Genomic DNA, 136,999 nt, shown 5'->3' with positions numbered 1-136,999 from the left:
GGAAATGACCACAAGAGAGATTTTCTTTCCCATTTTGAGGATGAGGGAACCGGGGTCTGCAGGTTGAGAGGCACAGCTCGGACACACAGCTCGGACTCCACGTCTTGCTCATTCCTTGGAGCTAATGGTGAAGTTTCTTCTCCACCAGGGAAGCTCACTGTGGTAGGCTGAGGGATGCAGCCCCCAAAGGTGTTCACATCCCAATCCTTGGGACCTGTGGATAGATCACCTAACAGGGAAACACACTTGCCGATGGGATTCAGGTAAGGATCTGGAGAAGGGTGTAGATCCTGGATTACCTGGGGGTCCAATGTCATCACAAGGATCCTCAGAACCAGGAGGTGGGGGCCAGAGAGAGATTGGAAGGTGACACACTTCTGGCTTTGAAGATGGAGGAAGGGGCTATGATTCAACATCTGCAGGCAGCTTCTAGAAGGTGGATAATGCGAGGAAAGGGATTGTCCCCCGGAGCCTCCAGAAGGATTGCAGCCTAACGACACCTTGATGTCAGCCCAGTGAAAGTCATTTCCGACTTCTGGGATCCCTGGTTGGCGCAGCGGTTTAGCGCTGCCTTTGGACCAGGGCGTGATCCTGGAGACCCAGGATCGAGTCCCACATTGGGCTCCCTGCATGGAGCCTGCTTCTCCCTCTGCCTATGTCTCTGTCTCTCTCTCTCCCTCTCTCTGTGACTATCATAAATAAATAAAATTAAAAAAATATATATATTTAAAAAAAAGTCATTTCCGACTTCTGACTTCCAGAACTGTAAGATAATAAATTTGTGTTTTCTTAAAGCTGTCAAGCTTGCCACAGCATCCACAGGAACCGTATATACCCTTCAACCTGAAGGGAAGGTTCCAGCAGGTCTGCAAGCAGAAGGCATCAGACAGGTGCTGAGTGACCGTCCATTCAGCCTTCTAAGCCCTGCGTTGCGGGTACAACCAGCCCTGCCGCTCCAATTGCCTCCTAGAAACCAATGGCCAAGTCTGTCCCCCCTGGCAGCAGAGAGGAGATCGTAACTTCGAAAATGTGACAATTGTCAGAAGTACGGGAAATGCATGATCTGTGAAATAGCAGCCAGCAACTGTTTGTCCTACAGCTTCATAAAACATCCAGACTTTTCTCTCCAGTGAGAAAAAAACAAAAAACAACAAGAAAACCTCTGAGCCCTCAGTGAATTGGCATGACTTCATGCTTCTGGGCCTGCCCTGGGGAGCGATGGTGGCTGAGGGACAAGATTGGCCAGCCCCACACCTCCAGTGACAGAGGCCGCAGGTAGGGAAGGATGCTGCTGTCAGACGAGACTTGGAAGAGCCCAGAGGTGAAACTGCGGCCTCCACATTTTATTTAAAAATATTTTATTTATTTATTCGTAAGAGACACACAGAGAGAGGCAGAGACACAGGCAGAGGGAGAAGCAGGCTCCCTGCAGGGAAGGGAGCCTGAGGAGGGACTAGATCCCAGGACCCCGGGATCATGCCCTGAGCCGAAGGCAGATGGTCAACCACTGAACCACCCAAGCGTCTCTTCCTTGTTTTTTTATTTTTTTTATTTGTTAAGATTTTATTTATTCATGAGAGAGAGAGAGAGAGAGAGAAAGAGAGAGAGAGAGGGAGAAGCAAGCTCCATGCAGGGAGCCCGACGCAGGACTCGATCCCTGGTCTCCAGGATCGCGCCCTGGGCCAAAGGCAGGTGCCAAACCGCTGTGCCACCCAGGGATCCCCTCTTCCTTGGTTTTTAAACAGCCCTCTTCATGGGATGAGGTGGCATCTTATTGGCATCATCCCTGCTTGCCTCTCAAAGGTGCAGAGCGGCTGTCTGTTGTCTCCTAGCTTCTGGCAATTTCGGACGAGAGCACTCTCCTGGGCCTTCCTCTTCATCTTCCGAGTCATGACATTCCAGATGTGGCAGGTGTGTGTCCCTTCTCTGGGGTGTGTAAGGGGGAGTCTGAGAATCAGGAGCTCTTTCCTTTGGAGACACAGGTCTGTCTTCAGCTCAGGAAATGCTTGCCCATGACTGTCCCACGGCTCTGTCTGCTTTGTCTGTCACGGGAGCGTCAGTGTTTCCCGCTTGGAAGTCCCTGCCATGGACCTCTAAGCGTCTTTGCAGGGCGGCCTTACTTCCACCCGTCACCCCCTGGCCAGCAGTCTGGCATCAGCAGTGGCCATCCTTCCTTCCGCTGGGCTGAGTGACGCTTGGCCACACGATGGCTAAGCCGGGTCAGCAGCCCCGAGATGACTCCTAATACTCTCCGTAGAGCTCCTCATCCTGCCCTGTGGACATGCTGTTCCCGTCCTCTCTGTCACCCTGTCTTCTTAGCAGTTGCCTGGGACAGGTGTCCCGGGTGCCTCCTGGGCTTCTGCTCCTCGATGGTTGGTCCTGTTGGGATTTGTCATCTCCCAGGCTTCTCTACTTTGTCTGTTGTCCCTTCAGCACACAGGCTGGTTGTCCCTTCAGCAGACAGGCAGACAGGCTGGTGGAAGGTGACAATGGTGATTATCGAAGCTGAACGATGAACCCATGGGGGTTCACCACACCGTCTGTATAGTCTCTCTACTTTTGCATGGGCTTGACATTTTCCATAACAAAAAGATTTCTAAAAAGCCAGCATGACATCTTGTGTGAGATGACACCTGTGCCAGCCTATTTCTGGGAATGCTGTCTGGAATTAGTTCCCCACATGTCCATCAGTAGGGAACTAGCTAAATAAATGACAGTTTAGCTCATCCATGGAGTCCACTGTAGACATAAAAAAGGATGAGCAAGTTTTCTCCAAACTGACACAGAAATAGTACCAAGATGTCTTAAGAAGTGAAAAGACTGGGGGTGCCTGGCTGGCTCAGTCAGTGGAGCATGCGACCCTTGATCTCGGGGTGGTGAGTCTGAGGCCCATGTTGATTGAAGAGATGACTTAAAAAGAAAAACTTGAGAAGCCCGGGTGGCTCAGCGGTTTGGCGCCTGCCTTTGGCCCAGGGCGCGATCCTGGAGACCCGGGATCGAGTCCCACATCGGGCTCCCGGTGCATGGAGCCTGCTTCTCCCTCTGCCAGTGTCTCTGCCTCTCTCTCTGTATCTATCTCTCATGAATAAATAAGTAAAGTCTTAAAAAAAAAAAAGAAAAGAAAAAGAAAAGCTTTGGGGCGCCTGGGTGGCTCAGTTAGGCATCTGCCTTCAGCTCAGATCATAGTCCTGGGGTCCTGGGATCGAGCCCCACATCAGGTTCCTTGCTCAGTAGAGAGCCTGCTTCTCCCTCTCCCTCTGGCTCTTTCTATCTTTCTGTCAAATAAATAAAATAAAATCTTTAAAAAAATGGGCTTCTGGGTGGCTCAGTTGGTTAAACGTCTGCCTTTGGCTTGGGTCATGATCTCAGGGTCCTAGTATCAAGCCCTGCATCGGGCTCCCTGCTCACTGGGAACTCTGCTTCTCTCTCTGCTCTTCCTCTCACCCATGCTCTCTCTCTCTCTCTCTTTCTTGCTCTGCTCTCTCTCAAATAAATTTTAAAGAATCTTTTTTAAAAATCTAAAAAAAAAAAAAGAAGTGAAAGAGCAAGTACATTCATTGCAGCACCATTCACAATTATCCAAAGAAGGAAACAACCCAAATGTTTGTCAAGTGGCAAATAAACACACAGACTGTGGTCCACCCATACAAGAGAATATCATCTAGTCATTAAAAGAAACAGAACACCCTTCTTTGCTGCAACGTGGATGAACCTCGAAATCATTCTGAAGAGGGAAAGAAGCCAGATTAAGAGACTACATTTTGTGTGATTCCATTTATTTGTTTATTTTTACAATTTTTTTTTTTAAGTAGGCTCCACGCCTAGTGTGGAGCCCAACACAGGGCTTGAACTCAGGACCCTCAGATCAAGACTTGAACTGAGATCACGAGTCCAACAGTTAACTGACTGAGCCACCTAGGTGCTCCTTAAGATTTCTTTTAAAGTCACCTCTAGACTCAATGTGGGATTTGAACCCACGATCCCAAGATCAGGAGTTGCATGTGCCACTGACTGAGCCAGCCAGGAGCCTCTACAAAGGTTAACTTTATTTTATGTGAATTGTACCCTAATTAAAAAAAAAACAAAAAAACAAAACAGTAGAAAAAAAAGATAATCATCAGGAAGCACTTAGTTTACAAGTAAAATAAGTTTTTACAAAGAGGAAAAAAAATCAAGGACAGAATGATGTACATAGGGGCTAACATTTGTGTTTCCCATTAAAGGAAAAAGAACATATGTCCATGTGTCAGAGACACAGGACTCGGCTACCTCCCCTTGCCCAGAACTCTGAGGTTTGGGGTTTTGTGACCTGAGTTCAAATCTGCCTGTGTTCTTTATTGGCTGTGGGGCTGGGGTGAGTGACCCGGGGACTTTGTGCCTCAGTTTTCCCACCTGTGCAATGGGGGAGATAGCGAAACTGCCTTGGGGGTCTGTTAGGAGGGTCCAGCCAGGCACACAGTGAATTGGGGGGGGGGGGTCTTGTCATGTTCTGAGAACCAGATGGGGAAGCCCTCGGGATCCAGCTGCTTGCTCTCTCTGTTCCTCCTGGCCTGGGTCTGACCTTCTCTGGGCCTTCCCCTGGATCTCCAGGACCCACACCTCCCAGTCTCATTCCCAGGCATCTGGCCAAACTCCCGGCCCATGTGCTCCATCCTCCCTGGCTCAGCTGCTTCCTGTGCTCAGACAAAGAGAGCTCTGTCCCCAGGTCACCCGGCCCGGGCAGGCACAGCACCCCACACAGCACAGACTGCAGACACCCCCCTGCCATGTGTCTTTGTCTCCAGCCTTGGCCCTGTGCTCCTGGGCATGGTCTGCCCACCCTGTCTCCATCCCTTCCTCAGGCCTGGACTAATGGGCCTCAGGGTGTGGGGGGGGGGGTCTTCTAGCCCAGGACACACACACACACACAGTGGGGTCATGTCTGCAGTAGGGGACTTCAGGACTGCACAGAAAGTCACAGGGAAGGGTATGTGTGGGAAGAAAAAGAGTGGGGCTGGAGTGACTCAGACATTTATCATGACCTCAGCAGGGGACAGCAGTATGGGGTGCTCAGGGTAACAGGGACAGGTGACAATAGGAACTGGGAGTGATGGACGGACAGCACGACAGCAACAGGTGACAAAAAGGACACAGTGTGACAGCAACAGGTGACGAAGAGGAGACAGGCTGACAGCAGCAGATGACACTGAAACAAAAGAAACCCCCCGGGGATTGGTGGAATGTTGGTACAGAGGCTGGGATCCGGGGGTAAAGGACAATGAGGCAGTGTGTGAAGATGACAGGTGGCAGTGGGGAGGCAGTACTGCAGTGAGAGATGACAGCAGTAAGACAGTCTCTGAGGGTGTCAGAAGGTGTGACAGGAATGCGGCCGATGACAAGTTAGGAGCAACACAGCATACAGGACCTTTCCCCCTAGTTGGCCAGCAGGTGACTCAAATGACCTTTCCCTGGGTCTGGGAAACGCACCCCTCACAAGACAGCTCCCAGGACAGGACCTCGAGACACTGCATCCCCATGCCTGACCCCCTCATGGCAAGGTGGGAACACACACACACGCACACACACACACATGCACACACTCCTCCAGCCAGGCACCCTCGCCCCAAAAAGTGACAGACGCTGCCGTTGGAAAAGGCTGGGGCCCCTTGGACTCCGTTTTGCCGAGGGTGGCACTGATTTCCGGCGTCTGGGATCATAAGCATCATCTGAGCCCAGGGAAGAGAGAGGGAACGGAAGGAAGGTGTCTTTGTGGGCCCAGGTCTGCGGGCGCCTTGGGAGTCCCCCTGCCGGCTGCGGCCTCTGCAGCCACGAGCCCCCTTTCTGTGGAGGGTGGTTTCTGTCACTTGCAGTTTAAAAACCCAGGCACTCTGGGTCACAGTACAATCCTTCCCGGGTGACACCTTGCAGCAGCAAGGTGAAGGTGTAAAGAGGACAGGAGACAACATGATGTGACAGGCGGCAGAGTAACCGGAAAATGACAAGGTTTCCGTTGATGGGTGACAGTGGCAGGTGACCTTGCAATAGGGATTTGGGGCTGCTGCTCTAGTGACATCCTCTGGCCTTATGACAGTCTTGGGTGGCACTGGGATGCTGGGGGGCGGATGAGAGCCGACCTGCCCCTTCAGGACAGCGTGATGTAATGGAGTGACAGCAGAGGTAACACTCCCGGTGTGACCACATGGGTAACGGGCAGCTGCATAAAAGATCCAGGCGGTGGTGCCACCAAAGCAGGACGGTGTGGCAGTCGTGGGGTGCGGGCGCGGCGACAAGCTGTGCTTGCTCTTGGCTGTCATTGAGAACTTCCACCCAGCTCCCCAGCCTCCTCTATCTCACCAAACCCTACAGATTCCTCGTCCACTGCCTCCTGCCTCCAGAGAGCAGACAGGGAGATTTCTAGAACTGAATCACTCACGGCCTGACCCACCAGACTTCCTGTGGGCTGAGCCATCGAAGCTTCGGGCACATTGCCTTTCTGGTAGGGGACTGATGCTCCCCACCTTCTGCACACACGCAGGGCTGCTTCTGGGGCACGCGGTGCCTATCCTGGGTCCACGTAAGACACACTTGTTGGCTGAAGAGCAGACCAGGGTGGGCCTCGCCGGCAGAGGAGCCTGGGACGGGGTGACAGGAGGGTCCCCAGAAGCTGGCTCATCCATGACAGCCCCTGGGCCCTCCCGCCACTTGAAGCCCACCTGTTGCTGTTGTCCAGATTGATCCTGGGGTTCCTTCTCTAGCGCACCCTCTCCCCGGGGAACCCCATTCCCTCTGCCAGGATGACCTGAAGCTGGTTCCCCAAGTTTCCCTCTGCCTCATGCTCCCCCCCGCCCATCCCTGGCTGCTCTCAGACTCAATTCCAACGCCCACAGTACAGGCTCTGGAGTGATTCCCTTTCCTGGGAGTCGGCCTTGTTGTGGGGGAGCCTCCTGAGGGCTCCGCTTACCTGGCCAGACCCCCTTCTCTCCTTTTTTCTGCTCCCCCAAAACTCCAGCCTCATTCAATTCCTGCATTTCCTATACCCTCTTGTCTCCAGGCCTTTGCCTGAGCTGTTCCTGCTGCTTGTCCTTCTCTTTTTCTGATCTGCAATTTTCTACTGAACCCTCAAGCCTCCCATCCCCGGCCAACAGACTATTCCTCCCCCCTCCACCCCTGGGGAGTGCCTCTCTCCAGCTCAGGAGTGTTGGAGTCCAGGTCTGTCTCCTGGCAGCACCCACATCAGATTATGAGTATCTCCCTCATAGGGTTTTTAGTTATTGAGTGAGAGAGGAGTGGGCATGACACCCTTAGCACCAAGCCTGGCACATAAGCAACCAATAAATACTAACTCAAATGATTTTTACTATTTATTCATTACATTCCAGAAGTGCTGTGATGGAGGCAAGATCAGTACGATCAGCTCTGGGAACTCAATAGGGTAAACTAACAATTTTACAGTAGGGAGGGGCTTTCAAAAATTTTTTTAAAAATTTTAAGATTGTATTATTATTTTTTATTTTTTTGTTTCATTTTATTTTTTTAATTTTTATTTATTTATGATAGTCACACACACAGAGAGAGAGAGAGAGAAGAGAGGCAGAGACACAGGCAGAGGGAGAAGCAGGCTCCATGCACCAGAAGCCCGACGTGGGACTCGATCCCGGGTCTCCAGGATCGCGCCCTGGGCCAAAGGCAGGCGCCAAACCGCTGCGCCACCCAGGGATCCCCGTTTTTTGTTTTTTTTTAATAATAAATTTATTTTTTATTGGTGTTCAATTTGCCAACATACAGAATAACACCCAGTGCTCATCCCGTCAAGTGCCCACCTCAGAGCCCGTCACCCAGTCACCCTCACCCCCCCCACCTCCCCTTCCCCCACCCCTAGTTCGTAGAGTTAGGAGTCTTCATGTTCTGTCTCCCTTTCTGATTGTATTATTATTTTTTAAGATTTTATTTATCTGGGAGAGAGCATGAGGAGGGGAAGGGGCTGAGGGAGAGGGAGAAGCAGGCTCCCTGCTGAGCAGGGTGCTCAGTGGGGGGGCGGCGGGGGCTCCATCCCAGGACCCTGAGATCACGACCTGAGAGCCCAAGGCAGACGTCCAACCAACCCAGGTGCTCCGGGGAGGGGCTTTTTAGAACTGGGTTTTGCCAGGTGCATAGGAGTTTGCTGGGTGGAATAACTAAGTTCCAGGTCCAACAAACAGCTCAGACTTGATGCCCACCCTAAGGGTCACTGGTGGTGTCTGTTCTCCGAGGTGATAAAGTGGAGGATGGAAGCTAGACATCTTCCCTCGGGGTGTACAGTCCAAACTGGGAGCTAAAATTCTGAATCTGGTCCCTGAGAGAAACTGAGGCCTAGAAGCTCCAGACCTTTGGGATTCTTAAACGCTTCATTCTGAGCCTCAGATGCAAGATGTAGACCTCCTCCCCAGGAAAGGCATCTTCGCCCGATGCTTTGCCTACATTCTCAGGGGCCTCCCAGGCCCCAGGCGCCGCCAGGTGAGTTTCCGACGTCACTCCCGGAGTTCTCTTTGCCCGGAGGAAAGGCAGGGGGCTCGGGAGGACCAAGGGGGGCCTCGTGGGGGAGCCCCGGGACCTCCGGGGCCTGGCTGTCCTCCCGGCCGCCCTAAATCGGGGCCCCACCTCAGGGCTACCTCCAGATCAGTGCCTCTCCGAAAACGCGGTCCCCGCGGCCCGCCCCGCCCCTCCTCCGAGCGCCCCGCGCCCCCCGTCCGGCGGCTCGGCCCGGGCCCAAGCTCCGGCCCCCCCGAGTCTCCCCCGCAGCCCCCGCCCCTCCCCCGCCCCGGGAGCTCCGAGGTGCAAACGCGCCCTCCCCCAACTCCCCCCGCCCCCCGCTCCCCCCGAGCGGCGGCTCCGGCTCCGGCTCCGGCTCCGGCTCCGGCTCCGGCTCCGGCTCCGGCTCCGGCTCCGGGCTGCGACCGCGGCGGGGTCGGCCTCTCGGTCCGCGTTCCCGGCCCTGCGCGCGGAGCCCGCGTGCGCCCGCCGTGCCTGCCTCCACGCGCGCCGCTCGCAGGTCGGGGAAGCGCGGGGCCCGCGGCGGGGCGGGGCGGGGCGGGGCGGGAGGGGGAGGGGAGGGGGAGGGGGAGGGGAGGAGGGAGGGAGGGAGGGGATTCCTTTGTTCGCGGCCGCAGCCCCGGGCCCACCCGCTCCCCTCTCGGCGCGGGACGCGGGCGCGGGCACCGGCGGGGCGCGGGCGGCGGGAGGGCCCGACCCGCAGGTGAGGGCGGAGCCGAGCGCGGTCGGCCCGGGGCGCCTCGGCCGTGGGCGCTGCGGGGTGGAGAGCGCGGCCCGCGGGCCCCTCCTCGTCCGCGGAGCCCGGGACCCTCGCTTCCCGCCCGCGCCGCGCGCGCCTTCCCCGCTCATTCATTCGAGCGCCTCCCGGGCGCGGGGCGCGGGGCGCGGGGGGTGGGGGGCGCCGGGTCGGGCCCGGCCGGGGCCCCCCGAGGCTGGAGGAGGCGGGGAGGGAGGCTGCGCGGGCCCTGAGGCTGCCTGGGGAAGGCGCCCTCCGGGGCGCACACCGGGGCGCAGACTGGCGGGGAACAGCTTCGGAAGCCAGAAAGGGGGTGCTCCTCCCCAGTCGGGCCCACTCCCCTCTGCCTCAACGCCCAAGTTGACAAGGGTCTCCCCTCCCCGAGGACCTTGGAACCACCTGGTCAGGTTCTCGTGTCTCCCCAAGGCCCAGAGAGGGCAGCCGCTTGCCCAGTGGCACACAGCATATTCCCTGCCCGTTGGCTACCTAGGCCCAATTCTTCTCCCTGGTCTGGAAAGTAGGACCTGAGAGGGCCCCCCCCAGAAGGCCATTAGTCTGCCTTCTGTCCCCCAAACATTCAGCTTCCTTCCTCCTGCCGTTCACCTTGTCATCTACACCCGAGTACTCGGCCCTGTCTCCATCTCCTCCCTCCCATCCTTCAGGTCCTGGAGAGAGCCAGCCACCTCTTGGGGGGAGCACCCCCAACCTCTCCTCCTCCCTCCCTTCTGCCTAGGCTTCAGCACTCACCCACCGCCAGCCCCTCACTGCGTGATGGCCTTAGTTTGCCTATCCATGAAGTGGGCACAAAAGCTATCCGTTCCCTGCTGGGTGGAGGGAATGCCCCCCCTGGGCTGTGCACCTGCCACCTGTCTCCCCACCCATCCCATCCCCCTCAGCCTCCAGCCAGAACTCTGGGAGTCTCTTCAATGCCTCCTGCCTCCTTTGGAACCAGCTTCCAACTCCCGGTGACTCCACCTCCTCATTAACCCCGGGTTTCTGTCCTCAGCCCTCTCATCTGGACCCCTGCCCAGGTCTCCTCATCTGCATGCTTCCTTCCAGGCTCCACACTCCAAACACCCGTTCTGCTCTTGTTCCTCCTCCTTGGAGCCCCCCAAGGGCTCTCCATCACCCTCGATCTGCAAGTAGAAGCTCTGCAACACAGTGCGCTCCTGCGACCCCCCCACCCCGTCCCTCTCTCCCTCTATTCAACGATCCACACCCCTCCCCACCCTCTGCCCAGGCACCCTACTCTTGGCTAACTCCATCTCTGAGACATCACACCTCCTCCAAGAAGCCTGCCCTGGCTGTTCACCTGATTCTGGGTGAGGGCTGGATGCCTCCCTGGGCTCCAGTGGTGCCCCCACCACCACCTCCCTGGGCTCACCCCTCCCCCCGTTTCCCCCAGCCCTGCAGCAGCTGTCCGGGTGCTCCTGGTTCTGAGTGGTCTGTGGCCAAGAGCTTCTGCTGGAGTTGACTCTGCTTCCTCTCTTTCCTCTCTGCAGCCTCTGAGGGACACATCATGGTTCTGAAGGGTCTGTGCTTGGCAAGGAGAGGGGCTGGTGCTTTCACCATGGCCTGGGGCCCCCTGGCTCGGCTCCTGCTGGCCTTGATGGCCCTGTTTTGCGTGGTACATGTCCAGGGCCGTTGGGACAGGGCCTTGGAGTCTGCGGGCCCCGGACGTGTGCGCAGGCGTGGCAGCCCAGGCATCTTGCAGGGGTGCGTGGTATAGGGCGTGCTGAGAGGCTCTGGGGTGTGGGCTGGGCCGGGCTGGACTGTCCTACTGGGTGGGGGAGGGGACAAAGCCCAGGGGGGAATGTCCTCCTAGGCAGGGGCTCACCAGCTGTGCCATGCTCTCCCCAAGGCCAAATGTGTGCGGCTCCCGTTTCCATGCCTACTGCTGCCCTGGCTGGAGGACACTGCCAGGCGGGAACCAGTGTGTCGTCCGTGAGTGCCACTGCCATCTGGAGGTGGGGGGCTCAGGCAGGGGACGCTGGGGCAGCTCTCCAGCCTGCTGGCAAGTCCAGCCCTGCTTGCAAGTGAATTTGGCCAGCAATGTCAGGTTGAACCATAGGACTGGCCCTTGCCTGTCCTCAGGCTCCCAGGCCACCCTGCCACGTTCATTTCCTTTGCCCTTTACCTCCCTGTCTCTCTGCCTGCCTCTCTGTCTCTCTGTCAGCCTGTACCCCCCACCTCTGGGGTCTAGAATCTGACCCCACTCCCAGGAGAGCCCTCTACCCTAAGCACAGTTAGGACCCAGCATCTTCAGCTTCTGTCCTTGCTGCTCAGCATTTCTGGCCCAAAGAGGCCCTCTCCCCTCTCCTCTCCCCAGAGCCTTGCGTGGGCACTGAGGGGGTGGGGATGGCGCGGGGTTCAGGACCTGGCCCTGACTGTCACCTGCTCTGCCCATGCCAGCCGTCTGTAGGCATGCCTGCGGCGAGGGCTTCTGCTCCCGACCCAACCTGTGTGCCTGCGCTGATGGGAAGCTGGCCCCCAGCTGTGGGGGGAGCCGAGGTGAGCTGGGGGAGATGACCCCCAGGGACAGGAGGAGAGGGTTACAGGCTTCCAGATGCCACTGGGTGCTCAGGCTGGTTTTGGCGCAGGGCGGAAGGACCAGAGCTGGGCCAGGTGGGCCTACTCCTGCCGCTGTTGACGTGCATCGCGGGGCTGGTCACCACTTCCCCGTGTGTCCCCCCCTTCCCGTCCGTAGGGTCAGGGTGCAGCGTGAGCTGCATGAATGGAGGCAGCTGCCGAGGGGAGTCCTGCCTGTGTCAGAGGGGCTACACAGGCACTGTGTGTGGGCAGCGTGAGTATCCCCCGGCACACCTGGGCCTAGGATCCCAGAGGGCGGGTCTCGACTGCCACCGGCCCGCCACCCACAGGTCACTCTTCTGGGACCAGGGTTTGGAGGGATGTACTTATCCCCAACAGTGCAGATTCCTGGGTGAAAATGGGCTTTTCTGAGCCTCCCCAGGTCCCTCTGCTGCTAGGGGACCTCAGGCCACCCTCCCCTCTTCCGCAGCTGTCTGTGACCGTGGGTGCCACAACGGGGGCCGCTGCATCGGGCCGAACCACTGTGCCTGTGTGTATGGCTTCATGGGACCTCAGTGTGAGAGAGGTACCAAGCTGGGCATGGGGTAGGGGCCTGGGTGGATGGACAGGGGCTTCCTGGCAGCCAGGCCCTGGAAAGCTCCAGCTGGCCCTGATGCTGGCCCTACTGCTGTGAAGGGCAGAGAAACTGTTGCCCCAGGCAAAGGCATCAGGAAGGGCTTCCTGGAGGAAGTGATAAGTCAGAGTTCATGAGAGGAGCAAGCCTCCTTTTACTGCACCCCGCCCCCTCAGTTTCAGAATATTCCCCACAGCTGAGGTGGGTGGGGTCACCTGTTGGGAGCTGTTGGCCAAAACTCAGATGACGGAAGCAAGGGCATTTTGTGGAAAGTTGATTTGGGGGAGGTGGAAACAGCTGGACACCCAGGCCCCATGGGGGGGCCCATGTGTGGGCCCGAAGCTGAGCGGGTGGTTGAGGTTCTTGCAGAAGATAAGGGAGGGCGGCTCAGGGTACACGGGATGCATGGAGCCTACGGGAAGCTGGGGAGGAGAAAGCCAGCAAGAGTGGGCAGCGTGAGGACCATCAGACCGCCCCGTAAGGCCCAGGAGCCCAGGCCGGCGGAGATGGGGGTACCCCGGACTGACCTCAGTGTTGGGAGGTGCTGCTGGGGGTGGAGGCCCATCTGTGGCTGAAGCCGGGGTGAAGAGGGTGTAGCTATGAGTCAGAAGCTGGGGCTGGGAGGGCTCCTCAGCACGAGGGAGGTGCTTTTAGAAACTGGAGTTTGGGCTGATGGAAGGGGAGCAGCTCAGTGTGGCTGAGCGGGAGGCAGGGTGAGAGGGGTGGGGGATGGTGAGGGCCCCAGAGAGGCAGGAGGGAGGGGGGATTCCAGAGTTCTGGGTGAATTAGGTGAGATTCTGGGATCGTTTGGACTCAAGGGAATCAGGACCCTTGTGGCTGTCTGTGCGCCTCCTCCTCCACACAGTCTAGGGGGCTGGCCTCGGCTTCTCCTTCTGGGAGGGGCTTCCCTTGGTCCACTGCCAGCCCCTAGATTGGAACCATCTGGAGGAGGGAGCCAGGAAGCCACATCTGAGCCTGTGTCCAGAGGTGGGAGCACTGAGGAGACCACCTTTGGCCGGGTTCAGGGTTCAGGGCTGCAGTGTTGTGGGTTCAGAGCATTCGGGTGGACGCGCGGTCCCTCCTGGAGTCTGGGAGACTTGGCAGGGCCAGACGGGCACGCACGGATGATACAGGCTCTCCTGCTGGGTGTCTCTGGTCTCTGCCCAGGCCTCAAGGGCGGGTAGGCCTGGGGAAGTGGTCGGATCCTCCAGACATGCCCTTCCTGGGCTTTGTGAGCTTGGAGATCCTGGCCTCCTTTTTGGAGGCTGGTTGCAGAATGCTTTGGGGAGAAGGGGTTTTGAAGGGTGAACGGGAGGTTATCCGATTAGGGATGGGGAGCAGCACGAGTAAAGGCTGGTGTATTGGTTTAGGGAGGCTGGGAAGGAGGCTACTGCCGTGGTCCAGGTGAGAGAGGTAGAGGCCAGAGCTGGGGCTGCAGAGACGGAGACGCAGAAGGTTCTGGGGCGGGGGTAGGCAGCTTGAGGCCAGCTGCCCCAATCCGTCTGTCTCACAGACTACCGGACGGGCCCCTGCTTTGGCCAAGTGGGTCCTGAGGGGTGCCGGCAGCAGCTGACAGGCCTGGGGAGCACGAAGGCCCTCTGCTGTGCTACCGTGGGCCGTGCCTGGGGCATCCCGTGCGAGCTCTGCCCCGCACAGCCACACCCCTGCCGCCGAGGCTTCATCCCCAATGTCCGCACAGGGGCCTGCCAAGGTAAGGGAGTCAGCGCGTCCGGAGGGAGGCCCTGGGACCCAGGGCCGGGTGGGAGCCCTCGCAGCCTTGGTTCTTCCCTCCAATGGGCCCGTCATCCCCTTGCAGATGTGGATGAGTGCCAGACTGTCCCGGGCCTGTGCCAGGGGGGCAGCTGCATCAACACGGTGGGCTCCTTCGAGTGCCGCTGCCCCAGTGGACACCGGCCCAGTGAGAACAGTGCCAAGTGCGAAGGTGGGCGCAGGGGAGGGGGAGGACTAGTGACTCCTTTGTGCTCTGGGCAGCTCAGGCCCCCCTGCGAGGAGAAGGGGTGGGGCTGGTGGCAGCCGCCCTGTGACGGGGCATCCGACTCCACAGATGTGGACGAGTGTGTCAGCGTGCTGGGCCTCTGCTCTGGGGGCGACTGCAGCAACACGGTGGGGAGCTTCATGTGCACCTGTCCGCGTGGGTTTGTCAGCAGCCTGGACGGCTCCCGCTGCCTCGGTGAGCTGGGGCCTGAGGGGGGCCCTTGGGAGACAGGCCCTGACTCCTCTAGCTTTGCAACCCTCTGGCCTGTGGGCTCCCCTAGCCCTCGGGGCTCCGTGTCTTTCCGTTGTCTCTGGAGCATGGTTTCCATCCCCTCTGGCATTCTCGCTCCCTACCCATCAGCCTTTGTGCCCTCCGGACCCCAGTTTGCAACCCCCCCCCCCGTGTCCCGTGTCCCCCCCCCCCTCCCATCGGCTCCTGGGACCCGGCCCTCCTGGCTCCCTGGCCCCTGCTTCTCCAGCCTCTATCTCTGTGCCCTTATGGTGCACATTTATTTATTTTTTTTTTAGCTCCCTGCCTGTATTCCTCTTAACCCTCCCAGACAGTTTTTTCTAAAAGATTTGTTTATTTATTTATTTATTTATTTATTTATTTATTTATTTATTTATTTGAGAGAGCGCGCGTGCTGGTGCGCCTGGGAAGGGACAGAGGGAGAGGAAGAGGGAGAGAAGCCCACTCTCTGCTGAATGTGAGCCCAAGGCGGGGGCTCCATCTCACAACCCTGAGATCGTGACCTGAACAGAAACTCGAAGTCTGATGCTTAACTGACTCAGTCACCCAGGTGGCCCTCCCACACTTTAAGAGCACCCCACCTTCCCCTAGATCCTCTGAGATAGGGAAACAGACCCAGAGAGGGGAGGTTTGCTGGAGCCAACTCAGTAAGTTCAGAACAGATCCCTGCCCATACCCAGGCCCTACCCAGACCCCCTGCCCAGCCAGGAGGAGGTGCTCAGGGCCATGCCTCCCCCTGGATGCCCACCCTCCTATAATCCCCCACACCCCACCCAGGAGGCAGAGGATCCCGGGCTCTCACTCCCTGCCCTGCTACGTTGATGAGCTCGTCATTAGACTCTAGCCGTGGCCAGTGGCTAACGGGGCAGGTCAGGAAAATGGACCCTTGTGGCGGGGGGTGGGCAGAGTCCTGGTTTGGGGAGGAGGGACGGGGCTTGGCAGTTCCCCAGCACCACCGGGGGGCCCCTCGGGCTGGGCCTCTACCAGGCAGGGCTGGGAATATTGTGTTTGGAGCTCTGCCAACGTGCTGTGGCCAACGCTGGGCCTTCTGTTCCTCCACCCTTGGGGGCCACCGTGACCAGCACGGAAGATACCTCAGGGCAAGTCCCCTGGAATAAGGGGGCCTCTCCCGGCTACCAAGCAGTGGAGCCTAGATGTGAACCAAAGTCAGGTTGCCCGAACATGGGCTCGGGATTCAGTCCTGGGTCCCAACTACTGCAAACCCTGTGGCCTCGGGCAAGAAGCATCTTAACGTCTCTGTGCCCCAACGTTTGCATCTATAAGTTGGGGATCGTGGCCATGCCTACTTCTTGGAGTCGTGGAGAGGATTAAGCACAATTTTGGAATGATTTGCCGGAGGCTGGACTCAGTGGACGCTCAGGACTCATTCACAAAGACAAGAGAGTGATGCGGTCGGGGTGCTTAGCAGGGCCTGATCACAGTGGGTGCTTTATAAGCAAAGGCCGCATCATTTTTGTTAGAATTCTTACATTCTGACTCCGTCTTGAGAGGCAAGGGGGCTCGGGGATCTGAGTTCCTGTCCCCTCTCCCTCTTTCGTCCCTGGGTGACCTTGAATGAATCTATCGACCTCTCCTCAAATGGGCAGGCCTGGCCACCGCGGAGGGCCTGGGATGGTGCTGGGGGTACAGAGCCCCAACCCCTACACGTGCACCTGGAGCCCCGGTGGCTCAGTTGGTTGAGCGCCCAATCGTGATTTCGGCTCGGGTTGTGGTCTCAGGGTCACGAGATCAAACCCCACGTGGGCTCCGCTCTGCTTGGGATTCTCTCTCTCCCCCTGCCCCTCCGCCTGCTTGTGCACGTGCTATGCTCTCTCAGAGAGAGAGAGAGAGAGAGAGATGTTTGCATGTTTTTTTCAGCCCGGGGCAGAGCAGGGCAGGGGCTGCTGTGAGGGGCCCTTCCAGCTGGTGGGAGAGGTTTCATCGTGGGCCACTGGCCAAGATTTGTGCGTTTTTAAGCTAAAAATACACTCTTTGAGCCTGAGAAATCTGATCACTGCATCAAGCTGTTAGATGCAAGAGCAGAGTGGGATGTGGAGGGGTGTCCGTGGTTCTTGTATCTGGGGAGCCTCTGCCTCAGTTCCCGGGGACTGTAGTCATCAATCCAGCCGTCTGCTCCTTGGCCCTCTCCTCAAATTCACAGCCTCTTAGGTGTCCCCAAATGCCCAGGGCTGGCAAATGGGGGCACATAGCTACAGATACTAGTGTCCTTGCTTGAGCGTCCAGCCTGATCTCCCACCAGGGCAGCCCCCAAAACCAAGGGGTCTTCCTAAGTGTGGTTGAATGCCCAGAGTGACAGGGAGCTTACTACCAATGCCAGCCATAAGTGTTGGAATGAGCCCAAATCTATCTCCTTGGTATCATTCTCCCTGAGAATGGGCCATGTCCCAGACATCGTGTGCTTCACTTTTTTTTTTTTTTTATCTTGGCAACATTCTTCCGAGGTGAGGTGAATGCTCTGAGCATTCGCATCCCAACGGATGGGGAAACTGAGGCACAGGGCGGCAAGGAATCCTGTCCTGCCGCCAGTGTTGGTGGAGCTGGGATTTGGACCCAGGTCTGGTAACTGATCCTTCCCCTCCCTGTCGCAGACCACCGGGCTGGCACCTGCTTCTCTACACTGATTGTGGGCCGCTGTGCTGGAGACCTCGCTGGCCATTACACTCAGAGGCAGTGCTGCTGTGACAGGGGCAGGTGCTGGGCGGCTGGCCCAGCCCCTGAGCCCTGTCCTCTGCGGGGCTCTGGTGAGTGGCCTGGGATTGCCCCTGCCCTCCTCTGCCCCCCAGAACTCCCTGTAGAGGAGGGGTCCTGGGGCATGACGGAGGGCCTGGCCTCAAACTCTGCTTCCTTGCAGATGAGTTCCAGCGACTGTGTGTGCAGGGGCTCCCGCTGCTGCCCCCCTCCTACCCTGGCCCCTTCCCTGGTCTCCCTGGCTTTGGGTCCAATGGTGTGGGTCCTGGCCCTGGGCCCGCTCGGCACAGCCCCCATGGCTCCAATGGGCGTGGTGTTCCCAGCCTGGGGATCGGCAATGCCCACATTGGTGAGGCCTGGGACTCGGAAGGAGGGATCCATGATCTGAGTGAGGGGGTCCAGGCCTCAGAGGGAGGGTCAGGGCTTTGGAGTGGGGGCCCTGGCCTGGGCAGCAGAGATGAAGGTACAGTGGTCTGGGGGTGGGACTAGATTTGGGATCTGGGTCTCAAAGTCAGGGATTGGGCCTCAGGTAGGGGTCTGGTGCTGGGGGGTGGAGGTCTCACCCCATCGTGAGGGTCTGGGCTTCTCTGGGCCCACAGTGGGGTCTCAGCCAATGAGAGGGCAGGACTCCAGGCTGAAGTGGGCAGGGTTCCAGCGTTAGAGTGGGAGTTGCAATGCAGAGGTAAGGCCTCCGCTCAGGTGCACCTGTTGTCCCTGCGCTCAGGCACAGCCACCTTGAACCAGACCATCGACATCTGCAGACACTTCACCAATCTGTGTCTCAACGGCCGCTGCCTGCCCACCCCTTCTAGCTACCGCTGCGAGTGTAACGCGGGCTACACTCAGGACGTTCGGGGGGAGTGCATCGGTGAGCAGGGCGGTGGGCGGGGCTGCGGGGGCCGCACCTGCACCTGCCGGGCGGGGGCTCAGGGTCCTCTGCCCACAGACGTGGACGAATGTGCCAGCAGTCCCTGCCACCACGGAGACTGCGTCAACACACCTGGCTCCTACCACTGCCGGTGCCACGACGGCTTCCAGGCGACGCCCGCCAAGCAGGAGTGCGTGGGTATGGCTGTGCATCCGAGAGGGGGAACGCTGGGCTGCCTGGCCGGGATCCGCGGCCTGAATCCCCCCGACCCACTGCCCTCGTCCCCCCGCTGCAGACGTGGACGAGTGCCTCGTGGGCAGCAGCCTCTGCCATCACGGCCGCTGTGCCAACACCGAGGGCAGCTTCCGGTGTGTCTGCAATGCGGGCTTCGAGCTCGGCCCCAGCGGCAAGAACTGTGTGGGTGAGTTGGGGGGGGCGTGCAGGGAGCCGGGGGGGTGCCCAGTCTGAGGGCCACCTTACCCGTCTCCGCTGCGGCATCACCCACCTCCCTCCCGAAGATGAAGCCTTTGCTCCTTCTCCTGAAGCCAGCCCACCTGCCTGAGATCTTCTGGGGCTTTGTTGGCAGGACTCACTCCTTCATTACCCCCCGAACCCCACCCCCCAAGTTCATGCCATGAATCCCAGCAAGAGCTGTCTGACCCGGGACCTAAGCCCGTCCTGGGAACTGTCACAAGACAGCGAGAGTGTGGCCGAGCGTGTAGGAGGATCAGGCCCGCGGGGGGTGGGGGGTGGGGGTGACCTCTCAGGCTCCCTGCGGGGTTTGGGGTCTTCCACCACATGACATGTGTGGACACCTCGCCCCTGTTGGTGGCTGAGGACTCCCCGACAGTGGCTGGAGGGCCACATCTTGTTTCCTTACTCCTCAGCCGATGGACATTTGGGCTGTTCCCACTTTTCGCGATTATGGAGAATCTCGCCATGGACATTCATGTACAGATTTTTATGTGCATCATTCATTCATTCATTTCTTTTTTTCTTTAAGATTTTATTTATTTATTCATGAGAGACACAGGCAGAGGGAGAAACAGGCTTCCCGCGGGGAGCCCGATGCGGAACTCGATCCCAGGACCCCGGGATCACGCCCTGAGCCTAAGGCAGATGCTCAACCGCTGAGCCAGCCAGATGCCCCTCATTCATTCATTCATTCATTCATTTCTTTTCCTCCTTTGGGTGCAGACCTTTTAGTGCAAAACTGATATTTGGATACTCATTTCTGCGCCCTACCTCTTCCTTTCAGTTAGACTATCTTCTTGCCAGCTGGTTTCCCCTTTTCTTTGTTTTAAATGGAGGTGGTCAGGCCCCCGGCCCCTCGCTCTGCTGCGCCCTGTAGAAGTGAGAGGGAGGGGCTGGTCTGCAGGCAGGGCTGGCCCAGCAAGGGACCAGAATGGGATCCAGCCTCTCCGGTGTCCCTAGATCACAACGAGTGTGCCACCACCACCATGTGCACCAACGGGGTGTGCATCAATGAGGATGGCAGCTTCACGTGTCTCTGCAAATCCGGCTTCCTGCTGGCACCCAGTGGCCGCTACTGCATGGGTGAGGCCAGAGGCTGGACAGGACGGGTGGGATGGAAGGGACGGTGATGGGCAGGGAGGGGAGGGGCGGGGGTGGTGGCGCTGGGACCTGTTGCACAGCCCCTGTGTCCTGCCGCACCCAGACATCGATGAGTGCCAGACTCCAGGCATCTGCGTGAACGGCCACTGCACCAACACCGAAGGCTCCTTTCGCTGCCACTGCCTGGGGGGGCTGGCCGTGGGCACGGACGGCCGAGTGTGCGTGGACACCCACGTGCGCAGCACCTGCTATGGAGCCCTGGAGCTGGGCTCCTGCGCCCGCCCCTTCCCTGGTGCGGTCACCAAATCCGAGTGCTGCTGTGCTAGCCCAGACCACGGATTTGGGGAGCCCTGCCAGCCGTGTCCTGCCAAGAACTCTGGTGAGCGTCCTGCTGCCTGGCCCTACCTGCCTTTTTTGTCCTGTACACCCTCCAGCTCATCACCCTGGGGGTGGGAAGGGACAGGGCTCTTGGCTCCCATGGGGTGGTAGGGGGGCATCTCTCTGCTGGTGACTCTCCTCAAGAAAGGACCGTGGAAAATCGCTCTCTGCACTGGGGGAGGGAGGGATCCTGGTCCTAGACTCTTGCTCAGCACCAAGGGGCCAGCCACGTCCTTGGGAGTGGCCGAGGCTCCGCAATGCCCACTGACTGCTCCTCTCCCTGTCCCTGCGCCCCCAGCCGAGTTCCAGATTCTGTGCAGCAGCGGTCTGGGCATCACCGCGGATGGTAGAGGTGAGTGGCAGCCTGTGTCAGGAGAGGGTTGCGGGGGCGCGGGGGGCGGGCACTGTGTCAGTTTGCTGAGGCTTCAACAACAGAAATGTGCTCTTCCGCAGCTCCGGAGGCTCGGAGTCTGTGATAAAGGTGTAGACAGGGTTGGTTTCTTCTGAGGCTGCGAGGGAGAAGCCATTCCTTGCTTCTCTTCCAGTTTCTGGTGGTGTTCCTCGGCTTGTAGAAGTGTCTCCCCGATTTCCGCCTCCATCGTTACGTGGGGCCCTCCCGGTGTGTACACGTGTGTGTACATCCAAATTTCCCCCCTTTACAAGTGTACAATTGTCATATTAGAATGGGTTGGGAGGCTCCCTGAATGACCTCGTTTTAACTGGATCAGCTCTGTAAAGACCCGATCTCCATGTGAGGTCACGTGGTTAGGACTTTAACATATGACTTTGGGGAGGACACCCTTCAACCCGTAGAGCTAGAGATGGTGGACGTGTAAAGCTGTGCTTTCTCCCACGCCCCGTTTCCCTCCCGAGCTGCGTTTTCGGCCCCACTCACTCTGCAACCTGTGTGATTCTTTTTTTTTTTTTTAATTTTTTTTTCTGTGATTCTTTTGATTCCCCCTGCCAGCCCCCAGCCCCCATGACCAGACAGTCCCTACCGTGGGATCCCTGGCTGGTCTCCTGTGGTCACCAGGTCTCGGCCCAAATTGCCTGATCTGTACAGTTGAAACTTGAAAGGAAAGGAAATTCCCCATGTGTGCATCTCCTCGTTTGTTGGCTGAACACACACACACACACACACACACACACACACACACACAATCAGCCTTTCTGCCTGAGTGGGAACAAAAGGACTTAGGATGCAGTTGATTTTCCACTGACTGCTGGGCCATCAGGGGAGGACAGATGTGGGCACGACCACGCCCTCACCCAGTTAAGGGCACAGGTTCTGGAGCCAGACGCCTGGGTTCCAATCCTGGTCCCACTGTTTACTGCTTGAATAACCTGGGGCAACTCACCCTCTCTGCTTCCGCTTCCTTGTCTGCGAAGTGGGGATCATAGAGGACCTGTTTCAGGGGTGTTAGAGGATCAGATGAGTAAAGATGGAATGTTAGCAATTACGATGGCTCTTTTTCTTACTGTGTTGCTGCTGTACCAATTTTTATTCCGTGGGCTCCAAACTGAGGGCAGTTTTGCAGCCACCCTCCCCATCCAGGTGCATTTGGCAATGTCTGGAGAAAAACTGAGAAGGGTACTGTTGGCGTCTGATGGGTAGAGGTCAGGGATGCTGCTCAGCATCCTACAGTACATAGGACGGACTCCACGGCAAAGGATGGCCCCAAAGGTCCACTGTGCCCAGATGGTGGGTTTAGAGGGAAATGGGGCAGGGTCTGGGCCTGAGCTCTGGCCCCAGGGGGCACCTGGCTTCTGGAGCCTCGGCAGCCCGCCTACACCCTCTCCTGCTGCAGACATCAACGAGTGTGCACTGGACCCCGACATCTGCACCCACGGCCTGTGCGAGAACCTGCGCGGCACCTACCGCTGTGTGTGCAGCCCGGGCTACGAGGCGGGAGCCGGCGGCAAGGAGTGTGTGGGTGAGCGTGCCCAGCGGAACCCCGGCAGGTGCACGGGCCGCTCCCGCTGCAGAGCCCTCACCCCCTTCTCCCACCCTCACCTTCTAGACGTGGACGAGTGTGCTCGCAATAGCCTCCTGTGTGACAACGGGTGGTGCCGGAACAGCCCGGGCAGCTACAGCTGCTCCTGCCCCCAGGGCTTCAGCTTCCGGCAGGACATGGAGACCTGCGAAGGTACAGGGTCCCACACACACACACACACACACGGGCGTGCACACAGACACACCTGTGCTGTCCCCGCACAGGCACACACACATTCCAGCACTTATGCATGCTGCACCCTGCGTACACACTTGCACTCTTAGACACATGCGTGCTGTGTGTGCACACACAGTGCATGTTACATGCACACACACACCCTTACACACTGCACGTGCTGTGTACTGCATGGGCAGACACTTGCGCATGTTGCGTGTGGTGTGTATGCTCATTCACACACACATTCACAGTCACAGACATAGATTTATTCACACTTGGTCTCACATGGTTGTGCACACTCACCAGCGTGTGCGCTCAAACCCACATGTACCCACATTCCCACACCCACTTATTCTTACACTTTACCCACTCATACTCCCAGCCACACACAGTCACACACTTACTCATGCATTCAGACCTTCAGCCATTCACGTGTGTGCATACGATCAGACACTCAGTTACACATATTGGTGCTCACTCAATACACACATACACCCCCATATTCACACTCCCGGACATGTCTATACGGTCACACACACACACAGGAGCACACCCTCAAAGAAATGTGTGTGCCTACATTCTCACATTTTCACACTTAAGCTCACAGCCACACACTTAGATGTGTATTCACACACCTGTGCCCTTGTGCCTGCACATCCATGGATACACGCACACACGTGTTCAGGCACGCACACACTTTGCAGCAACATCCTTGTTCCCCAACACTCAGGCACCCCTGCTCCCTCTGCATGACTCCACCTCTGCCCGGGCCTTTTGTCACCTCTCCCTCCCCTGACGGCCAAGGCTCTCCACAGCACCGTCCTCACGCCCACCGCTCCCTGCTCCTGAGCCACCTCTGTCCCCCATGTGTCCCTCTCAGGCCCTGTTCCAGTCAAGGCCCTGCAGCTGCCTGCCGCCCGCTCCCCGGCCACATCCAGGCTTCCATCTCCCTCGGCTTCCCTCCTGCCTCTCACTCTCACCCTCTCTCATACTGTGACCCCCTTGAGGGTCACTGCTCCCCACTGTGTCTGTGCCCCCCACATCGGCCACGTGTGCATGCTCACAGGATCCTGTGTGTCAGCGCGCTTGCTTGGGTGCCCAACACAACTCCGTGCAAGCACATGTGCGTGCCTATCTGCCCACTCCACTCCTATCCACCCGGCCCACGTGCACATGCCTTGCCTGGTCAAGTACACGCATGGATATATGTGTACACCTGTGTGCAACTTTTGCCACTGGACCCCAACAGCCCCTGGGGAGGAGGGGGCCCTGGTCAGCTGGGGCTCCCCCTCCCACAGCTCAGGACCCAGTGGGGGGCTGTCTTTGCAGACATCGACGAGTGCCTGTCCAACCCATGTGTAAATGGTGCGTGTCGGAACCTGGCCGGTTCCTATGCCTGTGAATGTGCCCCGGGCAGCCGGCTGGGGCCCTCCGGCACCATGTGTCTAGGTGAGAGGGCCCGAGTCCCACGGAGTGGCAGGGCCCCTGCTGCCCAGCCCTGCATCCCGCCCTGGGGAAGGCTGGGTCTCTGTGGGCCAGCGCGCACGTGGGGGCTGAAGGTGACACGGGTGACCCCCTCCCTCCCCTGCAGACAGCATCAAGGGCACGTGCTGGCTGAAGGTCCAGGATGGCCGCTGTGAAGCGAACCTGCCCGGAGCCTCCCTGCGGTCCGAGTGCTGTGCCACCCTCGGGGCTGCCTGGGGGAGCCCCTGCGAACGCTGCGAGCCCGGTAATGCCCTGGGAGCCCCCCGGTGAGCTCTGGGGGACCTCCCAGGCTTGGCCACTGCGGTTGCCTGGGCGCCCATTGAGAGGACGGGGGTCTGGACGGAGAGCGTGACTCCTGTGCCCACTCTGGTTCTCTCAACCCCAGATCCTGCCTGTGCCCGTGGCTTTGCCCGCATGACGGGGCTCACCTGTGAAGGTAACTCCCTGCCCCGCTCTGTGGTTCACTCCTCCCTGTGAGCTGCACGCGGACAGGTGCATGCCATGGGGGATGCCCGGGGTCCTGAAGTCTTTTGAGGTCGAGACAGAGATTCCCCCTCCCTGATACCCGGGTCATGCCGGAGACTCCCCGGCCTCTGGGGCTGGCACCGTTCCTTCCCGCCTCCCCAAGGACAACCATCTCCTTTTCTGACCCTGCCCAGATGTGAATGAATGCGAGGTCTTCCCCGGGGTCTGTCCCAATGGACACTGCCTCAACACGGCTGGCTCCTTCCGCTGTGAGTGCCCCGAGGGCCTGACGCTGGACACCACGGGCCGGCTGTGCGTGGGTGAGTCCGCGGGGCCACCTCGCCCTCCCTCCACTGCCCCTGCCCCAGTGCCTGGAGACCCCTCCTAGGGACAGAAGGGATTTGGGGAGACCTCTGCGACCCTCTCTACTTCTGCACTCATTTCTTGCTGACATGTCTCAAAAGAGGGCCTTGTTTGTTTTTGGGGTTCACCCTTTCACTTCGTTTTAATGAGGCTCGTTGCAAACAGTAAGAGCTTGTGAAACAGCATCTGCGACTTTTTTTTAAGATTTTTATTTATTTATTCATGAGAGACAGAGGGGGGGGGGCAGGCAGAGGGAGAAGCAGGCTCCATGCAGGGAGCCTGATGTGGGACTCGATCCCGGGTCTCCAGGATCAGGCCCTGGGCTGAAGGCGGCGCTAAACCGCTGAGCCACCCGGACTGCCCGCGTCTGTAACTTTTATTTATTCCTTCTCATTAAGTGGAGAGTGTTGACACGGGGCGGATCTGCTCACCGGGCACCCCTAGCATGCCCGGGAATCTCCCTCAGCATCTGGGGCTCCAACATTCCCTCCGAATGGCTCCCCCCTCAGGCTCAGAGATCTGAGATGTTTTTCCCGCTGGATGAGGGCTCCCTGGCTTTGCCACTGTTAACATCTTTTTAAAATTTTTTAAAGATTTTATTTATTTATTTATGTATTTATTCCTGAGAGACACACAGAGAGAGGCAGAGACACAGGCAGAGGGAGAAGCAGGCTCCATGCAGGGAGCCTGATGTGGGACTCGATCCCAGGACCCGGGGATCACACCCTGAGTGGAAGGCAGATGCTCAACCACTGAGCCACCCAGGTGCCCCGGCCATCAGGTTGTTCTGAGGGAGTCTTGATGTTACTTTGAAGATGAAGTGGGTTGAGGAGCTTAGAACGGCGCCTGGCACCTAGCAAGCACCTCAACAGGGCGAGTTATTGCCACTAAAATGTAACTGTTGGGTGACGTGAAGTGTCAGCACGAGGCAGTCACTCCCCTCGTTCTCCTTCCTGCTGGGGAGGGTGGTGCGGACAGATGCTGCCGAGGGAGACCACGGCAAGGTGGGAGGGGGCGACCCAATGACTGTCCCTCCGTGTAGACATGCGCCTGGAGCCGTGTTTCCTGCGTTGGGATGAGGACGAGTGTGGGGCCGCCCTGCCCGGCAAATACCGTATGGACGTTTGCTGCTGCTCGGTGGGGGCCGCCTGGGGGGCCGCGTGTGAGGCGTGCCCAGAGCCCGGGTCCCCCGCATTTGCCAGCCTGTGTCCCCGGGGGCTGGGCTTCGCCAGCCGGGACTTCCTGTCTGGCCGGCCCTTCTACAAAGGTGTGTTCGGGTGCTGGGAGCCTGGAGGCCGGGGAGAGGGCACAGCACAGCTGGGGCCCCGAGGCGGGGAGTGTGTCTGGGGGAGAGCGGAGGGTGTGCATGCAGTTCGAGGTGTGAAACCTGGGGAGCAGACCCAGGGACAGCGGACACGTTTGACCAACGGCGTTTTCTGCTCCTGCGCCACAGATGTCAATGAGTGCAAGGCGTTTCCCGGCCTCTGCGTGCATGGCACCTGCCGGAACACGGTGGGCAGCTTCCGCTGCTCCTGTGCGGGGGGCTTCGCCCCGGATACCCAGGGCAGGAACTGCACAGGTACGGGCCCGCCTCGACCTCTGGTTGGGAGGGCGCCTGCAGGGACGGGGGCTTCGAAGCAGACGTGGAGTCGAGACTTGTTCCGCGGGCCTGACTTGTCCTGCCTGCCAGCCGGCTGTGTGACCCAAGGCAGGTTGCCGCCCTCTTTGCCCCTTAGGGGACCCCTACCGTAAAAGGAGGGGCTGACAAAGGTGACCTCCAGGGAGGAAACTCCCTGCTCTTGTCTGGGGTGCAGTCACAGCATCTCCGCGCCCCCTGCCTCCCACCTCACCCCTGCCCCCTACCCCTGGCCCCTGGCTCACTTCGGCATCTCAGGCTCCTTCGCAGTGTCTATACATGTGGAGGCCGGCCCCTGCCCCTCTCTTCCCAGACATCGACGAGTGCCACATCTCCCCTGACCTCTGCGGCCAGGGCACCTGTGTCAACACCCCCGGCAGCTTTGAGTGCGAGTGTTTCCGTGGCTATGAGAGCGGCTTCATGCTGATGAAGAACTGCGTGGGTAGGTGACCGCAGGGCCATTGTGTGGGGGACCCCCCAGCAGGGTGATGCCTGATGGGTCTTGGGGCTGAGGGGAGGGGTGGTGGGGATGTTGCTTTGACGGACAGGGTTGGAGAGGCAGGTGTGGGGAGAAGCCGAGACCCAGCAAATCCGGGTGCTGTGGGGTGGTGTCCCCAAAGTCAGCTGGACGTCAGGTCTGTCCTGCAGAATTGAGGCCTAGGGACCAAGGTCTGGGTGAGTTCTCCCAGGGCAGGTGTAGTGGGAGAAGAAGAGAAAGGCCCTGGAGAGAGGAGCTCCCCTTCCTTCCTTCCTTCCTTCCTTCCTTCCTTCCTTCCTTCCTTCCTTCCTTCCTTTTTTCATTCAGCGAACATTTTGTGTCCCGTTATTGAGGGAACCGCCAAGAGCTCATTCATTAGCAGACGACCAGTCCCTCTGAGCTCATGACCTGATGGGGAGACAGGCGTTAGTAAGATTAATCCCCAGAGAAATGCAAAATGGTCACTGTGAGAAGCGCTTTGTGGAGGGGTGGCGTGTGATCCCCGGGGATGTCCTGCGCTGGGGGGCTTGAGGTTGTGGCTGAGGGACTGGGAGTCTATGTGGTGCAGAGGGGCTGGAAGATCAGGCTGAAGGGAGAACAGCAGGTGCAAAGGCCCTGGGGTGGGTCAGAGGGGTGGAAGGACGTGAAGGAGATGAGTTCGAAGAGGGTGTTGGGACAGCCTGCTCCCCACACTGATGCCTGGAGGCTGGACCTTGCCTTTCCCCTGTGTCCTACAGGGTTGCTTCTCAGGGGCTCCCTCAGTGACTCCAGGAGCGTCAGCCTGGTGGCCCTGATTCCCCTGAGAATTCCAGCTTCCTTCCTGGGTTCACTTGTCCCTGCTCCTTTCAGCTCAAGCTCTGCTCCTTAGGGTCATCTGAGCCCCAAGCCTCCAGGCTCTCATGGGTGGAGCCAGGGGGACAGGCCGGGGACCGCAAGGAGCAGCTTCCACACGAGCCACAGCACAGCCACCCCGGCCAGCGTCTTTACATCTGCTCTCTTCCACATGTCCAGACGTGGACGAGTGTGTGCGGGACCCGCTGCTGTGCCGGGGAGGTACCTGCATCAACGTGGAGGGGAGCTACAAGTGTCAGTGCCCTCCTGGGCATGCGCTGACGACCAAGGGCACTGCCTGTGAGGGTGAGTGTGCAACTGGTACACGAGTGTCAGGTGTGTGTGTCTGGGTGTGGATGTGTGTCCACCAAGGGTGAATGTGTGCATATAGGGTGCGTTTGTGAGTCTTGTGAGTGGGCAGAGGGATGTGAGTGTGTATTTGAGTGTCTGTGTGTTTGTGTGTGTGTGAATGCATTGGTGTGCATGTGTGTCCAAGTGTCTCAGGGACACGTAGATGGCAGAAGGATCCCTGTCACCCGCCTGCTCACACCCGCCCCCCACCATCCACATGCTCCCCCCACAGATGTCGATGAGTGCTCCCTGAGCGACAGCCTGTGTCCCCACGGCCACTGTGTCAACGTCATTGGGGCCTTCCAGTGCTCCTGCCATGCTGGCTTCCAGAGCACACCTGACCGCCAGGGCTGCATGGGTGAGCCCACACCCCCCTGCCACACACGGGGCCAGCCCGCCGTCCCCTAGTCCTGATGGGGGCCCCAGCCGCAGCGGCTCGTCCTCTCTGCCCCCATCAGCCCCATGCCTGGCCCGGCCCTGCCCCTCGACCCTGCTTCTCCACCTCTGCCCTGCCCCCCGCAGACATAAACGAATGCCGCTCTGGGAACGGTGGGTGTGACGTACACTGCACAAATACGGAGGGCAGCTACCGTTGTGGCTGCGGACACGGCTACTCTCTGATGCCCAACGGGAGGGCGTGTGCAGGTGTGTGGGATGGGGGAACCAACTTCACCTGGCCCAGGTGAAGCCAGCCAGACCTAGGACAGGCCACTGACCCTGTGGCAGGGTCCCTGGGGCTCCCCCTCTGTCCCTGCCTGCTTACAGCCCAGTCCCCTCCTCTGGCCCCCACCCCCAGACGTGGATGAGTGTGCGGAGAACCCAGACATCTGCGATGGGGGCCAGTGTGCCAACGTGCCAGGGGGTCACCACTGCCTATGCTATGATGGCTTCATGGCCACGCCGGACTCAAGGACATGCGTTGGTGAGGAGCCGGGACTGTGGGGTGGGGGTGACAGCATCTGAACTCACACGACAGACCTTCTGCAAGGAGACACATGGGCAAGACAGACACCAAGCTCCTTCCCTGTCACACGTGGGCAAGGGAGACCGGCTTTGCAGCAGTGCAGCAGTCCACCCATGGCCGCCAGTGCCCTGAACGGACCGCCATGTGCCAGAGTCTGTGGGGTCTGATTCTTAGCAGCAGATGCCCTGAACCTTGTTCTTTAAGCACGTCCACCCAACGCTCACCGTGTACCTGATGCACACACAGGTTCACACCCTGCTCCCAGGGCTACATGTTAAGATTGCTGCACACCGAGGTGTTTTCTGCATAAGAGGCTGAGCAAGACGGGAAGGGCACTCTGGACTGTGTTACCTGAGCCCTGCTTGGGGACCCTGGGATGTTCAGGCCATGGTCACTGTCCTGTTCTGGCTGCAGGGCGTCACGAGGCCCAGGGAGCAGATGTGTGCTGGGTGCCGCATCAGGGCAGAGCTGGGGCCAGAGTGGGGAAGTTCGAGGAAGTAGAAGTGTGACTCCCAAAAGACGTATCCAACTCCAGAGCAGCTTAGCCTTCTGGACCGCAGGAGTCTGAGGGAGTGCTTCAGCGCCTCAGATCAGATCAAATAGGGAACTGCTTTATCTCTCCATCCCCTTCTTACAGATCCACATTGGCATAAAGGCTCAGATAAGGTCTGTAAGAGAAAAACCTGGCTAGCTTCGCTTAGCTCCGTGTGCTCTAAATGCATTCAGCTTCAACATCCTTTTGGGAACACATGCCTGATACATACCACAGAATATGGGCTGTGAAATGTTGACTTGATGCTCCTGGTCGCCCAGTGGTGGAACCAGAAGGAGCTTCCCCGTGTCCTGGAGTTGGGCAAAGAGAGCCTCAACACGGGGGGCCTGCACTGCAGGGCCGAGAGCCATGCTCGCTTGCACATCTCCTCCACCCTCACTTGCTCCCTCCCCTGTCATCCCACAGATGTGAATGAGTGTGACCTGAACCCCCACATTTGCCTCCACGGGGACTGTGAGAATACAAAAGGTTCCTTTGTGTGCCACTGCCAGCGGGGTTACATCATCAGGAAGGGGGCCACAGGCTGCTCCGGTGAGCTGGCGGTCGGCGGCGTGGTGCTGGTGCAGGGGGCTCCGAGGAGCCAACTCAGGGGTCTTGGGGGCCGCCCCATCCCTCAGGGCTGAGCACAGCCAGACCTCATTCTTCCAGATGTCCACAGGTGGGGTCTTGTGTTAAAGCAGGAACAGGACCCAGTCACGTGCCACTGGGGCTCCTCTCAGCACACAGCTCTGCAGAGAGACCTCTGCACCCCGAGGCGTCCACGGCAGTGTCCCCAAAACATGCCAAGCTGATGGCTTTAAGTGATACGGGCTGAACATTTCAGCAGTCGTCGGTTAGGGTTCCTAGGGCTGCCATAACAAATTCCTCCCAGCCTGGCGGCTCACAACTGCAGAAATGTATTTCCTCTCCAGAGCGGTCTGGAGGCCAGAAATCTGCAATCAGGGTGTGTGGGCAGGATGGGTTCCCTCCCGGGGGCTCAGAGTGGGAATCTGTCCTTCGGCCTTCTGGTGACAGGGCCATCAGTCCTCCATATTTCTTGGCTTGTAAATGTGTCACTCCACTCTGTCCTCACATGGGTTCTGGGTCCCAATACCTGTCTTACAAGGATGCCAGCCATTGGATTAGGGCCACCATAGTCCAGGAAGCTCCTGTCCTAACTTGGTTTACATCCACAAAGACCTATTTCCAAATAAGGTGCTCTTCGCAGGTTCCAGGAATTAGGGCTGGAGCATGACCTTTTTGGAGGATGCAAATATACAGTTAGGCAGTTTATTTTAATGGGTGTGAGAGTCATACGTCACAAGACAGCTTCAGATCCATGACTTTTTAGAGACTGTCATTGACGTAAGATTAGCTTGTAAAATAACATTTGGGCGAGTAACAGTGGAAGTGGTGTGAAGAAATGCATAGTACCCAGTAGCTCACTTAGGCGGTGGGTGGACACTGCAGAGGGTTTAAGGGTGAAGCCGACTTCAGACTCGCCTGAGGATCAGAAACTCAGGTTTAGGAGAAATCCCACTTTTCAGAGCGAGGGCATATGCATTAGGACGGTTATGCTTAAGGTCTACCCTGAGCCTCTCCTGCTGCTATCTCAGACCACTTCAGAGGGCTGCTGGGAGTCATGCCTTTTGGGGTTGGGGGTGGGGGTTTTCTCCTGGGCCCTGGGTGAAGGTGGAAGCTACTGGAGTGGTGGGGGGGGCTTTCTGGGCCAGCCCTCCCCCAGGAGGCTATACTATCTCCCCACTCTACTCCTGGGGCCCCATCTCTGCTAGGCTCCAGCCTTGAGGGGGTGCTGTGTCTGCCTTCCCTCTCCTGGTCCCAACCCTTCTTGCGACCGGGGTCCTCTCCTTGCAGACGTGGATGAGTGTGAGCTTGAGGGACACAGCTGTGACAGTCACGCTTCCTGCCTCAACGTCCCTGGGAGTTTCAGCTGCAGGTGCCAGCCAGGCTGGGTGGGGGATGGCTTCGCATGCCACGGTGAGTGCCTGGGGGCAGGCGGCCTGGGCAGAGCAGCTGAGGTAGGTCGGGAGCAGGTGGGGGGCAGGGTGGGGGTGGCCGGGCCCAGGGGTGTCTGCGGGGGGCGGGGTGGGTGCCGGTCAGGGCCGAGATCGGAGGGTCTGCCTCCCTGCAGCCCCCCAATGCACACACCTGGGGGCTCCGGGCTCCGTGTCCTACAGACCTGGATGAGTGTGCCTTCTGGGAGCATGGGTGCAGCTTGAGAGCCGACTGTCTGAACGTTCCCGGCTCCTACCGCTGCGTCTGCCGCCAGGGCTTCATGGGGGACGGCTTCTCCTGTGAAGGTGAGAGCAGGAGGGCCCGAGAGGGACACCCCGGGGGCTGGATTCCGAGGTGGTAATGGTGGTCAGCTGGCTTCCCGACTCGCCCTGATCCAGCCCACACACCACACCCTGGGGTGCTGGAGAGGACGCACTTCTGGCCCGCAGGGCCACAGGCCAGGCCCAGAGCCTGGGGGCAGGCTTCTCCCCTGGGCTCTGGAGTTGGGGAGCAGGAACGCTTGCTTGCTTCCCGGAGGCCCTCCACCCGGGGCCTGAGTCACCAGGTCCCTGTCTACCCGAGTCGGGGTCTGAGTTGCCAGCGCTGCTTGCCCACTCCCTGGAGCCCTGGGTGGCCACGAAGTGTTTGGGGCCCCCCCCCGCCCACCTTGCGCGGGTCCTGGCCAGTGGGGCCCCCAGCCCCCTGCCTCTTGGGGTCCCGCAGACAGGGACGAATGTGCTGAGGATGTGGACCTCTGCGAGAATGGGCAGTGCCTCAATGCCCCCGGCGGGTACCGCTGTGAGTGTGAGATGGGCTTCGGCCCCACGGAGGACCACCGCGCCTGCCAGGGTGAGGCCCGGGGCTGCGGGGCTGGGGGACGCCGCAGGTGGGTCCCGGGGTGGGGGGCGCGGCAGGAGCAGGCGGCCGGGCAAGGTGGGCTGACTTGGGGTCCCCACAGATGTGGACGAGTGTGTTCTCGGGAACCTCTGTGTGTTCGGGAGCTGCGAGAACCTGCCTGGGATGTTCCGCTGCGTCTGCAGTGGGGGCTACGAGCTGGACCGCGGCGGCGGCAACTGCACGGGTGTGTGGGCAGGGCGATGGGTGCGGGAGGGCCCCAGGCTCGCGGCCCCCTGCCCTTGGACCTCTTCCCGAATGCCCCATTCCAGGGGGTGGGGCTTGTCTGACCCCCCACCTCCAGCCGCACCCCTATTGATCCCTGTTCCCCTCAACCTCCGCTCTTATCGTCTATCGTCTCCTGAATAAATGTGGTGAATGAACGCAGCTGTGCTCCCTCCAGTACGATCGTCAAAATGACCTACTTATGTATTTAAAATGGGGGTCAGAAAAAAATAAAAATAAAAATAAAATGGGGTCTGCAAACTCTTCCAGCAAAGCACCAGATAGAAAATATAGGGCCTTCCAGCCTCACAGTCTACTGTACACAAGTGCCTTGTAGCCTGGAAGCAGACACAGGCAGTATGTAAATAAGCGGGTGTGGATGTGTGCCAATAAAACTTTATTTACACAAACAGGCAGGGGGCCAGATTTGGCCCACAGATAAGAGTCTGCCAACCAACCCCTGGTTTGAAAGCACGACCTAAATGTTGGCTTTGTGTGATAGCTGCGTGGAACCCAGGGCCCGGGAAACTTTCAAGGGGCAGACGTCCATGCCAAGTGGAACAGAGCCCGGAGGAAATGGGGTTGGTCAGGGCAGGGTCGCCCCTAAAGGCTGCTGCCCCCTTGGGTGTCTTCCCAGGGGAGGATATGGCCTCACCCCAGGCCCCACATCCAACCTTGAGGGCTTCAGCTTTCCAGGAAGAAGGCGGGAGGGAAGTGGGTCAAGGGAAGGCTCCCCACTGATGGCGCCCCCCCAATTCCACAGATGTCAACGAGTGTGCAGACCCCGTGAACTGCATCAATGGCCTGTGTGTCAACACCCCCGGCAGCTACCTCTGCAACTGCCCCCAGGATTTTGAGCTGAACCCCAGTGGGGTGGGCTGTGTGGGTGAGTAAGCCTCGGCACCAGCCGGGGTTCTGATGGCAGGTGATGGGCGGAGCTGTGGCCTGTTCACAGTCACCTGTTCCTGACAAACAGGACACGCGCTGGTCCCTGGTCAGAGCCGCTGAGCCTGTTGCCTGTTGGGACACTGTGCTCAGTGCTCTTGCACACCCTACGACTCTCGGGGTGCACACGCACAGCTCCCCTCCCTGTCCGTTTCCCCAGACGCACCCTTCTGTCTCTAGGCTACACACACAGACACACACAGTCCCATGTGTACACAGATGCATGTGTACACAGTTTCAGACGTGCACACGGCCGCACACACAGTTACCCCCACAGTTACACACGCAGGTGCAAACACACATGTACCATTTCTCTCCTGCCACTTGCTAACTGCCCCTTTTTGCCTGCTCAGACACCCGGGTCGGGAACTGTTTCCTGGACACGCATGACCGAGGGGACGGCGGCATTTCCTGCACTGCTGAGATCGGGGTTGGCATCACCCGAGCATCCTGCTGTTGCTCTCTGGGGCGTGCTTGGGGCAACCCCTGTGAACTGTGCCCGATGGCCAACACCAGTGAGTCCCTGGGTGGGTGGGTGGGGACACAGGTGAGCACTCCCCAGGACTCGGGGAGTCGTCTTTGCTATGGGAGGGAGCCTGAGAACCAGAGAGGGAGAGGGGGTGCCCTGGGTCACACAGCATATTCTTGGCAGTTCATTGGCTGTGCCTGAGGGTCTCTTTCTGCCATCCCTTCCTGCACATTCTCGGTGTGTTCCGATCACTCCCTTCCTCAGTCAGTCAGCAAACACTGAGTTCCTCTGTGCCCTTTGCAAGGGGCTGGGGGCCCAGAAAAGGATGAACCACAGCCCTGCACACTGCCTCTCACCCATAAACCAGTGGTCCCTGGACTGTGGGAGAAGAGTGGTCCTAAGGGTTTGTTTGAGGCTCAGTGATGGCCGTGGAGGGAAAGGGGGTAAGGGAAGCCTTCCGGGGACAAAGGGCTTGAATGAGGTTTTGAAGGATGAGTAGGAGTTTTCCAGGCAGAGCAAGGGGATGGTTGTGCGATTCCAGTGGGAATAGCATGTGCAAAGGCTTCAGGTTCACACACCTGTCACCTATCCAGGTGTGTGTGTCTTTGTGGGTGTGTGAAGTCCAGGGGCTTTCTTTCAATGGGGGAAATTGGCAGTCACACTGGTCTGGTTTGAGGATAGAAGAAATTGCCCCCCTCAACCCCCAACTACTAGCACACAGTCCATCTATTCACATGTTGAATGTGAACATGTTTACTCGCACGTGCGCACGCACGCACACACGCACACGCACACACTGCCCCCTCCTCCCAGATTGGCCAAGGTCTCTTGGCCCCAAGAGGCTGAGGAGGTAAGGGGATGTGGTTGGTGTGGTAGAGGGATGCAGGGCCCATCCTGGAGCCTTTTTAGGGGACCTCGACCCACCTGCCTCCCCTGGGCTTTACCTAAATGCCCCTCCCCGGCCCCTCAGAAGAGCCTGTTTCCCTTGCAGCCGAGTACAGAACCTTGTGCCCGGGTGGCGAGGGCTTCCGGCCCAACCCCATCACTGTCATCCTGGAAGGTGAGTTCCTGGCAGGCGATCCACCTGCGTACCCACTGGTTGAGCTTTCTCTCATCCCTGCCTCACCAAAGCGCAGTTGCGGGGGGCTCACATCTTCCTGCCCAGAGGCCAGGCAGTGAGACCAAACTGTTCTTAGTTTGTGGTGAATTTTTTGTTTTTTTCTTTCATCCACCTCTTCTTCCATCTGTTGGTTTGTTGATCCATCCTTCCATGAATCCCCCATCCACCCGTCTATCCATTCATCACTCATCCATCCACCCACTCATCCATCCATTTGTCCACCATCCCCCATCCACCCTTCTTTCCCTCCATCCATCCACACACATAATTCCCTCCATCTGTTTGTCCATCCATCCATCCATTCCCCACTCATCCCACTCATAGGTCTTCCATCCTTTATTCCTTCCTCCTTCCCTTCCTTTCTCCCTCTACCCTCCCTCTCTCCCTTCCTGTATTCCATGCATACATACATTCATCCATCCACTCATCTACCCATCCATCTGTTCATCCATCTACTCCCCTATCCGTCCATCCATCCATCCTTTTTTAAAAGTAAGCTTTATGGGATCCCTGGGTGGCGCAGTGGTTTGGTGCCTGTCTTTGGCCCGGGGCGCGGTCCTGGAGACCCGGGATCGAATCCCACATCAGGCTCCCTGCATGGAGCCTGCTTCTCCCTCTGCCTGTGTCTCTGCCTCTCTCTCTCTCTCTCTCTCTCTCTCTCTCTCTCTCTCTCTCTCTCTGTGACTGTCATAAATAAATAAAAAATTAAAAAAAATAAAAGTAAGCTTTATGCCCAAGTGGGGCTTGAAATCATGGCCGCTGAGATCAAGCGTCAGTGCTCTACCATCTGAGCCAGCCAGGTGCCCCTCATCCCTCCATCCTTTTAGGTACAGAGAGTAGTAAGATTGGAGAATCCATCCAGAGGGAACTATGTGATGGATGGATAGATAGATGCATGGATGGGAGGATGGACTAGAAAATTAAGAGAAAGGGGATGAATTCAGGGTGACACTGGCCCCAAAGAGTCTAGGTACAGCCTTCAAGGTGGGCCCTCCTGAACCCTCCAGATAGCCAACAGCTCTCAGGTATTCTCGACGAAGCAGGACTGGCCCCTCCGGGACCCTGGAGAGCTCAAGGCAGTGTCCGTGTTCCCAGAGTCCTCTGCTGGGGCTTTGTTTCTAAGCACAGCTTCCTCACTTCCTGGCAGACATTGATGAGTGCCAGGAGCTGCCCGGGCTGTGCCAGGGGGGCGACTGTGGCAACACTTTTGGCAGCTTCCAATGCGCATGCCCCCCCGGATACCACCTCAATGGGGACACCCGCACCTGTGAGGGTGAGTATGTACCTGGCCCATCCCCCCTGCCTTCTTCCCTAGTCGCACCTCTTCCTCAGGTACTGGGGCCTGACATGCCCCTAGGGGCCAACCCATCTGCTTTGCTGTGGGGGGTGAGCAGAGGGTGCATCAGAAGGGCAGAGAAGGCTTCTCTGGCTGCCCTCTGCTCTACTACCTCGCTCTGACTTCCTCCCCACTCAGAAATGGCCTGGCTTTGCTAGAGAAGCCACGTTCTCCCTCCTTTGGGCAAATGCTGCTCGAGGCCCCATGCTGGGAGTGGGAAGGGACAGACACAGCGGGAATAGCCACACCGTTCCTTCAGGCAGCGCTTCACGTGCCTCCTTCCTGCTCTCCTTTGTGCATCGTGGTTACAACCAACAAGTTCCTGGTGTCTGTGACTGTCACCACTGCACCAAGCACCTTCCGTTCTCATCTGTTCATTCACCACAACAGCCCCATGAGGGACCTGTTCCTTTTATGAACCGGTTTTTCAGATGCAGACTAAGGCTCAGGGAGATTAAGTGACTTGTCTAGAGGCACCAGGTAGTAAGTGAGGGAAACCCTGCCATTCTGGTCCTTGAGTCTGAGCTCTTCCAATGCACTATACCAAGTCCGTCTGTCCACCCGTCCATCCATCGACATCCATCCATCCATCCATCCATCCATCCATTCCTCTATCCATCCATCCACCTAGTCATCCTCCATTGACCTAGTCATCCATTCTTCCAGCTATCCACCCATCCACCTATCCATCCATCCATCCATCTACCACCTATTCATCCATCCTTCCCTCTGTCCATCCATCCATCCATCACCTATTCATCCATCCATCCATCCATCCACCTAGTCATCCATCTACCTAGTCATCCATCCACCTATCCATCCTTTCATCCATCCATTCATCCATCCATCCATCCATCCACCTAGTCATCCATCCACCTATCCGTCCATTCATCCATCCATCCATCCATCCATCCATCCATCCATCCATCCATCCATCCACCTAGTCATCCATCCACCTATCCATCCATTCATCCATCCATCCATCCACCCACCTAGTCATCCATCCTTCTGTCCACCCATCCACCTATCCATCCATCCATCCATTCATCCATCCACCAATTCAATCTCTCTCCCCCTTTCAACATTGTTAATTGAACACCTATATGCAGCCAGACACTGACACTGACACACAAGGACAGAATATCTTTTCCTTGGAGCAGCACTATTTAGAAACTCAAGGAAATGGGGAAGGAAGAGAAAGGGATCTCAGATCAAAACACCGATTTCTGTTGTACGCGGAGGTGGAAGCAGTCGCACCAGAATCAGAACACAAATACTTGAAAGATACTTGAAAAATTCCTCTCTACCTCCCCCACCTCTTAGGATATCAAGGGAGAAAGAGCAGGTCCTATCAATAAATACAGATCACAGGGTAGGGAGACTTCAACCTGAATGTTGACCTTGGATGAGCAGCCTTTCGGGGCCAGCGGTGCTCTTGAGGGCTGCAGTCCTATCAGCCCTTCCCAGCAGTCACTCTGGGGATGGGACTTGTGCAGTAGCACAGGACCCTGTTCTCCAAAGGGCTTACCTGTGCCTCAATGTTTTGCTGTTACCATCTTGAAACTCTTCACGTATCTTGAATAAGGAAGCCCCAGTCTTCATTGGCACTGGGCAAATTCTGTAGTGGTCGTGATCCTTGTTGAATGGTTTGTTTCACTGCTGGAATCGCTGGGTTGTGTGGCTATTTCTTGACTGTTCTATTTTGTTTGAGGAACTGTCAAACTGTTTTCTGCAGTAGCTACAGCACTTTATGTGCTCACGAGTGGTGTTCAAGGGTCCCAGTTTCTCCACATCCTCATCAACAATGGTATTTTCCGTTGCTCAAAGTTATACTGTCTCGTGGGTGTGAGGTGGCATCTCATTAGGGTTTGATCTGCACTTCCCTGATGACTCATGACTAGTGAACATCTTTTCACGTGCTCATTGGTCATTTGTATGTCACTGGAGTAGTGTCCGTTCACGTCTTCTGCCCATTTTTAAATGGGGATGTTTGTCTTTTTGTTGTTGATTTGTGAAAGCTCTTTATATATTCTGGATACAAGACCCTTATCAGACTGTGATAGTGCCTCCCATTCCTGTCACTTTCTTGATAGTGGTCTTTGATGCCCAACAGGTTTTAGTTCTGATAAAGACCTTTTTTTTTTCTTCCATAGCTGCGCCCTTGGTGTCATCTAGAATCCATTGCCAAATACAGGATCATTAACATTTACCCCTATGCCTTTTTCTAAAAATGTTATCATTTCAGCTCTTACATTTAGGTTTTCTATTTATTGTGAGTTACTGTTTGTGTAGGGTGTCACGGAGGGATCCAGCTTAATCCCTTTGCCTGTGGACATCCAGTTGTCCCTGCACCATTTGGTGAAGAGACTCTTCTTTCCCCATTGACTGGTCTTGGCTCCCGTGCCAAAGCTCATGTGACATATGGTTTATTTCTGGACTCTCAATTATATTCCATTGATTTATATGTCTACCCTGCTGCTAGCACCCCACTGTCCCGATTACTGGAGCATTGTACACTTCAAAATTGGGAAGTGTGAGCACTCCGACGTTGTTTTTCCTTTTCCAAGATGGTTTTAGGTAAGCAGGTTCCCTTGCAATCCCATATGAATTTAGGATCAGTTTTTCCACTTCTCTGGTTTTCTTTAATTTTTTTTTTGCAGTTATGTTTTATAGTTTTTGGTATTCAACTCCTGCACTTCTTTGGCTAAATTTCTTCCTGAGCATTTAATTTTTTGGATGCTATTATAAGCACAATTTTTTAAAAAAGATTTTATTTATTTATTCATGAGAGACACAGGGGGAGAGAGACAGAGACAGAGACACAGGCAGAGGGAGAAGCAGGCTCCATGCAGGGAGCCTGATGTGGGACTCGATCCCGCATCTCTAGGATCACGCCCTGAGCTAAAGGCAGGCACTAAGCCGCTGAGCCAGTGGGGCTGTCCTAAGCACAATTTTTTAAAGTTTCTTTTTGATGGCTCACTGGCAGGATACAGGAATACAGCTGATATTTGTATGTTGGTCTTATATGCTGCAACTATGCTGACCTCACTTATTAATTGGCTCTAACAGTTTTGGTTTTGTGGATTCCTTTGTTTTTTTTAAGATTTTATTTTTTTAAATTTATTTTTATTTATTTATGATAGACATAGAGAGAGAGGCAGAGACACAGGCAGAGGAGAGGGAGAAGCAGGCTCCATGCCGGAAGCCCGACGCAGGACTCGATCCCGGGACTCCAGGATCGCGCCCTGGGCCAAAGGCAGGCGCGAAACGGTTAAGCCACCCAGGGATCCCCCTAAGATTTTATCTTTAAGTCATCTCTACACCCCGCATGGGGCTCGAACTCACAACCCCGAGATCAAGAGTTATGTGCTCTACCGACTGAGCCAGCCAGGCGCCCCTTTGTCTTGTGCATCCTTTAGGAAACCTCCCATATCAGATTCCACGGTTGTTTTAAGTTCCTGACTGGAGTCCAGAGTTCTGCAAAAGTTGATTTTTGTCAGTTTTTGCCAGCTCAGTAGTTTTTGTGGAGGAATGGAGGCTGGCGTTCCTTACCTTGCCATTTTTGGTGATGCTGCTCCCAGCACGCTAATATCCCACCACCTGTTTTTGTACAGCCCACGGGCTAAGAATGCTTTTTACATTTTTTAAATGATTGAAGAAAATCAAAAGAAGAAGAAGATTTTTGCAATATGTGAAAAATACATGAACTTCACATTTCCTGTCACCTCACATTAGGAACCACATGGCTGCCCCACTCCTGGTGATAATGTAATTGACTCATGGGCTGAGGTCATGTTTTTTTCTTTTTTTTTTTTAACTATAAATTTTTTTTATTTGTTTATGATAGTTACACAGAGAGAGAGAGAGAGGCAGAGACACAGGCAGAGGGAGAAGCAGGCTCCATGCACCGGGAGCCCGACGTGGGATTCGGTCCCGGGTCTCCAGGATCGCGCCCTGGGCCAAAGGCAGGCGCCAAACCGCTGCGCCACCCAGGGATCCCATGTTTTTTTCTTAATAGAAGTGAGATCATAGTAAATTTTCCCCCCACTTAGCTCCACGTCAGATCTTTCCATGCCACTGAGATGCCTGCATATTTTTAAAATTTTATTTATTTATTCATGGGAGACACAGAGAGGCAGAGACACAGGCAGAGGGAGAAGCAGGCTCCCCGCAGGGAGTTATCCAGACAACTCCTGGATGCTGCCCCTCCCTCCCCTGTAGACATCGACGAATGCTCTGCACACTCGGGCATCTGTGGCCCTGGTACCTGCTACAACACCCTGGGGAACTACACCTGTGTCTGCCCTGCAGAGTACCTGCAAGTCAACGGTGGCAACAACTGCATGGGTATGAAGTGTGGTGACTGGGGAGACAGACAGTTGTGGAAAAGCACTTGGGTGTGGAAGGGACTTCTAGGGGTCTTCATGCCTTGGAAGAGTGTGGAGGGGTGTGTTTAGGGGAGTAGAGAGAGGGAGGGTATATGTATTTGAGTTGCTGGTCAGAGTAGAGAACAAGATGCAGGACTCGGGGACTCAGGGCTGCCATGAATGGTTGTTCAGGTTGTGCACTGCCCAACAAAAACTTGAATGTAAATGGCACCCCATGTGTCTTGGGACAGAATCATCAAGCCAATTATTTTCAAGTGGTTACATGAATGAGTTCCCATCCATCTGGCTCTCTCTTCCTCTGGCTATCTTTTATCCTCCCTCTTCTTCCTAACCCAACTGCAGACATGAGGAAGAGCATCTGCTTCCGGCACTATAATGGCACGTGTCGGAATGAGCTGGCCTTTAACGTGACCCGGAAGATGTGCTGCTGCTCGTACAACATCGGCCAGGCCTGGAACAGACCCTGCGAGGCCTGTCCCACCCCTGCCAGCTGTGAGTGCCCCCCCCCCCCCAAAAAACCTTCTTTCCAGCTTGGTCCTTTTTAGTGCAAAATTTAAGGAGGCACACCCTGCTCAGGGCACCCAGATGAGCTCTCATCCTACATTGCTCTGGTGAGGGCTGAGGGGTTGAAGTTATGTCCTCGTCGATGTATAGAAATCATCACTCTTGGGGTGGGCAAAGCTCCCTTTCTTCTATTTTTTGGATTTGGGGAATTCAAAGTGGGTCAGCGAAGCTTGTATTTGTGGTAAAGATCTTTGAAGACTCGGATTATTTTGGGGTGGGGGCAGGGTCAGTGAGTGCCTGGGGCCAGGAAGGAAAGCAAAACTGGTCAGAGGAACCAGGGGCCCCATGAGCAGGGGAAGGGGCAGACTCAGGAAGCTCTGGGGAGGACTGCTAAAGTGTTGGTTGGGATGAAGAAGGGGTTCCGGGCAGGGAACAGCATGAGCAAAGGCCTGGAGGCAGCACTGAGCCCCAGACCAGGCTAGGAACGGGCATGAGAGCCAACAGAATGATCTAGCAGCCAGCCCAGGCATCAGAAAGAGCCGAAAGAGTAGGGCAGTGATAGAAAGTGGACAAGGAAGGGGTTATGGTAGTAGTGCTGTGGGTTGGATGTGTCCCCCAAGATTTGTATGTTAAAGCCCTGATCCCCAGTGTGGCAGAGCTAGGAGGTGAGGCCTGGCAGAGGGGATGAGGTCCTGAGGTCCAGACACCCAATTCGGTTTGCACACCGAATCTGCCAGCGCCTGGGTCTTAGACTCCCAGGCCCCGGAACTGTGAGAAATATGGGTCTGCTGTTTAAGCCCCACCCCACCCCCACCCCCACCCTGGTCTGTGGCATTCTGTTATAGCGCCCGAGCTGGCTAGGACAGTTTGTTTCCTAGGGCTGCAGCAACAAATGACACAAACTTGGTGGCTTTTTAACCCCAGAAATTAATTTTCTCCCAGTTCTGAAGACTAGAAGTCAGAAGCCAAAGGGTCAGCAGGGCCATGCTCCATCCAGAGTCTCTAGCTTAGAATCAGTCTTTGCATCTTCCAGCTTCTGGTTAGCTCTGAGCCATCTTTGTGTTCCCCAACTTGCAGCTCTGTCCCTAATCTCTGCCTTCATCTTCCCATGGGGGGAAGTGTCTGCATGTCTCTTCTTTTCTTAAAGGACACTGGTCATTGCACTCAGGGCCCACCCTAATCCAGGATGACCTCGTCTTTTCTTGATGACGTCTGCCAAGATCCTATTTACCCCAAACGGTCACACTCGGTGGTTCTGGGTGGACCCCAGCTTAGGGGGTGGTGAGCGTCCATCCGGTGCAGGACGATGGAGCAGGGATCGCTGTTGGGCTTTTCTGGGGGAACAGGTGAGCCTGTTCTGGGTTCTAGGAAACAGAACTGGACAGACTGAAGCTTGGGCAGGCTGGGAGGAAGCCACAAACCTCCAACTCTGGTCAGGAGATTGTCGGGACAGATCGCATGTCACCCTTGGGTTGGACGCTGGGACTTAGGCACCTGCCCAGATCTCATGTACCTGAATCTAAGGTACATGTAGAATATGACAAGGTGGAAATCCACACTGGCCAAGGGGCCCTTCTCATCACGATGCAGACAGAAGAGCGAGTGAGGGCCAGGGCAGGCACCTTGGGGAAGGTGACAAGGGGGCACTGCCTGAATGTCTGCCTGTGTCCTGTGTGCCCGGAGACACCTGGGCTGCCTGGCAGCCTCTCAGTGTGGCCAACGGGATGCAACAAACATGAGGTGCCCCAGGGGACCCCAAGGGTGATGACATCAACTCTCTGGTAGCAGTGTGATGGGTCAGCAGGGAGCCCAAGGGAGCCTTCCCCGTGGGCTTCTGAGTCCTCAAGGCTGAACTGGGCTCTGCTAGGAAACAGCAAAGGGAACAGCATATGCGAAGTTCTGGTGACAGGATGGAGCAGGGCCTCTCCAGACATATAATGAAATCGGTGTAAGGCGAGGGCGGGAGTTGACTGCTGGAGAGGTAGGGCCAGGGGGCAAAGGTCTCGAGGTCCAAAGAGAGGAGTCTACCTATTATGGTGAGGGCACGAGTGGTTGGCGGCACTCGTGCAGCCAAGAGATGAGAGAGGCTGCATCTCTGCGTCTCTGTGTTGGAAAATCACGCTGTCCAGGTGGATGGGCTGCCCGTGGCCCTTCCGGTGCTGGTCAAAGCAGAGGGAGGGAGACGGACTAGTTATCGGGAGGCCACATGTGGGCTGGGCTGTGAGGGTTGGAGGAGGCGATCAGTGGGGGACCAAGAAGAGGAGGAGGTGTCCTCCCTGGGAGTCTGCAGCCCCAGCACCCTCTGCCCTGTTCCCCCTTGCCCAGTGGACTACCAGATCCTGTGCGGAAACCAGGCCCCTGGCTTCGTCATTGACATCCACACTGGGAAGCCCCTTGGTGAGTGACCATGTCCCCGTGTCCCTCTGTCCCCAGAGCCTTGACCTCTCCGTTCCGTGCACCCCCACCCCATGCTCTGGCACTTCCAACTCCCCAGACCAGCCCAGGAGTCCTGTTGCCAAACACTTCCCCTTTATTTAAAAAAAAAAAAAAAAGAGAGAGAGATTATTTTTATTAAGTTGTCATTCATTTTTAAAAATTCTGATAAATACACATACCGTGAGATTTACCATCTCAACCATGTTTAAGTGTCCAGTTCAGTGGCATTGAGCAGATTCATGTGGTTGCACAGCCACCCCCACCACCCATCTCCAGAACCTTCCATCTCCCCACACAGAGACCCCATCCCCAGGAAGCACTGACCCCCCCACCCCCTGCCCCACTCCTGGTTCCCACCATCTCCTCTTTGTCCCTGTGGACGGGCCTCCTCTGGGGGCCTCCTGGGAGTGGGGTCCTGCAGGAGGTGTCCTTCTGGGTCTGGCTTTTTGCACTGAGCGAGATGTCTCTCCAAGGTTCATCCGTGTTGCAACATGGGTCAGAACACTTCCGTTCTAAGCTAAGCAAGGTTTTGTATGATTTGATCCTTGCGTGCCACATTTCAGCCGGTGGCGTTGAACTAAAGAACCCATTTCCAGGTGTTTTCCCCTCACAGGCATGTTCTCCTTCTTTAAAACAAGCATGGTAAAAAAAAAAAAAAAAAAGAAATTAAAATTAAAATTAAAAAAATTTTAAAAAAGCATGGCAGACAAAAGGGGGAGTACCTACGTGGCTCAGCAGTTCAGTGCCTGCCTTTGGCTCAGGTCGTGGTCCCGGGGTCCTGGGATCGAGTTCCGCATCAGGCTCCCCTGCAGGGAGCCTGTTTCTCCCTCTGCCTATGTCTCTGCCTCTCTCTCTCACAAATAAATAAATAAAATCTTAAAAAAAATAAAAATAAAATAAACAAGCACAGCACTTAAGATCTACTCCCCCTGCAGTCACCGTGTCCAACTGAAGTCACCTTCACTCTCCCAAGATTCCCATGCTGTGTGTCCCAAGGATTTCTGGATCCTTCTTTGTGCATTTCAGTACATGTAGAGGTGCCTATTGAAAACGTATGGCACTGTTTTCTGGGGAGTTTGAAACTTTAAAATTCTCTAATTCCCTACATGTTGGCCTGCAACTCATCTTTTTTTCAGCCAGCAACAGGTTGTGGAGATCCGGGCAGGTTACTGCTTGCCGTGCTATCCCTCTTGCCTTGCTTTATAGTATATGTACCGCATGTGGACCCGTCCTGGTCCCCCATGGCTGGACACTGGATTCCTTTTTTTTTTTTTTTTTTTTTAGGATTTTATTTTTTTATTTGAGAGAGAGAGAGAGAGAGAACAAGCGGTGGGGAAGGGCAGAGGGAGAAGCAGTCTCCTTGCTGAGCAGGGAGCCCGACTTGGGGCTGGATTCTAGGACCCCGGGATCATGACCTGAGCCGAAGGCAGACACTTAACCACCTGAGCCACCCAGGTGCCCCTGGATTCCCTTTTTATTTATTGATTTATTGATTTATTGATTTTCTGGATTCCCTTTTTATACAGTTGACCCTTGAACAGCATGAGGGTTAGGGGCACCAAACCCCGTACAGTCAAAAAATCTGCATAAAACTCTTGACTCCCTCAAAACCTAACTAGTAGTCTACCGGCAGCCAGAAGCCTTACTGAAAAGGTAAACAGTAGATTAACACAAATTTTACACATTGTGTGAATAGGAGGCTGCATTCCTAACAATAAAGTAAGCTAGCGTCAAGAAAACGTTAAGAAAATCATCGGGAAACTGCACCTAAGGAAAGTATTTATATTTTTATATAAAAAATAAATATAGATGCCTGAGTGGCCCCCTGCAGTTCGCACCTGCGCTGTTTAAGTGTCAACTGTCTACATAACAGCTCTCTCGGGATCTAACTCACATCCACACACTCCGCCCGGCTCAGGTGCAATGCCGTGGTTCCCCGTGTGCTCACGGAGGGCTGCAGCCATCCCCGCAGTCTAAGTGAGAGCATCTGCATCACCCAAAAAGAAACCCGGTCCCCCGTGAGCAGTCACGCCCCTGACGACCACTGTTCTCCTTCCAGTTTCTTACTCCGCGTGGTCCCAGGACCCCCCACGCGGCTCCCTGCTCTCACAGCAGACCCCTCGAGGCACAGGCAGCCTTGCTGGGCCGAGCCAGTGCGTTTGCAGTGGAGACACGCCCGCTCCCTCTGCTCTCTGCCCTTCGTCCCGCATCCCCATCTCTTCCCTGGTGTCAGAAAGATTTTGGCCACTGCAGAATTGCTCGAGCAGGTGCTCCTCTGCGGCCAGACCGCATGGCCCCTTGGCTCAGCGCCCCCAGATGCTCCCTGGGGCTGGGCTGTCCCACTGACAGCTGACGCCCTCCCCAGACATCGACGAGTGTGGAGAGATCCCGGCCATTTGTGCCAGTGGCATCTGCATCAACCAGATCGGGAGCTTCCGCTGCGAGTGCCCCACGGGCTTCAGCTACAACAGCGTCCTGCTGGTCTGCGAAGGTGCCACGTGCCCGGCCTCCCCAGCCCTGGATGGGAGGCTGCTCCCCCACCCCGTGCTCTCTAGGCAAATCATTTCAGCGCCACAAGCCTCAGTTTCCCTTTCTGTACAATGGGGCTAATGCCTTTCCCACATAACTGCTTGCCCTCTGGTTCCGGCTTCTCCCAGAGAGAGTCCCTGCTTTTAAAGGCTGGGGCAGGGTTTGGGGTTGGATTCCAGCAGGGGAGCCTCCACTGCACTCCTGCCCGTTGGCTGTGTCCTGCAGACATGAACGAGTGTGCCAGTGGGGAGAGCCCCTGCCAGCAGAATGCCGACTGCATCAATATCCCTGGCAGCTACCGCTGCGTGTGTGCCCGAGGGTACAAGCCGTCGCCCGGCGGGGCTTGTGTGGGTGAGTGGGGACCCCAGCAGGGCGCAGGTAGGGGGCTGAGGGTGTGGGGTTTGGGGCAAAGCTAGGCCCTGTCCCCTATGACTTGAGTAGGGCATGACTCTGTCCGGGCCTTTCTCTGTGGCTGTGGGGTGCCACATCCATGGGGTGGTGGGGGTGCTGAGCACCTGTTGATGGGGGTTGGGAGAGGAATGAGAGCATGTGCCGGCAGCAACTTGAATACGGAGCTTCCAGGCAGCTCTGGCTTCCCCATCACAACACGGAAGGGCTCAGCAAACAGAGTGTGTGTGTGTGTGTGTGTGTGTGTGTGTGTGTGTGTGTGTAGGTGGGGTCCCAAGGACGCCACACTGCCTGCCCTCCCCCAGGACGGAACGAGTGTCGGGAGATCCCAAACGTCTGTAGCCATGGCGACTGCGTGGACACAGAGGGTAGCTACACGTGCCTCTGTCACCGTGGCTTCCGGGCCTCAACGGACCAGACCCTGTGCATGGGTGAGAGTCCCTGCCTGCTTCCTCCCGGAGAGCCAGGCTGCGAAGTGGGGGAGAGGGGCACAGGTCTACACCTCCCCTGGGGTGAGGACAGTGCTTTCATCCACCTGGCTCACAGACAGACCAGGTTTGAGTCCGGGCACTTAAGGGTAAGTGGGGTAAATGACTATTCACCTCCTTAAGCCTAAGTTTGCAAAATAGCAATAAATAGTTGTGGGGCACTTCTTAGCCACACCCCCACACCCCCCGCCCTGGGTGTCGCTGCCCATCCACCTGGCCAGGGCTAGGTGCAGGGGAGGCAGGCTGGGTCCAGCCAGGCCTTCACTCCCTGAGCTGCCCGATGCCCTGGGTGAGCTGGATGGGGCTTGCGGGCTTTGCTCCGGCAGACGTCGACGAGTGTGACCGGCAGCCATGCGGAAACGGGACCTGCAAGAACATAGTCGGCTCCTACACCTGCCTCTGCTTCCCCGGCTTTGTGGCAACGCACAGTGGAGATTGCATGGGTGAGCCCCCTGGGCTGGCGGGAAAAGTGGGTCCTTGGCTTGTCTTGAGGGTCCCTCTCTGAAATAAAGGATCTGGCCTCAGGGATCCCTTCAGTAAAACAACCCCAGCGGTTGGTGCTCCCTCTAAAAATGCGTCAACCACAAAAGTTCCCACACCTCTTAAATTGTCAGCTGCCAGGGGGTCTCTCACACTCAGGTTGATGGCAGCAGGTGGACAGTGCAGGGAGGGCGACGAAGATCTGGGTGATGCTTGCAGTCGAGTGCAGTGGTTGAAAGCATGCATTCCAGGGTCAGGCGGCGAGACTCCAAATCCCTGCTTTGGCACCTGCCAGCTTCGTGACCCCAGACAAGTCATCCACTTCTCTAGGCTTCAGTTTCCTCCTCTTCGAAAAGGGAGATTAGTAGTAGTACCTACCTAATTTATACGAGACCAAATAGACTGTAATAACAAGGAATATTACCAGAAACAAAGAGATATCACATACTCAGGGGGCAGTTCTCTGAGAAGACATGACGACCATAAATTCATATGCATCTAACAACAGAGCTTCAAAACAGATGACATAAAAATGGACAGAACTTTATTTTTTTTAATATTTTTTTAATTTTTATTTATGATAGTTACAGAGAGAGAAAGAGAGAGAGGCAGAGACATAGGCAGAGGGAGAAGCAGGCTCCATGCACCGGGAGCCTGATGGAATCCCGGGTCTCCAGGATCGCGCCCTGAGCCAAAGGCAGGTGCCAAACTGCTGCGCCACCCAGGGATCCCTGGACAGAACTTTAAAAAGAAACAGATAAGCCCACAGATATAGTTGGAGACGTCAACACTCCTCCCTCAGTAAGAGAGGGACAAGGAGAAAATCAATCAGGCTGGGGAAGATCTGAACCACACTGTCAATCACCTAAGACCTGGTCAGTATTTATAGAACATTCCAGAACACACGTCCTTCTCAAGTGCACATGGACATTTACCAGGAAAGCCCATAGCCTGGGCCATAAAACAAACCTTAACAAATTTAAAAGAATTGAAGTCACACAAAGCGGGTCCTCAGAATGTAAGGGGATTAGAAATGAGTCACAGGACATCCAGAAAAATCCCCAAATATTTGGAAATTAAATAACATACTGCTATAGAAGAATCCAGAGCACAAGGGAGAAATCATAAGGGAAATCAGAAAATATTTTGAATTACTTAAAAAAAAGGGGGGGGAACGCCTGGGTGGCTCAGGGGTTGAGCATCTGCCTTTGACTCAGGGCATGATCCTGGAATACCAGGATTGCGCCCCACATCGGACTTACTGCAGGGAGCCTGCCTCTCCCTTGCCTGTGTCTCTGCCTCTCTGTGTGTGTGTCTCTCATGAATAAATAAATACATAATCTTAAAAAAAAAAGAAAAAGAAAATATTTTGAATTAGATGAAAATGAAAACAGCAAAATTTGTGGGGTTCAGCTAATGGAGTAGCCAGAGGCAAATTCATAGCATCGAGTGCTACGATACTGGCTGGGGCGCCTGACTGGCTCAGTCGGTCAAGCGTCTGCCTTCTGCTTGGGTCATGGCCTCAGAGTTCCTGGATCGAGCCTCTCATTGGGTTCTCTGTTCAGCGGGGAATCTGCTTCTCCCTCTTATTCTCCTTCTGTGCTCTCTCTCTCTCTCAAATAAAAAAAAATTGTTTTAAAGTGTGACAATACTGGTATCTGCCCCCTTGGATAGTTAGAGGTTAGTGCACAGAGCCTAGGACATGGGTATATGATAAATTAAAGTCACTACTGTCAATGTCAGGTCATTGTGGATGGAAGGGCAAGGGAGGCTCAGAGCCCCAGGACCGTGGGTGACCCCGCCTGCCCATACCCCCTCTGCAGACATGGATGAGTGCCGCACTCTGGCGGGGCAGGTGTGCCGATTTGGCCAGTGCCTCAACACAGCCGGCTCCTTCCACTGCCTCTGCCAGGATGGCTTCGAGCTCACGGCCGACGGGAAGAACTGCGTGGGTGAGTCACGCCTTGCGGTGGGAGCCGTCTCTGCCAGCACTTGCTCCGAGTTTACCTGCGGTTGGTACTTCCAAGTCCTCACGGTTCCGTTTCGTAATCGTGCATTTATTTTAAGGTATAAAAAGAAAGAAAACTAGCGCGTCACACCCAGGCTTTCACAGGGTTTGTGGTGTAGGGGTAAGGCTGTCTTAAAAAACCTACTTTTTCTGAAGTGAGGGTGCTGAGACCCCTCCTCTTCCTCTCCACAGACACCAATGAGTGTTTCAGCCTCACGGGAACCTGCCTGCCAGGCACTTGCCAGAACCTCGAGGGCTCCTTCCGCTGCATCTGTCCTCCTGGCTTCCAGGTGCAGAACGACCGCTGTGTCGGTGAGTGTCCAGCTCCACCTCCCACTCTGGGGCTGGGGAGGCATCTCTGGGCCTCTGTTTCCCCATCTGTAATATGGGAAGGCCAGCTGGGGTCATGGTGAGGGTGGAGGTGTACTCAGCACAGCACCCAACACGGCTCCATACATGATTACTGCTGTTAGGATCATTTTGGCCACTCTCTGGGGCCCACAGGCTTCATCATGACTCCTATAAAAGGGGCATGGGTGTGGGGTCGTGGTGAATCTAGAACTCCTTACTCGATGAATGATGGTCAGGGACCAGTCTGGCCTGAGCTCCACTGGCGTAATTGCGCATCTGGGTGACTTTGTACCATGTTGGCTAATCTGGACCAGTCTGGCCTGAGCAGATGGGCTGGCCCGGGACCAGGTGCGCTAACCTCGATCGGTCTGGCCTGGCCTCCCCTGGTCTGCTCTCTCTGGGCTACCAGTTACCTGGAGCTAACCTCATCCAGCGTAAGCCAAGTGTATCCAATCTTGGTTAGCTTTGTACAAAGTTGGTCTCTAAAGATGAACTTTCCAAAAAAAAATAAAAATAAAGATGAACTTTCCCTGACCATGACCCCTGACCTGGAGATACCTTCTAGGAAAGACCCCACCACCACCACCACCACCAACTCACTCCCACACAACTCACCTGGTGCTCCAGCTCATGCTGAGTCCCAAGGGCACCTGCCCTGCCTCAGTTGCTGGACCCTCCCGGGCTCGGCCCCCGCTCTGTCTGCCCCTCCTGACAGCTGAGGCTGTCCCACTCTGGCGGAGGTCCTGCGTACCCTCCACCCAGCTCGTGTCCCTGCCCCTCCAGACATCGACGAGTGCTTGGAGGAGTCCAACCTCTGCCTCTTTGGCACCTGTACCAACAGCCCCGGGAGCTTTCAGTGCCTCTGCCCACCTGGCTTTGTCCTCTCGGACAATGGGCACCGTTGCTTTGGTGAGTGTGTGGCCCAAAGAGGCACACAGGGCTTAGAGAGGGAGAGAAGAGTCGGGTCACCCAGATACGGGGGGCTGCAGGTTCCTGTATGGATCTCCAAGAGCTCTGTCTGGGCTGAAACGCTTCTCTGCATTAGTGGGGTTAGTCTAGTCCAGGCAACCTGTTGGCCAGACACGTCACTTCTACAAAGGGCTATCCCGGTCCAGGCTGGGCTAACCTGGTCCCCTGGGCTTTGCTCGCCCTGTAGTGGCTGCAGTTGCCCTACCTGGGCTGGCTTCGTCTCCTGGCTAGCCTCCACCAGTCCGAGCCAGCCTCTTCTCTCCCAGGTTAGAGGCAACAGTGGGAGAGGGCGGGGTAACTCCACCAGTATTTGTTGTTCAGACCCTAACCTGCCCTGGAGGACTTCTCAGGTTGATGAGAGGTCCGGGCTGAGGACCGGGGGCTCAAGACAAGGATTTGGGGTCCAAAGAAGTCCCAGGTCCTCTGGCTCTCTAGGATCAGATGCTTCATCTCTCCACAAAGGGGCTACTGAGCCAGGAATAACCGTGGCTGAGTTTGCTCTCCCTGCCTCGGGGGCACCCCCACAGCTGTGGATGTGGGGCGTTACTGGAAGGGGTGTCTGGGGGTCCAGCAGAAGCCCCGAGGACTGACCTGCATTGGCCCAGGGTGGGTCACACGTCCATCTCAGAGCCAGTCACCACGGTCAAGGGCCTGCACTTGGTTCTGATTGGCCACTGGTAGGGTTGGGGCACCCTGTTCTCCGGGACCGGGTGACCTTCAAATGTTTCCCCGGGGGTCGCCCCACAGACACGCGGCAGAGTTTCTGCTTCACCCATTTTGAGGCTGGGAAGTGCTCTGTGCCCAAAGCTTTCAACACCACCAAGACCCGGTGCTGTTGCAGCCAGAGGCCTGGCGAGGGCTGGGACGACCCCTGTGAGCTGTGTCCTCAGGAGGGCAGCGGTGAGCGCCCCGCCCCGCCTGTCTAGTCTCCCCTTGGGTTTTACCTGCCTGCCTGCATCCCTTTGGTTTCCTACACCCGCTCAGGGGGCTCCTGGGGGCTGCACCGGCCCCCAGCCCTCACCTCCTTCCCCTCTTGATGTCCAGCTGCCTTTCAGGAGCTCTGCCCCTTTGGCCACGGGGCCGTCCCAGGCCCGGATGACTCTCGGGAAGGTGAGCCCCTCACCCATGTGCTAGGGGCCCCTCCAGGCCACCGCACCTGCCTCCACGGCCACCCAGCCCTGTCTGTACTCTGCCCCCGTTCCCAAGTGTCAGGCTCCCTTCTTGGCCAGTGGGTGGCCCTGGACCGCACGGGGCCCCCCGGAGGGAAGGAAGGCAGCCTGGGTGTGGCTGGGTGTGACAGATGCCATGCCTGCAACCCCTGCCTCCCGCAGACGTGAACGAGTGTGCGGAGAGCCCCGGCGTCTGCACCAATGGCCTCTGCATCAACACCGATGGCTCGTTCCGCTGCGAATGTCCCTTTGGCTACAGCCTGGACTTCACGGGCATCCGCTGTGTGGGTGCGTAACCAACTCGCGTTCTCTGGAAGGAGGGATTGGGATGCCCACCCTGCATCCAGTGCAGAGGGCCACCGGACCTGGGCCCATGAAGCCAGGGGCATCATTTGAGGAGGGGGGGCTCTCTGTGGGCCCTGACCACCCTCCCCTGACCCCAGACACAGACGAGTGCTCTGTCGGGCATCCCTGTGGCCAAGGCACCTGCACTAATGTCATTGGAGGCTTCGAGTGTGCCTGTGCTGATGGCTTTGAGCCTGGCCCCATGATGACCTGCGAGGGTAAGACCCTGCCCGCCCAGGAGCTGGGCTGTGCACTGGTGGGGGGGCCCCGCCGGGGGCTGGCCTGGGGGGCGGGGGGCGTGGACCCCAGAGGCCGACCGGCCCAGCTGGCCTCTGCCTTGGCCTCCCCAGACATCGACGAGTGTTCCCTGAACCCCCTGCTCTGCGCCTTCCGCTGCCGCAACACTGAGGGCTCCTACGTGTGCACCTGCCCAGCCGGCTACACCCTGCGAGAGGACGGGGCCATGTGCCGAGGTAGGACGGGCGGGGGCAGGGGCAGCAGTGGGTGCTGGGCGGGCCCCGGGGCTCCCCATCCTGGACCACACGGGGGACATAAGAGCAGGGGTCTCCCGAGGGTGAGATGAAGTAAGTGGACCCTGAAGCCCATGAGGTGCAGCGGGCGCCCTTCTGTGACAGGTGCTTCTGTTGAAAATGGGGTCCCGAGTCTAACAGGTCAGGTGGCCCCTCCAGAGCTGAGTAGGACAGTGAGGACAGCAACTGTGGCCCCCAGGGGAGGTGGCAATGTCTGGAGACAGTTCCTATTGTCACAGTTGGGTGCAGGATGGGGGTGCCACAGGCATCAGGTGGCCAGGGATGCTGCTAAATACACCACAGAGCGTGGAATGGTGTCCCCCACGAGGGGTTCTTGGGGCCCAAATGTCCTTAGTGTCAAAGCTGAGACGCTCTGGGCTGGGACTTGGGCCCTCCAGGGCTCCTTCGGGGTTCGTGCTCCAGGGACCGTGGTGAACCAGACAGGTTCACAGACCGACCCTGATGTGGGCAGGGAACGCGGGTGTGCGGACAGTCGTGACCCCTCGGCTCTCAAGAGGCCTGGGCGGGTGGGGTGGGGGGGCTGGGCACGTGCAGTGCTGCATGGACCTCACCCCGGCCCCAGGTGAGTCCCCAGAGGGAGGTGGGATCCAGGCCCCACAGCCCGGGGCCAGGCCACTGGGCGCCTGACCTTGGCCACCCTCTGTCCCTGGTTATGCACAGACGTGGACGAGTGTGCGGACGGTCAGCAGGACTGCCACGAACGGGGCATGCTGTGTAAGAACCTCATCGGCACCTTCGCCTGCGTCTGCCCCCCAGGCCTGCGGCCGCAGTCCAACTCCAGGGACGGCTGCACAGGTATGGGGGTGCTTTGGGGGTGCAGGGACACCCCCCGGGGCGGGGAGGGAAGTCAAAGCAAGAGAATGCGGCGGGAGGGGACTCTCCAGGGCGAAGGGAGGCTGGCTCGGCGAGGTCTGGCCTCCCCGGCACCCTGCCTCATCCCTCCCACCGCAGATGAGGATGAATGTCACACCCAGCCCAGCCTGTGTGCCAACGGTCGCTGTGTCAACACCGTGGGCAGCTTCCAGTGTGACTGCGACGAGGGCTTCCAGCTCAGCCCTGCCGGCACCGAGTGCCAGGGTGAGTGTGGCCAGGCACGGCGGGCACAGCCACCCCCACTTGCCAAGGAGCTCCGAAGCCAAGCCCCCTGACACAGCTCACCCCAGAGCCAGCTCAGCCTCTTGCCCCCCAAGCCCTGTCTCTATGATGCCCCAGCGCCAGGCAGGGTCACAGGCCAGGCCCCTGGAGTTGCCAGCAGCCTCTTCTGCACCCCGTCCTGTCCTCTCTGCTTCCCACCGGCCCCTGGGTATTGTCCCTCTGCTCTGTCCTCACTGTCCGGCATACCAGCACCCCGTGCCCCCTCCCCCGTTCCCTGGCTCCCACACTGCCCTTTGACCTCAGGCAGCCGCCCGGCTCTGCGGCCACAGGGCCTGTCTCTGACCCCGAGAGGGCATCTAGCAGGGCCGGGTGACAGTGGTTTGGAGGATTTCACCCCAGGGCCCCGCAGAGCCGTGTCAGAGACATGTGGGAGCCCTCGGGAGACAATCAGTGCCGCCCTGGATGGCGTGTTTCTCCCGCCCACCACCCCCCACACGTCCTTCGCAGATGTCCGGCAGGGGCCCTGCTTCTCCGAGGTGTTGCAGGCCGTGTGCCAGGCTCCGTCGAGCAGCGGGGAGGCCGTCACGAGGGCCCAGTGCTGCTGTGGGGGCGGCCGGGCCTGGGGGCCCCGCTGCGAGCTCTGTCCCCTGCCCGGCACCTCTGTCCACAGGGCCCTGTGCCCGCACGGCTCGGGCTACACCGCCGAAGGCCAAGGTGAGGGGAGAGTTTGTTCACAGTCGTGTCCTGTCCCAGAGGGTGCTAGAGTGTGCGCACTGTGTGCACCTCTGTGCAGGCTGGCGTGTGCACACCAGTGTGAACCAGAGCCCATTCGTTCCTGTGTGTGCATGAACTCGGGTAAAGGGGTGAGCAGGTGTGCGAGCCGGTGTGCGTTCTCCTTATGTGTGAGCGTGTTAGTGAGCATGTGTTGTGTGTGTGTGTGCCAGTGAGGGGAGGGGCTGGTGTGTGTTTTGTGCGTGCTGGCTGCATGAGGAGTACATGCCACGTGGCTGAGGGGGACTGAGCCCACCTGCGTGTTTTGGAATCTAGCAAGTGTGTCCATCAGGGTAGGTGTATGTGTGAGGGAGAGTGAGTGTTTCTCTCCATGAGTGAGTCTCATCCAGCGTGTCAGGGAGGGTGAGACAGGTCATCCCAAGTGAGCCGCCGTGACATCAAGGACTGAGGAGGAAGTGCCTTTGCGAGGCTGTGTCTGGGGGGACAGAGGAGCCCGTGAGCTTGTGTCCTTGTGATTCTGTGCGTCAGTGTGTGACTGGTGTGCAGTGCGTGTGTATCTCTGTCTGTGCTTTCACACCTGTGCATGGATATGGATGCCCTGGTGGGACTGTAGGGAGGGTGTCCCCCCTCCCTGCCTGGCAGGTGTTCTCTCTACATAGTGGAAGGAGCTTCGCTAGTGTGTCCTGCCGGGAGAGTTAGGACACACCTAAGGGTGGAGGCTGCGAGGTCAGGAAGGGGAAGTCGAGGCTGGCCTTGCCCCACGCAGAAGGCTGGTGGGCAGGAGGGTGGAGGTGTGCCCCAGTGACCCGAGGCAGCCGGCGCGGCTGAGCCCCGCTTATCCCCAGATGTGGACGAGTGTCGCATGCTCGCTCCCCTGTGCCCCCACGGCGAGTGCATCAACAGCCTTGGCTCCTTCCGCTGTCGCTGCCAGGCGGGGTACACGCCGGACGCTGCTGCCACAGCCTGCCTGGGTGAGCCTCCCCACCCCCATCCCCTGGCCCGGCCCCGCCCCCTTTGTGCAGCCTGCAAAACTGGAACAGAGCATCCCTGGTCCTGCCCCTACCTGGGCAACTCTCCTCCTGTTATTTTGTGCCTCCTAAGATTTTCAGTTACACTGGGTCAGAGAGGTTCATCCAGGTGAGGGATCAGCAAGCCCCCGCTCAGGGGCCTAGTCTGGCCCTCCACTTGTTCTTGTTAATAAAGTTTTATTGGCACACGGCCCTGCCTACTTGTTTTCCTTCCCTGGCGGCTGCTTTCCTGCCACAAAGGCCGAGTTGAGTAGTTGGAACTGAAACCACGTGGTCCACAAAGCCAAACGTGTCTATTCTCTGGCCTTTTACGGAAAAAGTGCCAACTCCTCATGGAAGCCCACAGAGTCTGATTGGTTAGGGTGTGGGAAGGAGGCTGCGGCGGGGCCTGGGTGGAGACCGCAGGCCCTGAGCCTCTGGGAACATCTGTCTGACCCCCTGCATGCTGCCGACCCTCCAGATGTGGATGAGTGTGCCCAGGCCCCCACGCCGTGTGCCTTCATCTGCAAAAACACCGAGGGCAGCTTCCTGTGCGCCTGCCCCCGAGGCTACCTGCTGGAGGAGGACGGCAGGACCTGCAGAGGTGATGTCCCCCCCAGGCCCTGTGGGGCTCCGGCCCCCCAGGGAGCCCCGGGCGCGTCCCCAGCTGCTCACCCCCTCCCCACTGCATGCCGTTGGACACCATCCCTGGGGTCTTTCCCCTGGGAAGCCCCCAGCCCTGGGAGGCCCTGCCCTGAGCCCGCGGGGACCGTCTGTGCCGCAGACCTGGACGAGTGCTCCTCCAGGCAACATAACTGCCAGTTCTTCTGCGTCAACACCATCGGCTCCTTCACCTGCCACTGTCCCCCCGGCTTCACCCAGCACCGCCAGGCCTGCCTTGGTGAGTCCCCTCCCCGCTCCCAGCAGCTGGCACATGGCACTGGCCTTCACTCGTTTCCCAAATAAGTAGCAAGCGCCTGGCATGTGCCAGACATCGGGGACACAGGGGTGATCAGAACAAAGTCCTTGCTCTGTTGGTGGTCATGTCCTGGTAGCAATCTCCTTCCTTACCCTGGGGACATGGGGCCCTGCCCTGAGGACTCCCTCTGACCTTGGCCCAGGACACCTACCTTTGTCCCTGCCGGGTCTCTCTCCTAGGGTCTCCCCAGGGTGCTCCCAAAAGCCCAGGGGCTCACAGGGTCCAGAGGGGGAGTTGGTTCAGAAGCCAAGGCTACAGGGGCGTCAACCACTCCCATCGCTTTTTAGTGTCTGGTGGCCTGGGAGAACCAGACCTCCTCTGAGGGCTAAGTGCAGCCACAGGTGGCCCCACTCAGGGTCCCACTAACCCACTCAGTCAGTACTTCCTAAGACCTACTGTGCACTAGGCGGGGCTCTAGGCCAAAGGTCTGCGGAATCCAACCCCTAGGTCGGGCCCAGCCCCCTACTTGCTTTTTGTTAATAAAGTTTTATTGGTACACAGTCACGCCCATTCGTTCACATAGGGTCTGTGGCTGCTTTTGCGCTACAACAGCAGAGCCAGAGCCAAGTAGTTGCAACAAAGTCACACATATTTCCTAGCTGTCCCTTTCTATTTTTTTAAAAAGATTTTATCTATTTATTCCTGAGAGACACAGAGGGAGAGGGAGGCAGAGACACAGGCAGAGGGAGAAGCAGCCTCCATGCAGGAAGCCCGATGTGGGACCCGATCCTGGGACTCCAGGGCCGAAGGCAGGCGCTAAACCACTGAGCCACCCAGAGATCCCCTAGCTGTCCCTTTCTAGAAGCCATTTGCCTTGCCCTCTAGCAAGAGGCAAGCTTGCTATTGTCACGGACAGTCCCCGCCAGCAGGGAATCCAGACAGAAGCAGACAACAAGGTTACACTATAGCGTGTTGGAAGGTGACGTGTGGCGTGACAGAAAGAAAAACTAAAGCGGAGCAACGAGATTGGGAGGGCTGCAATTTTTCACCCAGGGATCAGGAGAAGCCTCATCAAAAGAGACATTTTACAAAGGGCTAAAGGAAGTGAGGAAGCGAGCGGTGTGTCCGTGTGGGGAAGAGCCTTCTGAGCCTTGAAACGAGATGCGTTTCCCTTTTTCTGCGCAGTGAAGTTATTTACCCTGTCTCCGAAGAGGAGCACACCTAACTGGCATTGGCATGTGTGCACTCACCCCATGCACCCGGCCAGCTCACGTGGGTCTCCTCTCCCACAGATCGAAGGCTCCAGATCACCCATAAGGAACACCTGTATAGCCTGCACTCCTCGTGGGCGGGCTTGGGCTAACTAGCTCAGAGGTCGGCAAATTTTTTCTATAAAAGGGCCAACAGTAGATATTTTCGGGCCTGCGATCCATGCAGCCTTTGTTGAAAATCCTCAGCCTTGCGTTTGTAGATCAAAAGCAGCCACAGACAGTGCATCATCATAAATGAATGCGCGTAGCCACGTGCCAATAAAATTTATTTACGAAAAACAGCCAATGGGCCAGACTTGGGTCTCAGGGCCTCTGTTCGCTGATGACTGAACCAGAAGATCAAACTGACAGGACCACCGGAGGCACCCGGCCACCTGACGCTTGGTTTGCTTTGCTGCATGCAAGGGAAAGAAACCACAGTAGTGCCAGATGCTGCTCTCTGTGGCCCCTCAAAGGACAGCTCAGACAGGAGGGATGAGCCCATGAGCAGATACAGGACCCCTCTGGCTTAGAAGCCGCACGTCCCCAGTGTCTTGTACCCAAGAGAGAGTTCAGGAGGTCCCCAAAGGGAAGTGTCTAGCGTCAGGAATCTTCATACTCTAGAAGGCCAAAGCTAGGGTCGCCCGCCAGGAATGTGTGGTGCACCCCCTCCACCCCCCCGCAAGCCCCAGTGTGGGCCGTTACCGCCGTAGCAACGTTGTCGGGTAACCAGCCTTGTCTCTGCTTGCCCGGCTGGAACAGAACACCCTAGACCGGGGCGCTTAAGCAACGACACGTAGTGCTCACAGTTCGGGAGGCTGCAAGGTCAAGGTCAGGGTGCCAGGACGGTGGGTTTCCGGTAAGGGCTCTCCTCTTGGCTTGCAGACGGCTGCCCTCCGCTGTGTGCTCACATGGCAGAGAGCACGCAAGCTCTCTGGTGTCTCTTCTTACAAGGGCACTCACGCCATCCTCAGGGCCTCACCCTCACGAGCTCCCCTAAACTTGCTCTAAAGCACCTCCCAAAGGTGCCGCCTCCAAATACCATCACTCTGTGCGGTTAGGGCTTCAACATACGAATTTGTGAGGCCTTGGCGGGGGGGGGGCCGCCCACATTCCATTGATAACTCGGGTCGACATCTCGTGATTGTTGAGTTTCCAGGAGGACAGAGGGCACTGGTAAGCCCAGGAAAGGGATTTTTGTTCATCTTTTACTCCTATGCTTGGTGCCATCCCAAGTCCTTTATGCGATGATGTCAATGTCACGGAAACGCAGCCAGGAGAAGCCGTAGCTGGGGCAGCAGGCCCGCAGAGGGCCAGTCAGCCCCCCGCCCCCCCCCCTCCGCTCACACAGCTCTGGAGGCGGGCAGGAGCGATTCAGACGAAGTCCTCAATGTGCGTCTTCCGTGAGGCGGGGACAGTTACGGATCTCATTTCACAGAAGGGGAAACCGAGGCACAGAGAGAATCAGTGACTTGCCCAAAGCCACACCATCCATCAGGCAATGGGCCCAACACAAATCCCCTAACCGCCAGGCCGTCCTGCCCGTTCTGTGTCCCCTGCAGACAATGACGAGTGCTTGGCTCAGCCTGGCCCGTGTGGCCCTCGCGGGCGCTGCCACAACACGCCAGGCAGCTTCAGCTGCGAGTGCCACCAAGGCTTCGCCCCGGACAGCTCAGGCCATGGCTGTGAAGGTAGAACTGGGCTTTGGGTGGGGTCCAGACCCCTGGCTGCGCTCCAGGGTGGGGGGCCACCCAGCGAGCCCGCTGGCCCTGTCTGTGTCTCACAGACGTGGACGAGTGTGACGGGCCCCATCGCTGCCAGCACGGCTGTCAGAATGAGCTGGGGGGCTACCGCTGTGGCTGCCCCCAGGGCTTCACCCCGCACTCCCAGTGGAGCCAGTGTGTGGGTGAGTGTCCAGGACTGGGAGGTATGGGGGGGGCATCAGAATCTGTCGGGGCGGGCAACTGGGATCCACTCCCTCCCAGGACTCCGTGACAGGCACAACTACCTAGAAGACTGATGGGCCGGCCTGGTAGGTAGCGCGTCCCCCAGCCCACTGCTGGGGAGTCTGGGGGCCGCAGGGCAATGGCAAAGTTCAAGTCCGGTTCGTAGGGAGTGGTGGCCCGGAGGGCTCAGCTGCGAAGGATTCTGAGTCAGCGCCGGATTGATCAGCGATGCCTGCTATGAGCGTGGCAGTGGGCGACGGGAGCGTGCGTGCCCATCTTTGCCACGGCCGTTGCAGAGGCCCTCAGCCTGGGGGACTGGCCTTCTGCACCCCGTCTTCTCCATCGCATGCTTCTCTTTGTGCTCCGGGCCCTCCCGAGGGCAGCCTCATCCTTACCACCTCTCTCTGCTCCTCCCCTGCAGTCTGGCTTTCACTCTCTGCCCCTGTGGGGCCTGCTCTCTGGAGACCTCCCCACCTCCCCTGCCCCGGGCACCACCGCTGCCTGCTGCTCCCGGACACCCTCCTCCCTCCGCCTCTCTGGGGCGGCTGTCCCTGCCCTCCCGCCGCCTCTCTGACACCGCCTTCTCTCTGGTCCCTCCTGCCCCCGATGGTGGGTCCAAGGCTAAGTTGTCCATCTTTCCCCTGCCCTGTGGCATCTGGCCCCCGGGGAGGGGACCACGCAGACCTTGGCCTCCATGCCTGTCCCTCCTGGTGGGCCGGCCTCCCCCACTGCACACTCATCCCTCCCTCAGTCAGCTCTGGCTTGCCTGGGACCCGCCTTGCATCAGGCCCTGAGGCTGCAGAAGTGGTCCAAGCAGCAGAAGCCAGCCCTGCTCTCGGGGTGTCTACCCTAGTGGCAGGGACAGGGGTTAATTAGGCCGGTGGTTCTCATCGGGGAATGGTTCTGCCCCCTTGGGGACACGTTGAAGTATCTTGGAGACATTCTGCTCATCATGACGGGGAGGGGGGTGCTCCTGGCACCTAGTGAGTGCGGGCCAAGGATGCCACGCAATGTTGAATGGTCCACCATAGAATGACCCGGTCCCAAATGTCACTAGTGCCAAGTAAGAAACCGCGTTCCAGATCGTCCCACCATTTCAGATTTCTGGGAAGTTTGGAGAAATGCTTTGAAGGACAACTATAAGGCTGGGGGAGCCAAGGAGTGTAGGGAGAGAGGCCAACCTAGTCCGCCCTAGACACCCCCAGGCCGGTGGAGAGCCTGATGGAGGTTGACGATGACCCAGGGCTCTGAAGGAGGAGCCGGAGTTAACTGAGCGCGGACTGAGCTGCGGGAAGGGGCTCTGGGGGTGCAAAGGCCGCCCTCCTGCGCCCCACATTTTCTCTCTGTGGCTCTCTCCCACTCAACAGACGAAAATGAGTGTGTGCTTTCACCTGCGGCCTGCGGCAGCGCCTCCTGCCACAACACGCTGGGTGGCTTCCGCTGCGTCTGCCCCTCTGGCTTTGACTTTGACCAGGCCCTGGGGGGCTGCCAGGATGTAGACGAGTGTGCCGCACGGGGTGGCCCCTGTAGCTACGGCTGCGCCAACACCCCTGGCGGCTTCCTGTGCGGCTGCCCCCAAGGCTACTTCCGGGCTGGGCAAGGGTAAGGGGCTTGAGCAGGGCGGCCACGGGTTCCCAAACCCTGCGAGAGCATGCACACACACACGTGAACCCATGTACTCATGCATTTACACACATGTGCCCAGAGACCTGAGCACAGAGCCTCACAGCACTTGTATCGTTGCACACTCAGGCTCACACCCCAATTTGGGGTGATGGCCTTCATGGTATTCCTGTATACTTGCAGGTGCACAGTGGTAGATGCACACTTCTCTGCAATACCCTTGAGCACATGCACGACTCACACCTATGCCAACACACCTGGGCACCCTTAGGCACTCTCAGTGTGCATGCATCCGCGTTCTGGGGTGCCTGCAGGTTCACATCTGTGCCCACTAAGCTAAGGGGTTCAAGCACATATACACACATCTCTTGTGTCGGTGCATGCAAAGGCACACCTGCTCATTTACACGCCAGTACCCGTCCCCACAAGCAGTGTGGCTCTGAACGGAGAGTGGGGGTCGGAGAGGGTGGCTGGGGAGACCCCACCAGCCTGCCCCTGAAGACCCACCACCCCCTTGTCCTGGCCCAGGCACTGTGTCTCTGGCTTGGGCTTCAGCCCCGGACCCCAGGAGACCCCGGACGAGGAAGAACTGCTCTCGTCCAAAGCCTGCTATGAATGCAAGATCAATGGCCTCCCTGCTCGTGACCGGCCACGTCGCAGCACCCACGGTGACCACCAGGTGGGGCAGAATGAAGGCAGGAGTAAGATAGGAATGGTGGGTCTGAGGGGCTCTCATTATTAATGAAATATGAGTCTATTACTTTGCCTTCTTTTCCTTATTACTTTTGCTTTTTTTCCCTTTTCCTGGAAAAGAGTGGCCGTATCTGTAACCCCATCGTTACCACTGTTTTCTGTAAGCTGTGTCTGTAGTGAGTGAATGCAGTGGTTGTGGGGGCTCCTGGGATGGGCGCCCCCCCCCCCCAGCGAATCTGGGCTGAGGTAGGCTGGCCCTGGGGCTTTGCCTGCAATACCCACTAACTGCCAGCAGGTGTCAGCAAGAGCACACGTCTGAGCAACACTCCCTGGGGCCAGGGCCTAGGCCCCAGAACCCAGGGGCAGGGTAAGAGGAAGAGCTTTCACAGGAGCCCAACCACCAAGCACTCCTCACCATGTAAATGAGGCAGGGAACAAACCCAGCCCTGCCCAGAGCCGAGGACAAAACAGATCACCTCCTGTAGGACTGGCTACGTCACCCAGCCTGTCACCCAGCCCGCGTCAGCCTGCCATTGAGGCTATTGGCTTATTCAGGGCCCTGTCTGGCTGCCAGGACCAGGAGCACACTCAGAGCCGCTCGCATAAAGAGGGGTTTGTCATCTACACACAGGGTGCTCTCAAAGAGCCCAGATGCAGGAAGCGTAGTAACCCACCCCCTCCCCCACCCCGGGAACCGGAAAGCTATCGAGCAGCAACTCTGGTCTCGTGCCTCTCTCACTGTGTAGGCCTGAGCATCTACCTGCCCATCTTTGCTTTCCACTGGGGGACCAGCCTCCGCCATCCTCATGCCTCTGTCTGTGGCCCAAGCTGAGGCTCGGCCTTGCAGATGGAGGCCTAGACAGAAGTCAGGGCAGAGAGGGTTCCAGATTGTCCACTTGAGAGACTGGCTGAAATCTCCCCTTGGCCGTGACCCTGTGGCCCCTACCCACTGCATTCCCATCCTCCCCGCGTGACCATCACCTGTCTGGTCTTTGCCCACAGGTGAGCCTGGCCAGCCTTGACTCCGAGGCCCCGCTGACCTTGGGCCTGAACCTCTCCCGCCTGAGCCCTGCTGAACACATCCTGGAGCTGCGGCCAGCACTGGAGAGCCTGGGGGGACGGGTCCACTATGTCATCGCCCGCGGCAATGGGCCAGGTTTCTTCCGCATGCATCACCTCCAGGGCCTCAGCTCCCTGCAGCTGGGGCGTCGCAGGCCCGGGCCTGGAACCTACCGGCTGGAGGTGGTGAGCGTGGCAGGGCCTTGGGGCACCTGGCCGGAGGGGCAGCGGGTGCCCAGCGGTGGGGCCTTGCGGCTAAAGGTACAGCTGCAGCTGCTGTAGCTGAAAGGAGCCCGCACCCGCCGCTGGACCCAGGCCCCTCCCGCAGCCCCTCTCTGGACCCCTGCTCAGGCACTGCCCCATCCTTGCCTCTTCCGGCGGGATTTTGGGGAAACTGAGGTCACTCCGCTCACTGCACATCTGGTGTGGAGGTGTGCCCCAGGGCCCCTACTCCTCCTCCTCTTCAGAGTGCCAGATTCTGGAGTGGAGGGACTGATCCCACCGGCAATGGGATCGCTGACCAGGTGGAACCCCAAAACTCAGGAAGAGTAACACGATTCTGCAACCTCAGGCAAACCCAGCCACTGCCCAGGGGGACCCCAAACTTCAGTCTTCCCTGGAGACCGCCGGAAGCTGCAGCATGCACCTTCCCCCGCCAACCAGGGGCAAGGAGGGGCCTGCGATTCCCTAAATCTGGTCAATCTCAGGCGTTCACTTCTGCACTGCGCCGTGGCTCTCCCCCAGGGGCCAGTGGGCCCCAGGAACGGGCGGCTGGGTGGGCCTGGGGCTGGACCCTCTGAGCCAAAAGAGCCCGTGGAGCCCCGGCTGGGGTTGGTGCCACACAGTCATTCCCCAGGCCCCTGGTCAGGTGGGCTAGGATGCCGGGGTGCTTTTATATCAGAAGCAGAGACGACAATAAAGTTATTTTGGGTTACGTCGGCCTCTTTGGCGTGTTCTGGAAGTCAGGAGATGCTGCCTTCAGCAGGGCCAGGTTGGGCCCCTGGGTCAGAGAGCAAGAGGCCTCAGGGGTGGGAGCTTTGGAAGGCTGGACTTCAGCCCGGGGCTCTGAGGAGAAAGCAGGCAGGTAAGACACAGGTGAAGGTCACCTTCCACCTGAGGGGGTGGGGGACACGGTCCCAGGGTGCAGGCGGGTTCTGCGGACTTCCCACCCGTGAGTGGCACAGAGCCAGGCTGTGGGTGGCCACCACCGCAAGCCTCGTGGGTCTGCTAGTACTGACAACAACGACAATGGCTCTCGGCTCTTGCTGCCTGACCACACACGACGTGCCAGGTCACCGTTCCTGCCGAACTGGTTTAGTTGTCATCGCAACTGTGGGGAATAGGGGCTGGTATGCTCATCCCCACTTTATAGACTGGAGAACCGGCTCGCAGAGGTTAAGCAAGCTGGCCAAGGGGACTACAGCTTGCAGGTAGCAGAGCCGGGGTTCAAAATAGGGCAGCTGTGCCAGCCTCGCTGCTGTCCCCCGGCCGGGCCATCCTGCCCGGTTCCAGGCTGGGCTGCATCTACCTGACCTGGCGGCCCAGCTCAATGCCAGGAAACCGTTGATGTGTGGTCCACGCATGCGCATGCTGTGCGTGGCACAGACAGTAGTACTTAAAAAATAATAATAATTAGTTAATTTTTTAAATAATCTCTATACCCAGCGTGGGGCTGGAACTTACAACCCGGATGTCAAGGGTCACATGCTCTACAGACCCAGCCAGGTGCACCCTGATACTAGTGTACTTAGTCCCCAATAACTTGTGTGAGAAAAGCAGTGATGTCACCCATTTCACAGGGGGTGGAAGCAAGGCTTAGAGAGTTTGTAGAATCAGCCCAAGTCGTCTACAGAGCCTAGTCGGGCGCAGGTGTGACCCAGTGACCCCAGACCGCCACTTGTCCTTTAGAGATGGAGCATTTGGTTTTCATCTGGAATGTTCTCTCGTGGCAGAGACAGGCTGCCTGAGGACAGGACAGTGACCTGGCCCCTGAAGTGTGGCCCTGTCTCCCCCTGCAGACTGGTCACTAGAGTCTGGTGCCGGGGCTCTATTCTCAGCCCAGTTCTGATCCACTTGACTTAACAGGAGCTTTTCTGGACTCCCGTCAGGAGCTTGCAGAGGGCTACTCTGCAGCAGCCAGTCTCACTATATATAGCCCAGGGATCTGAGCAGAACAAGCTCAGGGACCCCTGGTTTAGAGGCGAGGAAAGAGGCGACAAGAAGAGTAAGCAGTTTGCTCAGGGTCACCAGCTGGACTTGCACCTGGGCCTGCAGCCAGCATGTCCCCCAGGAGCCATTAGCTGTGAGGACTGCCAGCTCAGGTCCAGGGGTGGGATGGTCCCGCGGGGTTCAACACAGACTGGGGCAGCACCTCACACCCCATAATGAGACGCGACAGACAGGAGTGGCATCACACCAAATATTTATTTAAAAACCATAGAAAATCACGGCCTGGGAGGAGCAACCCTGGACGGACTGGTGCTCTGCAAGGACCCAGAGGAACATAGGCAGGCGTGGCCCAGGGTGGGTGGCAAGGGGCTACAGGTGGGCCACGTATTGCCGATGATCCACGGCAAGACCCCATTGCCCTGTGCTGACTGGTTCCTGGAGCAGGCTTGAGGTAAGTAAGGTCAGCTCCTTCCTTCCAGCTGCCCAAGGAGCAGGATGTGCCAGGGGTGACAGCAGGGGGAGCCAGCTGTAGGCTCAGGCACAGGCCACGGAGATCTGGCCCGAATGACAGGGAGGCTGGGGTACCCGGAGCCCCAGGGGACAGATGCGGTAGAGAGAGAAAGGTCCAGCCCATCTCATGCGGGGCTAATCCTGAAGATGCACGGGCTCAAGGTCCATCTCATGCGGGGCTAATCCTGAAGATGCACGGGCTCAAGGTCCTGCAGGGGGGATTGGAGAGGCCGGCAGGTGACCGGGATTGCAGTGAAGCTGGGTTAGGGTAGTGAACAGCCACCCAAGTGTCGGCCTGCAGGGCTGACCCCAGACCCAACCTCCTTGGTCCTGGAAGGGAGTCCAGGTGCTCACCCAGTCTGTGCTGATCGGAAGCTCTCATTCCTCAGCAGGGATGATCAGAGTCCTTACCTGGATTAGCCATGTTCAGGAAGGAAGTTTTCTTCTTGTTGCTTCTGGTGGACCTGCTGGACTTGGACTTGGAGTGTGCTAGCCTGGACATTCCAGTGTTCGACCTCCTACCTCCCAGATGGGAGTCTGTCCAAGAGAGAAAGAAATAGATGAGAGCTCTACCCATACCCTTTGAGCACCTGGATCCACCCAAGCCTGAAGCCGCTGGCTGGTTACTTGAGCCGATGAGTTTCCCATTTGCTTGAGTTTGCCATCTCTAACGATTAAGAAAAAGTCTTGGCTAAAAAAGTCGGTCATGCACTCAGTCTCCACTCACCAGCCATTGGTCCCCTTTGGGGTGGAGGCAGCTGTCGGCACGCTGGACTGCAGTCCCCTCCTTGGGGGTTGAGAAGCCCAGGAGCCCACAGCAGGGAGGGGTTGGCCTCTTAGATGCTGGGCGTGGGTCTCACCCACCTTGGAAGTTTCTCCGGGAGCCTAGGTGCTGCTTTGAGTGGGTGTTGTTCCGATTATCCAGAAACTTAAACACATTTGGCAACCAGTTGACTCTTGGGTTCACACACAGCATCTTGTTTTTCGGGAAGAAGAATCTGTGGGGGGAGGGGGCGAGAGGGTTCCCAGGTTAGGGTGGGAGCAGGGAGCAAAGTCGTGGACGAGACACACACCCCAACCCCACCCCCTCCACACGGGCTCCCACAGTCGTACTCACATCACAGCAGGCAGATTGCAGCTCCCGCTCACTTCCTGGCGCTGGTAGCCCTGGGCACGCATGAGCAGGCGGGGCCTAGCACGGTGGTGGTAGGCTAAGCAGCAGTCCTCGGAGACACCTGCAAGCACGACCCATGGGCTCGTGTCTCGCGTGCACGTGCACGTGTGCTCCGCGAGGACGGCCACAGACGCAGGCACCCGCAGACCTACCACAGCCCTCCCAGGCCCAGCGGAGGCCGAGAGACAGCCCAGCTGATAAGGAGGCCAACTCGGCTCACCTTTGGCCCCTGATAGGGGGGCAGCTGGCAGGAGTTGGAGGGGGTCCATGGGCTGGGAAGGGCCCAGGACCACAAAATGAATGAGGGGCCAAAGCCACTCCCACTCCTGTTCTAGGGCAAGGAGCATAGATGTAACCCCCTGAGGGGGGGGGCCAGGGGCCAGCACTCCCCACCCAGGCCCTTCTAAAATGAATCATCTGCCTCTGCCTCTCTTCCCCATCAGAGTGACCACTCAGTCACCAGGCCAGAAACCAGGAGGTCTCTGTTCCTTTAGGCGTTGGCCGAAGAAAGCATTTTGAGTTCCTGCTGGGTGCTAGATGTGTAGACAGACTCAGAGGGGAATTGGACCCAGGGCTGTCATGGGGATCTCCCAGCACAGAGGTCGATCTGTGCTGGGAGGGGGAAGAGCAGGGACCTAGAGCGGGGTATGCTTGGAGGAGGAGCTGCTGGTGTCAGCAGGGTCCCCCCGGCAGGGTAAGCAAGTGAACCTGAAGTGGCAGGTGGTGCAGAGGCCTTCAGGGCTCTCTGAGACCCATCCCTCTGCTGACCCCTGAGCTCTGGCAAGGATGGGGGAGCAGAAGGGCTTGAGCACTCCCCTGCATCTCAAAGCCCTGGCCCCAGAGGGCAAGGGGCAGTGGTGTCAGAGGGACCCTGGGCTGCAGTACCAGGCAGGCCAGGGGGCCACTCTGCCCCCAGGATCAAAGGGCCCCGGGCTGGGCCTGGCTCCTGGGATGGGTCTCTGATAGCAGGACAATGGGAAAAAAGCCCAGCCCTATCCTGGGCAAAGGTAAGGTTAGCTGGAAGCAGGGCTAGGGCTCTCAGACCTGGTGAGGGGCAGGTGGGGCAGGCAAGGCAGGTGGGGGTGGGGTGGGCTATGGGGCTTTGACCAAGCCAGGGACCCTGCTCAGCCAGTGCTGGGGCTCAGCTGCCTCCCCTGGGACCCTGTCCTACATCCTAGGCACATAGGACACAGTGGCAGGGCTCTTGATAGACACCCAGAACTGGCCTTTGGTCACCAAATCCTCATATGCCCAATAGAGGGAGAAGCGAGAAGAGACTCCCTGTTAATAACAGTAATGGTTATCGTTGCTGTTGCTGGGCCCTAGGCCAAGAGTTTTGCAAATATCAGCCCATTGGATTTTCATGTCCTGTCTCTGCAGCGGGAATTCAGATCCCCACTTTGTAGATGGGGAAACCGGGGCTCATAAAGACTGAGTAGTAACTCTCAGCCAGACCACAGGGTAGTCTATGGGGGTGGAGGGGGACTTACTCCTGTTGGGTCACATCACTGCAGTGTGTCCCTGGCCGTACCCGGCTATGCCACCTCTGGGAGCTGTCTCTGCTCCCCACAGTCCCTGGTTGGGCTAAGTCCCGGCAGGGAGGCCTTGGGTCACGGACAGTAAAAGAGACATCACAGGGTCTCTGGAAGAAAGGACTGGGGGGGAGTCTGCATCCCCAGGGAGCTGCACAAATGCCAGGAGGTTCTACATCCCTGGGGGGGGAGGGTAGGGTGTTGTCCGCCAGAATTCAGTAGTGGAGACGGAATGGGGGAGGCTTCTGGAGGAAAGGAAGGGCAAATGGAGGAGGGCAGGAAGGATGGATGGGGAGAGGAGGGCTCCGGGGAGGCAGGGTAGGTATGGCTCAAGACGTTACCTTGAGTGTGGACAGTAGACCAGGCACCCATGAGGCTGGCCACCAGGCAAACCAGGAGCCACAAGTTCATAGCGCAGACTGATCCTCCTCTGCGGGTGTCTTGAGGAATAATGGGAGAGGTAGGGGTGATGAGGACCCCAGATGGACAGCAGCAGGCAGTGGGGATACCCCCACTGCCTCAAGTCCAACCCCAGGGCCCGCTGCAAAGGAGATGGGCAGCACAGAATAGGGTCAAGTCATGCTGGTGGGGCACATGGCTCGTCTCAAGCCAAGATCGAGGGAGGACTCACCAAAGCCTCTTGGGGTCTCAGGAGCTGTGCCTGCTGGGGATATCCAAGCTCTCCAGCCCAGCAGGGCAACAGGCTTCACAACCTTTATAGATGGGGCCCCACCCTGTGGCCTCCTGCTCTCCTCCACCCTCCCTCGTCCACCCTCCCCCTTCCCTCCTCCCACCTCCTTTGCTTTGGGCTTTTCCCGTTTTTCTCTTTCTAGCTCCTCTCTCAGATGTCAAGGTACACCTGGAGGGAGTTGTAGGCACCTGGGGACAAGGGGACTTACTTCAAAGAGCTAGCAGGAAACACTGGCTCTCTTCTCCAGTGCTTGGATGTAGACAAGGGTTGGCTCCCTCGGTTATTAGAGGCAGAACCACACAGACAGACCCAGCCAACCCAGGCCACTTGAAGGCTGGCTCCCGGAGGACCCCCTCCCCTTGACTTCTTCCCTGATCCAGTCCTCTCAGCGCCCCTGCTTTCTCCGCAGAGCACCCTCTCACCTTCCTTCACTCCCTCTCCTGCTGCACACCAGGGCCTACATCGGCTTTGCACCAAAGGCCCCAGGCTGCCCAGACCCTTTGCCTTGCACAATGGGGAGCCTTACAGCTCTACAGAAATGCCCTGGTTTTGAGAACCAGCAAATCCACAGAAACAGAAAATAAAATCAGCCGCTGCCATGGGCTGGGAGGGGAGAGAACGGGGGTTTGTAACTGCGAATATAGTAAACGCTCAAACCTTACCCTTTCTTTTTTTTTTTTAAGATTTTATTTCCTTAGAAAGAGAGTGAGCACGAGTAGTGGGGAGGGGTCGAGGGAAAGGGAGGAGCAGACTTCTTACCCAGCACAACTCCCACCACATGGAGGACTCGATCCCAGGACCCTGGGATGATGACCTGAGCCAAAGGCAGACACTTAACCGATTGGGCCACCCAGGCACCCACTTTCTTCTTGCCTTTTTAATATTTTATTTAAAAAAATTTATATATGTATTTGAGAGAGAGAGTGCAAGTGGCGGAAGGGGCAGAAGGAGAGTGAGGATCCTCAAGCAGACTCCCCACTGAGCACAGAGCCCCAAGTGGGGCTGATTTCAAGACTCTGAGATCATGACCTGAGCTGAAATCGAGGGTCTGACGCTTCACTGACTGAGCCAGCCAGGAACCCACCAGCATGGAGCTTGAATCTGCAACCCTGAGACCCAGAGTCCCAGGCCCCACCCACTGAGCCAGCCAGGCGGGGGGGGGGGGGCACAACCTTAGACTTCCAAGGGGTGCAGTGCAAGGTACGTGAATTTTCTCCAATATTCTCTTGAGAAAAATGCTAACAACCACCACAACAAAGAAATGCTCGCCCCGGGTAACCACGGCGGCGCAAGCAAAGCCGGACCCATCCAGCAGGCACGTTTTTCCTTCCCCAGGGTCTGCGTGGCTCACGGAGCCAGGGGCGCCACGGGTGGGAGTGGGCTGTCGCGGCAGGAAGGGGGCTCCGCAGAGACCTCACAGCTGACGGCTTTGAACTTGTGACTTTTTATCGCTTGCATCCGTACCTAGACCACTTGGGATATCCCTGGCCCGCTCCCCTGCGCGGAATCGCGAGGCTCTGGGGGCGGGGTCTTAGCGCGGGGCGGGGCTAAGCAGGGGCGGGGCTTGCTGGCCCCGCCCCTCCCCGCGCCCCGCGGTCCCGTGGCCGTCCCCCGTAGCCTCCGCGCGACCCCAGTCCCTCGACCTCTTGCTCCCGGTGGGGGCGGCGGGGCGGGACGCGGCTCCGCGTGGCTGCGGGCGTGGGGACGCGGCGTGGCGGGCCCGGCGGCCTCTCCGCTCCGGCCCACTGCCCCGGCCTGCCCGCAGCCGCCCAGACGTGGCGTGACCCAGACCTGGCGGGGCGCGGGCGGACAGGTGGCGCCGTCTTGGGGCCGGCGCAGGTGTCAGGGAGGCGGACGGGACGCTCAGGCCCTGGGTCCTGACGACCGCAGCTGCCGCGTGTGACGGCCAGTTCCTCACGATCGGGGCTGAACCGGGAAGGAGGGCGCCCCTCTGTTCCTCCAGCTGCTGGAGGCGCTCAGGGTGGACTCCTACAGGTGTGACGCGAGCGCAGCTGGGGCGCGCTGGGGTGCGGTGGCCCGAAGCCTCCTCCTGCCTCCCGGTCCCCAGCCCCGACCGCGAGGGCCGTTGGGGGTGGTCTCCAGCCTGCAGCTGAGCCAAGCTGAGGGACTGACCACCTGCCAGGGCCTGCAGGTTGGAAGGGCCCGCGAAAGCCTTCCTTCCGTGAGCCCAGCTCAGCTCTGGGGGAGTCCTCCTCGGGAGGGAACCGCCAGTGAGTGCACACAGGTGGTCCAGGCAGAACCGGGTGGGGGAGGATGGGCTCTGTGGTGGGGAACCGAGTGAGGCCCTCTGGAGGCTGACTCCCATTTCCCTGCTGGAGAACCCTCCCAGGTGTCCAGTGTTGGCCCGCTTCACAGAGGAGGAGACAGAGGGTCAGGGAAGCTCTGAGAGTCATCAGAAAGGCACAGGGGCACTGGCGAAGTGCCACCAGCTGCAGGGTCCTCCTGCAATTGCTGTCGCGTATTAGATCCCTGTGCTGCCTACAGCTCTCCTGAACCTCTTGTGCCTCCAGGTCCCTGCTCAGGTGGCCTCTAAAAGCAGCAGCCAGGGGCCCTCTCCCCCTCACCTCCCCACTACCCCACACCTTGTGGTTGTGCTAGGCCTGGACTCCTGCTGTGCCTAGTGGCCTCTCCCTCTGGCCCAGATGCACAGTAGTTACCAGACAACTGGAGGGAGGAAAGGGGTTTTTCCATGATGTCTTGCAAGCCTCTGGCCGGCCTTCAGGGACTTAATTTATAGACTGTCCCTGTGTGATCCCTTTTGCTGTATTCCTGATGTGGTTGACCCTGCTGCCTCCTGGAAAGCTGGCTTTGAGGGGCTTCCCCTCTCAGGCTGACCAGGGGTCTCTGTGTTCCATGGGGTAGCTGCAGTGACTATCCAGATGGGGGCCAGGCCCTCTAGAGGGCAGCCTGATTGTGGGCAGCCTGATTGTGGGCAGCCTTGGCCTCTGTCCTGGTGCTCCTCCTGCTCCTACTGGACGTGTGGGGGACAGGCCAGCTGGACTGCCCCAGCTAGGAATGTGGCCTATTGCCGAGCCTGTCAGGCTGGGCTTGAGGCAGAGGGTATGGAAAGGGTGGTGGGCTCTGAGGAGAGAGACCCACAGGGCTCTCCAGGAGACCCTCTGTGAAGCTGCTGAACTCCATTCACCTCTTCCACACAGATTTTCTGGGTGCCTCTTCCATGCCAGCCATTTGCTAGGCCCCGGGGTGATAGCAGTGAGTAAGCAGATATGTCCCAGCCATGAAAGATGACAGTGATGTCACAGATCCTCACTGAACATCTGTTGGGGGCCATTTGTTATCTTATTCATTCAGGAAACACTTAGCAAGTGCCTACTGTATGCCAGGCACTGGGCTGGGAGCCAGGGAAAAGCAGTGAAGGAGACAGATGGTCCCAGGGTACAAGAGACAAGACAAGCTGCAAATATGAAGCAAGATACCCTGAGATTAGGAACACTGCTACAAATCCTGGTGTGACAGGAAAACACTGGGGATGGGCTGGGTTCCTCCAAAGAGACTGGCCTGAGATGACAACCGCCCTATAGGATGAATATTCATCCCCATTTTACAAGGAAAACACAACCAACTACAGCTCAGAGAGGCTAAGTCATCTCCCCAAGTAAGCAGGGCCGGATTCCAAGCTCAGCTCTGACCCCTTCATTCTGCATGTACTGATCGGGGGCTGGATTAAGCACGTCTTGGGGCACCTGGGTGGCTCAGTCCGTTAAGCAGTTGCCTTCAGCTTGGTCATGATCTCAGGGATCCTGGGATCGAGCCCCAGTTGGGGATCCCTGCTCAGCAGGGGAGTCTGCTCCTCCCTCTGCCTCTCCCCCTTGCTATTCCTCTCTGTCAAATAAATAACTTTTTTTAAAAAAAAGCATGTCTTTAAAACAGTTTTTAATATTCTATTTTATATAACCCTATCTATAACAATATTATCATTTCCACATGTTAACATGATCCATTATGATCAAATAAGAACAGTTAATCAGATGCCCCGACCCTTTTTGGCATAGTAAATCTTGATTGTACATTTTGCAGCCCATTAGCCACACGTGGCAGCTAGTGTCTAACCTGGTGGGCTGGCCAGTTCTCGCCCCAGATGCCTGTCAGTTCATAATTTTACACTGATTCTTTTCAGTTTTGTTTTTGTATTAAGACTTATTATTATTTTTTTAGAGCAGTTTAATTCTTCCAGTGACGCTGAGGGGAAGATACAGGGATTTCACACCATACCCTTTGCCCCACATATGGACAGCTGTCGTTATCAATATCCCACCCTGGACAGTGCATTCGTTACTATCAGTGAACCTGACTGACAAATCACTATCATCCAAAGTCCATAGTTTACCTCACGGTCCACACCTGGTACTGTACATTCTACAGTACCATTAATGGCCATCGTCTCCTGATCTGTTAGTACGTTTCAACAAACACGCATCCATCTTTATGGTACCATACAGAGTATTTCACTGCCCTAAAAATCCTCTGTGCTCCAAGCATGTCTTTTTTATGATGTTTTGATAGCCAGGGCCCACTTGATGATAGAAGGACTGCCCCTCCCAGGGCTAGCAGATTCCTAGAGATAGTAATTGTCTCATGAGTGCGCCTCCCATATGCAAACCAGCGGGTCCAGAGCCCACGCCTGAGTGCCCTCCTTTATGGATCTCACTCATAGGATGTCCTCACTCACTCACATCATGGATGTCCCCTGCCCTGATCATCCCAGAACCAGAGACTAGACAACTGAGGGACGGCCCCTATACCCCAGAGCCTGCTGAAATCATGCGAACCAGCCAGGCCTGAGCCTGCACGTGCTGCCTCACCCACTCCCTCTCACAGAATACAGAGTACAGGCTCTTACCCACGTTCTTCCCTCACCCCTTCTGCCTCCTGACCAACTCTGTTGCGTCCCCATGTGGCCCTGTGTGGCATGGTGTGCCCCCTCCTCTTGAGATCTGAGAGTAGCAATTGATCTTTTTATTACTATTTTGAGAGAGAGAGAGAGCAAACGCATGTGAGCAGGAGGTGGGGCAGAGAGAGAGAGAGAATCTCAAGCCGACTTCACACTGAGCATAGGGCCCAATGTGGCACTTGATCCCATGACCTTGAGATCATGACCTGAGCCGGAGATAAGAGTCAGACACTCAGGTGACTGAGCCACCCAGGCGCCTCCCCATTCTATCTCCCCCACACACACCCCGCATTCTGTCTTTTTAGTGGCCATCGCCTCCTGATCTGTTAGCCTCACCATATCTGAAAAGGAATAAAAGCTATGCTTTAAAGCGGGTGCCATGGGATATGCAGAGAGCTGGAGAGAGAACAGATAATCGACGTACCACTCCCTATGTGATGTTCACAGATGGTGGGGGGACAATCACAGGATGAATGGTCCATATTCTAGAGGGATGTCTGCGTGCAGGCTGTGGGGATGAAGAGGGCACCCCACCAGGTCTCCAGAGAGAAGAGCTACTGAATGGAGACCTGCAGGGCAAGCAGGTGTTAGGCAGAGGTCAGACAGAGCAGGATGCCAGAGGGACCTGCCAAGTGCAGGATGGCTGGGGCGGGAGATGGGGTGGGTAGTGGAAGATGGGGTGGGAGGAGATGGTCTATTCAGGGCCTCACCTACTGAGCCAAGAAGGGTGACCTTCATCAAAAGGGCGCTAGGGAGCTGCTGACGGAGTTAGCTGGGGGAGGGTTGCGGTCAGTTCTGTCTGTATCTGAGCTCTGCCAAGGTCATGAGAAGATGCAGTGTGGGGACATTACCCCAGGCAAGAGAAGACTCAAGAATAGTAGCTTGTCTTCCTACGGGGGCTGTGAGGAAGGTCCTTTCTTTTTCTTTTTTTTGGAAGGTCCTTTCTAGTCCCTTTCATGCTCTACAGCAACGAGAAATAATTCAGGAAATGTTTACCAAGATCTACTATGTGCCAGGTTGGGTAGTTGCAACACAGTAACAAGACAGATTTAGTCCCTACTGTCATGGAGATATTTTAGTTTTATTTTTCTAACAATGGGCTTACAATAGCATCTCATGAATGCTGACATGACATGAAACAGGGACCCAGTAAAGAGAAAAAAAGCAAGTAACTAAACTCAGAAATGAAAATGGGGGAGGGATGCCTGGCTGGCTTAGTCTGTAGGGCATGCATCTCTTGATCTTGGGGTCATCAGTTCAAGTCCCACACTGGGCAGAGAGATCACTGAAAAATAAATAAATAGGGATCCCTGGGTGGCGCAGCGGTTTAGCGCCTGCCTTTGGCCCAGGGCACGATCCTGGAGACCCAGGATCGAATCCCACATCGGGCTCCCGGTGCATGGAGCCTGCTTCTGCCTCTGCCTGTGTCTCTGCCTCTCTCTCTCTGTGTGTGTGTGTGTGACTATCATGAATAAATAAATAAAATCTTTAAAATAAATAAATAAATAAATAAATAAATAAATAAATAAATAAATATTTTTTTAAGATGTGAGGCATAACTACTGCCCTTACAGAAATTTTTTAAAAAGATTAGACTATTATGAACAGTTGTATACCAATTAATTAGATAATCTGAATGAAACTAGCAAACTACCAAAATGGACTCAGGAAGAAATAGAAAATCTGAAGAGGGCTATTGAAGGTAAAGAGATTGCATCGGCAATCAAAAACCACCCAACAAAAAAAATCCAGGACCAGATGACATCACTGGTGAATTCTACCAAACATCAAAAGAATGAACACAAATCCTTCTCAAACTCTTCTCAAAATATAGAAGAGGAGGGAACACATCCTAGCTCATTTTATTCTATGATATCAGCAGTACCTTGATACCATAGCCAAGCAAAGACATGGCAAGAGAACTATAGACCAACATCCCTGGTGAATAGGGAAGCAAAAATCCTCAACATATACCCCACAAACTAAAAATACACTTATATGTTCACTAAATTGAATTTAAATTAAATTAAAAAAATCCTCAACACAGAGTTGCAAGCGAAATCCAGAAGTATATTAAAAGGATCACATGGGATGCCTGGGTGGCTCAGCAGTTGGGTGCCTGCCTTTGGCCCAGGGCAGGATCCTGGAGCTCCAGGATCAAGTCCCACATCGGGTTCCCAGCATGGAGCCTGCTTCTCCCTCTGCCTCTGTCTCTGCCTCTTTCTCTCTCTCTCATAAATAAATAAATGATCTTAAAAAATAAATAAAAGGATCACAAACCATGAACAAGTAGATGTGTCTTGGGAATGCAAGGATAATTCAATATTTGAAAATCAATTTAAGATGGCACATTAATACAATGAAGGAAAAACTACACGATCACCTCAACTGATGCAGGAAAAAGCATTTGACAAAATCCAACACCTTTTCTTGATAAGAGCACGCAACAAACTAGGGACGGAAAGAAACTTCCTCAACCTCAAATGGTAAAGGGTACTTACAAAAAGACCCACAGTGGGCAGCCCGGGTGGCTCAACGGTTTAGTGCCACCTTTGGCCCATGGCATGGTCCAGGAGACCCGGGATCGAGTCCCACATCAGGCTCCCTGCATAGAGCCTGCTTCTCTCTTTGCCTATGTCTCTGCGCCTCCCTCTGTCTCCCTGTGTGTGTCTCTCATAAATAAATAAATAAATAGAATCTTTAAAAAAAAAAAAAAAAACAAAGAAAAAAAAAGACAAAAAGGCCCACAGTGAATGTCACACTCAGTGGTGAAGCTGAAAGCTGTGCCCCTAAGATCAGAAACAAGAAAAAGATGCCCACTTTCACCACTTCCGTTTAACACTGTGCTCAATGCTGGAGTGGGAGCAATTAGGCAAGAAAAGGAAATAAAGAAGACAATCAAGTTGAGAAAGAATAAATGATATTCACAAATGACATGATCATTTATATATAGAGAGAGAATCCTGAAGAACACACACACACACAATTAGAGCTAATAAAGCCAGTAGAGTTTGCAGAATAAAAGTTCAACACACAAGAAAATCAGTTGCATTTCTACAAAATAGCAATGAGCAATTGACAAGGAAATTAAAAAAAAATTCCATTTACAATAGCATCAAAAAGAATAAAATACAGAGAACTGCAAAACATGCTTAAAGGAATTTAAAAACCCAAGGAAATGGAAAGGCATCTCCCTGCTTGTGGAAGACTTGACACTCTTAAGATGTTAGTACTCCCCAGCATGGTCTACTGGTTCAGTACAATCCCTCTCCGAATACCAACGCCCATTTCTGCAGAGATGGAATAAGAGACTCTAAAATTCATAGGGAATTGCAGCACTGTGCACTGAGTCATGTAGGGAAGTGCTGAGTCACTATACTGCATACCTGAAACTAATAAAATCCTGTATGTTAACTGAAATAAAAAAAAAAGGAGTGTTTAAATTCCACATACCTGAGAAATTTCCAGCTTTTTTTTTTTTTTTTCCTGTCACTCATTTCTAGCTTCATCCCACTGTGGTCAGAGAGGATGGCTTGTATGGTTTCCACTTTTTAATATTTGTTGTGATACAATTTCTTTACTTTCTAGAAGATGTACTCCATGCATTTGAGAAGAATGTGTGTTCTGCTGTTGTTTGCTGGAATATTCCCAATATATCGAGTAGGTCTGGTTAGGACTGCTGTTGAAAATGGAGTACTGAAGCCACCAGCTACTACTGTAACAGAATCTGTTTCTTCCTTCAATTCTGCCAATGTTTGATTCCTATTTTCTGGGCTCTGTAGTTTGGTACATATATGTTAATACTTCTAAAAAAAATTTTTTTAAGATTTTATTTATTTATTCATGAGAGAGAGAGAGAGAGAGGCAGAGACAGGCAGAGGGAGAAGGAGGCTCCATGCAGGGAGCCCGACATGGGACTCAATCCCGGGACTCCAGGATCACGCCCTGGGCTGAAAGCAGGCGCTAAATCACTGAACCACCCAGCGTTCCCCCCACCAATTTTTTTTTTAAGAAAAAAAAATTTTAAGCAATTACATCCAACATGGGGCTCAAACCCACAACCCTGAGATCAAGAGTTGCACACTCCACCCACTGAGCTGGCCAGGTGGTGGTAGGTATAGGTTTATAATTATTGTATCTTCTTGATAGACTGACCCTCTTCTAAACAGGTAATGTTCTTATTTGTTTCTCATAACAATTTTTGACATAAAGTCTATTTTGTGTGATATTAGTATAGATATCCTAGCTCTCTTTTAATCACTATTTACATGGAATATCTTTTCCCTTCACTTTCATTTCAACCTATTTGTCTTTGGATCTAAAGTGAGTCTCCTGTGGAAAGCATACGGCTGGATCATGTCTCTTATCTCTTCTGTCACTGTCTGCCTTTTCTTTGGAGAGTTTAATCTATTTATCTTTAAAGTAATTACTGATAAGAAAGGACTTACTTAGGCTCCTTCATTATTTGTTTTAAGGGTATGTCTTGGGGCACTTGGGTGGTTCAGTGGTTGAGTGTCTGCCTTTGGCTCAGGTCATGATCCCAGAGTCCTGGGATCAAGTCCTGCATCAGGATCCCTGTGGGAAGCCTGCTTCTCCCTCTGCCTATGTCTCTGCCTCTCTCTGTGTGTCTCTCATGAATAGATAAATAAAATCTTAAAATAAATAAAGGTATGTCTTATACCTATTTTGTTCCTTAATTTGTTCATTATGGTTTTCTTTTGTGTTCCATTGATTTTTTATAGCGTACCATTTTGATTCCCTTATTTCATTTTCTGAAAATAACGTTTCATTATTTTCTTACTATTTACCTAGGAGTACAGTTAATATCTTCAATTTGTGACAATGCAGTTTAAATTAATACAGATTAGCTTCAACAGCATACAAAATTCTGCTCATATATAGCTGCATCCCTTCCCTTTTATATTGTTACTGTCACAAATTACATTTTGATACACTGTATTGCCATTAACATACCTTTATATATTTTTTTAATATACCTTTATAATTCTCACTTCATGCCCTTGTTTCTGAAATCATACTTGGGGGGAAAATGAGTTGCAAAACAATAATACTGGCTTTAATATTCACTTATGTAGTTACCTTTCCAGTGTTATTTCTTCATATGGCTTTGAGTTGCTCTTGAGAAGGACTTTAGTATTTTTTTGGTAGGGCAGGTGTACTAGTTACAAAGTCTCTTAACTTTTGTTTATCTGGGACTGTCTTAGTTTCTCTTTCATTTCTGAAGGCTAGTTTTACCCGATATAGAACTCTTGGTTGAAAGGTTTTCCTTTCAGCACTTTAAATAACATTCACTGTTTTCTGGCCTCTGTGATATGTGATGAGAAATCAGCTGTTATAAAAAAAAAAAAAAGAAATCAGCTGTTATGCTCATTGGAGATCGCTTATATATAATGAGTCACTTCTCTCTTGCTGCTTTATAAAGGTTCTCTTTGCCTTCCTTTTCCTTTTTTTTATAGAGTTTTTTTTTAAGATTTTATTTATTTATTAGAGACACACATACAGAGAGAGAGAGACAGAGAGGCAGAGACACAGACAGAGGGAGAAGCAGGCTCCATGCAGGGAGCCTGACGTGGGACTTGATCCCTGGTCTCCAGGATCACACCCTGGGCTGAAGGTGGTGCTAAACCACTAAGCCACCGGGGCTGCCCTTCCTTTTTATTTTTTTTTATTTTTTTTTTTAATTTATTTATGATAGTCACACAGAGAGAGAGAGAGGCAGAGACACAGGCAGAGGGAGAAGCAGGCTCCATGCACTGGGAGCCCGATGTGGGATTCAATCCCGGGTCTCCAGGATCGTGCCCTGGGCCAAAGGCAGGCGCCAAACCGCTGTGCCACCCAGGGATCCCCCTTTTTATTTTTTAAAAAAGATTTATTTATTTTAGAGGGGGGAAAGGCAGAGGAAGAGAAAAAAAATCAAGCAGACTCTGCACTGAGCGCGGAGCCTGATCTCATGACCCTGAGATAACTACCTGAGCTGAAACCAAGAGTTAGATTCCTCACCAATGTGCTACCCCAGTTGCTCCTCCTTGTCTTTATTTTTCAATAATTTGGTTTTAATGTCTTGGTATAGATCCCTTTGATTTTTTCTGCTTGGTGTTTGTTGAGCTTCTTGCATGTATAGATTCATGGTTGTTACTAAATTTGATAATTTTCAGCCACTACTTCTTTGAATAGTTTTTTTCTCTTCTCCCTTTGCAATGCCCATTATACACCCACTTATACATTTGCTGGTGTCCCAAAGGGGTTTCAGGTTCTGTTTATTCTTCTTCATTTTTTCTTCTTTTGGCTCCTCAAACTGGATAATTTCATTTGACCAATTCTCAAGTTCAGTGGTTCTTTCTTTTGCCCACTGAAATCTTCTGTTGAAATTCTCCAGAGAAATTTTCATCTTGTCTTACTTTCCAGCTCCAGAATTTCTGTTTCTTTCTAATAATTTCTCTTTCTTATTGACAGTCTCTGTTTGATGACACATCATTCTCCTGATTTCCCCTAGTTCTTTGTGGTTCTGTTTAGCTTTTTGAGCATATTTAACACAGTTGATTTAAAGTCTTCAAGTCTAATGTGTGTGTGTCCTTAGGGATCACTTGTTTGTTTCTTATCTTCCTGCAAATGGGCCATACTCTTGTTTCTTGGCATGCTTCATTTTTGTTATGGTTGAAAATTAGGCAATTTGGATAATGCCTAATTTACTAAAAATGTAGTAATTCTGTAAATCAGATTTGTCCCCCTCTGGGTTTGTTGCTATTGTTGTTGGCTGTGGGTTGCAGTTATCTGAGTGACTTTTCTGTAATATTTTAAAAACTGTTTTCTTGTGTGAGGTCTCTGAAGTGTCTGTTCCTTTAGCTTCTGATCAGTAGTTGTTGGACATTTAAATGCCTGAAGGAAGAAGGAGGCGAGGAGGAGCGGAAGGAGAAGGAAAAAGGTGAAAAAGGAGAGAAAGAGGAAGAAGGCAGGAGGGAAGGAAGGAAAGAGAGGAGACAAAGTACTTTCCTAGTCTTTGCAGACTGTGTTGGACACTCCATGACGCCAAGCCAGGTTGTTTACAACTCTGTGTTGGCCTTCACTTCCTGCCTGTGGCACGCCTAAAAATCAGCCAGAGGTGAACACTTAGGGGCTTCTAAAATCTTCTGAGTATGCATTCTGCCACAGGCATGGGAGGTATTTCAAAGTCATTATTCCCCAAAGTAACTCCTCCTCCAGGTAACTCCTCCCCCAGCTTCTCCTCTCAGACTTTCAGCAGGTCTACTGTTTTGTCCCAACTGTAATCTTTTCCCCCACATGGCAGCACCCTGTTCATTTGCCTTCCAGCTGTAGTCAAGGGATGCCCTATGCATAGTCCCTTCCTGCTTTGAGAGTTACAACGTGGGCAAAACAGGGGCCAGTGCCTTGCATCATTCCATCAAGGAATCCCCACACAGGTCAAAGCAGATGCACACAAGTCCTCAGGAACAAGGAATTTTTGTTTCGCTTTGTTTCGGGGGAGGACATTAACAACTGACTTTTATTTGAAGCAATGGCACAAGTGAAAGAAGTGAAGTGGATGTCCTAACACAACTGAGAGAAAAGCGAATGGTGAACACAACTCGTATGCACCGCCTGGTGCGGAAGTCACTCCTGTGGTGGTGGGGAAGCCCACCGAAGGCTCAGCTGTCATCACTGGCCCCAGGTGTCCTTGTCAAAAAGACACTCTGCCATGCAGGGGTTCTGGGACCCCATCTTGTGCGAGCTGGTTACGTAGTCACCCAATTCTTTTTTTTTTAATTTTTATTTATTTATGATAGTCATACACAGAGAGAGAGAGAGGCAGAGACAGGCAGAGGGAGAAGCAGGCTCCATGCACCGGGAGCCCGATGTGGGATTCGATCCCAGGTCTCCAGGATTGGGCCCTGGGCCAAAGGCAGGTGCTAAACCACTGCACCACCCAGGGATCCCCCGTAGTCACCCAATTCTTTGGCGGATTTCACCTGCCCATTCGGTGTAGTTACATGAATGACTGGGCCATTTTTGTCAGTGGACACTTGGTACAGTTCCAGTTGTGACCAATTCATGTTTTTCTCCCAGCATAACCTATGCTCCACTGTATCTGGCCTGCTCTCCCAGCCACTGCAGTCTGGTTTCCTGATATCCTTTTTTGTTGTTGTTTTGTTTTAGATTTTTATTTATTTACTCATGAGAGACAGAGAGAGAGAGAGAGAGGCAGAGGGAGAGCATGCAGGGAGCCTGACATGGGACTTGATCCCAGGTCTCTAGGATCAGGCCCTGGACTGAAGGCGGCGCTAAACTGCTGAGCCACCCAGGCTGCCCCAAGGTTTCCTGATATCCTGAGGGAAACTCGGCCACCTTGTGGATCCTGCAGTTTCTCAGCACGGTCCCTCTCCTCGTGAGGTTGGTGAGGAAAATCGGTGGTGACATTCCTCCTTGACTGCAGGACTCTTGCACCTCCTAACCACTGGGCTATGGGGTGCCTCTGCTAAAAGAAAGGGATGGGGATGTCTGAGTGGCTCTGCAATGGAGCATTTACCTTTGGTTCAGGTTGTGATCCTGGGGTCCTAGAATCGAGTCCTACGTGGGAGCCTGCTTCTCCCTCTGCCTGTGTCTCTGCCTCTGTCTCTCATGAATAAATTAAAAAAAAAAAAAGGAGGGGATGGGGAAGCTGAGGAGTCTGAAAGCCCCATGGGGCCCCAGGCTGTACCCAAATTGACAGCAGCAGGGTGTCAGGGCTGGCTAGGTGGGTGGCGTGGTGCTTGGCCCAAACCTGTTGTGCGTCTCTCTCACGCTGGCTCTGGAAGCCAGAGCAGTGGTGGCACCTGGTCACCAGGAGTGTGTTTGGGTGCTGTGGGGAGGGGCTGTATCTGGAGGGGAGTGGTGGCTTTATCCTGGGCTGCTGGTGCCAACCAGTGCCAGCCAGCATGGTGGTAATGCCAGCTACCTTGCAGGGCTCAAGGGGGGTGCTGCAGAACTTGTGATGCCAAGTCTAGATGAGAGGACCTGTTGGGTCACCTCTTGTTCACGTGAGCTCTTGTGGGCTTTTAGCTGAGCGATCAGTCCCTCCTCTTCTGGTATAACCAGACAAGTAGACCCACGCATCCACTCCTGCCACCTCTTTTGTACCACATTTTCTCCTCTCTGCCCATCCCCAGCCACAGATCTGTCCCTCAGTGCTTTAAGATGTAGATTTTATTATTATTCAGGGATGGTGAGGCTAACAGATCAGGAGACAATTGCCATTAGTTTGTTACTCACAGATCCCAAGAAGAGGGAGCATGTCACACCATGTGGGGCCACACGAGGAAGCACCAGGGTCGGTCAAGAGGCAGAGGCAAGACAGAGATGTGGGCAGGAGCCCATATTTATTGTGGTTTCTACAGGATGGAAAGGCGGGGTCAGCAGGCTCAAGACTGGCTAGTTTGAATAATCTCTCCAGGCTTTGGGGTGTAGGGGCCTAGCTGTCTGGCCCCCTGGCCCTGGGGGACATCAGGGACATCATGCTCATGGAGCATGGCAGCCTGCTAACGGGATGGTCAGAGTGGAAGCACGAGCAGGCAAGGTGTGTCCCACCTCTAGGAATCAACTAGCCCTGGGAGGGGCAGTCCTTCCCACAGCAGCAAGAGCCCCATGATGTCAAAGCATCAGTGTAGGAAATAAAAACCACAATCAACCCTCTCCTCACCTCTCTGCCCTCCCCATGCATTCTTCTCTCTTGCCTTGTTCTGTGGCCACCCCCTTTGGCAGTGGATAAGTGCCAAGGATGCCTCACCAGTTTCCCTGATCCCAAAAAACCTGTCAACCCTGACCCTTCCTGCCTACAGTCCCAGTCACCTCCTGCTCCTGAACTCTCCTCCACTGGCTTCATGGGAGCCTGACAGCTGCCCTGGCCCCTGGTGGCTCCCCTGTGGCTCCGGCCTGTGTTTGCTTCAGAGATAATTCCGTTTGCTTCAGAGACACTCCCCGCCTTGGGTCCTTCCCTTCTCCTCTCTGTCATCTCTGAGACAAGAGCATTTTCTCACGGTCCTGTCCCTGGTCCCTTTCTGTGGGGTCAGGCTGAGATCAGATGACCACAGAGACAGAGTCCTGCGGCTCGTGCCCCAAGAGCCAGAGGCCAGCCTGAGCCCAGGGGCCCTCCCCAACTCAGGCCTGTGTCGGGTCCCTGCGGCCACTGTAACAAATCACCCAAAGCACTTTGGTGGCTTAAAACAACACAAAGTTATGATCTTTCCATTCTGGAGGGCAGAAGTCTGAAAACCAAGCTACTGGCAGGGCCAAGATCCTTCTGGAGGCTCTGTGGGCCATCTGCCTTCACCCCCTCCAGAGTCCAGAGTGGCCTGCACTCTCTGGCTCAAGGCTGTCCTCCTCCTGCAAAACCAACAGTGGAGTGCTTTCCAGTCTCTCTATGCCTGGCTACTGTTGCACTCTCCTTCTCTGCCTCTCACCCTCCTGCCTCCAAGGACCCTTGTGATGACACTGGGCCACCTGGATAATCCAGGATCACCTTCCATCTCAGAGCCTTAACATGACCACATCTGCCAAGTCCCTTTTGCTGTGTAAGATGACATGTTCTCTGGGGATGAAGACATGGACATCTTGGCGGGGGTGGGCATTGTTACCTGCCATAGCACCCGTGGATCTTGGTGGGAAGGGATATGTGGACCCAGTTCTGGAAAGCGGGGCATGAGGGTGGCCGTGGGGGTGGAAGAGAATTCTGGGTCCAGGGAACAGGGCATATCAAACAGCAGGCTCCCTGAATACCTGACCTGATGTGATCTGAAGGCCCTTGACATGAGCCCAAGAACCCAGGCAAGAGAGTCCCCCTTTCCAAAGCTTGGCTCTATAAAGTGGGGGATTCTTACCTGGGCCAATTTTGCCCCCAGGGGACACCTGGCAATGACTGGAGAGATAACTGGTTGTCACAGCAGGGGAGGAGGGATGGCTAGAGGTGCTACTAAATGTCCTGTCCCTCCCACCAGGAAGACTCCTCTGGCCCAAAGGTCTGCAGCCTTGAGAGCGAGAAGCCTTGCTTACAGCAGAGCTCCCAACAGCTGCTTCCTGGCCTTGTCTCTCCAAACCCTGAGGGGCTCCCCGCCACCTCCTTGGAGGGTTTCTGCTCAGTGACCTTTGGCCTTTTGTGCGAGTCCCGCCTTCCTTGGGAAAGGCAGTTTTCAGTTTCTCCTGACCCTTGGCCTGCTCTGGGTACATCTGGGGGTGTTGAACACTCCTAACTGGGGAATGCAAAGGCCTAGGGAGATGGCTGGAAACACAGCTGTGCTTTCTCCTGACCCTGCCCCGCCCCACCTCGCCCAAGGCTGACCACTCTGGCCTTTGGGTCCCCACACCGGGAAGGTGAGGCAGATGGTATGCTAAGGACACTGGTCACAGGGCAGGGACTAAGCTAGCTCACTCACAAAGCATGGGGCAGCAGGGGATAGAACCCATGACAGGAGGGGGGAGTTGGAAGTGGGATACCCCCTCCAGGTCCTTGTTGCTATTGCCCTACAACAGCCGTGTCAGTGACACCCCTGGAGTCAGCTACGTTGCCACTGGGCTGGGGCAGGGTGGAGTACCCTTCTTGCTCACCAACTGTGGAAGAGACCCCAGCACAGGTGTTCTGATTCACTGGTGGGGGTGACGGGGGCAGGTCCTGCCGAATGCCAAAAACCCACGCTGGGGTCGCAGCACTGTTGGTCCTCCCAAGAAGGGCCTGCTTCTTGTTCATGTGGCCAGCAAACCTTTGACGCCTACTGGGTGCCAGGCCCTGTGCTGGCCACTGGGGATAACAAGCCTCAACCAGCCCCTCAAGCAGCCACAGTGACTGGGGAGAGCAGGGTTCATGCTACCGACTGCTTAACTGAGCCAGACCCTGTGGCAGGGGTCTCCCCACCTTCCTCATCGCACCACCGTTCTCTTCTGTGGCAATGGGCTTAACGCATTTCTGGGGGAAGTAACTGGGGATGCCGGCCAGGGGAAAGGAGGGAAGCAAGGGTCTGGGCAGAGCAAGCCCTGGCGCAGCAGCAGAAAGAAGGCAGGACAACACATGTCCAGTGGGTCTGCCCTCAGTGTGAGCCCAGGAAGACCCTTGCTCCTGGGGGTAAGAGGGCTGCTCTGGGAAGATGGCCAGTCCCTGCAGCTGCTCCTGGATCCCCTCTCCTGCCCCTGTGTGGGCTGTAGTTTATCTGGCCAGCTTCTGTGGATTTTCATGTGGCCCCTCCCTGGGCCTGAACCCCGATGTATGGCTCCCCAGGCTCCCATCAGGGCTCCAGGTCAGCCCCATCCACCAAAGAATGGGGTGTTTAAACCCCAGAATTCTGCCTCCTTAACTGCGGAAGGCTGGACAGTGCCCATGGGTGACGAGGGCCACCAGAGCTCCTGTGCCCACCCCTGCTGAAATTCTGCAAACTGTGGCAAAAATCCCATGCTTACCTACCTAGTGTGACGGGGTGAACTCTGTGTCCTCTCCAAAATTCATGTGTCGCAGCCCTTACACGCAGGGCTTCAGGATGTGACTGTGTTTGGAGACAGGGCCTCCGAAGAGGTGATCAAGTTAAAATGAGGCCATGGGGGGGGGGGCTAATCTAATATGACTGGTGTCCTTATAAAAAGGGGAAATTAGGACACAGATGCACACAGAAGGAAGACTGTGTGAGGACACGGGGAGAAGGTGGCCGTCTGCACGTCACGGAGGGTCACCTCAAAAGAACCAGCCCTGCTGACACTTTGATCTTGGGCTCCCTGCTTCCAGAACAAACCATGAAGAAACAATTTTTTTAAATAAAAAAAATGATTTTACTTAAAATGTACCTTACATACATATAATATCAAACGTTTATTTAGGGGTGTCTGGCTGGCTCAGCTGGTGGAGCATGCGACTCTGGAGATCTCAGGGGTTGTGGGTTTGAGCCCATTGGGTGCAGAGATGACTTAAAAACAAAATATTTAAATAAACAAACATTTATTTGATGTCCTTGATGTGAGGAAACAAATAGATCTCTGTTGTTCTAAAGCACCTAGACCAGGCCACTCTGTGATGGCAGCCAGAGCAAACTAATATGTCCAGGATGTACCTGAGTAAGATAGTAGAGTATTGGATGCCTAGGGGTCTGGGAAGGGAACAAAGATTAAGACATGACCTTGGTTTCTCCCCTCATTCATGTGGACCTAGTGCTTCCACTACACACTGAGGGTGGCCCCTTGCCTCCAAAGTCAGCCATCTGAAACCACTGGCCCTGGGTTGAATGGGGGAGTGGAAATAACACCCCAGAGATGCCACCATGAACCCATGACCCCCCAGCCAGCCAGGCTCTCCTTCTCCAGAGTGGTCCATGCAAACCTTCTCCTAGGACCACTCCTCTCTCCTAGACCCACCCCCACAGTTCTTATCTGCATCTTATTTCCTCCTGACCACCCTCTTGGCGCTGGGGCTGGGGCCTCTCAGTGCTGGCAAGGCTGTTCCTTTCTTCACTCTCCCCCTGCATTCTTTCACCCTCAAGGGGAGGGCCCTGTAGGTGCAATTCTGGGCCCGTGGGAGCTGTTTGGCTCTGTGGCCCCATCCCCTGGCCCCTCCCTGCCATCCTCTGGGAATGTGTGACCTTGGGCCCACTTGATCCTCCTGTAAAATGGGGATAACAGGCCCTAGCTCAGAGACTTACCATGAGGACTGAACGGCACCCAAACATGGGGCATCTGGGTGGCACGGTTGGTTATGCGTCTAACTCTTGATCTCAGCTCAGGTCTTGAGCTCAGGGTAGTGAGTTCCAAGCCCTGTGCTGGACTCCGTGCTGGGAGTGGGGCCTACTTAAAAAAAAATACATAAATAAAGATAAAAATAAAAATCTTAAAAACACGAACGGCATCCACATGGTGGTCAGCCTGGAGGCTGGGAGCCACTCTTACTCCATATGGCTGCTCCCCATCCTTTCTAGTGGATGTGCGATTCATTAAGCCAGCCTCATCTCTGGGCATTTAGATCAGTGCTAAGCTGAAGGTAACTCACTGCAGACTGTGAGAAACATCTGCCAGCAAACAGCCCCTCCATGGGTGGCTCAGGATTACTGTCAGTGGTACAACCATGATGAACCTTTTTCTGTGCTGGGCAGGTGTCTTCTGATGGGTGTTTTTCCAACTTAACACATCTGCCACCCCGGAGGAAAGCCAGTGCTGGGGGTTCCGGCAGCGCTGGAATGATCTACACCTTGGCTAGCCCTTACCCTTGGGCCTCTCCTTGATGACTCGGTAGACCCACTCTGAGGTTTGTTGACTCTCTCCTCCTGCGGACTGTTTCTGATCTTTGCTCCTTTGGTTCTTATCAATTTGCGTGAGCTCTTAAGAAACTGATAACACCTGTCTTGTTCCATCTACCCAACTTGTTCTCAGTTGCACATGTGCAGAGTTCAGTGTGCATAAGGCGCTCTGAGAAATGCTGCTGGGTGTGCTTTTGGCTATTTTGTCTGGGGAGCTGGGAGGTTTGAAGCCTTTGCAATCCAGGGAGCATGGGTGTTGCAGGGTGGGGCAGGACCTGGTAACACAAATACTCGGCCTTGGTGCTCCTGCCCCAGCACATCAGGGGCAGGTGGGAGCCACCTTGCAGGTAGACCACAGCAAATCCGGGAGTCCCTGGCCTGCTTCCTGTCAGTGGCTGGATAAAGAACAAGGCTGGATAAGTGTCACAGCAAGTTGATGGCCTGTCAATGACCAATGAGCAGGAAACCATTTCTAAAGAAAAGATTGGGGACAACAGTCTACTGGTTCCATATGACCCACCCATTCCACTCCTAGCTACAGACCCAAAAGAATGGAAAACATATGTTCCTATAAAAACTTGTCCGTGGGGTACCTGGGTGGCTCAGTTGGTGAAGTGTCTGCCTTTGGCTCAGGTCAAGATCCTGGAGTCCTGGGATTGAGCCCTGTTATTGGGCTCTCTGCTCGGTAGGGAGTCTGCTTCTCCCTCTGCCTCTCCTGCTCAGGCTTTCTGTCTCTCTCTTTCAAATAAATAAAAATCTTGGGATGCCTGGGTGGCTCAGCGGTTTAGCGCCTGCCTTCAGCTCAGGGCATGATCACGGAGTCCCGGGATTGAGTCCCACATCGGGCTCCCTGCAGTGAGCCTGGTTCTTCCTCTGCCTGTGTCTCACCTCTCTCTCTCTGTGTCTCTCAAGAATAAATAAATAAAATCTCCCCCCCCAAAATTAATTAATTAATCTCTAAAACAACAACAACAAAATTTGTCTGTGACATGTTCACAGCAGCATTACTCACCACAGCCAGGAAGTGGGAATAGCCCACACATCCAGCACATGATGAACAGATAAACAAAATGGGGTATAGCCCTATAGGGGATATTACTCAGCCATGAAGTACCAATTCCTACTCCAGCGTGGACGGAGGACCTTGCTGATGGGATGCTCAGTGAAAGAAGCCAAACACAAAAGGCCATGTTATATGATTCCATTTACACGAAGTGATCAGAATAGGCAAAGCCATGGAGTCATCAAAGGCTAGGAACTGACAGCTAATGGGCATGGGTTTCTTTCTTTCTGGGGTGAAGAAAAGTTCTGGAATGAGACAGTGGTGATGTTTGCACAACTATGTGAATATAGGGATCCCTGGGTGGCGCAGCGGTTTGGCGCCTGCCTTTGGCCCAGGGCGCGATCCTGGAGACCCGGGATCGAATCCCACGTCGGGCTCCCGGTGCATGGAGCCTGCTTCTCCCTCTGCCTGTGTCTCTGCCCCTCTCTCTCTCTCTCTCTCTCTCTCTCTGTGACTATCATAAATAAATAAAAATAAAAAAAAATTAAACTATGTGAATATATTAGAAACCCTTGAATTTTTACTTAAAAAAAAAAAATCTTTTGGGATCCCTGGGTGGCGCAGTGGTTTGGCGCCTGCCTCTGGCCCAGAGCGCAATCCTGGAGACCTGGGATCGAATCCCACATCGGGCTCCCGGTGCATGGAGCCTGCTTCTCCCTCTGCCTGTGTCTCTGCCTCTCTCTCTCTCTCTCTGTGTGACTATAATAAATAAATAAATAAATAAACAAACAAACAAACAAACAAACTTTTAAAAAGCAGCACTGCAGAAAGCCCCACAAATACAGTGAAATGTTTATAAGCAAAACACGAAAGGGAACGTGTAGGTCATTAAATGGAAAAACCAGAAATCTTTAAAAAAGAAAATTAAAAGTGACAGCGGCAACTACAGTCGGTGTAAGAAGGAGGGTGACGGAGTGAAGGAACACCTGGAAGTGAAAGTGATCGCTCCTGATAATCCTCCAGGATGACCAGGAAAGCCAGGCCACTCCGTGACCCCAGGAAACAGAGCAGCAGGGCCTTTCCTAACCTTTGACTTGATGAGAGATAAAAGCGCCCAGTGCTGTTTTTGCCAGCAAGATACTGCCGTGGAATGGTTATGGGTCAGTTGCCGAAAGATCATCCTGGAAGGCAAAATTTGCCACGCTTGTCCAGGTCAGTGACCCATGTTATCTCTGGTGGTGGCGTTCCAGGAGCGATGGGTTTAAGAAGCGAACCGGGCACCTAGGGGCTCAGTTGGTTTGGCGACCGACTCTTGATCTCAGCAATCGATCTCAGGGTTGTGAGTTCAAGCCCCATGTTGGTCTCCACAATGGGCACAGAGCCAGCTTTAAAACAACAACAACAACAAAAAAGCGGAGCCCTTCCTGCTCTCTGGGGTGTTAACCACGTTAGACACTCTGCTCGGTGTCGGCTCTACACGTGTCTCTGAGGTGGTGGTGCCACCTGCCTTTCACAAATAGGCAGACAGAGGCGCAGCGACGTTATAAGCACAGCAGTACCTGAAAGCAAGCCCTGCATTTCCATGTCTCCTCCAGGGCCGGGTCCTTCAGGTCGGAGATGTGCACAAATAGGAACCAAGGTGACCCACACCTGGAAGGGGCCAGTCCCCTTGGCATGGGGACAGGAACTCCAAACTGCTGCCCTGAAAATACATGTTGTTGCCTAAGGAAAAATAAATAAAGCTTCCTGTTTCTTGACACAACTGACCTATTGGGCACGTGAGATTGCAGCTCAGACTGCAAACCGCATGAGTGCCAGAAGGCTCTCTGGGCTTGTCCAGGCCCGCCCAGCTTCTGCCCTCATAATGAGCGTCTGCTTTGATGCCTCAGCTCTGTTTGGGAGCTGGCCAGCAAACGGCTCACCTGACAGTGAAGCCCATTTCTTGTGTCCCCCAGAAGAGCCCCCACCCATATTCAGAGCCCTGGAAATGGTTCAAATGCCACGCCGTTCCCCCCTCCTCCACCTCCGTTACTGGGTCTAACAAATCAGGGCACCTCCTTTTCCACATCTGACTGGTCACCCGTTCCTACTATCCCACCTCATACACATCTGGACTCCTCCTCTCCATTTTCAGACCCTATCCCCTGCCCCGGGTTGTCTTCACAGCCTCCTGCCGATATGCCTCCATCCTTTGAAGTGTGTACACCACCTTTGCCTCTGGTTCTCTTCCTTCAAGCAAGTAAATAAATAAATAAGTAAGTAAATACGCAAAATCAGTCTCTCATCTAAAATTCTCTTTGGGTTCAAGACAAATTCTTTTACGTGCTCATTACCCACAGCAGGTATGTTAGTTCCTCGAGGCCACTGTGACAAATGACCACCCCCTTGGTGGCCTGAAACACCATACATCGATGCTCTTACGGCCCTAGAGGTCAGGTGTCAGCAGGGCTGCAGGCCTTCTGGAAGTGCTAGGAGGAAATCTGTTTCCAGGCCTTTTTTAGCCTCCAGAGGCTTTCTGCATTCCATGGCTCACGGCTCCTCCTCCATCTGCAAAGCCAGCAATGGGATCACCTCTTTCACATCTTCTCCAACTCTGGACCTCCTGCCCCCGTTACAAGAACCTTGTGATTACACGTCCCATGAGGATCGTCCATGACAATCCTCCTTCCTCCAGATCCTTAACTGAATACTCTGTGCAAAGTCCCCTTTGCCAGGTAAGGTCTCAGACTCATAGATGCTAGGAGATTAGGACATGGACAGTTTGGAGGGGCTGCTGTTCTGTCCCCTATAAGAGGACTCACGTACTTTTTCTGGAAAAGGCCTGATGGTAAATACTGTAGGCCTTGTGGGCCATATGGCCTCTACTCACCAGGACCAGCTACATAATTTTCAGGGCCCAATGCAAGATAAAAAATGAGGGGGACTTCATTCATAGATTATTAAGAATTTCAAAATGGTGACAGAAGTGCAAGGCTTGGTGAGACTACACAGCGTGCACAGCCATGAAGCAGGCCCTGCCCGAGCAATCTGCCTCTGCTGCTGTGGCCAGAATGCAGCCATGGGCCATATGCAGACAACAGATGACGCTGTGTCACTATCAAACTTGACAGGACACCTAAACTATAACTTTCTCATGTCACATGATGCTATTCTGCTTTTGCTTTTGCTTTTGTTTTGAAGTAGGCTCCACACCCAACGTGGGGTTTGCACTCACGACCCTGAGATCAAGAGTCCTGTGTTCCACCTCCTGAGCCAGCCAGGCACCCTTCTTTTGTTATTTTTTCAACCACTTAAAAATGTAAACACCAAAAAAAAAAATGTAAACACCAGGAGCACCTGGGTGGCTCAGTTAAGCACCTGACTTTTGGTTTCAGCTCACATCATGATCTCAGGGGTTGTGAGATCAGGCCCAATGGGCTTCACACCAGACATGGAGCCTGTTTGAGACTATCTCTCCTTCTCCCTCTGCCCCTCTCTGCCCCCTCATGCACCTGCACTCGTACACTCTCTTCCTTTTTTTTTTTTTTTTAAGACTTTATTTATTCATGAGAGACACCGAGAGAGAGGCAGAGACACACAGGCAGAGGGAGAAGCAGGCTCCTCAGCAGGAGCCTGATATGGGACTCGAACCCCAGGACCCCAGGATCATGACCTGAGCCAAAGGCAGAGGTTCAACCGCTGAGCCATCCAGGTGCCCCTCACACACTCTTCAAAAGAAAAAAAGAGCAAACCTCATTCTCACTAATGGGTTGTACAAAAACAGGTATGGGCTGAATCGAGCTGTAATTTGCCAGCTCCTGGTCTATAGGATAAAATCCCAGCATCTCTGCCTGACTTTCCAGGGCCCTTTGAAACCGGAGACAGACATCTCGCTAGTCCTACCTCACAATCTGCATCCAGCACTCCTGATGGCTCCTGGTTCCTAACAGATCCCCTGGGACAAATCCGAGCCTGCGCTCCTCTGGGCCCCTATGTCGAGCAGCTCTACCTCCCACCTGATCCCGCTGTATTCCAGATTGGACAATGCCCTCCATGAGAGACGGTGCTCTGTGCCTATCCCATGTCACCCTGGCTGGATTTATGTGTCTACATGTCTTCCTCTCCCTTGGGGAGTGATGTGCTCAAGAGTGGGAATGCAGGCCAAGTTGTCTCTGTGTCTCCTGACCTCACAGGCCCTTAGAGGGAGAGCAAGAACACCTAGAATTTTGATGACTGGAGTGTACTCGGATTCCAACCCCTAAGAACTAAAACTATGCTTCTTGCCAAAAACAAAACAAAACAACCACCTCCCACCTGAAATCCAAGAACTTCCTATTTCAAATTCAGACCAAGAAAATAAAGATCTCGGAGACTAAACAGACCTGGGTTACAATCCTGACTGTCCTTACTACACATATGCTCTTGGACAAGTCACCTCTCTTGCTCTTAAGACTGAGTTTCAATCGCCATGGCCCTCCAGGCCCTGTGTGATTTGCCCCTTCCAGTCCCATGAGTCTCCTCTCCTGCCCATCTCCACCACTGGCCTTTCCTCAGTTCCTAAGTGTGCCAGGCTCCTGCCTGCCTCAGAGCCTTTGCACTTCCTGTTCTTTCTGCTTGAAACATTCTGCCCTCCCCTCCTTCGTCTGGTGACTTACCCTTCCTGCCTTAGTGGCAACCCCACTGATTTGGGAAGCCTTCCTGGCCATTCCAAAATGAGGTCAGGTTCTCCTGCTACATGTGTTGCTGGCACTCTGAATCTCCACAGACTGTTACTATTTTGTTAGTTTATAATTATTGCAATTGTGCAATTTCTGATCACTATTAACAAAAATCAAATTTAGGGGCGCCTGGGTGGCTCAGTGGTTGAGCATCCACCTTTGGCTCAGGTTGTGATCCCAGTGTCCTGGGATTCAGCCCCACATCGGGCTCCCTGCAGGAAGCCTGCTTTTTCCTCTGCTTATGCCTCTACTCCTCTCTGTCTTTCATGAATAAATAAAATCTTAAAAACAACAACAAAAAAAAACAAGAATCAAATTTAATAAGCACTTCATGCCTCATGTTCCAAAGGTTCTGAAGGTGGGTGAATTCCTTTATTTTTCCCAGTGCCATCATGAAGTATTATAATCACCACCATTTCATGGATGGGGAGAATGAAGCTCAGAGAGATTAAATAACTTACCCAAGGTTGTGCACCTCATCAATGTTGGAGTTGCCCTCTTAAGCCCATTCTCACAGGTTGACTGTGACTTCTGTGAGGGCAGATGTCCCATCTGGCACAGTCACTGTTATATCCCCAGGGCCGAGCACCGGTACCGGGCATGCTGGGGCTGATTAAGAAGTATTGATGACCTAAAAGAAATGACACCCCAATAGCAACAAGTGCTTCGAGTGCCCACATCTTGGTTTCTAACACTACTCTCTAATAAAAGGAACCAGACAGGGAGAAATGGTTGATTCTAGAACTGGGACAGGAAATACATGAGATGAGACTGGAGCATCTTATAGTACCAGAAAGGAAGTGCTCCCGAGAAAACAAAAAACCTCAAACCAAACACATTGGTGGGGGTATGTCAAAGGGCCACAGGAGCCAACCGAAAGAGCTCCCGATGGCCAAAGCTAGAACAATTCGAATAACAAGATAAAAGTAGTATTGGATTATAACCTAGAGCATGAAATAAATATCCAGCAGCCAGACTTCTATAATTAAATGATGGGTAAGCTGGACACCTAGGTGGCTCAGTGGTTGAGTGCCTCCGGCTCAGGGCATGATCCCAGAGTTCTGGGATGAAGTCCCGTATTGGGCTCCCTGTGGCGAGCCTGTTTCTCCCGCTGCCTATGTCTCTGCCTTTCTATCTGTGTCTCTCATGAATAAATAAATAAAATCTTTTTTAAAAAAAAAAGATGGGTAAACTAATAAATCAGGGAGAAGAGAGAAATCTCCCATGGAGAAGAACTCCATATAATTTACAAAGACATCTCACTCAAGGAAGAGAACGTACATCTTCACTCACTAGGTATGCGCTACACATGGTGATTTCCTTTCGAAGTGTACAATATATAACGGGGAAGGAAGTAATTTTATAGTGGAGAAACCTGACAAATGCTACCTCAGCCCGCAATCAAAGTCAACATCAACAGGTATAGATAATGTTGGTTAGTATGTATCCTTGATAAGAGGTGGTGAGAGTAACACTTCAACTTCTGGGGTCTTCCTCCCCCAAACCCATCATCCCAGTCTTCTCAAAAGAAAAACACCAGACAAGTTCCAATAGAGGAGCATTCTACAAAATCCCTGGTCAGTTTTTCTCAAAACCATCAAGGTCATCAAAAACAAGTAAGACTGGGGCGCCTGGGTGGCTCAGTGAGTTAATGACTTCCTTCAGCTCAGGTCATGATCCAAGGGTCCTGGGATCAAGCCCCATGTTGGGCTCCCTGCTCAGTCTGCTTCTCTCTCTCTCCCTCTCCCTCTGTACCTAACCCCACTCTTGTCTCAAATAAATAAATACCTTTAAAAAACAATAGGGCAGCCCCGGTGGCGCAGCAGTTTGGCGCCGCCTGCAGCCTGGGGTGTGATCCTGGAAACCTGGGATCAAGTCCCACATCGGGCTCCCTGCATGGAGCCTGCTTCTCCCTCTGCCTGTGTCTCTGCCTCTCTCTCTATGAATAAGTAAATTAAAAAAAAAAAACTAAAAAAAACAATAAAGCAAAACAACAAGGAAAGTCTGAGAATCTGCCACAGTTGAGAGGAACCTAAAGAAACAGGACCACTAAGTGAGTAGATCTTAAAAGTTCTCATCACAACAAATACAAAGTATTTGTAATTATGAGTGGTATGGGTGTTAACTAAATTATTGTACTAAATATAACATATACATATATCAAATCATCATGCTATACATCTAAAACTAACATGGTACTTGTCAATTATATCTCAAAGAAAGAGACAGACACAGAGAGAGAACCAGGACAACTAAAGGTAATGTGGCATCCTGCATGCGATTCTGGAAGGGAAGGAGAACATTAAATAAAAGCAAAGGAAATCTAAATAAACTATGAACTGTGGTTCATAACATATCAGTAATGATTCATTAATTATAACAAATAGATCATATTAATGAAAGATATTACTAATAGGAAAAACTGGGAAAATGGTAACTGTACTTTCTTTCAAATATTTTTCTCTTAAAAAAATACTTTGTTTATTTGAGAGAGAGACAGAGAGCGAGAAGGAGCAGGGAGAGGGGGCAGAAGCAAACTCCCTGCTGAGCCGGGAGCCCAACATGGGGCTTGATCTCAGCACAACTGAGATCATGACCCAAGCCAACCTTAGATGCTTAACCTACTGAGACACCCAGGTGTCCCTCAAGTATTTCTGTAAACCTCAGAGTGCTCCAAAAGACAAAGTCTATTAAGGAGAACAATAATAAAGTATAGATGAATACATGAAGGAATTCATTTTTCCCTATGGTGACGATTATAGTTCCTATTTCTATTTATTTATTTATTTATTTATTTATTTATTTATTTATTTATTTATTTATTTATTTATTTTTTATGATAGTCACAGAGAGAGAGAGAGAGAGAGAGAGAGAGGCAGAGACACAGGCAGAGGGAGAAGCAGGCTCCATGCACCGGGAGCCCGATGTGGGATTCGATCCCGGGTCTCCAGGATTGCGCCCTGGGCCAAAGGCAGGCGCCAAACCGCTGCGCCACCCAGGGATCCCTATAGTTCCTGTTTCACCGAGCTATCGTGAAGATTTCACAGGAGAACACGCATAAAATATGAAGCATGAAGTACACACTGGATTTAGAGCTCTGGCCACCATTCTACTAAATCTATTCCATCCACTGTGGGAGTCACAAGCTCTACGTGACCAACAAAGTAAAAATTAAGTATGTTAAACGTTCAGTTCTTCAGTGGCACCAGCCACGTGTCAAGTGCCCAAAAGCCACATGGAGCTGGTGGCTACTAAATTAGACAATGATGATAAAGAACACACCCATCATTGCAGGAAGTGCTACCAGACAAATGCTGCACTGAACGATGAATGGCATAGTGACTTGCTCAGTTCCTTCTGCAAATGCCATCTTCTCAACCTTCTCCATCTCCCTCTTTTTTTTTTTTTTTTTTTTTTTTTTTTTTAAGATTTTATTTAGGGCAGCCCCGGTAGCACAGCAGTTTAGCGCCGCCTGCAGCCCAGGCGTGATCCTGGGGACCCGGGATCGAGTCCCACATTGGGCTCCCTGCATGGAGCCTGCTTCTCTCTCTGCCTGTGTCTCTGCCTCTCTCTCTTTCTCTCATGAATAATTAAAATCTTTATTTTTATTTATTTATTTTTAAAGATTTTATTTATTTATTGAGACACACACAGAGAGAGGCAGAGACACAGGCAGAGGGAGAAGCAGGCTCCATGCAGGGAGCCCGTAGTGAGACTCAATCCTGGGACTCCAGGATCACGCCCTGGGCCAAAGGCAGGAGCTAAACCACTAAGCCCCCCAGGGATCCCCCATCTCCCACTTTCAACCTGCAACCCTCACATTCCCCATACCCTTTCTCCAACTTACTCTTTTTTTTTTTTTAAGATTTTATTTATTTATTTGAGAGCGAGAGCCAGAGAGCACAAGCAGGGGGAATGGCAGAGGCAGAAGCAGGCTCTCTGCTCAGCGCTCAGCGGGAGCCCGACTTGGGGCTTGATCCCAAAGACCCTGAGATCATGACCTGAGTTGAAGGCACACAGATGCTTAACCAACCCAGCGGCCCAGGCGCCCTGTCTCCGATTTACTTTCCTTCTTACCCCTGTCCACTACTTGATGTGGAATTCTCTTCTGCCTCTGAGCTCTTGAATTGTAGCCAGTCCAATCTGAGATGCACTGTGAGCCTAAGACATGCCAGATATGGGGGGGGGGGGGTGAGGGTAAAGAATGTAAAACATCTCATAACTTTTTATATTGATTACACATAGAAATAACACTTGGAACACGTTGAGTTAAATAAAACGTATCATTAATAGCAACATCACTGTTTGTTTGTTTTTTTACTTTTCTGTAACACAGCTTCTAGAAAATTTAAATTATGCACCTGACTGACATTTGTGGCTAATGTTTGTGGCCCGTTCGCTGCCCAATACACATGCCTGGCATATACTAGACGCTCAATAAAATTTTAATGAGGGTCTGGGAACCCGCTAGCTCCAACAGTCAACACGGATGTAAGGCTGACCACGTCTCATGCTCCACCTCCTCACCATACCAGATAAGGAAACTGAGGCCCGGCGAGGTGACGTAAGCTCTTTCCCAACGGCACGTAGTGCGGAAACGTCGGGGTCGGGATTCGAACCCGGGTCCTGTCCCCACAGCCCTGGCGTGCTGACCATTCCTACCTGGCAGGCAGGCGGCGGCGGCGGCGGGAAAGACAGGCGCGGAGCGCACAGCATGCGCTCGACAAGGGGCGCGGCTCTTCGGCCACCGCCTTCCGTCTGCCTCCATGGGCCGGGCCCCAGCCGGCCCCCTCCGCGGCCATCGCCGGCCACCCGCGTCTCCGCCGGCCGCCGAGCCCTTCGCAGGCGGCGCCGGCCGGAAGTCCCGCCTCCGCCGCGCGCCTCGGGGCGCCCAGACAGGCACGTCAGCCAATGAGAAGCGCGCCGTGGCGGACGCCGGCCAATGGGCGCGCGCGCCGGGGGGGCGTGTCCGGGCCGCGGGCCGGAGCGGGTCGTGCGCGCTGAGGAGGAGCCGCCGCCGCCGTCGCCGTCGCCGCTGCCGCCGCCGCCGCTACCGAGGCCGAGCGGAGCCGTTAGCGCCGCGCCGCCGCCGCCCGCCCGCCCCGGAGCAGCCCCGGGCCCGCCCGCCCGCGTCCAGGTGAGGCGGGGGCCTTCGGCGGCACCCGACGGGGTAGGCCGCGGCAGGCCTGAGCTCGCCTGGCCCGGCCGCGGGCGCCCGCGGGCCTGCACCGGCCGAGGCCCAGGCCGCACCGGGCCGGGAGGGGACGCGCGCGGGCCGCGGAGGGCGGGCGGGGGCCGGCCGGTGTGGGCGCCGGCGACAGGCCCCGGGCCGGATTCCTCGGCCGCCGCGAGGGGCGGGCGAGGGGGACACGGCGTGGGCACGCGCCTGGTGGCCGGGCTCGGCGGCCGGGGCCCCAGCAGTCCTGGGAGCCGAGGAGCCGGGGGCGGGAGAGCGAAGCCGGAGGCGAGGGAGTGGGGTGAGCGCCTTCGGCGCGCAGAGGTCACGGCCCACGGGCTCGCTCTCCGGGGAAATCCTACAGATTCTTTTGTGGTCGTTGTCAGAGGACCGCGGTCGATCTGAGGTCCTTTTAGAAGTATGCATACCTTTCAGTATGTATGGGAGTCCTAGGGAAAAAAAAAATTTTTTTTTTGAACGCCATCTCTAACAAAGCTGTTTTTGGGGCGTGGGACGTTGGGATTTGTAAAAAATGTGTGTGTGTGTTGAAAACACAACCTGCACGCAGTTGAACAATGGGGGATGGATGCTCTTCCTTTTCCGGTCTCCTCTGCTGCTGGGCTTATTAAAATGGGTTCTGATACCTACTGTGTGCAGGGCAGGTGAGGAAGAAGTTTTGCATGCGCTGCCCCCTGGACAGAGCCGCCCCCCCCCCCGCCCCCCGTTTACCAAAAGTATTCATGTAGGATCTGTGGGGTGCGTGCTCAAGAAGTGGAAAAATGGGAAAGGTGGTCCGGTTGGAGAAGGATTTCTCAACCTGGTCACCACTGACCTTTTGGATTTGATCACTTTTGGTTGGGGGTGGGGGGGTGGGGGGAAGGATGTCCTGTGCATTGTAGGATTTTGAGTAGCATCCCACTAGATGCCAGCAGCATCTCTTCCCTCCCCCGCCCAGTTGTGAAGATCAAAAATGTCTTCAGATGTAGCCCAAAGTATCACACAGGAGACACACCACTGGACTAAATGAGCTTTTACTAAAAGTTCCTCCAGCCTCATCTCTGATGCGTGGGGATTCCAAGGCTCCCAAGAACTTGTACAAATTCAACTGTGTGAGCCTTAGTTTTCTTATCTATAAAATGTAATAGAAAAGTTGCTGTGCAGATTTAAGGGCGTGGGAAGCCCCTAGCAATGACCTGAGCATGGTAAGCACTGAATAGATAATGTAATAAATAATCACCAGTATTTAGTGAGGGTTTACTGTGGGCTTGTCCCATTACAGATATCCAGCCCCTGAGATAGGTGCTGTTGTAATTTCCATCTTCAGGACAGACAAACCAAGGCTTAGATGGGTCACTTTGGACCAGTCTCACACTGCAAGGTGGCTGAGGCAGGATTTGAACGCAGGACCTCTGACCCAAAATCCTTACTCTTAACCATGAGATTTTATTGCTCTTATGATCACAAGCCTTCAGGGAATCCCAAAAGGAATTCCATTCAGTCGTCTTTGAAAATCTGTGTGCAAAGCTCTGTTGGGATCTGTTATAAAATTGTGACTTCAAGGTACACACAGAGTCTGAGGTGTATGAACATCTCAAAATGTGGAAATAATGATTATGTTGAAGCACTGGTTTGGGAGGAGGCGGAGTTTCAGTTTGGATATGTTGAATCTGAGGTCATGGTGCAGCAAGTGGGAAACGAGGGGAGAATTATGAAAACAGTCTTTTTACTGCTTGCTTTATTGCTTCTCTCACTTCCTGCTTCCCATCTCTATCATACTCTAGCAAGAGTTGTCTTTTTATTTATTTTTTATTTTTTTATTATTGTTTTTTTAAAGATTTTATTTATTCATGAGAGAGACAGAGAGAGAGGGGCAGAGACACAGGCAGAGGGAGAAGCAGGCTCCATGCAGGGAGCCTGATGTGGGACTCAATCCTGGGACTCCAGGATCGCACCCTGGGCCCAACGCAGTTGCTAAATCGCTGAGCCACCCAGGTGTCCCTGAAAGTTGTCTTTTTTTTTTTTTTTTGAAAGTTGTCTTTTTAAAATGCAAATCTGATCATCGCTCCCGATTAAAAGTTTTTTGAGTGGAAAAAATTTTAATTTTTTTCACCTCTTTAGGTGATATAAAAATTAAAGTTTAGGATCCCAGATCTTGCACCTTCTCACCCTCTCTTCCTTTTGCATTTCATCGGCACTGGGACCTGAAACTCCCACCCTCTCTGCCTGTTTTCCCCACCGCCTGGAACGTCCCATGTCTGAACGTCTAGTTCATCCTTTCCTCAGGCTGCAAGGCCCAGCTTAGAGCTCACTCACCATTGGAAGCCATTCTCCCTTTACCCGCCGGAACCAAGCTTGTGTTCCCATCCCATTCAATTGAGTCAAATTAAATGCTGAATGGTGAGGAAAGTGCGGTTGCTGCCTTTTGCCCCTAGGTGGCAATAGTGAAGCAGTGAGGCTGACCTGAGTAAGCCAGGGGAAGATAAGAAGAGAGCAGCCTACAAAAGGGAAGTGAGTTGCTTCCCTCCTTTAACCAACTCTCCCTGCCCCACTGCTAGAGTTGGGGAGGCAATGGTGATTACAATGTGTGGGCAGGTTGTTTTAGCGCACTGTGGTTAAGTGCCGTGAGGGTTATGTGCTGACTGATGTGGAAGCGCAGTAAAGGGCTGGTGGGCAAAGGAGATCACAGAATGCTTCCTGGAGGAGGCAAAGTGCGCGTGTGCGTGAGGGGGGCAATTAGCTGAGTACACACCATAAAGAACAGCTTTGGAGGGTGCAGGAACAAAAAGCATGGAGGTGGAGACATCTTGGTCTGTTCAGGGAACCACTTGGGCTCTGGTCCTTCAGGGGCAAGCAGATTGGAGTAAGTAGTGACAAGAGGACTCATGGGGCTGGTGTGCAGAGGGTGTTGTCCTGTCAGCTAGGCCACGAAGTGAAGGAGTCAGATCTGCGCACAGACGAAAGAGTTGGACGGGGATGATGCTGAAGGCCAGCAAACCAATTAGAAGGTGCTCACTTTCCTCTCTGTAGAAAAAGCTGCAAATGTGGTCCAGAGTGGTAGGGAAAGGAGGGATGGGTTTGAGACATGGTTGGAGGAGTAAGAGATGCAAGTCTCTGTGGGTATTTAGATGTGGGATGTGAGTGAACAGGAGGACAGCAGTGGATGATTCTGGGTCTCTGCCTGAGTGACCAAGAGAAGGATAGTGGTCAGTAAGAGAAGGAAGGCAAGAGAAAGAACAGTTTGGAGTGTGGACATAGACAGGAAGGTGCCACTAGAGTAGAATGCATGTGGTGGCTATACTGTGAAGCAGGAAGGGAAGAGAAGGCATTCTCCATGTTCATACATGTTGGGGGGATTCACTTTTATGATCACTGCCAGTCCCCACTTGACCCAGGGCCTCCGTGTGCTTTGTCCAAGTTGATGGTCACACTTTCATAGATTGAAAACATGAAATGTGACTGCTTGTTCACTGTCACAGAGAACAGGGAGAAGGGGAAGGAACTGCCTTCTTGAGGAACTTCCAACCTGAGTTGGGGAGAAAAGACCTACATAGATGTATGAGAGAAAGTAGCAAAATGGTGAAGCAGCAGGTCATGGCAGCATTGAGAGTGATGAAAGAAAGGATTGTCCGGTGCTCAGTTTTTGTGTTTGATGAAAGAGCTGGTGTCTGTACCGGTTGTTCTCAGAGAGGTGTGGGCAGGAGTTTTCAGGTACAGCCAGCAGCCCAAGTGAGTAAGAAAGGAGAGCACAAAGAGGTCTGGAAGCTGAGTGGACTGGTTTGGGCAGGTAGAAGGTCAAGAAGGTGAACTTGGAGGTAATTCTAGAAAAGTGTGTCAGAGTCAGGTGGTAGAGGGTTTCTGGACACAGTCAAGAGGTGATCTTGGAAGTTTAAGGATAGAGAGACTGGTCAAGACACTTTTGCAGTACAGGGTGGCTTGGTAATGGCCTGAACATGAGAGCTGGAACTGGGACTGTTCCTTTATTTCCCACAGCCAGTACTTTGCTCCATGCCTGGCACATGATTGGCACTCCGTGTTTACTTGGGGGGGGGTGTCAGACGGGGGCTCAGGAGTAACTGGATCCAGCCACCCACCACAGAGACCTCTCTGCCAGAGGAAAGATTCACAGAGGAGGAAACAGTCCAGGATGACCCAATAGCAAGACTGATGACACCATGAGCAGCAGTGGGGAAACAAGACAGAGGAATGCTATGGAGGGAGAAGGCCCAGTTGGGTGTGGAGAGACTGGGTCTGAGATAACCACGTGGCAGGGAGACCATTTGGGAGTCTGTCTAGGCCCCAGATAACAGAGACCTGAACGAGGACAATGGCAGAGAGATGGGGAAGGAGAGGATATATCGCAGCTGTGCAACTGGCAGAACTCGGTGCCTGCTTAGGTATGGGGGACAGAGAGGTGGCTTGGGGGACAGATGTGTCCTGCCACCAGAGCAAGTAATTCAGAGGGAGGAAGAGGTTTGAAGAGGGGGACAAGGATAGGAGGAGAGGACCTGAAGGTGCCTGCAGTTGGAGTCTGGGAGGTCAGGGAGGTACATGTTCCCCTTGATTTTCTAAATGCAGTAGGAGTATGGGGACAGGTTTGTATCTCTGGTAGGCAGACTGAGAGGCCAGCTGACCCATCCGAGCTGGTGTGTGCAGTTGATGGTGAGTGAATGTAGACTACCAACAAGGTCTTCCACATGCGTGGGGCTGCAGTTGTGAGCCTTGACTGGTGTGACTCCTTGTGACTTCCAGGGAGCCTGGGCCCATTAGAAATGGCATCAGCAGTTTGGATCATTTCCAGCGTCCCGGGGCAAAGAGTCAGAGTGTTCTTTAGTGTGCAAAGACCTGGAGGCGGGTGATGTGGCCACTTGCCAAGTGTCAAGAACTGTGCTGGGCCCTTCACAGCAGGTGGTGCCGTCCCCATTTAGAGGACAAGGAGACTGAGGCTCCAGGAAAGGAAGTGCCATACACATAGTAGTTCTGCTAGTAAGCAGTAGGATTAGTATTGGAGTGCAGATCTCTCAGACTCCACAGCCCAGGAGTTTTTCCTGCTGTGCCATGTTGCTTTGCAATTTTGTGCCAGAGTTCTAGAGTGGCCTTGACCAGCCACAAAGAAGCCAGAACTCTAGCAGAGTTGTGGAGCCAGTCATGTCCCCTCAGACCTGTGGAGCACTTCAGCTGGGCCAGGCACTGGCTGCCCTTGATCTGCTTCTATCCTGAGCTTTTCAGCCTGGTGGATATTGAATTGCTGTGATGTCGCCATGGCTGTCTCAGTCAGGTGGCTTTCCCGCCACGGGCTACGGGAAGGGGCGCGTAAGGAAATATGTACAGTGTTCACTTAAGCCCTCACCTCGCATAGCAGTTATAATTGGGTCAGGTGATACAATCGCTTTTTCTCTGGCACCCAGAGTGTTTCCTGGGTGACCTAACATTCCCAAGGCTTTTACCTTGGAGAACTCTGAGTTTTACATCTAGAAAGGACCTTAGAAATAATTGAGTCCAAGCCCTATCATGTGATGTGTGAAGTGTCAAGGTTGAGCCTGAGGATATATTTGACTGTTCTAGTTTTGCTCTGGCTTGAGTAGTTTAGCAGGGTTGCTCTGTGAATATAAAATGAGACAGATTCTCATGGGTGCCTAGTGGGAACTAGTCTTGCTGCCTTACGTGCGTCTTACCTGTGTAAGTCTTTATGTCATTTATACACCCATCTCTTCCCCACATACATATGGTTATATTATTGATGTGAACAGCATCACTGAAGTTACTCAGACAACCAGGATTGTTGAAAATAATGCAATGAGGCTGAAAACCCTCAGAGATCATCCAAACAGGACTTCTCTGTGATACATGCAGTTAGTGGAAGTGTTTCCAAATCAGCAGGAATTGCTTTGCTAAACCTGAGTTTCCCTTTTTTGTTCCCTACAATTGAGTTTGATTCTGTGCGATAGGACTGGATGATCCTACAAAAGTAAGGTACTGGGACACCTGGGTGGCTCAGTTGGTTGAGCGTGACTCTTGGTAGTTTTGGCTCAGGTCATGATCTCAGGTCAGAGGTCAAGCCCTGTGTCAGGTTCGTGCTCAACATGGAATCTACTTGTCCCTCTCCCTCCCTCCTCCTACCCCTTCCCTGCCATTTGCTCTTGCTCTCTCTCTAAAATAAATAAATCTTTAAAAAAAAAAAGATAAAGTAAGGTATCGAACATATTAGTAGACTGTTAGTACAATTTCCAACTGCCCTTTAACGTAAAGTGGAAAACAAACATGATTCCCAGGTGACTCTCAGACCTGGTGTCTGTCTGTCCACCACCCTCATCCCACTGGCCTTCTAGGCTCTCGCCAATGATGGGAGTGAAAAGCAAATAATTAGGAGTTAGAGTGATTCAGTAAAGTTTTGGGCTGAATGGTGTATGGGCTCAGGAAATTAGAGCAACCTGCTGTCTGGGGGTATGTTTCGCAGATCAGTGAGGAGGTGATGGAAAGGGCAGACCATCTCTGCAAAGGGAGCTGCCGGAAGAGAGGCGTGGAAATAGGAAGGTCTGCAGCACGCCAGGGAAGAAGCTAAAGTGAGGGGCCACATCGCCAAGCAAGGAGACGGCTCTGTAGTGACAGTTGGAGGCCTGGCCCTGCCACTATTAACAGTGTAATGTCTGATGCTGAGCAAAGTAATGAAACCTCTGAGTCTCAGTGGGTGAGGCCGCCACTGACAGGTACCGCAGGATGTGTTGACCTAGAGGAGTCTCCATGGGGGGACCACCTTCCAGTCTGTGGGCTGGAGTGAGAGGAGGCGGCCTGGCACTTGGAAGTCACTTATTGTCAGACAGAGACAAAGGCCCAGCTGTGGTTGGTGCTTGACAGAGCTGGCTTGGCCCAGGATTAGCAACGTGGATTTGGAAAGGTCAGGAGGAGGAACAAGGAGAGTAGGGTGGAGTGGCCCTGAAGCATTGAGAAACCATGCTTTTGGGGTTTGGGTTTCTCCATCATTGTCAGTTGACCAAGAACTGGGCTGCTCAGGCTCACCAGGGGCGTCAGGAGGAGCCAGCATGCTGTGGAACAAGGTTCACTTTTAGATCTTTTAAAATTTATATTTGAGTTCACTTGAAATTCTGGTGTAGAGTTCTTTGAGTTTTGTCAAATGCAAAGAGTCATGTTACTGCCTCCACCATCAAGACATGGGAAAGTTACACCCTGCCAAGAAACAAAAATACTCTCCTGTGCTCCCCCTGTGTACTCGGCACCACCCTTGGCCCCTTCCCCTGGCCACCACTGATCCATCCCTATGGTTTCACGTTTTCCGGAATGGACTCTTACAGTATGCAGCCTCGGAGTCGGATTTCTTTGACTCCGTGAAATGTGTTTGACATTTATTCAAGTTGTGTGGATAGTAGCACTTTTCTTATTGATGAGCAGAACTCCATTGGGTAGCCTTCCTTAGTCTAGCCACCGATGGCTTGAAGGGCATTGGCTTGAAGGGTATTCGGGCTGCTCCACTTTGGGGTGTTCCTGAATAAAGCTGCTCTAAAACACATGTGTGGGTTTTTGTACGAACATAGGTTTGTATTTCTCTTGTATGACTCCTAATATGGGATTGCTGGGTCTTTTGGAAAGTCTATTATTTAACTCTTAAGAAACTACCCATATGTTTTCCAAACACCTGTAACATTTTTGCATTCCTACTAGCAATGCATGAAAATTCTGGTTTCTCCATATCCTCACTGGAACTTGATATTGCCTGTTTTGTTGTTTTCCTGCTTTTGTTTTATTTTGGTTTAGCCATTCTAAATGGGTGAGTATATCTTGATTCTCATTCTAGATGGTAATAGTATCTCATTCTAGTTTTAACTTGCATTTCCCTAATAACTAATAACATCGAGCATCTTATCACATACGTTTGCCATCCCTGTATCTTCTTTTGTGCATTGTTTGGTCACATCTTTTGTCATCTTTAAAATTAGGTTGTTTTATCATATTAAGTTTTTTTTTTTTTTAAGGTTTTATTTATTTATTCATGAGAGACACACACAGAGAGAGAGGCAGAGACACAAGCAGAGGGAGAAGCAGACTCCACGCAGGGAGCCCGACGTGGGACTCGATCCCAGGTCTCCAGGATCATGCCCTGGCCGAAGACGGCACTAAACCGCTGAGCTACTGGGGCTTGCCATTAAGTTTTGAGAGTTTAAAAAAAAATAGGTTTGAAATGCAAGTCTTTTTTCAGATATGTGATTTGCAAATATTTTCTTCCAGTCTGTGGGCTGTAAGTTTTCTAGTAGTGTCTTTTGCAGAGCAAAAGTTTAACGTATTGATGGTATCCAGTGCATTAATTTTTTTAAAATGGATTGTACTTTTGGTATGGTATCTAAGAAATTTTTGCCAAACCCAGTGTCACAAAGATTTTCTCTTAGGAATTTTCTGTTTTTACATTTGAGAACAGAGGTCGGCACACTTTTTCTGTATAGAGCCAGATGGTAAATATTTTCAGCTTTTTGGGCCATATGGTCTCTGTCACAACTATTCAACTCTGTCACTGTAGTGCAAAAGCAGCTACAGACAATACATAAACAAATGAGAATAGCTGTGTGCCAATAAAACTTTATTTATAAAAACAGGTGGTGGGCCAGATTTGATCCACAGGCCATGGTTTGCCAACCACTGTTTAGAAAGTCATCTTTTTACCAGTCTTAGAGAACACCCCTTCTGAATAATGAGAATGGTATAATTAATTATTGCCCAGTTCATCGTCCGTGAAAGGAGGGGGAGAGAGAAGGCAAAAGAGTAGGTGCCTAACTCAGAACAAAGGTGAGGAGAGGGAGGAGTGAAGAAAAACGAAGGGAGAAGAGAAACATTTGAATCACATTTCAAGCAAACTTTGTTGTGCATTTTAATTTCTCAGAGTTAACCCTTGCACTTTGGTTCAGGCTTCAGCAAGTGTGTGTGTTTGTTTTTGAGCTAATGATCTATCTTAAAGCTTCATGGCTGCAGATGCTTTAACAGATTTGTGGGGTTTTTCATGAAGTAAGCCCATTAAGGCTTGTGGCCCCATGCTTTCTACTGAAAATTGGTGTTTAGTTCATATTTAGATTATATCCAGTGTTTTCCTTGTACCACCAATGGGGTCATGTGGTCCTCACAATACTTCCCTGCTTGTGTGTGATGATGTGTGGAGGACAGATTCCTGCAGTTCTGAATCAGAGGGTAGCATTTGTATTAAACCACAGGTTATCCTCCAAAAAAGTTTGTACCAGTTCACACTTGGATCAAAGGTGGGTAAGGGTGTTTTTTCCTCTTATCCTTCTTTACACTAAATTTTATCCATCCTGAGGGGCCTTCTGTCTGACAGAAATGGCATCTCTTTTGACTTCACATTTTCTTCATCCCTCATAAATCCAAGCTTTCAGAGTTTATTGGCTATTTGAATTGCTGGCATCTATTAGTTGTGGTTCATATCCTTTGTCCACTTCTCTGTTAGTGATGTATCTTTCTTTCTGGTGAGTTTGTAGATACTCTGAATCAAGTGCTCTCAGCCTTGGGAATATTGACATTTTGGACTGGGCAATTCTTGGTTGTGGGAGCCAACCTGAGGGATATTTCACAACATTGCTGGCCTCTACCCATTAGGTGCCAGTGGCACACTACCACCCACAGTTGTGGTAACCGGAAATGTTTTCAGACACCGTCTGGTGTACCCCGGAGGGCTGAATCTCCCACACTGAGAACCACTAACCTAAATAATGTACTAGGTAGCAAGCATTTTCTCCCAAGTCTGGAGCTTGCCTGTGTATGGTGCCTTTTCCCATACAGAACTTCTTAATCTTAGGAAGTCTGACTTTCCAATCTTTTCTTTTATGGCTTTGGATGGTAACCTATTTTATAAAGAACAGGGAGCATAGAACATTTTCAAATAAATGCTGGGAGAGTAGACTAACTTTGCACATTGTGTATGGTCTGAAGCAAATTAGGAGGCGAAAAGGTAGAGAAGACCCACCTGTTTCCAGCAGGGGGAAAGAAAAAGAAACAAAAACCACACCTAAGTCCTCTCTCAGTGCTGACTCAGCGGGGAGGTGGGAACTGTATTCAGGTTTTTATATAACCGCTGGCAAGGCTATTTTTAAAGAAGGCTGAGTGCTCCTGACAAGAGGCACTGGGTTTTCAAGCATAAAAACAGGGCTGGACAGAAGGGATCTGGAGAAAGGGGTGGGCTGCCCCCCCTGCCCCCGAGACCTCCCGGCTGGTGGGTGGCAGGGCCTTTTTCTTGGTGATGACACTTCAGCCCCATGGGGGTGTGTGCCTGCATATTTAGAGGCAGGGACGTGGGACATCTTAGATGAGGCGGCCACGCGTGTGGCAGTACTTGTGAACGAGCCCAGTGTGAGTTGTACTTTCAGAAGAGCGGACCTGATGCTCTCAGCCTCATTGATCCAGACTCTGAAGCCATCACTTTGTTGTGATGTTTGTCACTGAAAGTGAAGACTTCCGGAGGCAGCTAAGGGCATTCCAAAGCTTGCAAGCTGTGAAGACCAAATTCTTCCAACTGGTAGAGAAACCCTAGCCTCTCCCAACTCAGTAGCTGTGGCCTTTGGAATAAAGGGCTGCAGGAACCGTCCACTTGAGGACAGAGACGGGGTGTCCGAGTTGAGGTGCTCGGGTGCACATTACAGGCTCCTCAGGACCCAGTTGCACCATTAGTGCACGTGGAGATGGGAGGAGGCGATCAGGAAACTTCAGGAAGCTCTTGAGACAGCCCGAATTATGGTGCTGAAATTGTTTTTAGGTGTTTTGTTTTTCAAGTAAGCTCTGCCCAGTTGTGGGGAGTCTCTCACTGACCTTGAGAGCAAGAGTCGTGCACTCCACTGACTGAGCCAGCCAGGCACCCCTGTTTATAGGGTTCTTTTTTTTTTTTTTAAAGATTTTATTTATTTATTCATGAGAGAGACAGAGAGAGAGAGAGGCAGAGACATAGGCACTTGCAGAGGGAGAAGCAGGCTCCATGCAGGAAGCCCAATGCTGAACTCGATCCCGGGTCTCCAGGATCATGCCTTGGGCTGAAGGCAGATGCCCAACTGCTGAGCCACCCAGGCGTCCCTGTTTATAGGGTTCTTTAGGCTCCTTGGCAAGTAGAAATGGTTAAGCTTCAAGTTGTTTTGTTTCAGAGCAGTTTTAGATTTACAGAAAAGTTGCAAAAAAAAGTACAGAGCGGGTTTCCATACCCACCACCTCCAACACGAAGTCTTCCCTATTGGTAACACCTTGCTTTGGTGAGGTATTTTGTTAGAATCAATGAGCCAGTATTGATACGGGTCAGCTAAAGTGTGTAGTTCACCGTAGGCTTCACTCTTCATGTTGTATGTTCTGCGGTTTTGGACATGTGTAGTAACATGTATTCACTATGACAGGATCACGCAGACGGTGTCACTGCCCTGAAAATTCCCTGTGCCCTTTTTGTTCCTCCCTCCCTTCTAACCCCTGATGACCAGTGGTTTTTTTACTGGATCTAGAGTTTCATCTTTTCCATTGCATGTCCTATAATCAGGGTGATACAGTGTTTAGCCTTTCAGACTTAGTAGTATACATTTAAGGCTCCCCTAGTCCTTGGCGTCCTAGCTCATTTCTTCGTATCACTAAATAACACTCTGTTGTGTGAGTGCACCAGACAGTTGGAGTTTGTTTCTCCATTCACCTACTGAAGAGCATGTTGATTGCTTCCAGTCTTGGGGCAATTATGAATGAAGCTGCTATAAACATTCCCGTGCAGGTTTTTATGTGGACATAAGTTGAACTTGTAATGTTGAAAAGAAGAAACCCCGAGTGCCAGTCATTTGTTTTGCCTTAACATTCTGTAATATGGACATTCGGAATTTACTTGATTTTTCTTCTCACCCCACAGATTTTTAAAAAATACAATGTCTAATGGTTATGAAGACCACATGGCCGAAGACTGCAGGGATGATATCGGGAGAACGAATTTAATTGTCAACTACCTCCCTCAGAACATGACCCAGGATGAGTTACGGAGTCTGTTCAGCAGTATTGGTGAAGTTGAATCTGCAAAACTCATTCGGGATAAAGTAGCAGGTAAAGGAACTGAGAGGGTTTGTAGGGGGTACTTGGGGCCATCCCGCTAAGTACTGTCTTCTTTGTGGCTCTCCAGTGTTCCTTGGGGCAGAAGAGTTGCAGTCTTGAAATGACGGTTGTCAAGTTTCGTGTTTATCTCAGACTATATTTTGCCACCGCCCTGGTGTCCAATTGGATATAGGTTCCCCAAAAAGGAAAAGCTCGTAAGGTAGAGCGTGTACAAAATGAGATGGTGGGAGGGGAGGGAAGACGAGAGGACACCAGAAATGGTGTCTGAGAACTGGAAGAGACCAAAGAATGACAACCTGGCCTGGCTCTGTCCCATGTATGGCAGGGACTCTGGCCCAGGCAGGCTCATTCCCATCTTCCCGGGTCCCTATGCATGGTCAGACCCGTGGCAGGACATGGAATATCTCCGTGTGCAGCCCTTCCTTGGTTCTGGGCTGTGCTGTTTACTATCACTCCATCAACTAAAACATCTGAAACACACTGAGATTTAACCCTTGGGCTGGAGCAGGGCCACAGATCTGTAGGCAGGCTGTAGAATTGGATACCGGCTGAAAGCATCGCTCTTCCAGTATCTCCATGTGTGACCTCTAAGCCTCTGTCCCCAGATATAAAGTAGGGATGGTGGCTCCTACACCCTGATGCTTACCTACCTCATAAGGGTTTGCAAACCCCTGGGAAGGCCATCCTTACAAACAGCATGCATTCTGAGAGCATAATTTCAAGGAGAAAAACATGGAAAAATCAGGTGCTATAAAAGCACTTCCTTCCTTTTCTCCCTGGGGAGGAGCATTGTTTTAGGGGGCTGTCCTCCTCTTCTTCCTCTTCCTCCTTTTTTTTTCTTCCTCTTTCTCCTCCCTCTCTCCTTCCTTACCTTCTTTCTCCCCTTCTCCCCACTCCCATCCTCTTCCTCCTCCACCCCTTGTTTCTCTCTGCTCTGGTGAGCTGAGAATTGGGCATCTCCTCCTCCCCTCCCCCTTGCCCCTTGCTCTGACTGCCACCATGGCTTGTAGGATTATGATTCCTACACTGAAAACTAATTTAAAAGTTAAAAAAAAAAAGTTTATTATGGAAATAAGATAATATCTTATATTCTGGTCTACATGAAAGTAGAGTAATATATTGAACTCCATGTACCCATCGTCTTACTTCATCAACTCTCAGCTTTTGCCAGTAACCTGGAGATACCTGTTTCTGGGATAAGTGCTGTCAAGGCTGGCTAACTGCTGTATATGGAATTAGTTCATCAGAGGGGGCACTGACTTCAAAAGTCTTTTGAGGACTCTTCCAATTCTGAGTTTGTGATTTAATAAACAGGAATAAATAGGAATTTCAAGTAGTACATTGAACTGTTCAATAAGTTGAACAGTATTAGAATGTTCTAGAAGCCATTATCTTTCTCCTGTTTCAGGAGACCATCCTGCATAAGAGTGCTTGTTCAGAGGCGTTTTAAAATTCTCTATGCTACGAACAGGTTTTGCCTTTCCCCCTTACGTTCTGGTGAAAGGGGATTTTTAGCCCCATGGATATTCCTGAGCATTGCGGTCCGATTTTGCGAGCATTCTCATGGTACCTGACTTCTTTGTTCACTGGTTGTGGTTTTTCAAAGGAATGTGAACTATGCTATTAGGAACACCTAGATTTGACAAGATCAGTCCAGAGAGAACTGGTTTCGGGAATGAGGGAAAAGCAGCAAAGTATAATTTGGAAATTATTTTAGTTCAGAGATAAACTTTTCCTTCTCTTTGTGCAAGATAAGTGTAGTGTATCAAAGAGTTGTGGAGTATGTGGTCCTAGGCTTAAATCTCAGTGTCTTGCGGGTGGTTCCTTAAATTGAAAGATTGTACCTTCACAAGAAGCTTACTGCACCCCCACTTCTCTCCTCCTGCCACTGGTGTGTGTAAACCTCACCGGCTGCACTGCCCTTTGTCCTCTGTTATGCTGCACAGGCACCGATAACGTTCGTCCCGCTGCTTCCTCCTCAAAAGGCTGAGGATGTCCACCCCAGAGAGAGTCTTGCAGATAGGTAGACAGGTGCCCCATGGACTCTAGTTCCTAGCTGAGCTCAGCCTGCTACACAGGCATCTCTGGCCCCCACAGCAAGTACAACAAACCCATCTGCACCCTTCACTCTCAGCCCTCCCACCTCACAGTGAAAATAACACCCATCTCCACCTCTGCTCCATCCCTTCCCTTCTCCACCTCTGCTCCATCCTTTCCCTTCCCAGCATCCTGGGAACCTCGTGTTAGGCAAGTACCTGCTTGCCTGAGTCTCTCTCTCTCTCTCTCTCTCTCTTTTTTTTAAGATTTTATTTATTCATGAGAGAGAGAGGCAGGCAGAGGGAGAAGCAGGCTCCATGCAGGGAGCCCGACGTGGGACTCGATCCCGGGTATCCAGGATCACGCCCTGGGCTGAAGGCGGCACTAAACCGCTGAGCCACCCGGGCTGCCCTGCCTGAGTCCCTTCGAGATCACCTCATCAGGATTCAGACATGCTCCAGTGTCTGTTCTCTTTAAGAGAATCCTCGCTAAGGTTGCCTGTCTTCCTCTAGTTTCTCTACTTGAGCACCCCTGTCAGTTGGAACGGGATAATTCTCAGGGCGGGAGGGGTATTTTGTGTACTGCGGAATGTGGGGTGGCATCCCTTCCACTTGCTAGATGGCTGTGATATCTTCTGAGTCGTGACAACTAAAAAATGCCCCTAGACGTTGCCAGGGGTCCCCAAAAGCCTCCCCCCTCCCCCCTGCTAGACCCACTTTTCTAGCTGTTGTCCTCCCTCCTTTCCCACTCACAGAGCCATCAGTTAACTGTCTTCTCTTCCTTCTGGAAGCTTCTTCCACTCTTGGCTTCCATGAACCACCTCCCTGGCTTTCTCCCACCCCTGAGGCCTTGCCTTGCCTTACCTCTCTTGCAGCTCTTTCCCAGCCATTAACTTAGATGGTCCTTAGGGTTATTCCCAAGCTGCTGCTTCCTAAGCCTGCCCTGTGGAGAGTGGAGGCATCATCACAGCTTCACTTTACCCTCAGTCTGGTGTCTGTGTCTCAACGAAAAAGCTCTCTTGAGCTTTAGACCCCTCAACCCCTCAAATTCAGTGTTTTCCAACCTGACCTGTTCCCAGTATCTGCATCTTAACAGAGGACACCAGTGTTCACTCAGCGACTCCAGTTAGAAACCTAAGCATGACCTTTGACGTGTGTCTCTGACACTTATCCTTCTGGATGCTTCCATACCTTTTCCTACAACCGCCCCCACCACAGATCCAAATGAGGCCACATTGTCTTCTGCCTGCACTGGTATTCTGGCCTCCTAACCAGCCACCCATATTTCCTCCAGATGGTTCTCTTCACCGCAGCAAGTATCTAACACTCCACATGTGACCCTGTCTTTCACCTGCTTTAAAACTCTCAGTTCCCAGGCCCTGCTTGCTTTAGGACACCTTTCCTGTCCCAACCATGTCAGCATCAGATGCTCCCCGTCTGGGTTCCCGTAGCAATTGAGCAGATGGCAGGGTGGGTTTCCACATTGCACTGAAGTTAGAACTTTCTGGTCCAGTGGGTCCATATGGTTTTCAGAGGCAGGAACCCTATTAGATCCCTAGATATAGCCATAATCAGTGCTTGTTGAATGAATGAATGAATGAATGAATGAGTGGATCTAGTGGGGGAAGAATGTTGATCAGCACAGACATTTATTTGCTCAGCAAACAATTACTGAGTGCCGGCCATTGGCCAGGCACTGGTGACAGGAGCAGTGAGGAAGGATGGTGGCTGGGATGCCGGGAATGTTTGACATGCTGGCCTCAAGATTGAGAGTGGTCCTAGCTGCCAGGCCCCAGCCACTGTGTTGGGGATGTGCATTTGTTGCTGCCTGTTCCATACACAGTTCCTAGCTGGCCCTACTATACAGCACTGCCCTGCTCTCTGGCCTGGTGCCATATGACCCAGGAGCCAGCCTCCACCCTCCTAGACTGTCTGTCGTGCTAGCCACTTGGTCCTCGGCCTCCAGCCCATTCACTTCTGGCTCATTGCCATGCACCTCTGGTCAGGATAAAGCCCACACCCTTGCCCGCAGCCCCCAAGTCTCCTGGGACCTGTCCTACTCCTCCCCAGCCACTGTGCTCTTCACTCACCCTCCTCTTGGGCCGGACTGAGCTACTTCTCATTTCCCAGACATGCCCTGGCTCTTACAGTCTTGTGATTTTGCAAATACTATTCCCTCTGCGAGAAAGCCTTTCCAACCAATCCAGCCTGACCACTTTTTTTTTTTCCTTAACATGATTCACCTTTGTTCCTTATAGAAACAAAACCAAGCATAAGACAAGAAGAAAGAAAAGTTTAAGTTACTCAAAATCCTGTTAGCTTTTTGGTTCATGCCCTTCCATACTTGTTTCTTCCCATATTTGTGGTCATAAGCAACCATGTGCTTTTAGAAAATGGGCTCGCACCACCCAAGCTGTGCGAGAAACTTTGCTTCCTGTACCTGTGAATGTTTTTCTGTCACTGAACATAGCTACTTCACCAGAACAGTTACACAGGGTCCTGTTGTGTGGAGGTTCTGAGTTTACAACAGACTGTAACCATTTTTCCATGTTTATAAACCCCACTGAGATAAATGTCCTGGTGCAAGTCTTCACTCATTGGTGGTTTCCATTGGAAGTCTTGCTGGAAGTAGACGGGAGAGTGTGTACCCTCTTGAACCCGATCATCAGTTTGTTGTTGTTGTTTCTTAACATTCTTTATTAATTCATTTGAGAGAGCAAGAGTGTGCGTGCACACAAGCAGCGGGGAGGAGCAGAGGGAAAAGTAGAAGCAGACTCCATGCCGAGCGGGGAGCTCGTTGTGGGGCTCGATCCCAGACCCTGAGATCATCACTGAGTGGAAGGCAGATGCTTGACCAACTGAGCCACCAGGTGCTCCCTGATGACTAGTTTATACTCATCCTGCCCAGCCCTACCATCCCCTAGGCCAGAGGGGTTTCTCATCTCTCCCAGCCTAAGTGAAAAATGGCATCTGATTGGGGTGGTCATTCACTTCCGAGTGACGATCATGTGGTTTCACATCTTTACTGGCTGTTCATACTCTTTTATGAAATACCCTTCTTGTTCTTTGTTTTCTTTGGGGGCATTACTGTTTCTTATTTATTATCCCTCCTCAAGACCTAGCCTCCCCCCCCCCCCCCCCGTGAAGTCTTCCCTTAGTCCCCCACAGACATTTAAAAGAAGAATTTGACTCTACCTACCCTCTTGTGCCACAGGGAAGGCCTTGTCTGCAGGGTGCTCCCCTCCCCCAGCCACCCGCCCCAGGTCGATTGCAGAAACATTGCATCTGGCTGCTCCAGTTGGCGACTGTAATAGGAGATGCCAGGGCATCATCTCTTGGTTTTGACCTTGTCTAGAGAGAGCAATGTTTGGAAGAGCACTGGTTTTGAGGCTGCCGGGGAGGCATGGAAAGAGCTTCCCACGGAGGCAGTCTTGGTATTGCTGACTTACGGCAGCACCTGCTCCCTAGGAGAAAACACATGTCTCAGGTCCCACCCAGGCCCACTCAGTCAGCCAGTCCAGGGTGTTCACACATGTGATTTAACCTTCTTGGAGGAATGGCAGTGCCAGGGCAGGAGCAAGTTAGAGATGCAGAGCTCTTCTGCAGGGTGGGGATTGTAAGCTGGGGAGGAGCACAAGTTGGTGGCAGCGTTGGCCTCTAGGATACTCCTCAGCCTCAGGCCCAGAGTTTATTCATGCTTCCTCCCTGGCAGTTCTCTCTTTTCTCTCTCTCATCTTCCTGCCTCTCTCCACCAGATCTCCCGTCCTGGGCTTCTGTTTGCCCTCACCCACCAGCACGGACTCTAGCCAGGCCCTGCCCTCCTTAAGCTCCAGTGGCCTAGGCATTTGCCCTTGTGTACCCCTGTTCCCCCACCACACCTCAGATCTTCCCCTGGCAGGGCTTATCTTCCACTGCCCTAAATGAGGAGGGGGCAGCACCTGATACACCTTCATGGCGTCGATTCTAGCAGGCTCACTACCTCTAGGAGACAGGAAAATCATCTGTAAGGAGATTGGAAGTACGCCTGCCTGACATCTTGGGTCTTCAGGCTGAGGTGGGCCCTAGGGAGCTGTGTCATTACCCTGCATGGCGTGTAGACCCTGTTAGAGAAACAGCAACTTGGGGGCTGCTTTGGGAAGTGAGGGCCTTCCCCTAGGTGCCTGCTCTGAGCACACCAGCAGGCTTCTACATAGCTGGAGAGCCCCATTCTCCTTATTCACTTGCTGCAGCAGCAGCTCTCAACCTGGGCTCCTCACTGAAATCACTGAGGAGCTTTAAAAAGTACTGAAGCCACTGCCACTCCTACCCCACCCACCCCCATGCCGACATCATTGGTTCAGGTTATGACCTAGACAGTGATAGTTTTTAGAAGCTGCCCTGGTGATTCTAGCAAGCAGCCAAAGTAGAGAACAGTTGGCTTATGACAAGCAGCTGGGTGGAGGCTGGGACCTGGCACTGTGTTAGGCAATTTCACCTAATGGCCTTGTGGTGGGTCCCCATGAGGGGACCCCTTCATTCCTCAACTGCCATCCCTCCCACTGCACTTAGGTGTGCACCACAGAGGGTTGCATAGACTCTGAGGGGACAAGGCCAGCCCCGAACAGGGTGTGCAGAGATCCCTCCCCACACAGCTCCAGGCTGCAGAAGGCCCAACCCAGAAGTGTTGGTGGGGAGCTACTCTCTGACACTTCGGGGAACTCAGCCCTCTCTGATCTCCCCACTGCAGCAGCTCATCTGCAGGTCCTCCTGTTGGGTCTTCCTGGTGAATCTACACTTGGCCTAGGTCCCAGGCCCTGCCCAGTGGCCTGGCCCCATTCCACCCAGCAGCCACCTCTGGGCCATTCCCCAGCTCATTTTGTTCAACTGCGCTGGCCACCTTTCATTTCCTGGAACACGTCAAAGTCTCCTCTGCCTCACAGACTTGGCACTTGCTCTTCTGTCTGGACTACTTGTCCTCAGCCATCTCAAGGTCTTGCTGCAAGCATTAGCTCCTTACAGGGCACTCCTGCCTGCCCTGTCACCACAGGCCTGTCCCATCAGTCCCTCTCACACCACAGTAGGGATTGTCTTCATAGCACCTGGGTGGCAATTTTGTTCATTGGTTTCTTGCTGCTTTGTTGTGCAACTTGCCCACTGGGATGTGACATTCACTAAGGCATAGACTGTCCTCCTTCGTGATCATCATCAAACTTGGTGGCCAGCCTGCGAGGCCTGACACATAGTAGGTGTTCAGTTAATACTTATCGATGCATTGATAAAAACCAGAGGGGGAGCAAGCCCGGGAGGCAGTGGCCATCTGAGGGTATGTGACTTTCTGGGTGACATTGGCAGGTGAGGGCACTAGGTGGTCAAGGAGGCCACCCAGGAAGAATGTGACTGAGACCAGAGCCGAAAGCAGAACCTTGGGGGCCATCTTGATGGGATGAGTAGAAGACTAGGAGCTTGAGGAGGGACAGTTGGGGAGAAAGAAAACCCAGAGAGAAAGAACCTGGCATTGTCATATCTTGGAGGAGGAGGTACCTGTCTGGGGGTGGCACCTGACAGTTGCAGCCTCAGTGAGGGCAGTGCTGGCAGTCTGCAGTGACTACCCTGGGAGCCAGCCAGGGCCGCCGAGCACCGGGGAGAAAAGGCATCAGGAAGCATGAACAGGGTAGGACTTGTGTTTATATGCTGACAGGAGCCAGCTGCAGCTGAGACGCAGGAGCATGGCCTGGGCATGGGTCCTCATCAGTGTCTGGTCTTCCCTAGCAGGGCTTAGGCCACCGGCAGCGAAGGAGACGGGTAGTCCAGGTTTGGGGTTAACCTATGGGAAGAACAGAAAGATAAGACCTAAGTAGGGGTTGTACTGACCAAACCGGCAGAAGAACCCATCCCGGGGCTGGGCCACCAGGCTTCATGGCCTGGGCACAGTGACAGATGGGCAGAATGGGGATCGGAGAGTAAAAATCCCAGCAAGCCTGTAGTTTGGTTGGGAATCCATACCACAGACATTCTGTATTCTCAGCTTTTTTTAAAAGATTTTATTTATTCATGAGAGACAGAGAGAGAGAGGCAGAGACACAGGCAGAGGGAAAAGTAGGCTCCATGCAGGGAGCCCAATGTGGGACTCGATCCCGGGGACTCCAGGATCACGCTAAACCGCTGAGCCACCCAGGCGTCCCATTCTCCGCTTTAATGTTTGTAGTCTGGACTGTTTGCAGGGGCCTTAAAGTTCCCAGCCTTGAGCCAGTTGTAGTTGTTGCCCTGTGTTCTGAACTTTTGAGCCTTGACTCTCCTGCTAGATGGGTCCGGGCCCCACAGCCCTGCTACTCCGAGGTCCTCACTGTCCACGGCTTAGGAGTTAAATCTCAAACCCGTGCAGTTTCATTGCACGGGTTAATGAGTGTATGAATATAGAGGGTCAGGTTTGGGTTTTGTTTCTTTAAAAAAAGAAAGTGGCCCGTGCAGATCTGCAGCCAGTTAGTGTAGCTACCCTGCCCTAGAGGAGGGAGAGGATGCCTCCACAAGGCACTCCTTTGGTGTGGGCTTTGCACTAACTTCCTTCCGAAGCCTACAGTTTGGGGGCTAGTGGTGACTCCACAGTGGAGAAACCTGGCAAACAGCCTCAGTCAGGGGTTCCAAGTCAGCATCAGTCGTGAGAAGTCATGGTAACAGCACATACCCCTGATACGATGTCAGGAGGAGGGCACTTCACTCTGGGATCTTCCCCCCAATACCCATCACCCCGGCCTCCCCATAAGAGAAACATCTGATGAACCCCAGCTGTAGGAGATTCTACAAAATTCCTGACCAGTCCTTGAAACACTCAAGGCCATCAAAAACGAGGAAAGTCTGAGAAGCTGTCCCAGCCAAGAGCATCCTAAGGAATCGTGATGACTACAAGTCCTGTGGGATCCTGGATGGTCTCCCGGGACAGAAAAGACCATTAAGGGAAAACTAAGGCAATCTGAATCAAATGTAGACTGTAGTTAACTAGCAGCCTATCAGTACTGGTTCCTGAATTGTGACAAATGTCCCATCCTGGTGTAAGATGTTACAGGGGAAGTGGGCTCTATGGGAACTCTCTGTATTCTCTTTGTAACTTTTTTTTTTTAAGATTTTATTTATTTATTCATGAGAGACAGAGGGAGACAGAGACACAGGCAGAAGGAGAAGCAGGCTCCATGCAGGGAGCCTGACATGGGACTTGATTCTGGGTCTCCGGGATCACACCCCGGGCCAAAGGCAGGCGCTAAACCGCTGAGCCACCCGGGCTGCCCTCTCTTTGTAACTTTAAATCTAAAAAATAAAGTTGGGGGTTTTTTGTTTGTTTTTAAGAAGGCGGGAAAACTGGGTTAGACTCTTCTGGGTTCTGCATCTCATTATCCACCAGAGGGTCTGGGATCAGCTGGCACTCAGGGATGGCACCTCATGTGGCTCAAGACCTGGTCCTGTTTTTTACCTGCTTGTTGTTGCCCTCCACCAACCCAAGGAATAGGGCAAAGCTCACCACTCTCTCTGTGTGCCTACAGCAGTGCCCAGCACTCAGGGGCTGCCCACTAGTGCAGCCTGTGAATGAGTAAGAGGTGGGCATGTTGGTTCTCTTCTCTGGGCCTCCACCCTCCCCTCCTATAGTGAAAGGACAAGGCTCCTTTCACTCAGCCCCTCAGCCTTTGCTTCTCCCTGGGCCTCCTGGGAACCCGTGGCCTCTCCCTTATTAGACTGAGTCTCTCCTGTGGCATGCAGGTAGTTGTGGTCACTCACAACTTGGATATTTCACAAAGGAGAGATGGGGAGACACCTCCCTGTAATCCTGGGTTTCTCTCATAATCTTTACTTCCCCAGATTTCAGCTGGTGCTGCTGCCACCATGGAGGCTGCCGCCAAGGGGGGCCCTGGAGACTTGGCCAGGGCAATGAAGGCAGGTGCACAGCTGGGCTGGGACAGGACATCTGTCAGCTCCAGCTTCTCCTGTGCTCCCTGTCATCTGCTTTTTAGCTGACTTGTATGTTTGGGAAAGTAAGGGACCCAACACTGGGTGGCACCAGAGCCCAGCAAGCCTTCCCACACTCCCAGCACAGTGGTGGAGAAACACCTGGATGCAGATAGCCAGTCACCCTCCTGCCCTCTGTACCTGTCTTGCCCAGTGGTGACCGTCCTGTCCTTGCCTTTGGAGTCCCCACATCTCAGCCAAGGGGACTGATTGACATCGTTGCTTTGGTAATATTTCTACGGGGTGCCATTAGTAACATGGTGTTTCTTCTTTTTTTTTTTTTTTAAGAATTTATTTGTTTATTTGAGAGAGCATACACGCATGGGGGGAGGAGCAGAGGGAGGAGTGGGAAAGGGAGAGAATCCCAAGCAGACTTCATGCTCAGCGTGGAGCCCACCATGGGGCTCGACATGGGGCTCAAGTTCATGACCCTGGGATCATGACCTGCATCAAAATAATGAGTTATATGTTTAACCACCTGAAAGCTGCCTAGGCACCCTGCATAGCGTTGCTTTTTAAAAAGTTCTTTAAAAAAACAAAGGTAACATTTGTTCAGTGTAGAACATTTACACGAATTGGCCGAAGAGGGGATCCCTGGGTGGCGCAGCGGTTTAGCGCCTGCCTTTGGCCCAGGGCGCGATCCTGGAGACCCGGGATTGAATCCCACGTCGGGCTCCCGGTGCATGGAGCCTGCTTCTCCCTCTGCCTGTGTCTCTGCCTCTCTCTCTCTCTGTGTGACTATCATAAATAAATTAAAAAAAAAAAAAAAAAAGACGAATTGGCCAAAGAAATGTAACAAAAGCCGGTATAGATTGTGACCACTGGTCTCTAACCCCACTACCCGGAGACCTTGGCTTTTTGCGACCTCCTCTTTCTGAGCCCAGTCAGTCGTCGCCCTGCTTACCCTCCCTGGCTGTTGGCTGGCTCACCATTGTGCCCGTGTTCTCCCACACAGGGCACAGCCTGGGCTATGGTTTCGTGAACTACGTGACTGCCAAGGACGCAGAGAGAGCAATCAACACGCTGAATGGCCTGCGGCTCCAGTCAAAAACCATTAAGGTAAAGAGCTGCCGTGGCCACTTGGCCCCGGCCTGGGTGAGCGACCCCTTTCCCCATCTGTCCTTCATCGTCACCGTCAAGGAGACTGGGAGCATGGCCCCTCCTCAGAACCCCGGTGCTTCGGGGGTGGCTGGGGTGCTTCCTGTCTGCTCAGTGAAAGCACTGCATGGCCCACACATGTTGGGCGGTGGCCTCCCCGGGCCTTGCTGAGGCCTCTCAGTCTCCTCCGTTCTACAAGCAAAGGGATGGTGGCCATGGAGGGCCCCTCAGTGAGGGCAGCCCCCTCCTGGGCCCAGGCTGTGCTGTCCTCGTGCTGAGGAAGTATTTGTCCAGCCTCCCCGTTCCTGCCCCGTCACAGCCAGCGTGTTCATCCGGTTAGCAACTGCGTGTGGAGCAGCTGGTGGGTGTGTCAGCAGCAAACAGATGGGCTCCCTGCCCTCGTGGAAGGCCCGTGCCTGTATATGTGCATGCACATGTGCAAGTAATGAACCCCAAATCTGAAGGTCACATGTGGCAGAGGTACAGGGTGGGGGGACGTTCTGTGGAGTGGCTTCACTTTGGTGACTTGAGTGACATGAGGGAGCCCTGCAGTGTGGCCTGGGGGGAGCCTCAAGCAGAATGTCACCAGGGTCACTCCCAAGGCAAGGGCTGAGGCGGCTTCCCAGGAAGAGTCGGCAAGTCCCCCAGGCCTCACAGGATGGCTTCCTGTTTTCTTCTCAGCCTGCTCTTCCTTAGCGCCCCCTCGTTTTCTCAGCCTGGAGCCCTGCTCCTCCTCATCCCCACCTCCATTGTCTGTCTGCCGGCACCTGTGATCTTGAGCAGCTCCAGACCCAATCAGAGACTAACTTTGTGTGTTCCAGACTTTTACTCCCTGCTGAGTGCTGAGTCCTCCTTTAGAATCTGTGTCCTCCCACTGTCCCAGGCTGGTCCCCTGACCTAGCTCCCTGCAGCAGCCTGGCAGGCGCCATGCCTGCCAGCATCATCTCCCTCGACAGGAAGCCACTTGGAATGAGACTACACTCTTTGAGCCCTTGGACCTACCAGATCTCCCACCCCATCTCCCATCCTCTGATTCATGTGGGTGTCCAGAAAGGTCCCTCTTGGGACCTATTCCATGGCTGGGCTTCCTAGACTTCCCTGGGCATCAGAACCCTGTGGGGTGCTTGTATAATAAAGGTTCCCAGGGTGTGGACATGGGCTCCCAAGTCACACACTTAGGGGTGGCTCTGGGAGCCTGTATTTTTTTCCCACCTGCTAGGGAAGTCTTACAGTCTGGCTGTTGACAGCACACGCTCCATTGGGAGGGTGGTGGCATGCTAGCACATCAGATGATGCTGGCATGCTACTGGAACCGTAGGTTGGTTATCCCCAAGATTGAAGCCCCACTTACCATGAAAGGCAGGACTTCCAAAGGCTCTTCTGCCCCCCCCCCCCAAGCTCTGAGGTCCCACACCCCAAGGGCCACCTGGATGTGCCTTGGCCTTGCCAGCATTCATTCTGTCCTCTTTGATGCTAGTGTCACTCCTTGATCTGAGTAGGGAGTGAGGAGTCTCCCTGTCCCTGTGCCCTACAGCAGCAACCCAGGAAACCCCAGGGAGGGGTGTGGAGGCAACAGGCTGAGTGTGGCACAGGTACCAGTCCTGTGTAATTCACATGGCCAATACCTGTCGAGGGCTTATAATGGGCCAGGTCCTTCCATACCTTGTTTCTGTTACCCTCACCATGGCCTGGGAGAGATGATCCCCATTTTAGGCTTGAAGAAGCTGATGTTTAGAGTAGCGACAGGTTTCCCAAGATCACAGAGGTAGAGAGGGGCAAAGCTAGGGTTTGAAATGAGTGCTGTGGCTCTGGGCCTTAACACCGCTGCCAGGCAGCTGCCCCAGCCCAATGTGGGAGGTAAACACCAGGAACCAGAACAGTATGACTTTGCTTAGCCGTGAACAGAGCTCGGGAGACGGTGGTGCAGGTAAGCAGGCATTATTAGTAATAACAGCAACTGTTTTTGTCCACTCATTCCACGATTGTTCCCTGAATGCTTGCTATCCACTGCATCAGTTCTATGTGCTGGTGATGCCACAGCAAACACAAAAGTTTTGTTGCCCTCGTCAAGTGTTCTACATGGTTAAATGAGTAAGATATGTAGCATGTCAGTTCAAGATGAATGCAGTGAAGAAACTTACACAGGGGGAGGGTCTGGGTACTGCTTATGGGCAGAGGGGCTCTGTGGCCCATCAGGTGGTTGGGGACATGTAGTAGTTCCTCAGGGCTGCCATAGAAAAGCATCACAAATGATGTTTGTATGGGTGGCGAGTGTCAGACACCTGAAATTTGCTCTCACAGTCCTGGAGGCCCTAAGTCCGAGATCAGAATGTTGGTTCATTCTGAGGCCATGAGGGAGAATCCGTCCTGGGTTCTCCCCTGCCTTGGGGGTTGCTGGCTATCTCTGGTGTTCCCGGGCTCACAGAGCCTGTATGTGTCTCTGGCCAATCTCCCCCTTTTCTGAGGACACGGTTACTGGATGTGAGGCCCACCCTGTTCCATCTTCATGAATTACATCTATGATGACCTTCTTTCCCAATCAAGTCACATGTGTGGTGCTGGGGCTTAGGACTGCAGCATGGGAATATGCTGGGGGACGCGATTCAGCCCTTCACAGGAAGTGTTCTGGAGAATGTGACAGGAAAACCCCTGCTTGGGGCAAGGGAGTAGTGATGCCAAGAGCTTAGGAAAGAGGCTCTAGACCCAGTCGTGGACCCTCCCTCCCCGGTGCCAGGTGTTCTGGTGCAGTCTCCTGGATGCCAACCTGACTCTGAACTTGATAGTGGTTTGTCATGTTCCTTGAAGAACCTGTTGTTGAAAGGAGTCAAAGCTCATTTGGCCATAAAAGGTGTTTTCTCTCAACTTTGCTGGGGGATGATCAGTCAGTACCAGCTTCCGCACCGCTCTACCAGTGCCACGGTCTTCGTCTTCGTGTCCCACAGTGTCCTTCATTAAAACCAAGGGCAGGGGCACCTGGGTTGCCCAGTGGTTATACACCTGCCTTTGGCTCAGGTCATAATCCTGGGGTCCCGGGATCGAGTCCCACATTGGGCCCCTGGTGAGGAGCCTGCTTCTCTCTTTGCTTATATCTCTGCCTCTTTCTCTGTGTCTCTCATGAATAAATAAATAAAATCTTTTAAAAAATAAAAGCCAAGGGCAGACCCCCGATGCAGCCCCATCCAGACACATCTGCAAAGGGCCAGATGGGATGGTTCTGGGAGGCAGGCCTGCCTTTCCCCTTCAGCCATCCTGCCTGAAACACAACGCCACAGCCCAGGGCCTTTGGTAAAATGGGACAGCCAACATTTGGAGTCACACCCTCTGGCAAGGGTTTTTACTCAGGGCGATGGTGGTGGTTCTGCAGGCTGGTTGATGCAGCCAGGGAGTTCAGGCCCAGGTGTGTGAGAAAGGGCTGACACTGTTCTTTAGAAGTCGAGGAGCACGACTCAGCCCCAGTGGACTGGTCAGCCACCTGCGTCAGTGGAGAAGGGAGCGGCGGAGTCCCTGTGGGCCAGGTGGCCTCTATCTCAGGGAACGAATGATGCCACGCCTGCCCCAGGTCTTAGATGCATCACTGAGTGATCACAGCGTTCCTGTACTCTAGGCCTAACCCAGTTGCCTCGGACCTAGACACAGCACAGGGAAGCTTCCAGGGTATGTGAGGTTTGTGCAGCATCACTTGTGTGGAGGCCACCAGTCACTGACAGGACCTGGTACCCGAGGGCCTCCTTCCAATCAGGGCCCCTTCTCTTCTACTCTCCTCGGACGTGCAGTCTCCGTGATCCTCGGCATCTCTGGGGGGAAGCAGGGCTGTCTCTCACCACACATACAATTTCTCTTTCCTTCTCCATCGCCTGCTGGACTGCTTTCTGCTCTGCTGGCAGAGGTGGTGTCTGTTGTCCCTTCCTCGGGCCTGGCGTAGGTGTGGAGTCAGCAAGCACACAAATGAAGGGACGCATATGTGGCAGGCTGCTCGTGTGTGTGCTTGGCATGAGGAACCACACCTCTGCCCCTCCCGGTACGCCTGAGCGTTGTGGCCCAAGGACACCTGAGAGCTTGTGCCTGCTTCCTGGTTATGGTTTTAGGCTCCTCGGCCTTGTGACCCTCAGGAACACATTATTGGGTGTAGATCCGAATCCCCCACCCTTCTGGAGCTCCCTTCCCTGCCTCCTCCTCCTTTCTAAGCCTCCTAATTCAGTTCTTACTCTGTTGGGTGTGATTGAGTCCTGTCCCTTCAGGCCACCCCTTTGCAGATGATGGGGCCCCCGTCCCAGCTGTTCTTTTCTCATGAGAGCAGGGCTGTAGCCTTGGTCCCATCTCTCCTCCTGGCCATTCACAGCCATGGCCCTGACTTGGGAAAGCACGAAGACCTGTGCCATTGGCCCCTGAAGGCTCCCCACTCCAGCGCACACACATACTATTTTATCTGAGCCGCTGCAGAAGTTCCTTGCAGGCTTTCTTCAGTTCTGCAAAACAAAGGCCCAAATCGCATGGAGTCATACACTATCTAACATGAGTGTTGGACTGTGGGCTCCCCCAGCAACCCAGGTCCCATCTGGTGGCAAATTTGCCCATTGGTAGGTGGGTGTCACCCTCCAAGTGACATCCAGGTCCCTAACCTGTTGCCCTTTGGGCTCCTCACAGGTAGCACTAGGTCCTGTCCCCAGCCCACTCCCTGCCCAGAAAGGGGTGAGGTCACAGTAGAAGAGACAGCTGGGGTTGAGTTGTGGCCCCATCTCTTGGCAGCCGTGGGCCCTCAGTCTCTTGGCCCTGAAAACCTGAAACATGTCTGCCTCACTGGGATGTAAAGTCCAGGCGAGAAAATGCTACAGGTGTCCAGCTCACTGCTCGGTCCTGGTGAGCTGCTCGCAGGCACTGCTGCGGATGATGAATGTCAGCATGGTTTCTCACCTGAACAGTTAACCCCCTCCCTCGAAGCTTTGGCCACATACCTGCCTTAACCTCAGAAAGTGATTTTGTTTTCAAGGTGTCGTATGCTCGCCCGAGCTCAGAAGTCATCAAAGATGCCAACCTGTACATCAGTGGGCTCCCGCGGACCATGACCCAGAAGGACGTGGAGGATATGTTCTCTCGGTTCGGGCGAATCATCAACTCCCGGGTCCTTGTGGATCAGACCACAGGTACAGAGGGTGGCCCGGATGCTGGCTGAGGCTTTCCTCTAGGCGGGAGCCAGAATTTCCAGAAAGACACATCACTGCTTGAGTTTCAGTGTCAATAGTTACTCTGCCAGGGTGAACAGAATGAAAATGAGAAGACCTTGGTGTTTGCTTTATGAGGCTGGGGAGGTAAAATGGTAGCAAAGCTGGCCCTGTGTTAGGCCAACATGTTATGGTGAAAACACTTAGAGATCCTGACACCTTCCTCAAGCACCCACATGGCCCAGCCTGGCTTGTCAATGGGTCACAAAGGCTACCGGTCAGCCTTACACTGCTGTTCTTCTAGCAGGCACGTGGTGTATAGTGTGGGACAGTCTTCACTCACGATCCGGAGTCCCCACTTTCCACTGGCCTAAAGCCACAGGTGGCTGTTTCTGAGGAGCTGGGCTCCAGTCTCCATGATTCAGCTGCCCTTCCTCAGTAGCACAAAGCTCAGAGAGCTCAAGGCAGTAAATCCCCCCTCAGTGACAATCCTGGCCCCTCCGCCAGCCCTCTTAGGTCATCTCAGCCTGGGACCTTAGCAGCTTGGGTTTGGCCTTTGGATGAGGCAGGCAGGCACAGTTGAGCTGAGGACATACCTGCCCCTGGGAGCAGCCCTGTGTGAACCCTGGGTGGGTTGGTCACAGGAAGTCACAACTCTGTAGTGACTTCCTTTCCAAGAGAGCAGCAGCGCCCCCCGAAGGCCACAGAGCAGATCCCAGAGAGCAGGTGGGCTGGGCCTTCCTGGCCTGTGACAGTTGGGGCTGGCGATGCACACACATTCTCTTATGTTCCCCTGAGGCCTCGCCACCTGCTCTCCCTTCTCGTACCTGCTCTGGGGAAGCTTGGCTCCCCGTGTGCTGGCCATGCTGCTTGGGCTGCAGTGCTGGGCTAAGGCCTTGCCTTGAGAGGAGTGGACAGCTCAGCTCGGGTCCCCAGGGGCCAAAGGGGGAGGAGGGCCTGCTGGAGTGTGGTCCACAGGTGCAGCTCGCTGGCATTTCACAGGAGCCCTGGGTAGTCCTATGCCTGGTGCAGATACCTGCTCTGTGCCAGGCTGTGCTGGAGGGACAAGGACCACACCGTGGCCTCTGTTCTGCACCTTTATTCTGGGGTGGAGATGGGATGGAGTGGGGTAAGGATCCCACTTACCAGTATCAACCCCTCTGATCTGCAGCAGGGTAGTTTCCTGTGGTCCCCAAAGCTCCCTTACTTCAAGTGCCAGTTGAGACCACTTCGGCTGGTCAGTGCGTGTGTTTATCCCCGCCCCACGTGAGTGGGCTGCCTGGAGACCCGGATGGTGTGACGGTGCTGTCCTGCATTCTGCTTCCATGACCCTCCTTTCTTTCACGCCACACGTCCTGCTCTACCTCTGCTTGTCTCTGTCCAGCCCAGCACAACCAAGTGGAGCTGGCTCTCTCCAGGAACATCCCCAGGGAGCTTTCCCTAAGGGCTCCCACCACCCTGAGGGAGGTCACTTCTGCAAACAGTTTCCCCTCAGCCATTTGTAGGGCATTTTGTTTCCTTTCCCTCTGGAAGACTGGTGTCTTGGGGAGAGGGGCATCTCAGCATTGCCCTCCAGGCTCGGCCATGAATTCAGGGTGGCATCCGTGGGAGCTTCACTCTCTCAGGCATCCTATCAGCCTCTGCCGCTCCAGAGAGGGGACTGACCTCAGAATCCTTGTGAAGGGTGGAGGGAAGGCAGCTGTGAGGGGGTCGCAAGGGCCCCCTTTCCACAGCTGTGCCCTAGTCCAGGGTGTTGAAGTGGCAAGTTAGAAAGGTGAGCCCTCAGGACTGTAGGCTTCTGTTCCCTCCTCTGCTCCAGAAGGGGCCACCCAGCAGGGCTTCTCTGCCGGGACCCATGGAGCCCGAGGGGCGTGGTTGGCAGGTTTGCGTGTCCAGTTGGCCTCCATGTGATGTGCCTTGCGGCAAAAAGGTATGGGGCAGCTGTCTTGAGAAAGCTCAGTCTTCTTAGCTGACAGAACTTAAAGTTTTCTTTGCCTTCTTATCCAGTTTAATTGTGAACTTTATAGTTTACTTATCTGGAAATCATGTCGTTTATTGATCTCTGCTCTTGATTCTGAAAACACTAGAGGGAAAAACACCACCATGGAGGCCCCCCTTCAAAAGGTGTACATTCATTGGATCATGTAGTGAACGTATTTTCCCTTACACTTACTTTCTCTTTCTTGGGTTCTCTTCATTTCACTTGGGCAGTTTCCATTTGAAAGTCGTTTTACAAAACCAAACAGGGAAACCACACCTGCACACACGCTTTCTGCTTGATTGCAAGGTCCTTATCAGTAGAATGGAACCACTCCCTGAAGGTGGCTTTCTGCCGGAGCCAGCCAGCCACAGCTGTCTGTTGTGGTTGCTTAAAGTTGAATATCTGTTCAGGTGTCCAGCTGTCAAAGCTGTCATTCATACCTTTCAAGGGTAAATAAAAACAGTGTATGTTGAGGTATGTGTTTTTAGGTGTTCCTTCTGAATTGAAATTGGAAAATGAGCTCAGACTTTAGAATTTTCTTGGTATACATGTGAATTGCCGGCTCTTTTCTCACTAACTCAGTATCTCTGGCTGTGTGGATTTTAAATTTATATTCCAACCATCACGGAGCCAGGATGGAGGCAGCCTTGAGGCCACTAGGAGCAAGCTGTGTGGCCTCCCAGAGCGCTATGCTGGGGGGACACCAGGAGGGGGAGTTTCCCAGCTGGGAGATCTGGAGTTTGTGCTTTCAGACTCATTATGGAGTATCCATGATATGTTACAGGTGTACATGAAGAATCCTTTGCCCGAGGGCCCCTGACTGCCATCTGGTTGCTCGAATGGGGCCCACAGTACTGCATTCAAGTCAGGCCTGGGCATGGGATTCTAGGCCCAGAGTGGGCCACTGTGCCTCACAGTGACACTTGTCACTTTGGCATCCCACCTGGCATATCTGAGTCTCCCTGTGCCCCTTTGTAGCCTTCAGGCCAGCTGGGGAGACCCCCCACCCTGTCTGTGCCCATCTTAGGGCAGTTGGTAGAACTCAGTGGGAAGGGATAAGAAAGGGTGGCAGGATGTGGGAGCTGCCTGGGGGACATCTGGTGTGCTCACGTAGCTGGTGCCCCAAGGCCCTGAGCTGTCCTGTTTTAATAATTGTCATTCACTGCGTGCTGAAGGCCTTTGTCTGGAGAAGAAAATAGGACTTCAGACAGGCTATGAGTGGCAGTCGAGACGAGAGTCTAGGATAGGGCTGTCTCTCACAGTCCCGTCCCCATTCACACCCCAGGACACATCCATGACTCCCGCCCTGACAGCATACTCACACTGCTCAGACTGGCCCTCAGCTGTCACCTCTCCACTGCACTTTGACCTTCACCCTTGACCCTCTATTTCTTCTCCCCAGGAGATGGAGCCAGTCCTCTTCCTCAGCTCCACATTCCCTCACCGCAATCCTACCTCATTTGTCAAGTTCTGTAAGAGATGGTTCTCATTCCTACCAGGCCTAGAATGTAGACGGATCAGGGTGGAGTGTGACTGTTCCCCCTTGTCCCTGGTTCGTTTGGGTTTCACACTCGTACTGGACTAGACACTACCTTCAGCTGTTGGGTCTTGGATCTCAGGCAGCCTGGTCCCAGTTCCATATTCTGGATCTGTTGAGAGATGGGGTTATAGTGAGACCCAAGGCTTGACTTCATGTGGCTCAGTCTAGGTAGCAGGATTCCCAAGGTGGCTGGAGTTCACGACGGGGGGCCTTGGGCCTTCCCACGTGGGAGCAGGATGGGTATGGAATGGGCCCAAGGCAGGATTCTTTACCTGCCAGGGAGTCTGTGGGCAGGTGTCAGCATGTCTGTGTGTGCCTGGGCAGTTTTCTAGGGGAGAGCAAATGGCTTCACTTGATTCTAGACCAGTCTTAGGACTTTATAATGGAATATCCAAAAGGTGAGTGAGGCGAGGACAGGAGGAAAGGGTTGCAGGGTGAGGCTGACTTACCAGGACTCCCTGACGTCGAAGGATGACAGAGAACGCCCAGCAGTCTGGGACTCTGTCAGGCCAGCTAGGAAGGCGACAGCTTGCAAAGGCCTGGCTAGACTACAGGACCCACCATCGCTCCTTGTTCACAGCAGCCGCCCCTGGGATGTGCTGGCAGGGCAGGCAGTGGGGCCCCAGAGTGCAGGGACAATCCCTCAGACCCGACCTGGTCACCTGGCCGCCCCTGTGCACGTCCCCACACCTGCGCTATTGCGGGCACCTGGCCTAAAAGAGTGGTGGAGGGTGGCATGTCTTCCAGCTCGGCTTGTTTTAAGAAAGAGGTTTGAGTGTCTTTGGGATATCTGTCAGCAGGACATCTTTCTGCACCAAGACTGTAGCTGCTGCTTCAACTCAAAAGGAAGTCTGAAACTTTAACCTTTTATGAATGTTTTTTTTAATTCATTTGTTTCTGTATGTAGGTTTACGTTTTGTTTACCTCATGAAGGTAGTGTCCGATTTGAAGCATAGTACACTGACTTGAATTTTGCTTTTCAGTTTTAAAAATCCTTGCCTTTCCCCCCCTAACTCCATTTTTGTTGGTTTGTTAAAAAGGTTTGTCCAGAGGGGTTGCGTTTATCCGGTTTGACAAACGGTCGGAGGCAGAAGAGGCAATTACCAGTTTCAATGGTCATAAACCCCCAGGTTCCTCTGAGCCCATTACAGTGAAGTTTGCAGCCAACCCCAACCAGAACAAAAACGTGGCACTGCTCTCCCAGCTGTACCACTCACCTGCCAGACGGTTCGGAGGCCCCGTTCACCACCAGGCGCAGAGATTCAGGTGGGTCAGGAGGTGGCACTCTCACCAACCCAGCCCTCCCTCCCCCTGCAGCTGGCTGGGGAGGCTGGTCAGAATCACCATGGGTCTCCTGCCAGCCCTCCCCCTAGGGAGGGGAAAGTGCACTCCACTCCAGCACACAGTGTCTGGTGACCCAAGCGGGGCTGAGAGTGTAAAACGGGAGGACACAGCCTTGAGTGTGCATAGGTGAGAGCCGTTCTGCTACCTGGCATGCAGCTTGCTGCCACTGCTCACAGCCCGCAAGTAGCTCTTTCTCATCCACCTCCCTGTGGGATCCTCGTGATCTCTAAACATCACATGGCTTCTGTTCCAAAGCCCCGTCCTGGAGGCGAATGGTTTTCCATCATTCCTTCGTCTTTCCAGATTGAAAATGACTCCAGTTGCCAGGATCTAGTAAAACAGAGACAATGAGAGTGAGCAGCTTGGGCTCCACACTCTGGTGCGTTCCACCTCCTAAGTAGCAGCAGTCTCGACTGATGGGGCCCATTGGGGTTGTTGTTGGTTTTTGGGGTTTTTTGGTCGAAACCTCAAACACAGGCATGAGGGTTTATCTCAGGTAGGTTAGGAACATTTTTCTCTACAACTTTGCAGGTGTTCCATCTTTGTTTTAAACAGTGAGGTTGAGTAAAATCCTGCTCACCTGCACAGATGCCATCTGGGGAGGTACTGTTTTCAGCACCTAGTCATGCACAATTCTCACCTCAGCTCAGTTTCCAAAGCTAGCCTTCCCTCCTTGGCTTTTCTAGTTTTAAGAACTAAGGCAGGGGAAGTGTACTGGGACAGAAGTGAGCTCAGTTTGTTTTTGAAGGTCAGCGACACAGTCTGTGTCACTGCTGATCAGGTGGGCTGCTAGACGGCAGCCTGCAGCAAGTTCCCGGTAACCAACCAACCAAGGAAGGGTGCAGAAGGGGGGCTTTAGGCCCAGGAATGAGGAAAAGAAAAGAAAGGGGACCAGAGCAGCCGAAACTGCAGGTCAGGCAGGAAAGGGGTCTCAACAACCAAACAGGTTCACAGAAGAAGAGGCAGAGGGAAACAGGGGTGGCATGAGGGGCGGGAGGGAAGACGAAGACCTGCCACCAGAAGGCTGGCTCAGATAAGTAAGAGGAAGACAGGCCCAGCAGAGGAGAGTTTGCAGTCAGTTCTTCTTACAACAGGAAAAGCCCCCAAATAAAGGAAGGTTCAGCTCTCCTTTGTACCATCGGTGAAAAGAAAGGGAAGGTGGGTGTCCTGGTGGTCAGGATGAAAGAAACCAGCTCCCACAAGCAGGAGAAAAACCAACTAATGCTAGTTCACAGAAATAATCCTCTCAATAAAAGATAGTAGAATAAGGCCTCAGGTTACTTTCCATACAACAGGTACATGAAGATTCAGGTTAACAATAACTCGGGCCCATGTCTGATTTCCCATAAAATGGAAATGAGGCCCATTAAAAGTCAGAGCCTCTTTCCAGTTTTCATTGAAAACCAGTCCAACTACTGTCACACAAATTCAAGGGTGTTTTTCCCTGCCCCCACTTCCGTGACATTTCGGTCACTGTTCCAGACAGTTAAGACCACTAACAAGCTGCTTGAGTTGTCTAACCAACTCAGGCATCCTAGTGCAGGTTCTTTCCGAGTGCTCTCGCAAATGCAGAACCTCAGCCAGTCACGTAATCTTGATTCTTTCGTACCTGCTTTGAAAAGAATCCCTGGATAGGCAGGCTGCACCCAGGGAGTGGGTCACTCTGGTCTGTCAAAGGAATGAACCTGTTTAATGGCACTTAGAGGCACTTGCTCACCCCTGGGTCACACCACAACTCAAAGCCCAATTTTATTTTAGAGCAGCTCATACATCTTGCACAGCATGGCCCCACAGATGCTATATCACACCCAGATATTCTTTTTTTTTTTTTTAATTTTTATTTATTTATGATAGTTACACAGAGAGAGAGAGAGGCAGAGACATAGGCAGAGGGAGAAGCAGGCTCCATGCACCGGGAGCCCGACGTGGGATTCGATCCTGGGTCTCTAAGGATTGCGCCCTGGGCCAAAGGCAGGCGCCAAACCGCTGCGCCACCCAGGGATCCCACACCCAGATATTCTTAAACTGACCTGAAGACCGTTTTTCTGAAACCTTTAGAGGGTCGTGTGGCTTCAGTAACAGTTTTATCGTCTCCCTTAATCCTGTTGCAATCCTGTTCTACATTTGTAGAAGGCTTATTTTTTATGCAGCTGAAAGCATTGCTTTGGAAAGGGTCCCACATTATTGGTACAGCTTGGTGGACTTGCGGTTCACAGCCGTCACTTCGGCCCCTGGCCCTCTGGGATGCTGTGAGTCAGCTGTGGAAGGTTGTCTATAGCTGGGGGAAGGAATTCCCTGGGCCCCGCATTGGCCCCTCACAGGGGTGTGTGCTCGCCCAGGACCCCTCTGACAAGGGCAGTCAAGATGAGGGCAAGGTACAAAATCGGGGGCTCCGGGGGAGAAAGAAAAAAAATCCACCCCCCTCCCCACTGGCCAAACACAGCAAAGACGTGGGGAATGAAGAGTGAGTTTCCCCTAGGGAGATCTGAGGCTGTAACAGCACATAGGGGGACATGGAGAAGCTTCCATTATTTAAATGTGGGAAGCCTGGGAATCACTAAACAGGACCCCCCCCCATTGCCCCTCTATTGAATTCTCATCTGGGACTGATGGGGGGTGCCAGCCTTGCCCGAGCCGTACCCCAACCCCTGCATCGACGCACCAGCCCGCATGACCTTGACCTGCATGCTGTGCTCTCTGTTTGCTAGGTTCTCCCCTATGGGTGTAGATCACATGAGTGGGCTTTCTGGTGTCAATGTCCCGGGCAACGCGTCTTCGGGCTGGTGCATCTTCATCTACAACCTCGGGCAGGACGCCGATGAGGGGATCCTCTGGCAGATGTTTGGCCCCTTTGGGGCAGTCACCAATGTGAAAGTGATTCGCGACTTCAACACCAACAAGTGCAAAGGCTTTGGCTTTGTGACCATGACAAACTATGAAGAAGCCGCCATGGCCATAGCAAGTCTGAACGGCTACCGCCTGGGGGACAAAATCTTACAGGTTTCCTTCAAAACCAACAAGTCCCACAAATAACTCGCTCATGCTTTTTTTTTTTTGTACGGAATAGATAATTAAGAGTGAAGAAGTTGAAACTTTTTTGTTAGTGTACAACTCATTTTGCGCCAATTTTCACAAGTGTTTGTCTTAGTCTAAATGAGAAGTGAAAAGGTTTTTATACTCGGGGATGCAACCGACATGTTCAAATGTTTGAAATCCCACAATGTTAGACCAATTTAAGTTTCTTAAGTTATTTCCTTTAAAATATATATTAAACAGAAATCTAAGTAGACTGCATTGACTAACCAGTCCCTCGGGACGGTGGTGAACCTGAAGCATGCTTTAACTTCTAAGACTGTCTAACACTCGTTTCATTCGGTGTCTCCACAAACTGGATAAAAAACATAAAAAACAAAAAAAAAACAAACAAAAAAAAAAACAAAAAAAAAAGACATGACCTTTTAGTTTTAGTTTTCAAACTAAAGACGTTAGACAGATGCTGAGTGTGCGTTTTCTCAACCGCTTCAACATTTTAAGCGATTTCTGCTTTGGTTGACAGGAAATTGCTTTCCCAAGCAGGTGCCATTGCCACCTCCTGCTCACTCAGCCCCGGGGCTCTGCAGCGGTCCTGGCAGTGGCAGCAGGCCATCCAACAGGGGGGCCGCCACCAGGGAGGGGGGCCGTATGCCGGGCCATACCGGGCCCTCCAGAGAAGGACACGCACGGGTTTCATAAGCCCAGGCGCCAATGGGAACGGACCAAAGAGTTTCAGGGAAACTCCAGTATATTCCAGAGTCAGACCTAACTCCAGGGCGCGCCTGAAGACGTGCTGCTCCTCTGACATCCCGAATTTCTGTGCACACATTGCATGCACGGTGCCCCGCACACCGGGCGCTGGTGTTCCCAACCATTTCTCCACTTTCCAAGAGCAGTTCACACAGCTCGAATGCCTAAGATCGCTCTATATTTTAAGAACACAGAAACATTTGAGCATTGTATTTCTCGCATCCCTTCTCGTGAGCGCTAGACTTGTTTCTATTTTAGTCGGATTTTGTTTTGAAACTTTGCTTTCGTATGAACACTCAGCAGAAAAGTACTTACTTCTTGCCAGTTATCTATTAACAAAAAAAAAAAAAAAAAAAACTTTGATTTGTAGTTTTAAAGATTAACCCTCCCAAGTTCTCTTCATAACTGCCTTGACATTTTGGGTTGTTCTGTTCTGTTAATTTTCTTTTGCTTTTTTGTGTTTTT

At 53.8% G+C, this 136,999-nt stretch overlaps 3 protein-coding genes and 1 long non-coding RNA gene across 8 annotated transcripts; 2 read left to right on the top strand and 2 right to left on the bottom strand.

Annotated features, from left to right (window-relative positions):
• Nucleotides 1-10,814: 10,814 nt before the first annotated feature.
• FBN3 (fibrillin 3) lies at nucleotides 10,815-64,315 on the top strand. Its single transcript, XM_055344357.1, has 64 exons — nucleotides 10,815-10,960; nucleotides 11,106-11,188; nucleotides 11,657-11,755; nucleotides 11,952-12,047; nucleotides 12,264-12,359; nucleotides 13,921-14,118; nucleotides 14,224-14,349; nucleotides 14,473-14,598; nucleotides 17,262-17,414; nucleotides 17,525-17,710; nucleotides 18,086-18,229; nucleotides 18,308-18,427; nucleotides 18,525-18,650; nucleotides 19,664-19,786; nucleotides 19,908-20,183; nucleotides 20,481-20,534; nucleotides 21,991-22,116; nucleotides 22,204-22,329; nucleotides 23,683-23,802; nucleotides 23,945-24,082; nucleotides 24,224-24,274; nucleotides 24,498-24,623; nucleotides 25,709-25,933; nucleotides 26,120-26,245; nucleotides 26,616-26,744; nucleotides 27,792-27,917; nucleotides 28,195-28,320; nucleotides 28,485-28,607; nucleotides 28,759-28,884; nucleotides 29,885-30,010; nucleotides 31,334-31,456; nucleotides 31,657-31,779; nucleotides 32,198-32,323; nucleotides 32,433-32,555; nucleotides 33,357-33,479; nucleotides 33,892-34,053; nucleotides 34,999-35,067; nucleotides 36,275-36,400; nucleotides 40,685-40,810; nucleotides 41,194-41,343; nucleotides 43,681-43,752; nucleotides 46,157-46,282; nucleotides 46,546-46,671; nucleotides 47,034-47,159; nucleotides 47,543-47,659; nucleotides 49,520-49,648; nucleotides 49,897-50,016; nucleotides 50,839-50,964; nucleotides 51,772-51,924; nucleotides 52,069-52,134; nucleotides 52,356-52,481; nucleotides 52,637-52,756; nucleotides 52,889-53,011; nucleotides 53,750-53,884; nucleotides 54,041-54,166; nucleotides 54,692-54,898; nucleotides 55,762-55,887; nucleotides 56,405-56,527; nucleotides 56,708-56,824; nucleotides 59,655-59,783; nucleotides 59,879-59,998; nucleotides 61,406-61,640; nucleotides 62,190-62,340; nucleotides 63,357-64,315. The coding sequence occupies exons 1-64, from the start codon at nucleotides 10,815-10,817 to the stop codon at nucleotides 63,693-63,695; spliced, it is 8,535 nt and encodes a 2,844-aa protein (XP_055200332.1). The 3' UTR covers nucleotides 63,696-64,315.
• Nucleotides 64,316-66,168: 1,853 nt separating this feature from the next.
• Nucleotides 66,169-69,476, bottom strand: CCL25 (C-C motif chemokine ligand 25). Of its 2 annotated transcripts, none has more exons than XM_055342972.1 (6): nucleotides 69,430-69,476; nucleotides 69,140-69,238; nucleotides 67,210-67,327; nucleotides 66,957-67,090; nucleotides 66,504-66,629; nucleotides 66,169-66,301 (listed from the first exon to the last, which is right to left on the bottom strand). In XM_055342972.1, the coding sequence occupies exons 2-6, from the start codon at nucleotides 69,207-69,209 to the stop codon at nucleotides 66,294-66,296; spliced, it is 456 nt and encodes a 151-aa protein (XP_055198947.1). In that variant the 5' UTR covers nucleotides 69,210-69,238; nucleotides 69,430-69,476; the 3' UTR covers nucleotides 66,169-66,293. The 2 variants fall into 2 exon arrangements, with proteins under 2 accessions (XP_055198947.1, XP_055198948.1); XM_055342973.1 differs by having other exon boundaries at nucleotides 66,184-66,258; nucleotides 66,505-66,629.
• A 17,738-nt stretch (nucleotides 69,477-87,214) lies between these two features.
• Nucleotides 87,215-99,164, bottom strand: LOC129521489 (uncharacterized). 4 transcript variants are annotated; one of them, XR_008666825.1, is made up of 6 exons: nucleotides 99,037-99,141; nucleotides 98,452-98,535; nucleotides 91,776-95,005; nucleotides 91,237-91,379; nucleotides 88,084-88,225; nucleotides 87,215-87,354 (listed from the first exon to the last, which is right to left on the bottom strand). It is a non-coding gene; the product is annotated as an uncharacterized LOC129521489 (long non-coding RNA). The 4 variants fall into 4 exon arrangements; XR_008666823.1 differs by having other exon boundaries at nucleotides 91,237-92,224; nucleotides 94,836-95,005; XR_008666822.1 differs by having other exon boundaries at nucleotides 91,237-95,005.
• A 211-nt stretch (nucleotides 99,165-99,375) lies between these two features.
• Nucleotides 99,376-136,045, top strand: ELAVL1 (ELAV like RNA binding protein 1). The gene is made up of 6 exons (XM_055342970.1): nucleotides 99,376-99,511; nucleotides 111,426-111,613; nucleotides 122,585-122,688; nucleotides 127,715-127,868; nucleotides 132,448-132,673; nucleotides 135,460-136,045. Exons 2-6 carry the CDS (start codon nucleotides 111,442-111,444, stop codon nucleotides 135,782-135,784), a joined length of 981 nt encoding a protein of 326 aa, XP_055198945.1. The 5' UTR covers nucleotides 99,376-99,511; nucleotides 111,426-111,441; the 3' UTR covers nucleotides 135,785-136,045.
• The last annotated feature ends 954 nt before the right edge of the window (nucleotides 136,046-136,999 follow it).

This window comes from Nyctereutes procyonoides, unplaced genomic scaffold (assembly GCF_905146905.1).
Source record: "Nyctereutes procyonoides isolate TBG_1078 unplaced genomic scaffold, NYPRO_anot_genome, whole genome shotgun sequence".
NCBI lineage: Eukaryota > Metazoa > Chordata > Mammalia > Carnivora > Canidae > Nyctereutes > Nyctereutes procyonoides.
Note: the sequence above shows the minus strand (reverse complement) of the source record. Positions and strands in the feature narration are given on the sequence as shown.

Excerpts from the sequence above, each read along its gene's own strand:
- FBN3 (XM_055344357.1), top strand. The coding sequence starts at position 10,815 with ATGGCCTGGGGCCCCCTGGCTCGGCTCCTGCTGGCCTTGATGGCCCTG. Across the intron at positions 27,918-28,194 it reads CAAGGGCACTGCCTGTGAGG|ATGTCGATGAGTGCTCCCTG; the intron begins GTGAGTGTGCAA and ends CTCCCCCCACAG. Across the intron at positions 33,480-33,891 it reads CAGTGGGGTGGGCTGTGTGG|ACACCCGGGTCGGGAACTGT; the intron begins GTGAGTAAGCCT and ends TTGCCTGCTCAG.
- CCL25 (XM_055342972.1), bottom strand. The coding sequence starts at position 69,209 with ATGAACTTGTGGCTCCTGGTTTGCCTGGTGGCCAGCCTCATGGGTGCC. Across the intron at positions 67,328-69,139 it reads GTCTACTGTCCACACTCAAG|GTGTCTCCGAGGACTGCTGC; the intron begins GTAACGTCTTGA and ends TCGTGCTTGCAG. Across the intron at positions 67,091-67,209 it reads TGCAATCTGCCTGCTGTGAT|ATTCTTCTTCCCGAAAAACA; the intron begins GTGAGTACGACT and ends CTCCCCCCACAG.
- ELAVL1 (XM_055342970.1), top strand. The coding sequence starts at position 111,442 with ATGTCTAATGGTTATGAAGACCACATGGCCGAAGACTGCAGGGATGAT. Across the intron at positions 111,614-122,584 it reads CATTCGGGATAAAGTAGCAG|GGCACAGCCTGGGCTATGGT; the intron begins GTAAAGGAACTG and ends TCTCCCACACAG. Across the intron at positions 127,869-132,447 it reads CCTTGTGGATCAGACCACAG|GTTTGTCCAGAGGGGTTGCG; the intron begins GTACAGAGGGTG and ends TTTGTTAAAAAG.